This window comes from Mustela lutreola, chromosome 15 (assembly GCF_030435805.1).
Source record: "Mustela lutreola isolate mMusLut2 chromosome 15, mMusLut2.pri, whole genome shotgun sequence".
Classification (NCBI taxonomy): domain Eukaryota; kingdom Metazoa; phylum Chordata; class Mammalia; order Carnivora; family Mustelidae; genus Mustela; species Mustela lutreola.
In genome coordinates, this window is record NC_081304.1 from 47,564,768 (window position 1) to 47,698,158 (window position 133,391).

The window sequence follows — 133,391 nt, forward strand, 5'->3', positions numbered from 1 at the left end:
CCTTGAAGTCTTTAATTAGTAGTTGAACCACATAAAGAATTAACATGATGTCATGTCTAGACAACATGCAAACTAATATGAAAACAATTGATTTACAAACTCTATACTAATACAAATTCATCTGAATTAAGTTTAATCCCCAGTTATTAACTGAGTGAATGTGGCTGCTGGTAGCTACACAATGGTGATTTCCATCTGGGAATCTTATTTATTTTTTATTTTTTTAAATACTTTATTTATTCGACAGAGAGAGATCACAAGTAGGCCGAGAGGTAGGCAGAGAGAGAGGAAGGAAGGAAGGCTGCTTGCTGAGCAGAGAGCCTGATGTGGGGCTTGAACCCAGGACACTGGGATCATGAGCTGAGTTGAAGGCAGAGGCTTTAACCCACTGAGCCACCCAGGGGCCCCATCCATCTGTGAGTTTTAGGGACAGAACTCAATCATAGATTCTGTATGGAGAAATGAAAACATAGACCATGACTGTTCCTTGCACAGAGGAGCTAGAGAAGCAAAACTGAAATATACAACTTAAAAACATGTAGGAAGCTTTTCTTAAGTGTCATAATTAACTTTTAGCAAAGGGGTTGTTTCAGGCATGTCGACTCTGGCTGTGACTGACACACCAACCCTCTTACAAAATGAATTCATCTGTTCTGAAGGAGAATTTGCTCTTGCTTTGAACAAACATGAAATTAAAATGGCCAATATGTTCTTTCTTTTTTTAGCAGAATTATTACAATTTACTGTGGACAGAAAGCACATCATTATTAAGTACCAATCCTTAGGAAAGATGCTTAGACTTTGGGAAAATAATACCCCAAGCTTTCAGAGCTAGTCAACAGGTGTGTATTCTCAAAACAGAGAAGTTTATTATTCAACCGTCTCATATTTATTGGGAGTGCCAGAAAAATGTTTTATGTGTCCCATTTACCAAACACATATTTATTTGTCTTTAAATATTAAATTTAAATATTTAAATTTTATTCATATGATGGCAGTTTTTCAAATGTTCAATTTCTGATTCAGAATCCAACCAAGATCTCTCTTACATCTCCTTTTAAATCTGGTAGGTCCTTATTTTTTCCCCCTGATTTTATGACACTTTAGAAGAGTGTTGGTCAGGTATTTTGAAGAATGTACCTTAATTTGGGTTTCCATTATGCTTTTCTCACAACTATCTTAATGCTATGCACTTTGGGGAAGAAGACCACAGGAAATGAACCCTTCTTAGTACATCATTATCAGGGGGCACATGGGATATGTCTCATCACCAGTGATGTTAATCTTGATGACACATTAAGGCGGAGTCTGAAGGTTTCTTCATTGTAAAGTCATTATTTTCCCTTTGTAATACTACATGTTTTAAGAAAGATAAGCTTAAATGAGACGATGTAAAAAGCTGTTTCTTCTTCTATTGTCAACCAGTCTTAGCATTCACCAATGGATGTTGACTACAGCAATTCCTACTATGATGTTCTACTGGTGGCTTTTTAGTTCCCTCAGTCTATGTTTATTAATTCAAAATCTTTTGTTAGGAGGAGTTGTTCCTTCTCAACCTCTTACTTATTTAATATCTTGTTTATGTCAGTATAAATTCACTGTTTATTTAATATGATTTAATTTTAATTCCTTTCTGTTTATGTCATTTCAACTTCCTTTAAAAACCATTTATAGTGGTTTTCCTAGGATTTACAATATACATGTTAAAATTATCTAAGTACATCTTTAATAGCAATCTACTGCTTTACACAGAGTGCCAATACATTATAACCTAGTATCCCAAATCTTCCCTTCTCTCTCTGGTGACATTGTTATTTATTCAACTTATTCATATAGCTATCCAAAATACTACTACTGCCCAACTTGTTGTCCCTTAAATCAGTTAAGAATAAGACAAAAGAGAAGAATTTATTTTACCTTCACACATTCCTTCTCTGATGTGCTCCTTTCTTTTATGGAAATTCAAGTGTCTGATCTATATCTCTTTCCTTATGCTTGAAAATCTTTTTTTTTTATGGCTTTTTGTGTTTATTTCCAGCAGTGTGATGCAAAATGCTGAGTAGGGATCATGTCATCCCAGCCCCCGTGCTAGGGAGAAGCCAAGCCACACTGAAGATCAGAGGTGGCAGTAATTCTTGCCTTCGTCAAAATACAAAACCTGAAATCCTTAGTTTTTCCTATTAAATAGCAATCACAAAGTCCTTATTCAGATGCTCTCATTAGTAAGAATTACATGGGAAAATTATAGGGATAAAAATTTTTAAAATTCATGAGTATACCCAGTTGCAATTTTTATGGCTAAAATACCATTAAAATAGCACAAGTACTTATACGATAACTATATATTCCTGCTCTCCACGGCTAGGAACACATATGTTTTAGTCTGATGGGATCCATTCGTACAAGAACTGTATTCTAATAACAAAAATCATTTTCTCTTCCTTCTCAGCCCATATTCAGCAGATGACACATTACCTGCTCACTCTTCTTCAGATGACAGTAAACCTTTGCTGTAATCTGATTCACTTCCTTTGGATTCACACATCTAGAGGTCAAACCATGCCCTTCTCAAACACGACCTGTTTGGGTGGCAAGAGGCCCTGTGCAGGCAGATCTGCAGACGCTCCCACACCTGTAGCTAAGGGTCAAGACTGAAGGGAGCTGCTGTGCCTGGAGACCAGTGAAGCCCTACTCTCCCCATGTGTCAGCATGGAAGGTTCTCATCCAAGTTCTCTTTCAATTTCCCTGCATACTTTGTCCTTAGAGTGCTTTTCCCTTTTGTGATAAGCATGGGGAATTTGGAAACTGGAGTTTCAAAGGCATGTGAAAAGAAAAGTCATGTGTTAAGAAAATGCCTCTGATTATGAAAGGAAGTTCGTTTCATGCAGTCAAGAGCTCTACTCTGGGCACGTAGGGGATATGTGCACATTCAGATTCTATTTTTTTTTTTTTTATCCATTCATCTGTTGATGGACATCTAGGTTCTTTCCATAGTTTGGCTATTGTGGACATTGCTGCTATAAACATTCGGGTGCATGTGCCCCTTTGGATCATTACGTGTGTATCTTTAGGGTAAATACCCAGTAGTGCAATTGCTGGGTCATAGGGCAGTTCTATTTTCAACTTTTTGAGGAACCTCCATGCTGTTTTCCAGAGTGGTTGCACCAGCTTGCATTCCCACCAACAGTGTAGGAGGGTTCCCCTTTCTCCGCATCCTCGCCAGCATCTGTCATTTCCTGGCTTGTTGATTTTAGCCATTCTGACTGGTGTGAGGTGATATCTCAGTGTGGTTTTGATTTGTATTTCCCTGATGCCAAGTAATGTGGAGCATTTTTTTTAAGAGAGAGAATTAGAGAGAGAGAGAGAGAGCATGGTAAGGGGGGAGGGTCAGAGGGAGAAGCAGACTCCCCACTGAGCAGGGAGCCTGATGAGGGACTCGATCCTGGGACTCCAGGATCATGACCTCAGCCAAAGGTGGTCGCCTAACTGAGTGAGCCACCCAGGCGCCCTCAGATTTTAAATCCCTTGAAATTTCATCATCACTGTTTGTGGTTCCTAAGAAATGAAGATGTTGGTAGGTAGGACACCCTGTGTGGTAGGAGGCCCTATGCAGGTTATGCAGATTGTCCACACTGCCACGGATTAAGCCTGAATGTCATGGCAGGATGCCAACAGGAGAACTTCCACTGAGAAATGCCATTTCTATTGAGTAAGCTGGAGCCTGAAGCAGTTGATGTTTTAATGCCTTTTGAATAAGCTTCCAAGGGTCCTTGACTTTCAGAAGTAGAGCAGGCAATGTGTTCAGCCAACCCTGCTTATATTTAATTACTCACCTTACAGTGCTTTCATTTGTTGGTCATTACCACAGATGATGAGCCAGAAGGGATAAAAAAAGAAAGAAGTAACCAACTCGTTTATTTGCCTCTAAATCAAACTCCAATTTTTGTTTGAGGTTCCAAATATTTAGATAACTTGCCCACTAATTTTTATTTTACTTCATGTTTTGCACATCCTTTCCCAGAGCCACAGTGCCCCTCGCTCCACTTTATTTTTTGGTTTAAATGTCTTCTGCAGAGAGAAACAGTGACAGATGGACTTCTTAAAATGGGGACACTGTTGTTCATTTGTGCTGAGGGAAAACACTTTATTTTTCTCACCTTTTCAAATATTTTCCTTAAGCCTCATAGTAGCATGATAAGTAAGATGTGTCTACACATTTTTTTTTTTTTTTTTTTTTAGTTTACCCTGTTTGAGGATCACTGAATTTTTGCATCTGTAAAATGTTGTCTTGCACTCTATTGGGGGAGGATTTACAAGGGTTTGACATGGTTTTACATGGTTTGACCTCCAGTATGGAATTAATCCACTAATTCAAATAATTGCTCTCTGGGCACTGGACTCTCTTCACTCTCATCTGGGCATGTGGGTGTTAAGAGTTGGGATATTCTCCCACCGGGTCCTATGGCTCTGCCATGGTTTCAATTTGCTTTCCTCTCTGGATAATTGGATTATAATTAATTGCATATTGGATAATTGCTATGGATCTATTTTCAAATTCACGAACTTCCCATTGTCTGCCTTGCAGACACAAGCAAATAAAACAAATTGTTTTATTTCATATACTGTAAGTTTCAGTTCCAAAATTTCTGTTTCTTTTTTTTTTTTTTCATAGTTTCCCCCTTCTTTATTGAGAGCTTCACTTTCTCTTCACTATCTATGCTGATCTCAAGGAGTGTAGTTATGGTAGGTAGTTGCCTTAAAGCCTTAGATAATTTCAACATCTGGGTCATTTTGGGATTGGCCTCTTCCCTTGGATTATCGGTTATCATTTTGGGACACTTTGCATGTCAAATATATTTGGGTTTTATCCTGGGTATTTTTTAGTGTTGCATTTTAAATTTCTGTCTCCTGTTGAAATGCTCTGGAAAAATATTAAATTTTGTGGGTTTTGTTTTTACAGGCAATCAGCCCTGTTTGGCTGGGACAGGCTCAGTTTCATGGGCAGAATTCCAGTCTCACCACCTGATGATCTTGCTGAGCTGAGTGGACATGGCCCGTGCACTGGTGTCTCAGGGGTTTGTCCAGGAAGTGATCTATGGTCTCTGTCCTGGTTTAGTGCTCGAAGTTCAGTGCTCCACTGCAGTGTGCAGGTCTTTTCTGCACAGATGTACTGTGGAGGCCACCCTAGGATTTGTGTCTGTTCAGACGTGGACTTGGGAAATTCCCTTGTCAAGGTGTGTCCTCTGCCAATGCTCCCAGCTCTCACAGCCCTTGGGGTCTCCCCTTGGGGTGGCAGGTGCCTATGTAAAGCTGCTTGGTGCAGCAGAGACAAGAAAAGAAACAATAATTCTTAGACTACTGGACTCCTATCCAGTTTAATGTGTCTGGCCAGAAAGACAAGTTTTCTCATAGGGTTTTGGGTTCTCCTGTTGTCACTGCTGCAAAGAGCCTGGGATTTGAGCTGCCACAGGTCATGGTCAGGAGAGAAAAGAGGCAGCCAAAAAAGGACAGAAAAGGGAAATCAAGAAAACAACTGATTCCTTCCCATACTGTCAGCCTCTCAGTCTCCCCAGGACCCCATTCCTGGCCCTCAGACTGATAGACGGTAAATCTCAAGACTCTGCTCTCTGTCTGCATGTTGTTCTGGACTAGGGTGGTCTTCACGTCGAAGATGGAACATAAAAAAGGAAACTTAGCCAGTGCAGCTTCTTGAACTCTGACTTCCCTTCGTAATAGAACTTTAATGAACTCTCGGAATCCTTGAGTAGTTGCTTTCTGGATTTGTTAAAAAACAAAATTAACAGAGTAGATCTGTTACATCTTATTGGCTTTATTCAATAATTCATGCCTTGGGCAGCACCCCTTCTAGCAAACGGGAAGGAGCTCCAAGGAGTGGTACACAATGAACATCTCTCAGAGGTGTAAAGAGGCAGGAGAACAGCATTTGTAGTGAAGAGTGGATTGATTTCAGGCAAGGTCGCCTTCCTATAGGGACAGAAGGTCTATCAGGCCAGTTGCCTCACTAGCGCGGACAAGGCGATGCCAGATGGACATTCGGGGAGGGCTGAAGCCGCAAGTCGGTTGGGTGTTAAGTCTTGTCTGCAGATGCAGGACTTAACACAAGGGACTCCCTTTGGGTCCTGTTGTTTCTTTCTGGACAGTTTTAATTAGGGGGTGTTTGGGGTTTTGGGGGGTGTTTTGTTTTGTTTTCAGAGTAGCAGAGAAGGCCGCAGGGTGCATGCTCTCTGGGCAACAGCGCTGGTGTTTGTCTCTGGCTCTGAACTTCTTGGCTGTTACTACATACCAACTGTGCATACAGCTGGGCTGGGGACACGGACAGACAGAAGGAGAGAAAGGGGGAGAGAGAGAGAGAGCGAGAGAGAGAGAAGAACGAGTAAAGAGAAACAGAAGGAGGGAGGAGGTAGGCCGAAAGCGTCCTATGCTGTGGGTAAAGGAGACCCAAGAAGCTGCTGTGACAAGGACACCAGTGTCGCGGCCTGGACTGCGGAGATGGATGGAGCCCGGTCAGTGTCCTCCCGTCGCAGGAGAGCACGGAGGCAAAGGAAGCACAGCTCAGGAGCTGGGCGCTAGGGTGTGGTCAGCATGAGGCCAGCCGCTGGCCGTCCGAGTCCGCAGGTCCAGGTGCCCCGGGCCTCACAGCCCCGCGGTGTTCCAGTGGCTCCGCCTTGGGGTGGCGCGGTGACCCACCGCGTCCCGAATGGCCGAGCGGCCGCGAGGAGCACAAGACGCCCCCGAGCAGCCGCAGCTGGGGTAGCAGAGTGTCAGCCGCCGGCTCCAAGGACCACAGACCATGGGATCCGCCATCCCCAGCCCGCCCGCAGCTCGAGCGGCTCCGGGTCGGGGCGTGACCGCACTGACCTTCGCATCGCCCGCTGCGCGGCCTGGCTCCTCGGCGGCCAGGACCCCAGCCGGCCGGGGCTTCAGCCGGCCGACGCGCTGGTCTCCAGCCAAGGGCCTCCGTTGTTTCGCCGTTTGCGCGCCCGGCGCTGTCACGGGAGGAGCCGCCTGGCTTGGCTGGCCCGAGGCCTGAGGGTCTGACCCTGAGAAGCTTACCAGGGATGACAGTTAAAAATGGTACTCCTGGAAAATAAAAAGTTTCCCTGGCTTTGAGCGTGTTTGACATTTCTGTTTAATGTTTGTCCAGATTACTGGCATTTTAAAGCAGCAGCATCCAGTAAGAGGTGGAAAGAGAGCTGTAACAGAGCAGCAGAGAAGACAAATGCCTTTGCTTTTAAGACAGTCCTTACTGTATTTTCATCATAGTTTGTGTATTATTTTAAAAGCTTTCAAATGAGCAGAAAAACAGGGAGTAATACAGCAAACACTTGTGTACTTATTGTCCATTTTCAACAAAGGTAACATTTTGCCATGTGTGCCTTGATCTTTTTTTTCCCCAAGAAAGAAGTAAAATATTTCAGCAACAGCCCAAGTCTTTTAAATCTTTCCCTCTTCCCATGTCCCACTCTTCTACCCCAGAAGTCACCTCTGTGTTGTAGCTGGTGTGTATTTTTATTATAACCTTAATACTCTAACTGCATTGCTGTCTCATAGTAATACATACAAGTGTTTGTTTCTATAAATTGCTTCTTTTCATGCAATGTTGTTTGTTTTATTTAATTTTTTAAATTTATTTTCAGCGTAACAGTATTCATTGTTTTTGCACCACACCCAGTGCTCCATGCAATCCGTGCCCTCTCCAATACCCACCACCTGGTTCCCCCAACCTCCCACCACTGCCCCCCCGCCACTTCAAAACCCTCAGATTGTTTTTCAGAGTCCATAGTCTCTCATGAATCACCTCCCCTTCTAATTTCCCTCCACTCCCTTCTCCTCTCTAACTCCCCTTGACCTCCTTGTCCTCCATGCTATTTGTTATGCTCCACAAATAAGTGAAACCATATGATAATTGACTCTCTCTGCTTGACTTATATCACTCAGCATAATCTCTTCCAGTCGTCCATGTTGCTACAAAAGTTTTTGAGATTTTTTTAAAAGATTTTATTTATTTGACAGACACAGATCATAAGTAGGCAGAGAGGTGGGCAGAGAGAGAGGAAGGGAAGCAGGCTCCTCGCTGAGCAAAGAGCCAGATGTGGGGCTGATCCCAGGACTCTGGGATCATGACCTGAGCCAAAGGCAGAGGCTTTAACCCACTGAGCCACCCAGGTGCTCCAAGTTTTTGAGATTTTCTAGTAAATCCCAATGTACGAATGTGGCTTAAGCTCACAGCAGGATCACCTGATTAGGGAAGTGTCATAGTGTGATCTCATTTTAGCATTTGTTAGGAGCGTGAACTTTACCAGTTAATTTATCAATATTAGTAAGATAAATAACATCATGCATGTGTCTGGTATGTTTTTATCCCCAGGCTCCTAAAGTTATTATGTCTCAACATTATGATGCTAAGGCAGACCTGTGGAGCATAGGAACAGTAATATATCAATGCCTAGTTGGAAAACTACCTTTTCAGGTAGCCGGACTTTTTATTTCTGTGCTCAGTTTTGGGATCTTCTCATTTCACAGTTGCCTTTGACTTAGAAAACAGGGAATACTTTGAAAATGGTGTTTTTGATTCCCTTGTGACTTGTTTTGATTTTGTTACAGGCAGAAACTGCTATAGTGAACCAGAACATCTTTTGCTTTTCCTTTTTTTTATCTGCCCACCCCCCTTTGTCATTGGCCTGGCCATAAAGCTCGCTTTATGTTTCCCAGGTTAAAGTGACAACTAGCCAGGGACAGGACTGACACCCTGGTGAGAAGTGATGTGAACAGTGATGTTCCAAGCTTCCTGCTTAGCTGGGTCTGGGAGACCCTGCACTCCACATGAGGGCTAGGTCTGGTCCAGGAAAATGAGCCAAAACCGCCTCCAGCTTCCTGGTCCTGGCACTGCTGGGTGAGAGAAGACTGATGGTCTAGTTTTGGTGGATATTATTTGGGGTTATTCTTCCCTCTTCTCCACTCCCCTCACATCCTGTCAGAAAGAGGCCCTCTAGAACTAATCACGATAAGTTCATACTGCCCAGTTACAGGGAGGTTTTTCTGTTTACTTGAACAGAGTAAACAGAGTAAAAAAGGATGTAAAATCAGTGCCCCGCCTGCTTTAGACACGTAACCCTCTCAGCCCTGTTGGGTATACAGGGGGGCAGCAGGAGGGGCAGGTGGAGGGGGGTGCCACTAATCCTGCAGCTCTTATTGTGTGGGAGGGCAGCATCTGCTGTCAAGGAGGGACTGAGAGGCAGCTCTTTGTTTCTTTCCCTTCCTTGTGCCCTTGGCAGTCCTAAGAGAAAATATACCCTGATTTTACACAATAAAAATGTAGGTGCTGGGCCGGCTGGGTGACCTCCAGAGTAGTGGTTCTGAACTCTTCCTAAGTTTCAGGCTCCTCTGGGAGGCTGACCTCGGCAAAGATACCCTAAGTCCAGATAGACAGAATTCGCACAAAGTTCCAGAGGTTTTTAAGTTCCTGGTGCCCATCTGTGGCTCCTTCTGCAACCCAGGACTTTCAGGTTCAGAATATGTGCTTTATAGCAAGCACTTGAGCATGGATCATGTGATTTGAACTTTCTGCCCCCATTGTCTAGGGAATAAAAGCTTGTTTTTGTTTTTGTTTTTTTTAAACAGGCCAATAGTCCTCAAGACCTCAGGATGTTTTATGAAAAAACAGGAGCTTAATGCCTAGGTACATGTTTGGTTATGTTGGGTTTTACTGTCTGTGAATGCAGCATTATTTGAATTCGTGTTACCGGTTTCCAGTCTTGAATCTTTCTTCAGTTGATAGTAATGGGAGAACATTCATTTTAACCAGAAATCTGAAAATTACTGGTGCATCACAGGTGATTGGATAGTGCTGTGCCATTTTTTTTTTCTTTTTTAAAATGTAAAGTATATTTAAAAGGAAAAAACACACAGAAATTTTACATGTTCTTGGGGGGAAGGGAGACACAAACAGAACAGATGTGCATGAACTAGGCGGTCAGTCCCTCCCTCAGTCTTCCCTGCTCTCCAGGATGACATGGGCTGGCTCTGTACCTCCTGTAGATATGTACATGTACACGTTTCGTACAATTACATCATACTTAGCAAATTGTTCCGCAACTTTTTTTTACTGTACAGTGTATCATAGACACCACTTAGCATCAGGATATAGAGAACTTCTTCATTCTTTTAAATGGCTCATAGAGTTCCATGGCTAAATGTGTCGTATTTTGTTTAATCAGATCCTTGTTTTCATTTTTTGGTTACTCCAAACAGTGTTGAGTGAAGTGTGTGTGTGTGTGTGTGTGTGTGTGTGTGTGTGTGTGTTGGTATACAGTACTGTGTATTTCTTTAGGATAGACTCCTGGACATGGAATTAGGAGACCACAAGGGATGCTCTCCCAATTAGCTAATGCAGCACCACCACAGAGTGCTTGTTTCCCCACGGTTTCACCAACACGGGATGTTATCACAGCAGGTGCCTCACAAACAGAAGGGGACCAATTGGCTCTTTAATTTGCATTGTTCTCTTTACTAGTAGAGTTGGTGCTCTTTCATTTGTCTCATGTCCTTTTGTAGTTTTTATTCTGTGAATTGCATGGTCCTATTACTCATTTTTCTATTGGTTTGTCTTTTTCTTAGTGGATTTTAGGAAGCTATATTATTTCTCACTCGAATTGGAGCTGTGCCTTTTTCCAGACAATGGGAGGTGGCTCTTCTTCTAATAGAGAGTTCTGGCAAATATGAGTGCCAGGCTGATTGTGCTTCTAAAGAGCTTTATGCCTGCACATACTCAGATAATATCAATAAGTACAATGCAGGAACCTCCCGAATGGATGCCCTTTCTCAAAGGCAATTGCTTAGTGTTTTGTTTTTTGTTTTCTTTTTCTTCTGTAAGGAATGAGGCTTTACCATGATCTTCTTGGTTTAAGATGTGTTTGCGAATCTGCATATACATTTTCACTTACCATCGTGAAAGCAAAAGTCATGTGGTTAATCTGTATAAACTCACCGCTTGGAGTCTTTTTCTTCCCTTCTCCCAGTATTCCCAGAGAAACTTCACTTTACTTGGCTAATCTCCTCTTGGGTTTGCCTCAGAGAAACCAGAAAGATAGAACGGACTTTGGTAAGTAATATTTTCAAATTCTGTGTGCTTTCTAATTTGATTTTTGTGTATCCCCCAAAAAGTTGTTTTGAAAAAGATACTGTAGAGTTTTCAGGAGAAAATTCAAGTCAGTTTCTTTCTTTCTCTTCATCTTTTTTCTTCCCTTATTTTGTAAATATTTATTGAGTGCTCGCTATGTTCTAGATACAGGGGGTAGAGTTAATAAAGAAAATCCCTGTCATCACATAGCACATATTCTCGTGCAGGAGAGGCAAACAAAGGGTAAAGTTTAATCAGCGCACCATAAAGAAGGTGATAAGTGCTCTGGGAAAGACAATGGAAGGGAAATGCCCATGGGGGAGGGATTGAAAGTTTAAATTCCATGAAGCCCCTTCTGAGGAAGTGGCCTTTGAATAAAGACTTGATTGATGGGATAGTGAGACAGTGGGCGGTGTGCTTGTCTGTGGGAAGAGCTTGCCAGGCGGAATGAACAACCAGTACAAATGCCCAGGGCTGGGAGTGCCCTGTCAGCTGGAGGAACAGTTAGAAGACCAGTTAAAGACATGGGCTTTTGCTCAAAATGTGTTGGGGAGAGTGTGAGCTCAGGAGTAATAGGATCTGACCGATGTTTTAGAAAGGATCATTCTGGTTGCTTGTTGCCAACAGATTGTGGAGCGGGCTGGTGAGGACAGGAGCTCGGGGACCAATCTGGGGACCACAGCAGTTACCCCAATGAGAGATGAAGGGACTCAGGCTGGAATGACAGCCATGGAAATGGTGGGGAGTCCCTTGAATTCTGCATGTTTTTGGAGGTAGAGACCGTAGTATTTACAGATGAATTGGATGTGGGGTGTGAGAGAGAGAAGACTCAAAGATGCCTCCAGGGTGTCTGGCCTGGGTGCCTGAAGGAATGAGTTGTTTGTTTTAGACATGCTTGAGGCTCTGTGGCAAAGGCAAAGCCCAGACCAGGCTCTGGGGCAAATCAGGGGTTCAGCTGAAAGACCCGCGGATCCCCTTACCCAAGAATCCAGCACTGCCACTGGATGCAATCAGCAAGAGGTTCTTTATTGTTACGCAGGCGCCTGCGGGTGGTCAGCAAACTTCCCCGAAACAAAGAGTTTCGGCAGCTGCTTGGGAATATTCCTTATAGTCTCTGTCTCGAGTTAGACCAACCCCAGTTGGCTCCAGTTAACCTTAATCAAGGGAAACACAAAGGGCGACGAGAAAAGCACACAAGACACACAAGACAATTAACAAAAAGGTCGCTGCGCGGTTTCGGTATACTACCGAAAGAATGGTTTCCACCGGCCCAGGGAGCCTCGAGGTCTCCCTGCAGTGGACAGACTCCGTCCAGAGCCGAGGCACCTCTGGAACGGACAGACGGATATAACCCTCGGACAGATGAGGGGCCCCAAAAAATTGGGCCCCTCGACACCCTGGAGCGTCCCCCAGGGTTGGCAGGGGAGAAGTCCGAGCTCGTCAGCTCCTTCTCAAGCTGCCTACAGAATACAGACCAACAACGCACGCTGTTGTACAGTCCTATGCTACCGAAGCATAGGCAAAACAGAGGCCTACAAACGAGAACACGAGACTGGATACAAACAAGAACATGAGACAGGAGACAAGAATGCTGGCCAGCTTACCTCCCGGTGGGAGTCAGTTGGATCCGTGGGCAGGAGTCCGATGGTCTCGGTGGGACCTCCAAATGAAAGACCCGCGGATCCCCTTACCCAAGAATCCAACACTGCCACTGGATGCAATCAGCAAGAGGTTCTTTATTGTTACGCAGGCGCCTGCGGGTGGTCAGCGCGCGCCTGCGGGTGGTCAGCAGCTCCTGCTAGCTGAGCACACCTGGCTGGGGTGGTGCAGGATTTTTATAGACAGGTACAAACAAGTTTTGGGTGGGGTGCAACTGATTGGTTGACAGTTTGAACTTTTGAAAAAGGCATACTTGGTGTTAGTGGATTGGCCCTGGAAGACCCCCTCGCGCGAAGAGAAAAGCGGGAAGGGGAAACAAAGAGGGGAAGTTTGACCTTATCACTCAGCAGAAAGGCATCCTATCTACGTGACCTATGTGACCATGCAGCCCCCTTGCCTACGTGACCATGCCCCGGCTATTAGGAGAGGGTATCTTGTTCAAACAGGAGTTAAGTGTCATGCCTTAGTAGCCAAGCTGTTACAGAAAGGCAAAAGAGCAGTTACATTGAATTCAACCCTGGGGGAAGGGTCTTTTCACTGCAAGGGGAGGAGGGGTACTCTTACACAACAAAAGAGCAGTTAATTATTTAAAGACTGGGGGGGGGGGGGGGTCTTTCAAGCTTGGATCTGTTAAACTGAAGACACACATTTAATGGAGAGGTGCAGATGCCCAAAGGGCACTTGGAGTCCAGAGGAGAGGTCTAGGCTGAGGATGTATTTCGGAAATCTAGGAGAAGGCAAAGGAGGAGAAACACTCCAGAATCCTGGTGGAAAGTCCCTGGCCTCAAAGATGAGGTTTCAGGAGACAGGCAGGGGCCACTCCGTGGCAGTCTGGTTTTCATGGCAGTGTGAGGGCTGTGGGAGAATGGGCTCTGGGTGCTCTGCAAGGCCGTGAGTTCAGATTTTTACATTCTGAAGGCAAAAGTCGTATCACTGATCTTGAGCCTTTCTTCTTTTTATAATATAATCATTTAAAGCTAAAATTTTTTTTAAAAGATTTTCTTTATTTGACAGAGGGAGATCACAAGTAGGCAGAGAGGCAGGCAGAGTAAGAGGGGGGAAGCAGGCTCCCTGCTGAGCAGAGAACCCAATATGGGGCTCGATCCCAGGACCCTGGGATCATGACCTGAGCCGAAGGCAGAGGCTTTAATCCACTGAGCCACCCAGGCACCCCTAAAGCTGAAAATTTCTAAGTATTTTAACTTTACACGGTCTAGGAATGCTTAATACTGTAGGGATTGTCCAGTTCTGGAAGGCTTTGAAAGAACATTTTCCCCTGAAATTGTCTGGGTCTCAGCTCCTCTTTGGGGGCAGTTTGTTAACTTGTTTTTATCAATCTCATGTAAAAGATTGTTCTTTTTGATCTTACTCTTAGCAGACATATGTAAAAACAGCACGACTTAAATGTCAGACCAGAAAAGCCATAAGACATGTTCAGTGAAAATGCTTTTCAAATTAACCTTGATCTTGACATTCTTAAAAAGAAAAAAAAAAAGTGTTTGATTTTTTTCCTGTGGTAATTAGTTGTAATATTAATGGAGATTTGCAAAACCTTAGTCCAGAGTTTTGTTCTGTTGATGTGTGTTATGGAAGTCCATATAGGTTCCTGGATAAGACAGACCAGGGTTTGAATTCTAGTCCCTCAGTTTGCTAGCTTTGACGTTGGAGAAGATATATGGCCTTTTTGCACTTTATCCTTGTCCGTAAAAGGAAGATAATGCTGTGTGTTAAGTTTGTGAGGATTAAATAAACTGGTATGTGAAGCACTCAGTTTGTTGTCCTAGCAAATGTCCTCAGTAGACAATAGCTCTGGAAGTTTCCATATAGGGGACAAGGTGAAATAGTCTGAACATGTATTTTCTTAAAGCTTTGTAAAATTGGAACTAAATTTCAGCACATGGACTTGGTAAATATTTTTATCATTCAGGGGGAGAAATTAAATTGAGAGTTGTTTTGTAACCATGAGAAACAGGGGTCAATACTGAAACAACATACTCATGAATAATAGTTTTAAAATACTAGATTATATATTAAGTATTTGTATATTTTCCCTGCCATAGCAATGGATTTGGGATGTGATTTCAGAGCATTTGCATTCAGTTCTTTGATATCTTTTCTGTTTCATCCCTATGATGTTCATTGTAAAAATTAGCATTAAAAATCTTACATGTCAAACTATAATTTATGTATATGTATATTAGTTTTTGTTCTAAAAATGATCTCTGGTAGAAAACTCATATTTTTCTTCAAAAGCCTCTGCACTTCTATTCCTTAGCAAGATTTGTAACTGATATTTACACTGAGTGGCTTTTGGCAATTTATATCAGTAAGACCCCCAGGGCCCTCCAGAGTAGAAGATATGCTAGACTGACCCTGAGTTAAGCTTTTCCTGATCTCATATCTCGTCATTTAACCCCCATGCTGGTGTCACACCACCTTCCTTGCCTGCTCTCTGAGATTTACTAGCATACAGGTCTGGGACTCCATGAGAGTAATGACACGTGAGATTAGCTTTATGGGTTTTTAAAGAATTAATGAAATACTTTAAACACATGGGAAGGTAAAGTAAAATAATGAATGGCCATGTCCTCACTAACTTATTTATCTTTAATCAGCAGGCTTATTATGTAGATTTTATCCTTGGTAGACAGCCAAAGAAATTAAATCAGGCTTACAGATTTTTTTAAAAATGTGAAACCAGCTGCAGGAACATCTCTTCTAGGATAGAAGGATGGGATTTATTATATCCATCAGCTGCCTGGATTGCCTCCTAGGACAGTTAACCCCAGCCATGCTTCCATATACACTTCGGGGGGCCTGCTCACAGCCCCTTGCCCCCTGCAGGAGGACAGTGCAGGTCCCTGAACATGCCTGCTTTTGTGGAGCCTGCTGCGTTGGTAACGTGTGTTTGCAAAACTCACAATTATTATTTTAAATTGTTCGTGGATTAAGATTTATTTATAATCTTATAATTTTATAGATGATTTATAAAAATCATAAGCGTCTACAGTGGAAGGAGATGGAGGCTAAATAAAGAAGTTAATAATAATCATTTATGATCTTGACACTGTTAAATACATCAACAAGATTAACCTGTCTGCTACTCAACCTGAGCTTAAGGGTTGCATTCTCCTTTTTTCATTACAAAATCATTTTTTAGCCATCCTTTTCTTGAATAAGTTCCAGTGAAAAAATGTGAGTACCCTCTTTTTTTTTGCATTTTTAGTTGAAGAGTAAAGGCAGACTTAAGGAAAAATTAGTATTTTGTGTCACAAATTAATTTTTGATTGTGCTTCTCAAGATTTCATTGAGCTTTATTTATTGAATTCCAGTCATTTTTTTTCCCCAAGTCCCAATTGAAATAGTTGTAGTAATTGCTGCAGGTTTAGTTTTACCCACAGGAGCTGTAATAAGTAGGTAAATGAATCTGGTCAGCACAGCGATGTTGTCGTTTTGACAGGTTTTCTCTTAGACGAGCTGTGTAAGTCTCTGCAGCGCACATCTCTCTTCACCTGTGTTTCTCCCCCCCAGCCTGCCCAGTTCCAGTGCCCATGTATGCTGGCTCCGTCTCTGGGAGCTCCTGTGGCAGCTCTCCATCCTGTCGCTTTGCCTCTCCACTGGTAAGTTTTGGTTTTATTAACTATAATTTCAGAGTGAGTGCTATTGCTTCTGTCCCTAAGGGAGCCTGGGATACATTGTGGATTCCCTTCTGATGTGCAGTGTTTACTAGAACTTACATTCTGACGTGCCCATTCCATGCTACTGCTGAGCTTTGGTCAAAGAACATTATTGTTGAGTCAGATGGACCTAGATTTGTACTCTGCCCTCTGTAGCTGTCTAAGCTTCAGCAAGAAATGTCACCCCCTGGGTCATTTTCCCCTCAACAGCGAGTATAGTACTCACGACTTTTCATGCTCCGTGGGTTGGAAAGCATGACAGCTGCAGAGTACCCATCAGAGGCAGGGAGGTAGTAACTTTATTTCCTCCAACTATCATCGCATCAGTTTCGATACTTACTGTACGTAGAATTTCCAGTAGTGGTGAGTGACCTCGGAGCCACATTCCTCCCACCTCAGTTCCCTGAATGCCGGTTCCCAGCCCTTCAGGACTTGCTCCACCCCAGCCCCTTCCTCCCCTGGGCTTCCCAGGCCGTTTTCTCTGTGGCTCTCTTCCCTCCAGCCCAAGTGCTACTTCTAGATCCTGAGAATTTCTGCTCTGGTCTCCCAGGGTTCCACTCTGCCCCCTTCTGACCCTTCCCCCACTCCTTGCTGTGGGCTGTGACCTTGAGGCTTTCTCATCAGCTGAAGTTCCAAGGGCTCTTGTGTCGGCTCTGGTGACTGTTTTCCAGATTAGCCTGGCAGACGTGAATTTCTTGAATTCTGCGGGTGGAGGGTGGGGCAGTTATAAGAGGGTAATTAGTGTAGTGGGTTCATCTTAGAAGTTTAAGAACATGGGACTCGGGAGCTTCTGCACCCCTTACTTGCCGCATTAACCAGGACAAATGAATCTCTTTGACCCTGTTTCTCCAAGGGAAAGCGAGTGTAATTGACCTATTTCGTAAATTCTTTTAAGCGTAAATGAGCAAAAGCACTTTACTATAATGTCTGGTACACAATACTCAGTAAGTGGCAACGGCTCTTACTATTGTTTTCAAGGAAAACCTAACAGCCCATGGCTAAAGCAGATGCTGAAGCAGCCAATCGCAAACAGATGAGTCTGAAAACCGGCAAAAAAAACCCTTTTTGCCTAACCCTTGAGACTTAAACCAAGTTAGAAAAAGCAGATGGGCTAATAAGACATTATATTCCCCTAAATTTTTTTTAAAAAGCTAAGAGGGAAAAAAAGTGTTGTGCATTCCTGCTTTAGTCCTGAATATAAGAAGACACTGGAATTGGAGTGACTGGGGAGAAACACGGAGGAAGTGTACTGGCATGGAAAGACAGTTGGCTTTATTTGGGGCCAGGCTCCATCTGGCTTCAGCGCTGGTGGGGCCGCTGGCTCACACTTCACCTGGAGCAGGTCAGCTCCAGCACTGAGCCAGGACCCCTCCTCTGTAAGGCAGGCTTCATGAACAGCAGCCTTGGGCACGCTTGATAAACTGTAGCTATTATTATGAAGTCTATATTTGATGCTGTGTGAGACATAATGTGAAAAGCGAAGTTGATGCTTGAGAAAGAACCACAGGGAAGAATCTAATTATGAGAGAGATGTGGGAGAGAGCCAGAAGAGAGGAGCCTGTTTGTAGGATGACCAAGGAATGAGATAGAGGGGGTCCAGTACGAGGTTCATTGAATTAGAGATTGCTTTGACTGGCGAGAGCCAGTTGGGGTTTTCTGTTGGGTGGGGCAGCATTGAAGGGGAGAGCGCTCGGAGCTCGGCTCAGGCTGCTGGCCAAGAGATGGAGTGCTAAGAGAGGTGAGGACATGCCGGGGGAGAGAGGAAGCATATTTAGATGCTAGAAACTTTGGTGGGAAAACCATTTTTAGAAGGCTTTTATTAAAAGCTAATGGTTGGGCATCTGGATGGCTCAGTCCATGAAGCTTCTAACTCTTGATCTCAACCCAGGGCTTGGTCTCAGGGTCGGGAGTTCAAGATCCATGTGGGGCTCCACACTGTGTGTGGAGCTGACATTAAAAAAAAAAGGTTAAAAAAAAAAAGGCAGCTTGAAGTGAAAATAAAAAGGGATAAAGGAAAGCTGAGGAGTAAAAGGAAATCCAGAATGTTCCTGTATTATTTCCAGATAGTGAGAAAGGGGATGGTTTAAAAGGCCTTGCTTTTAATGAAAACTGCCAAAAATAAGATGATTTTATGCAAGCCTCCCCTTCCTTCCTACGGCTGGAGTAGACTGATGTGGAAGGTTGATACACACAGGCATGCACATACAACATTCTCTTTTTACATTCTCACACAAATACCCAGCTGCTACTTGATTCCAGAGAAATCTTGGAAGGAAAAAATAATCCAAATTAGTCTTTTAGTTACGATATTGGCTATAGGTTAAATGCTGTTTAGATCATGTTTCTTGGTTTCATAACATTTATTAAACACCTAGTCTGTGTAAGGTTCTGGTTGATACTAATGAATGAAATGACCCAGTCCCTTACATTAAAGAGCTTTTAATTTAGTTGTGTGGGGACAAGGTAGGTAAAGCAACCTCTGTTGGAAGCTTATGTGTGTGTCTCATTATTGCCTGTGGGAACATGAATGGGGAGCATGAAATCAGAGCAAGAACTCGGGAAGGCTGCTCAGGGGAGGGCATTGAGCTGAGTTTTGAAGAAAGACCTAGCAAGGTGAATTAGTAAAAGAATGGTGTTATAGGCAGAAGAATTCCCATTCATGAAGTTCCAGAAGCATGACGCCCTGAAGAAACCCTGAAGCCCCTCCAGGACTACTTAAATTTGTTAAAATTAAGTGAAATTTAAAATTTTGTTCCTTAGTCAGGCTAGCCACATTTCAAATGTTCAGTAGCCATCCGTGGCTAGTGGGTCTCCAGCACACTGGGCGGTCAGATGTAGACTGTCCATCATTGCTGGAAGTTCTGTGGACAAGGCTCTGTGAAGCCATCCAGGCTGGAAGATGCAGAGCACTGGTGGCATGGGGGAGGGACAGGTGCAGCTAGAGAGGCAGGGGGCTGATGTCTCTTGACGGGATTTGGCTGTGGAAGCCGTCAGAGTGCTTTTAGGTGGAGGTGTGCTGTGAGCTGCTGCAGGGTGGAAGCCGGGGCTTGAGAGCAGTAGAGAGTAGAGTGGTCACTTGTTAGAGCACATAGAACCCTGCAGACTGTTGTACCTTTCTTGTTTTGTTTTTCCTTTTTCTGAGAATGAGGGCCTGAGCTACAGAGAAGGTGGGGGCCAGGTAAGAGAAAGGTAGAGTTCACCAAGCTTGGAGATGCTTGAACAGGAGACCGAATGGATGGATCATGGTAAAGTCACTCAAGCAGGGAGTGTGGGGAGCAACCCTTTGGAGCAGAATGGTAGTGAGTTAGTCCAGTGCTCACTGGAGAGATCTAGGCCGCAGAGGTGAGGGGGTACTTGGAGGGTGAGAGTGGTTGCTGCGGTGCGGATAAAAATGTGAGGAGTGCAGGCCATGATGAGCACTGGGTGTTCCACGTAACCAGTGTGTCACTGCACACCGCATCAGATGCTGATTACGTACAGTGCAGCGGCTAACCGAACAGAATTTTTAAAAATGTGAGGCGTAGAGGGTCCGGAGTGACACCTTGGGGAACTCCACACTCCATCCCTCTCCTTTAAGGGATGGAAGAGAAGCAGGCACCCACAGAACAGACTAAGAAGTGGGAGGAGAAGCCGGTTCACTGAATGAAGGGGTTGAGGGTTGAGTGGTCTGCAGCGCGGGTGAAGCAGAGTGTGGGTAACACGACGTGGCAGGGAGAAGCCTGGCCAGCCTGGTGAAGACCATGTGATTGCACAGGAGAAGGCAGAAAGGGGTTATAGTGGGTTGAGCGATACGTAGGAGGTGAGGAGCTTGTGTCAGTAAAGATTGATAATTTCAAGAGACATCGTTAAAAAGTAAAGACGTGAGAGAAGACGGTGATTAAAAGGACTGCAGGGATTTGAGGTGTGAGAAAATGGAATGTGTTTATGCACAGAGGGGAAGAAAACCAGAGGAAAGGGAGAGGGTGAGACCGTAAAGGGCAGAGGGAGCTGGTCCAGGTCTCTGAGGAGGTGGAGGGGACCGGACTTACAGCACGGGGTGGAGAGACCAGCAGGGAGAAGATCCCTTCCACTCAGATGCTGTGGCTGCAGACGGTTTGACAAAGGCATGGAAGAGCTAGAGAAAGGGCCTACCTAAACCACTGGAAAGAAATTGTGGAGTTAGATGCTTGGGATCAGTTTGAGCACTTTTTAGCTGTGTGATCTCAGGCAAATTTCCTAAACTTCTGAGCTGAGCTGTTTGTATCCATGTATGATGTGGGTTTCAGAACATGACTGGGGTTAGGTAAGACATGGAAAGCACCCAGCGGTGTCTAGCCCATCGTAGACGGTTGATCATGTTAGTCTTTCCATTGTCCCTTCCCTTTATTACTAGACACACAAGGTCTCTTTAAAAAGTGATGAGGGGATTGTATGTCATGTGTGTCACACACACACACACACACACACACGAGAGGAGATCTGATACAGATTTCATTGCACAGTGACATTCGAAGGAGCACTAGCAGTGAATTAGGTGTTTAGGACATGGGTTTAAGATTAAAGGGCATCATGTAGTATTTTTCCTTTTCTTAAATAGAAATGAAGGTTAAACAAGGTCATAGAGAACTTAACATAATAAATTAGGAAGTTCATTGTTTCAGAAAACCATTGTGTAACCAAGACATTTAATTAGAGGTGTCACTTGAGTCCTTGAACTAGGCAAATGCCACAGGACATACAACTGCTTACATCTGTGTATTTGCTTGTATACCTTGTATATGCTTTCCTTTCCTTCCTGTCCTATCTCCTGCAAACCCATTCCTCCCCCTAACAAAAGAAGAACAAAAGGAATGTACCCACAGCCTGGAAGGTTTTCCAGATCTTGCTTTCTGTGAGCAAACATAAATCTCTAGGCTTGAACGTAGTTATCCTTATCGATCTATTTACTTTTTTGCATAACATGGTCTCTTGCTTTCCTGTTTATAATGTTTTCTTCACTGGCGGTTTAAAACTTTTTAAAATGTGTGCAGGATGTTGTTAGTCTAAAGTCCCTGGACATAGTGTTTTAGTCATCAAGTGAATAGTTATTGAGTACCTGTTTTGCTAGGCCAAGAGCCGAAACTGGGCATGTTGAGATGATGAAAACACATCCCAGAAATTTCAGGAGAGGGAGACATGTACATGATAAGTGGTATGATATATTTTTAAGTATCATTTTTGGAAAACATTTTAGAAGTCTTTATATGAAGACACTTTAAACTGCTTTCCTAAGAGAAAGATCTTCCAAAGAGATTTCTTTTTTCTGAAATTTTAAGATAGAATTAACTTTATGCCCACTTTTATGAAGACAGTATTCCTTAGTCTAATGGCTATTCTGACGTGCATTTTATTACTAGGCCAGTTTTAATTTTATGTTGTTAATTTTAGTCCCTTCCAGATAGGCAGCATATTCAGGAAGAAAACTTATCCTCCCCACCATTGGGTCCTCCCAACTATCTATAAGTGTCCAAAGATTCTGCCAGCACTAGTAGCAAGAACTCTTCTTGTGACACGGATGACTTTGTTTTGGTTCCACACATCTCGTCAGACCACTCATGTGAGAATATTTTCTACTTGTACACATTATATTTCTTAATTTACTAGACTAGCATTTATTTTTAACCTTTATACCATGCTCTCTCATGCAGGGCACCTTTTCAAAGGGGCACTTTATTTAGTTGTGTGAATTCCCAGAACTATATACCTAACATTCTAAAATCTGCTCAGTCATCTTCCATGAAGCAGTAACTTTGGATTCTGAAGGCAGATGAGAAGTTTGCAGGAAATGATCTCAAATTCTGTTTGTATCCACACAGAAAGAAATAAGAAAGTCAGCAGAATTAAAGGAAGACCTCTGTTGCAAAAACCACCTTAAGAGTCAAGGGAATTTAAAACCAGGCTGGATGCCCTTCAGAAGAGACTGGCATGAGGTCAGGAATGAGTTTCACAAATATATGGGGAGAATTTTTGTAAAAGAAGCAGAATCCAAGTTGACTAAATACGGTCAGGGCTATGAGGAGCAGCAAAGGGCACCAGAAAACCTACAAAAAAGAAGTTAGACAAAACCGTCAAGAAAGAAGGAACTGTGGTTTCGTTGTGAAGGAACAGGATCAGAAAACCTAGAAATTGGGTTCCTTCAGTAATTGGAATAGTATCAAGTTGACCATGTGCAGGTTGGAGAAGTTTGTGTCCAGCGGTCTGTGTAGTTGTCAGATACTGATGGTGCAGCTGCTACTGTTAGGAATCATGCCAGGTGTGAAGGCTATCATCCCCAGAGCATGTGCTTTGGGGATGTATCCACTGGGGATGGGGGAGCAGGGACAAGGCTGCAGGAGAAGGTGGGGCAGTTCACCATCGGTGCTCCAACAGGTGGGAGTTCCCTATAAAAATCCAACATACAGTGGTTTTCTTCTATTTTAAAAAAAGAATTAAGACTTTAAAAATTATGCAGTATTTCAAGCAGGAAATAATACAGCAGATACTCAAATCCACCCCCATTCTAATTTTATTTATGTCATTGTTTAGCCATGTTGTTTTAGATGTCTTTTCTTAAGGATAAAAAATGCTGTATAGGTACAGCCAAAGTCCTTTTCCTTGTTCCACTCTTGCTAGAGGTTAATTCTTACTGTAGATTTTTTTTTTTATACTTCCGCATATCCTCTATCTATACATAACGTACGATGTTCTTGTGTTTTTACAGTTTTAAGTAAATGGTATAAGGAACGAATCTATAGCTTGGTTTTTTATTCATGTTTTTGTTACATTCCTAGATACGCATCTAGATATGCATGCAGTTTATTTTAATATCTGAAATTTACAGTGTAACTGTATTTTATAATATAACTCAACCACACATTTTTCCATTTTTTGCTGAGGGTGACCTGGATAATTTCTGTCTTTTCACTGTTCAAAGTGTATTGTAACAGATGTCCTTGTATCAGAGTTTCTTCCACATGGATGCTCTAGAAATTTTCAACTTCAGATATAAAATATTGGTACATACAAGTTGTAGGCAATCAGTAGTTTGTGCCATGCTGCCCTAATGGAGTAATGGTGATTTCTAAAGTTTTTTTTTCATCTTTAACTTTACCTGGAATTCACTTTTGTAGATGGAATAAGGTAGGGATCTTAATATTGAATATTCTGTCCTTTCTCTGTTGATAGACAATTCCAGATTTGTCCTGTTAGGTTTTTATAAAGAATTGGGTTTGTTTTAAGGTGTTCTATTCTGTTGGTCTATTTGTCTGTATTATAATAATTTTTAAATGTGTGTGTGTGTGTGCTGTGTGTGTGTGAGAGAGAGAGATAGTGAGGGAAGGGGTGATGGTAGAGAGCATTTTTGTATTCTTTGGAATCACCCTGGCTACTCTTAACTGCTTTTACCCCCATGTAGTCTAACATCAGCTTGACAAATCCTACAAAAAACATTAGGGGATTTTGATGTGAATTTGGTTGATTGATTTTATAAGTCCTATACAGGAACAGTTAATGATCTTTACAATATTAAATTGCCAAATCAAGAATATGTGTTTCTCACAAAATCATAAGGGTTAATAGGGGAAGAGAAGGAAAAATGAAATAAAAACAGAGAGGGAGGCAAACCATAAGAGACTCTTAACTCTAGGCAACAAACTGAGGGCTCCTGGAGGGGAGATGGATGGGTGGATGGGGTAATTGGGTGACAGGCATTAAGGAAGGGACTTGATAGAATGAGCACTGGGTCTTTTATCCATCTGATAAACCACTAAATTCTACCCCTTAAACTAGTAAGACACTATGCATTAACTAATTTGAATTTAAATAATAAAAAAGAGTATGTCTTTCTCTACTTATCTAGGTTTCCTTAATGTGTTTTGATAGATATTTATATTTTCCTACATAAAAGACATTCATATCTTTTGTCTTATTCTAGTTACCATTGTTTTTTTCTTTCCCTTGTGTAAATACTATATTTGATAATTTTTTTTTCAAAACCATTCCTGCCGAGGTCTCTCTGCTTCCAAATCTCACGTCATTTCTCAGTCTTCAGCTTTTTGATGTATTTATAGCATTTGTTATCATTGGCCAAACCCTTTTTTAAATTTTATATTTTTTATTTTTTAAAAAAAGATTTCATTTGTTTATTTGTAAGAGAGAAAGAGAGTGAGAACATAAGCAGTGGGGGAGAGGCAGGCAGAGGGAGAAGTGGCTCCTTGCCAAGCAAAGAGCCCAGTAAAGAACTGGATACCGGACCCTGGGATCACAACCTGAGCCAAAGGCTGGTGTCCCCACAGTCTTCTCTTTATTAAAAAATTTTTATTGCAAAATACATCATGCTTATATTTTAAAAACATTTTATTTATTTAGAAAGAGTAAGAGCAAGTGGAGGGAGAGAGAGAGAATCCCAAGTAGACTCCATGCTGAGCCCAATGTGGGGCTCGATCTCATGACCGAAATCATGATCCAAGCTGAAATCAAGAGTTGGACACTCAACCGACCAAGCCACCCAGGTGCCCCAAAGATTTTTTTTTTTTTTTAGAGCAGTTTTAGGTTTACAACAACACTGAGAGGAAGGTACAAGTTTCCACATATCCCTTGCCTCCCCATTCTCAGCATCACTCACCAGAACAGTACATGTGTTGCTGAGGATAAACCTACATTGACACATCACAGTCACCCAAAGTCCATAGTCTACTTGGAATTCATTCCTGGTGTTGAACATTCTGTGGGTTGGGAGGAAGGTATAATGACATTTCTCCATCATTATAATATACAAAGCATTTTTACTGACCTAAAAATCCTCTGTCCCTTGGAAACCACCAGTATTTTTATTGTCTCTATATTTCTGTACCACAGTTTGTCCATTTACCTATTGAAGGACACATTGATTGCTTCCAAGTTTTGACAATTAAGAATAAAGCTACTATAAACATCCATGTGCAGGTTTTTGTGAGGACATATAGTGTGCAGCTCCTTTGGATAAATACCAAGGAGCATGACTGCTGGCTGGTATGGTAAGAGCATGTTTAGTTTTGTAAGAAAACACCAAACTCTTCCAAGTGGCTCTACCATTTTGCATTCCCACCAACAATGAGTGGAGTTCCTGTTGCTCCACATTCTCACCAGAATTTGGTGATGTCAGTGCTCTGGGGTGGGCTGTTCTGGTAGATGTGCAGTGGAGTCTCATTTTAATTTGCATTTCTCTGATGACATCTGATATTCAGCATTTTTCATGTGCTTATTCACCATCGTATATCTTCTTTGGTGAGGTGTCTGTTGAGATCTTTGGCCCATTTTTCAACTGGATTGTTTGTTACCTTGTTGAGCTTTAAGAGTTCTCTGTATATTTGGGATAACAGTCCTTTATCAGATGTGTCTTTTGCAAATATCTTTGTTCAGTCTGTAGCTTATATTCCATTTTCTTGATATGGTCTTTCACAGAGCAGTTGTTTTTAATTTCAATAAGTTCATCACTAATGATTAATTCAAACATTAAATAAATTTCTTTCACGGATTGCATGTTTGGTGTTGGTATCACAATACCCAGGGTCCTCTAGGTTATGTTGTCTTCTACAATATTTGCGATTTTTTTTCTTTTATATTTAGGTCTGTGGCCCTTTTTGAGTTAACTTTTTTTTTAAGATATTATTCATTTATTTGAGCGAGAAAGGGAACACAAGTAGGGGGAGTAGGAGAGGGAGAAGCAGGCTTCCTGTGGAGCAGGGAGCCCAATGCGGGGCTTAGTCCCAGGACCCTGGAATCATGACCTGAGCCAAAAGCAGATGCTTAATGACTAAGCCACCCAGGTGCCCCTTGAGTTAATTTTTTTGAAAGGTCTGTATCTAGATGCATTTTGTTGTTATTGTTGTTCTATGGATGTCTACTTATAGCATTATTTTTTAAAGACTATCTTTGCTCCATTGTATTGTCTTTGCTCCTCTGTCAAAGATCAGTTGACTATATTTTTGAAGGTCTCTTTCTGATCTCCCTATTCTGTTCCATTGATCTATTTGTTCTTTTGCCAGTATAACACTGTCTTGATTACTGTAGTTTTATACTTAAGTCTTGAAATTGGGTAGTGTCAGTCCCTTGTCCTTCACCTTCAGTGTTCTATTGGCTGTTGTGAGTCCTTTGCCTCTCCATTTAACCTTTAGAATTAGTTTGTCGATATCCATAAAATAACTTGCTGGGATTGTCATTGGGATTGTAGTGAATCTATAGATCGAGTTGGGAAGAACTGACATGTTGACAATATTTAGTCTTCCTATCCAAAAACGTAGAGTATCTCTCCATCTATATGTTCTTTGATTTCATTCATCAGAGTTTTGTAGTTTTCCTCATACAGGTCTTGTATGACTTTTGTTAGACTTATACCTAAATATTTCATTTTGGCGGATTGTAATATAAATGGTGTTTTTTTATTTCAAATTTTAGTTGTTTATTATTGAGATATAGGAAAGCAATTTAATTTTTCAGTATTAACCTTGTATTCTGCAACCTTGCTTTAGTCAGTTATTATTTCCAGGAGGTTTTTTTGACCAATTCTTTTGGATTTTTTTTTACATAGGTAATCATGTTATCTTCGAACAATAGTTTCATGTTTACCTTTCCAAGCTGCATACCTTTCATTTCCTTTTAACTTACTGTATTAGCAAGGAGTTCAAGAGCTATGTTGAAAAGAAGTGGTGAGTGAAATAGGACTTCCTTCAGATTATGAAACTGTAATAACCACAGCCAATAGAAAAATCAATGGAAGAAAAAAAAAGAGAGAAGACATCCTTATATTTTTACCCAATCTTGATGGAAAAGCTTGGAGTTTCTCACCCTTTAGTATGGTGTTAGCGGTAGCTTTTTGTAGATATTCTTTATCAAGATGAGACAGTTCCCCTCCATTCCTAGTTTACTGTGAGATTTTATCATGAATGGTGGTTGGATTTGTCAAATGCTTTTTCTGTGATGTTCTCTCTATTAATGGGATATATCACATTAATTTTAAAATGTCGAACCAGCCTTGCATACCTGGGATAAATCCCATTTGGTCATGGTATATAATTCTTTTTATACATTGCTGAATTCAGTTTGCTAGTATTTTGTTGGAGATTTTTGCATCTGTGTTCATGAGAAATACTGGTCTGCAGTCTTATTGTAATGTCTTTTTCAGGTATTGGTATGATAGTAACTATGGCCTCATGGAATGAATTAGGAAATATTCTCTCTGCTTCTATCCTCAGAAAGAGATTCAAAATAGATACTTGGTATAATTTCTTCCTTTAATGTTTGATAGAATTCACCAGAGAACTCATCTGGGCCTCATGCTTTCTGTTTTAGAAGGCTATTAATTACTGATTCAATGTTTTTAATAGATAAAGACCTATATTAAAATTGCCTATTTCTTCCTGAGTAAATTTTAGCAGATGTGTCTTTCACATAATTGGTCTACTTCATCTACGGTGTCAAATTTGTAGGCATAGAGTTGTTCATAGTATTTCTTTATTATCCTTTTCAGTAAGATCCCTACTGGTGTCTCTTCTTTCATTTGTAGTATTAGTAATTTGTATCCCCCTTTCTGGTTTTTTTTTTCCCCCCGTCTTTTGTTAACCTGGCTAGGAGCTTATTGATTGTTGTGTTTTCAAATTCATTTAGTTCAAAATCTTTAAAAATTTCTCTTGAGATTTCTTCTTCAGCCAATTTGTTATTCAGAAGTATGTTTTCAGTCCCCCTGTATTTTGGGATTTTTCAGTTACCTTTCTGTTACTGATTTCTGGTTTAATTCCGTTATAGTCTGCAAGCAGAAACTGATTTCTATTCCTTTAAAAAAATTTTTTTGGTTGTTTCGTTTTGCTTGTTTTTTTAAAAGATCTTATGTATTTATTTGAGAAGGAGCACAAGCGGGGAAAGGGAGAGAGGGAGAAGCAGACTCCTCTCTGAGCAGTGAGCCTGATGCACGGTTCTGAGTTGAAGGCAGATGTTGAACTGAGCGAGCCACCCAAGCACACCTCTTTTAAGTTTGTTAAGATGTGTTTTATAGCCCAGAATGTAGTCTATCTTGGCAAATGTTCCATGTGAGTTTGAGGAAAATGTGTATCCTACTGTTGTTGGATGAAGCTGTCTGTAGATGTCAATTATATCTTGGTGATTGATGGTGTTATTGAGTTCAACTGTGTCCTTACTGGTTTTCTGCCTGCTGGATCTGTCCATTTTTGAGGGATAGGTGTTGAAGTCTCCAGCCATGTTAGTGGTTTCACCTGTTTCTACTTGTAAGTTTTACCTTGTATAGTTTGACGCCTTGTTAGGGGCATGCCTAATGTTAAGGAAGAATTGCTATGTCTTCTTGGAGAATTTATATTTATGTAAATATAAATATATCATTACATAAGGCCCTTCTTTATCCCTAACTTTTCTTACACTGATGTCTGCTGTATCTAAAATTAATATATTCCAGCCTTCTTTTGATTAATGTAAGCATGTTAGTGTTAGCAGGGTCTATTTTTCTCCATCTGCTTACTTTTAATCTGTGTCTTTATATTCAAAGTAATTTTCTAATACACAACATGTATTTGGGTTGTGTGTTTTAATCTGCTCTGAAATCTGCCTTTTTTTTTTTTTTTACTTTTAATTTTTTATTTTTTATAAACATATATTTTTATCCCCAGGGGTACAGGTCTGTGAATCACCAGGTTTACACACTTCACAGCACTCACCAAAGCACATACCCTCCCCAATGTCCATAATCCCACCCCCTTCTCCCAAACCCCCTCCCCCCAGCAACCCTCAGTTTGTTTTGTGAGATTAAGAGTCACTTACAGTTTGTCTCCCTCCCAATCCCATCTTCTTTCATTTATTCTTCTCCTACCCACTTAAGCCCCCATGTTGCATCACCACTTCCTCATATCAGGGAGATCATATGATAGTTGACTTTCTCTGCTTGATTTATTTCACTAAGCATGATACGCTCTAGTTCCATCCATGTTGTCGCAAATGGCAAGATTTCATTTCTTTTGATGGCTGCATAGTAGTCCATTGTGTATATATACCACTTCTTCTTGATCCATTCATCTGTTGATGGACATCTAGGTTCTTTCCATAGCATGGCTATTGTGGACATTGCTGCTATAAACATTCAGGTGCACGTGCCCCTTTGGATCACTACGTTTGTATCTTTAGGGTAAATACCCAATAATGCAATTGCTGGGTCATAGGGCAGTTCTATTTTCCACATTTTGAGGAACCTCCATGCTGTTTTCCAGAGAGGTTGCACCAGCTTGCATTCCCACCAACAGTGTAGGAGGGTTCCCCTTTCTCCGCATCCTCGCCAGCATCTGTCATTTCCTGACTTGTTGATTTTAGCCATTCTGACTGGTGTGAAGTGATATCTCATTGTGGTTTTGATTTGTATTTCCCTGATGCCGAGTGATATGGAGCACTTTTTCATGTGTCTGTTGGCCATCTGGATGTCTTCTTTGCAGAAATGTCTCCTCATGTCTTCTGCCCATTTCTTGATTGGATTATTTGTTCTTTGGGTGTTGAGTTTGCTAAGTTCTTTATAGATTCTGGACACTAGTCCTTTATCTGATATGTCGTTTGCAAATATCTTCTCCCATTCTGTCAGTTGTCTTTTGATTTTGTTAACTGTTTCCTTTGCTGTGCAAAAGCTTTTGATCTTGATGAAATCCCAACAGTTCATTTTTGCCCTTGCTTCCCTTGCCTTTGGCGTTGTTTCTAGGAAGATGTTGCTGCGGCTGAGGTCAAAGAGGTTGCTGCCTGTGTTCTCCTCAAGGATTTTGATGGATTCCTTTCACACATTGAGGCCCTTCATCCATTTTGAGTCTATTTTCATGTGTGGTGTAAGGAAATGGTCCAATTTCATTTTTCTGCATGTGGTTGTCCAATTTTCCCAGCACCATTTATTGAAGAGGCTGTCTCTTTTCCATTGGACATTCTTTCCTGCTTTGTCAAAGATTAGTTGACCATAGAGTTGAGGGTCTATTTCTGGGCTCTCTATTCTGTTCCATTGATCTATGTGTCTGTTTTTTTGCCAGTACCATGCTGTCTTGATGATGACAGCTTTGTAATAGAGCTTGAAGTCCGGAATTGTGATGCCACTAACATTGGCTTTCTTTTTCAATATCCCTTTGGCTATTCGAGGTCTTTTCTGGTTCCATATAAATTTTAGCATTATTTGTTCCATTTCTTTGAAAAAGATGGGTGGTACTTTGATAGGAATTGCATTAAATGTGTAGATTGCTTTAGGTAGCATAGACATTTTCACAATATTTATTCTTCCAATCCAGGAGCACGGAACATTTTTCCATTTCTTTGTGTCTTCCTCAATTTCTTTCATGAGTACTTTATAGTTTTCTGAGTATAGATTCTGTGTCTCTTTGGTTAGGTTTATTACTAGGTATCTTATGGTTTTGGGTGCAATTGTAAATGGGATGGACTCCTTAATTTCTCTTTCTTCTGTCTTGCTGTTGGTGTAGAGAAATGCAACTGATTTCTGTGCATTGATTTTATATCCTGACACTTTACTGAATTCCTGTATAAGTTCTAGCAGTTTTGGAGTGGAGTCTTTTGGGTTTTCCACATATAGTATCATATCATCTGGAAAGAGTGATTATTTGAGTTCTTCTTTGCCTATTTGGATGCCTTTAATTTCCTTTTGTTGTCTGATTGCTGAGGCTAGGATCTCTAGTACTATGTTGAATAGCAGTGGTGATAATGGACATCCCTGCCGATTTCCTGACCTTAGCAGAAAAGCTTTCAGTTTTTCTCCATTGAGAATTATATTTGCGGTGGGTTTTTCATAGATGGCTTTGATGATATTGAGGTATGTGCCCTCTATCCCTACACTTTGAAGAGTTTTGATCAGGAAGCGATGCTGTACTTTGTCAAATGCTTTTTCAGCATCTATTGAGAGTATCATATGGTTCTTGTTCTTTCTTTTATTGATGTATTGTATCACATTGACTGATTTGCAGATGTTGAACCAACCTTGCATCTCTGGAATAAATCCCACTTGGTCGTGGTGAATAATCTTTTTAATGTACTGTTGAATCCTATTGGCTAGTATTTTGTTGAGTATTTTCGCATCTGTGTTCATCAAGGATATCGGTCTATAGCTCTCTTTTTTGGTGGGATCCTTGTCTGATTTGGGGATCAAGGTGATGCTGGCCTCATAAAATGAGTTTGGAAGTTTTCCTTCCATTTCTATTTTTTGGAACAGTTTCAGGAGAATAGGAATTAGTTCTTCTTTAAATGTTTGGTAGAATTCCCCCGGGAAGCCGTCTGGCCCTGGGCTTTTGTTTGTTTGGAGATTTTTAATGACTGTTTCAATCTCCTTACTGGTTATGGGTCTGTTCAGGCTTTCTATTTCTTCCTGGTTCAGTTGTGGTAGTTTATATGTTTCTAGGAATGCATCCATTTCTTCCAGATTGTCAAATTTATTGCCGTAGAGTTGCTCATAGTATGTTCTTATAATAGTTTGTATTTCTTTGGTGTTAGTTGTGATCTCTCCTCTTTCATTCATGATTTTATTTATTTGGGTCCTTTCTCTTTTCTTTTTGATAAGTCGGGCCAGGGGTTTATCAATTTTATTAATTCTTTCAAAGAACCAGCTCCTACTTTTGTTGATTTGTTCTATTGTTTTTTTGGTTTCTATTTCATTGATTTCTGCTCTGATCTTTATGATTTCTCTTCTCCTGCTGGGCTTAGGGTTTCTTTCTTGTTCTTTCTCCAGCTCCTTTAGGTGTAGGGTTAGGTTGTGTACCTGAGACCTTTCTTGTTTCTTGAGAAAGGCTTGTACCGCTATATATTTTCCACTCAGGACTGCCTTTGTTGTGTCCCACAGATTTTGAACCATTGTATTTTCATTATCATTTGTTTCCATGATTTTTTTCAATTCTTCTTTAATTTCCCGGTTGACCCATTCATTCTTTAGAAGGATGCTGTTTAGTCTCCATGTATTTGGGTTCTTTTCAAACTTCCTTTTGTGGTTGAGTTCTAGCTTTAGAGCATTGTGGTCTGAAAATATGCAGGGAATGATCCCAATCTTTTGATACCGGTTGAGTCCTGATTTAGGACCGAGGGTGTGATCTATTCTGGAGAATGTTCCATGTGCACTAGAGAAGAATGTGTATTCTGTTGCTTTGGGATGAAATGTTCTGAATATATCTGTGATGTCCATCTCGTCCAGTGTGTCGTTTAAGGCCTTTATTTCCTTGCTGATCTTTTGCTTGGATGATCTGTCCATTTCAGTGAGGGGAGTGTTAAAGTCCCTTACTATTATTGTATTTTGTTGATGTGTTTCTTTGATTTTGTTATTAATTGGTTTATATAGTTGGCTGCTCCCACGTTGGGGGCATAGATATTTAAAATTGTTAAATCTTCTTGTTGGACAGACCCTTTGAGTATGATATAGTGTCCTTCCTCATCTCTTATTATAGTCTCTGGCTTAAAATCTAATTGATCTGATATAAGGATTGCCACTCCTGCTTTCTTCTGATGTCCATTAGCATGGTAAATTCTTTTACACCCCCTCACTTTAAATCTGGAGGTGTCTTCGGGCTTAAAATGAGTTTCTTGGAGGCAACATATAGATGGGTTTTGTTTTTGTATCCATTCTGATAGCCTGTGTCTTTTGACAGGGGCATTTAGCCCATTAACATTCAGGGTAACTATTGAGAGATATGAATTTAGTGCCATTGTATTGCCTGTAAGGTGACTGTTACTGTATATGGTCTCTGTTCCTTTCTGATCTACCACTTGTAGGCTCTCTCTTTGCTTAGAGGACCCCTTTCAATATTTCCTGTAGAGCTGGTTTGGTATTTGCAAATTCTTTCAGTTTTTGTTTGTCCTGGAATCTTTTAACCTCTCCTTCTATTTTCAATGATAGCCTAGCTGGATATAGTATTCTTGGCTGCATGTTTTTCTCGTTTAGTGCTCTGAAAATATCATGCCAGCTCTTTCTGGCCTGCCAGGTCTCTGTGGATAAGTCAGCTGCCAATCTCATATTTTTACCATTCTATGTTACAGACTTTTTTTCCCGGGCTGCTTTCAGGATTTTCTCTTTGTCACTGAGACTTGTAAATTTTACTATTAGGTGACGGGGTTTGGGCCTATTCTTATTGATTTTGAGGGGCATTCTCTGAACCTCCTGAATTTTGATGCTCGTTCCCTTTGCCATATTGGGGAAATTCTCCCCAATAATTCTCTCTAGTATACCTTCTGCTCCCCTCTCTCTTTCTTCTTCTTCTGGAATCCCAATTATTCTAATGTTGTTTCGTCTTATGGTGTCACTTATCTCTCGAATTCTCCCCTCATGGTCCAGTAGCTGTTTGTCCCTCTTTTGCTCAGCTTCTTTATTCTCTGTCATTGGTCTTCTATATCACTAATTCTTTCATCTGCCTCATTTATCCTAGCAGTGAGAGCCTCCATTTTTGATTGTACCTCATTAATAGCTTTTTTGATTTCAACTTGGTTAGATTTTAGTTCTTTTATTTCTTCAGAAAGGGCTTTTATATCTCTCGAGAGGGAGTCTCTAATATCTTCCATGCCTTTTTCGAGCCCGGCTAGAACCTTGAGAATTGTCATTATGAACTCTAGATCTGACATATTACCAATGTCTGTATTGATTAGGTCCCTAGCCTTCGGTACTGCCTCTTGTTCTTTTTTTTGTGTTGAATTTTTCCGTCTTGTCATTTTGTCCAGATAAGAGTATATGAAGTGGCAAGTAAAATACTAAAAGGGTGGCAACAACCCCAGGAAAATATGCTTTAACCAAATTAGAAGAGATCCAACATCGTGAGGGGGGAGAAAGGGGATAAAAAGAGGTTCAAAAAGGAAGAAAGAAAGAAAAAGAAAAAAAAAGAATTAAAAAAAAGAAAACACCTAAGAAAAATATAAAGAAGAAAAAATATATATATTAGATAAACTAGTAAAAAATCGTTAAAAAAGAAAAAGGTAACAGTTTAAAAAAAATTTTTACCCGAAGGTGATAAAAAAAAAACAAAAAATGAAAAAGAAAAAAATTAAATTAACTGCAAGACTAAAAAAAAATCACAGGGAAAAAGCCATGAGTTCCGTGCTTGGCTTTCTCCTCCTCTGGAATTCTGCTGCTCTCCTTGGTATTGAAACCGCACTCCTTGATAGGTGAACTTGGTCTCGGCTGGATTTCTTGTTGATCTTCTGAGGGAGGGGCCTGTTGTAGTGATTCTCAAGTGTCCGCCCCAGGTGGAATTACACCGCCCTTACCCAGGGCCGGGGTGAGTAATCCTCTCGGTTTGCTTTCAGGAGCTTTTGTTCCCTGAGCGCTTTCCGTAGAGTTCCAGAGGACGGGAATACAAATGGCGGCCTCCTGGTCTCCGGCCCGGAGGAGCCGAGAGCCCAGGGCCCCACTCCTCAGTGCGCCCCCAGTTACTCCCGTCTGCCTGACCTCCGGCCGCGCTCCGAGCTCACCGAGCCTGCGACCGGTTCAAGGCAACACCGAGCTGCGAGCTTGCTGTCGGCTCCGTCTCTGTAGCCGGCTTTCCCATTCCAATACCCGCAAGCTCTGCGACACTCAGACACCCCCGATCCTTCTGTGACCCTGCGGGACTTGAGGCCACACAGACCCCGCGTGGGCTTTGCCCCGGGTAGCCTCTGGAGCGATGTCCCTCAGCGGAACAGACTTTTAAAAGTCCTGATTTTGTGCGCGGTTGCTCCACCGCTTGCTGGGAGCCGGCCCCTCCCCCCGGGGTCTATCTTCCCGTTGCTTTGGATTCACTTCTCCGCCGGTCCTACCTTTCAGAAAGTGTTTGTTTTTCTGTTTCCAGGATTGCTGTTCTTCTTCTCTTTGATCTTCCGATGGATTTTCAGGTGTTTGCAATCTTTAGATAAGCTATCCAGCTGATCTCCGGCTAGCTGAAGTAGTCTCAGCCTGCTACTTCTCCGCCATCTTCTGTAGCCACTCTGATTTGCTTGTTCTAACGCTGAAAGTTTGCAAAAAATACCTGAAATCTGCCTTTTAATAGGTGCATTTAGACCGGTGACATTAGAAGTGTTATTGGTAAACCTGGATTAATATCTAGCATTTGTTACTGTTTTCTCTTCATTGTCCTTGTTCTTTGTTCCCGTTTTTGTCTTCTGTGTTTTTTCTGCCTTTCGTGGTTTTAACTGACCATTTATTATGATTCTATTTTCTTTCTTTCTTAGCATATCAATTGTACCTTTTTTTTTCTTTCTTTATTGGTTGCCCTAGAGTTTGAAATATATATTTATAATTAATACAGATCCACTTTATTATTTTCTAATATTTATTATTTTTTAAAGCTTTATTTATTTATTTTAGAGAGGGGACATGTGCAAGCAGTGGGGAGGGGCAGAGGGGGAGTGAGAGAATCTCAAGCAGACCCCGGCCAACCGTGGAGTGCAACAAGGGGCTCAGTCTCACACCCCTGAGATCGTGACCTGAGCCAAAATCAGCAGTCAGACACTAACCAACTAACCCACCCAAGCGCCCCAGTCCAGGTCCACTTTAAAGATTTTATTTATTTATTTATTTGACAGCAAGAGAGAGAACACAGGCAAAGGGAATGGCAGGCAGAGGGAGAGGGAGAAGGAGAAGCAGGCTCTCTGCTGAGCAAGAAGCCCAATGCAGGGCTCAATCCCAGGACTCTGGGTTCATGACCTGAGCCCAAGGCAGATGCTTAACTGACTGAGCCACCCACATGCCCTCCAGGTCCACTTTCAAATAAAACTGTACTACTTCATGGTAGTGTTAAGTACCTTATAGTAACAAAATCCTAATTCCTTCCTGCCATCCCTTGTATCATTGCTGCCATCCATTCTAGTTGAAGAATCCATAAGCCTATCCCTGTATACCTAAGACACACACATTATGCATACATAACGGAATATACTATTGCTATTATTTTGGCAACAAATCCCCTCAATTTTTATCGTTCGAGAAAGTCTATTTTTCCTTCACTTTTGACAGATAATTTTGCAGGGTTCGGAATTCTAAGTTGGTGGTTTACTTCTCTTAACACTTTAAATACTTCATTTCATTCTTGCTTGTGCAATTACTGAGAAGTTAACGCAGTTCTTTGTTTCTCTGAAAGTATAGTGTTCTTTTTTTTACTTCTTCCAGAATTTTCTAATTTTTTAGTTTTTCTGTTAACTTGAAAATGATCTGCCTAGGTGTAGTTGTTCTGGGCATTTATCCTGCCTGGAGTTCTCTGAGCTTTGTGAATCTGTGGTTTGGTGCCTGCGTTCATTTGGGGGGAAATTCTCAGTCGTTGTTTCCAGTATTTCCCTCTGATCCTTTTGTCCTTTCTTCTCTTTCTAGTAATCCCATTACACATGTTACACCTTTTGTAGTTGTCCCATGGACCTTGGATATTCTGTTGTTTTTTAAAGGGAATCTTTGTTGGGGCACCTGGGTGGCTCAGTGGGTTAAGCATCCGGCTCAGGTCCTGATCCCAAGGAGTGGGACCGAGCCCCTCGTCAGACTGCCTGCTCATTGGGAACCCTGCTTCTCCCACTCCTTTCCATGCCCCCTGTTTGTGCTCTCTCTGTCAAATAAATGGATAAAATCATTAAAAAAAAAAAAAGCTTTGTTTTCCAGTTTTTGAGGATTTTGTCAATAATGTTCTCTAATTCAAAGCATCTTTCCTCAGCTGTGTCTGGTCTACTAATAAGACTACCAAAGGCATTCTTCATTTCCTTTACAGTGTTTTTTAATCTCTAGCATTTCTTTTTGGTTCCTTGTTAGGATTTCCTTCTCTCTCTCTCTTTCATCAATCTTTATATCTATCTCTTTATCTTTACTCTTTCTCTCTTTATCTTTATCTCTTTATATCTATCTCATCTTCTTGCTTGTGACCTACCTCATCCATTAGGGCTCTTAGAGTATTAATCATAGTTGTTTTAAATTTCCAGTCTGATAATTCTAATATGCCTTCCATATCTGGTTCTGAGGCTCACCATCTCTTCAATCTGTGTTTTTTGCTTTTTGGTATGCCTTGTGACTTTTTCTTGGTCGTCATACAGGATGTCCTGGGTAAAAAGAACTGCTGTAAGTAGGTTTTATAGAAATGTGATGGGGAGCTGTGGGGGCAGGAGGAAGTGTTCTGTGATTGGGTCTCGGTACTTTAGTGAGCCTAGGTTTCTGGTCTGTGTGCTTTACACATGTTTCCAGTTTCTTTCTCCTGCCTGAAGATGGGACAGGATGGCTCTAGGGCATTAGGGTTGGGTACTTCCCTGCCCCCAGCTCAGTCTGGGGCTTAACTCAAGCAGGTAAAGCTCTGATTGTTTCCCCTGAAGGCAGGCCCTTCGAATAACAGAATGCTCACACCTATTTAAAACTGGTCCCTTTTCTCTTCCCCCTCCCCCTCCAAGAGGCAGGAGTGGATTTTTTTCTCTGTTTACTAAGTGAGTATATGAGTTCCCCTGGGATAAATCTGACAATATTATAGGCCTCCCTGTGACTAGATCCTTCTGGAATTTTTTAACTCTGACAATATTATAGGCCTCCCTGTGACTAGATCCTTCTGGAATTTTTTAACTCTGAGAATTGTCCACAGTGATCCTCTTGCAAATTGTCAATCTCAGTTCATGTTTTTCTGTCCTGGCTGTGGTTTCCTCAAGCCTTTTGCTGGTGAGTCTCTTCTCAGGTAAACCACACCTCCGGGTGTTTGCCTGTCTGCCTCTCTAATCCAGCAGCATCAGTTCGCCTCTGTCCTTCTCTCTCATTTGGATCCAAGAACTGTTGATTTTTCAGTCTGTTCAGCTTCTGACATGTGAAACTGGGACCCAGAAGTCCCCATGTAAGATCTTTAAAACATCTGTACAATTTAAAAGTAGTAATAAGACAGGGCGCCTGGGTGGCTCAGTGGGTTAAAGCCTCTGCCTTCTGCTCAAGTCTTGATCTCAGGGTCCTGGGATCGAGCCCCACATCTTGCTCTCTGCTCAGCAGGGAGCCTGCTTCCCCCTCTCCCTGCCTCTCTGCCTGCTTGTGATCTCTGTCTGTCAAGTAAATAAATAAAATCTTAAAAATATAAAAAGTAATAAAAGTAATAATAAGACAAGTACTAGAGTGCACTCTGATTTTCTTCTTTTGTCTGATTTTACTTTTGTTTTGTCTTATTGCTCTAATTTTAGGGAAATTTCCTTGATGTTTTCTTTTCTTGAGTTTATCATTTATGTTCTCATATTTTTAAGTTTTAGAAGCTTCCCTTTCCTTTGAGCGTTGTTCTGATTTCAGTACAGTATTTTATCTCTGATGACATTAATTTTTAACATTTCCATGAAAAATACTTCTTTTTTATCTCTCCCAGGTTGTTTTGGAGTCTAGGTTTCAGATTAGATTCCTTCCTTGGATGTTTGGTAATTGTCATATACTCATAATTAAGAATGGAAAATTAGAATGTTGTTTGAAAGCTTCGAATGTGGTGGGTCTTAAGGACAATGAGTATACGCTGATGATGTATTATGTATTCTGCTTCCTTTTTGGAGAAAGTCTCCTGGAGAAGACTCCCTCATACCATGTGGGAGAAATTTCTATTGGCTCTTGGGTCTTCTAGGTCAAATAATGCTTCAGTCAACTTTGTAACTTCTAAATTTTTGTGGCTATTGACTTTTCTATTCTTTTTGCCCTTGTGAACTTAGATTCTCTTTTTTTTCCTTCTATAAAATGGTATCATATCAAAATAACAATATAATTAACTAAAACCATTTAAAATCATTTTATGGGGGCACCTGGCTTACTCATTTGGTAGAGCATGTTAGTCTTAATCTCATGGTCAAGAGTTCAAACCCCATGTTGGGTGTGGAGCCCACTTAAAAAAAAAAAGTCTTTTTGTGGGTCTTTTTGTCCTTAGGGTAATCCTGTTAGGAATGTCCAATCAAATTGCTAAACTTAAAGTCACTTGAAAAAATTCCCTTCTAGTGATAACACTGACAAATTGCTACATGGTTATGTATGACAGAAGATGATAAATGTTTTGCTCCATTTTCACTTTTGATTTCTAGGGATCTTTTTTTCCTTTTGATTTTATTTTGTTTCATAATTATGTATGGCCCCCAACTCAAAGCTAGAAAATGAAGTACACTTAGTGAAATATAGCTCCTACCCTTGCCCCATCTACCTTGTTCCCTCCATTACCATATCAGGAGCTATTCTCTATAAAATAGGTCCCTTCCTCCCTCACTTCTCTTTATTCTCTTACCCTGATTTATTTTCCTTTTATATACATTTTTATATATTTATATTATTTATTTATTTTGAGAGAGAGTGTATATGTGGAGCCAGATGCAGGGCTCGATCCCATGACCCCAAGATCATGACCTGAGCTGAAATCAAGAGTCTGATGCTTAACCAACTGAGCCACCCAGATGCCCCACTTTCCTTTATATTTCTTATCATGTCTGACACTATTACTTTCTTTCCTTACTAGAATAGAAGCTTCATGGGAGCAGGGACTTAAGATGTGCCAAAATAAATGCATTTCTCCATTCTTATTTGGGGCCCTTCAGAGGGATATTTGTGTTTGTTTCCTTTTTTTCCCTTTTTGAGTATGGGCTAGCAGTGTAACCTATACTTTTTAAAAACTTATTTGGTCAACACTGCTATTTCATATCAACACATTGATTATGCCTTTACAGCTATGTAAAATCACCCAGGTAGTGTGATATAATGGATATCCCAGTGACAAGAATGAGGGGATCCTGCGTTCTGAGCTCAGCTCTGTTCCCATGTATAGATGATACTGGAGTAGGGACACTGGCCTGTGGCGGGTGCTACTGTGCCTGAGAGGCCCCAGCTTCCACGACGTCTTGTTCAACAACCCATGCAAGGCAGGGAGTGTTACATGGGATGGGGGTGCTCCAACATTGGGGTGAATTAGACTTTGTTTACAGTTAGTTGTGCTAGAATGTCACATGTGTGTTCCTAAAACTTAGCACTCTCTGAAAAAATTGTTTAGTAAAAACCACAGAGTTCACGGGCAAATTGGAATTGAGGGCATAACACTCAAAAACATTGGTGCGAGACATACTAAAAGGAACATCATAAAAACATTACCACAGTTTTTACTATGCATGTTAAATGGTGAAGAAAGATATCATACTGAAGTAAATATGACATTTTACCTTGAAAAGCCCTGATGTTTGTTTATAGAAGTGGGCAACTGAAGGTTTCCACCTGTGAATTCAGCTGGGTGCAGTGTTCAGTGTTTTTGCTCATGGCTTTTACCTGCTTTTGCTCATGGAGAAAAGTGCATCATAAGCAAGTGATAAATTTGTGTGCTGCTCATATTTTTCTGAATAATCATGTTGGAATGGTTTACATTTTTTTAAGCAGGTGGCAGAGCAGAACTAATGGTATTTTTCTCTTTCTCCTTTAGATGATAGGCCGATGGGAACTGCTGGCAGACGTGCTTCAAATGAGTTTTTGGTGTGTGGAGGGTATGTTTATATATTAAATTTGAACTTTTTCATATTTTGGTTTTTGTGAGTAAAGTTATAGAACTTTGACCATGTTTTTGATTCTAAAATTTATATTATTTCACAATTTGTCATTTCTTTTTTCAAAAACAGTTTTAATTATAGATAAAAGCACATAAAATCTGTTGTCTTCCCCATTTTTAAGTTTACACATCAGTAGCTTTATGTATATTCACAATGTTGTACAACCAGTCTCCAGAACTTTTTCATCTTGCAAAACTAAAACTCAGTATTCATTATATAGTAGCACTCCCCATTTCTCCCACCTGGGTGCTGGTAACCACTGGTCTACTTTCCCTTTCTATGAATTTGACTGCTTTAGCTACCTCACATAAGTAGAATATATAATATGTATCTTCTTGTGACTGTCTTAGTTCAATCATCATAATGTCTTCAAGGTTGGCCCATGTTGTAGCATTTGTCAAAATTTCTTTTAAGGCTGAGCCATAGTCCATTCTGTGTATAAACTGTGTTTTGTTTATCCATTCATCTGTCAATGGACAATTGGATTTCTTCTCCCTCTTGGCTATTGTGAGTAATTCTGTAAATGTGAATGTGTAGATACCTGTTTAAGATCCTGCTTTCAATTTTTTTGTATATATACCCAACACTGGGGTTGCTGGATCATATGATATTTCTATTTTTAATTTTTTGTGGCGTTGCCATGCTGTTCTCCATAGTGGTTGTACCATTTTACATTCCTACCAATAATGTGCAAGCATTCCAGTTTCTCTACATCTTCAGCAACACTTGTTATTTCTGTTTGTTTTTTTATAACCATCTTAATGAGTGTGAAGTGACATCTCATTGTGGTTTTAATTTGCTATTCTCTCTAGTGGTTTTTGAGTGTCTTTTCATATACTTTTTGGCCATTTGTCTGTCATTTGTTGTTGAGTTGTAGGCGTACTTTATATATGTTGGATATTAACCCTTTACCAGATATATGATTTACAGATATTTTCTCTCATCCCAAAGATATTCTTTCCACTCTGTTGATGTGTCCTTTGAGCATAGAAGTTTTAGATTTGATATAGTCTCATTTGTCTATTTTTTTGTTCTGTTGTCTTGTGTTTTTTGGTGTCATTTAAAGAAATCATTGCCTAATCCAGTGTTATGAATTGTTTCTCCTGTGTTTTCTTCTACAAGTTATATAATTTGGGGTCTTATATTTAGCTCTTTAATGCATTTGAACTAATTTTTGTATATTGTATAAGGTAAGGGTCCAGCTGCATTCTTTGCCTGTGGATACCTAGTTTTCACATTTTCTGAAGAGACTGTCTTTTGTGTCTCCATCCTGTGGTTTTGGCATCCTTATTGAAGATCATTTGTCCATATATGCAAGGGTGTGTTTCTGGGCTGTCTATTCCATTCTGTTGGTCTCTGTGTCTGTCGTTATGCCAACCATATTGGTTTGATTACTGTAGATTTGAAATAAGGAAGTATGAAACCTCCAGTTTTGTTTTTCTTTTCCAAAATTTCTTTGACTATTCAGGGTCCCTGCAGATTACATGTGAATTTCAGAATAGATTTTTCTATTTCTGCAAAACAATGCCATTGAGATTTTGGTAAGGATGGGATTGATCTGTATAGATCACTTTGGGTGCTATTGACATCTTTACAGTATTAAATCTTCTAGTCAATGAAGACAGGGTGTCATTTATAACTTTTCCAGCAATGTTTTGTGGTTTCCAATATGCAAGACTTTCTCTTCCTTGGTTGGATTTATTCTTCTGTATTTATTCTTTTTGGTACTATTGTAAATAGTAGCAAAAAAGCATTATAGTATTGTATCATAAAACGTATTATAAATAGAGTATTGTAAAAATTGTAAAAAATAGTATTGTAAAAAGTATTGTAAATAGATTTATTCCTGTGTATTTTATTCTTTTCGATACTATTGTAAATAGCACTTTTCTGGGGTTTTTTTAAAGATTTTATTTACTTACTTGACAGACAGAGATTACAAGTAGGCAGAAAGGCAGACAGAGAGAGAGGGGGAAGCAGGCTCCTTGCTGAGCAGAGAGCCCGATGTGGGGCTTGATCCCAGGACCCTGAGATCATGACCCAAGCCAAAGGCAAAGGCTTAACCCTCTGAGCCACCCAGGCGCCCCAATAGCACTGATTTCTTAATTTCCCTTTTTCATTGCTCATTGTTAATGTATAGAAATGCTACTTACATGTGTCTGTTGATTTCAATACTGCAACTTTGCTGAATATATTAGTTCTAATGGCTTTTTTGGTGTGAAATCATTTGGGCTTTCTGCATTTAAGATCATGTTATCCATGAACAGAAATAATTTTACTTCTTCCATTCCAGTTCTAATGCCTTTTATTTCTTTCTCTTGCCTAATTGCTCTGGCTAGGAATTCTATGTAGAAGCAGTGAGAGCAGGCATCCTTGTCTTATTCCTGATCATAGAGAAAAGGCTTCCAGTCTTTAACCATTGAGTATGATATTAGTTATGGGTGCTTTTTTAAAGGTTTTATTTATTTATTTGACAGACGGAGATCATAGGTAGGCAGAGAGGCAGGCAGAAAGAGAGCAAGGGAAGCAGGCTCCCCGCTGAGCAGAGAACCCAATGCGGAGCTCAATCCCAGGACCCTGGGATCATGACCCGAGCTGAAGGCAGAGGCTTTAACCCACTGAGCCACCCAGGCACCCCTAGTTATGGGGCTTTATATATATATTATAAATATATATATATATATATATATATATATATATATATATATATATATATTATGTCAAGGTAATTTTTTTTATTCCTAGTTTGCTAAATGCTTTTTATCATTAAAGGATGTTGGAATTTTGTCAAATGCTTTTTCTGCATGAATTGACATGGTCATATGTTTTTTGTCTTTTGTTCCATTAATGTAGGTATATTATAAATCACATTTGGTCATGGTACATGATCCTTTCAATGTATTGTTGAATTTAGTTTGCTAGTATTTTGTTGAGGATTTTTACATCAAATTTCATCAGGGAAACTGTTCTGATTTTTTGTTTTTGTTTTTGTTTTTGTCTTTTGGTAGTATCTATTCATGGCTTTGGTACTAATGTAATGCTGAACTCATGGAAGGAGTTCAGGAGTGTCTCCTCCTCTCTAATATTTTGAAAGATTTTGAGTAATGTTGATGCTAATTCTTTAAATGTTTGGTAGAATTCACCAGTGAAACATATGGTCTTGGGCTTTTTTTGTTATTGGGAAGTTTTGATTACTGATCCAATCTCTTTAACTAGTTATGGTCCATTCAGATTTTCTCTTCCTTTATCATTCAAAGTTGGTAGGCTGTGTGTTTGTAGAAAGTTATCAGTTTCTTGTAGGTTATCCAACTTGTTGGCAAGCACTTGTTTGTTCATGGTATTCTGTTATAATCCTCTCTATTTCTGTGGCATTAGTTGTTATTCCTTTTTTCATTTCTGATTTTGAGTCTTCTCTTTTTCTTACTTAACCCAGCTAAGTGTTGGTTTTGTTGATTTTTTTTTAAATGCCAACTCTTAGTTTAATTTTTCTGCTTTCTCAGTTTTGTTTATCTCTGCTCTAATCTACATGATTTCCTTTTTTTTTTTTTTTTGGAAATGGGTTTAGTTTGTACTTTTTTTTTGTAAGATTTATTTATTTGGGAGAGAGAGTGCCTGAGTGTGTGTGAGTGGGGGAAGCAGCAGAGGGAGAGAATCTTCAAGCAGACTCCCTGCTGAGAATGGAGCCCAAAGTGGGGCTTGATCTTACAACCCGTGGGATAACAACCTGAGCCAAAAGTAAGAGTTGGATGCCCAACTGACTGAGCCACTCAGGTGCTCCTAGTTTTTACTTTTTATAATTTGAGAGGTAAAGTTAAGTTTTTTACTTGAGTTTGGTTTTTTTCTTTTTAATGTTAGCATTTACAGCCATAAACATCTATCTTAGTGCTGCTTTCACTGTATTCCATAAGTTTGGGAATGTTGTGTTTATATTTTCATTTTTCTCAAGATATTTTCTGATTTATTTTGTGATTTCTTCTTTGACCTATTGTTTGTTTAAGAGTATGTTTTTTAGTTTCTATGTATTTGTGGATTTTCTAGTTTTTCTTCTTCTATTGATTTCTACTTTCTATGTATTGTGATTAGAAAAGATACTTTGTATGATTTCAGTCTTTTAAAATTTTAAGATTTGTTTTGTGGCTTAATATGTGGTCTATCCTGGAAAATGTTTCGTGTGCACTTGAGAAGAATGTGTATTCTTCTGTTTGTGGTGAGGAGGGTGTTCTATATATATCTACAGGGTCTAGAGTGTTGTTCAAGTCCCGTTTCTTTATTGCTCATTCATCTGGTTGTTCTGTCCATTATTGAAAGCAGAGTATTGAATTGTTCAGCTGTTAATGTGGAATTGTCTATTTCTCCCTTCAATTCTGTCAATACTTGCTTCATATATTTCGGAGCACTGATGTTTGATGCATAAATATTTATAATTGTTATACTTTCCTGGTTAATTGACCCTTTATTAATGTCTTTTTTTGTCCCTTGTAACAGTGTTTGACTGAAAGTGTCTGATATTAATATTGCCACGCCTGCTGTCCTTTGGTTACGATTTGCATGGAATATCTCTTTTTTTTTTTTTTTTAAGATTTATTGGGCGCCTGTGTGGCTCGATAAAGTGATTGCCATTGGCTTAGATCATGATCCTGGAGTCCCAGGATCAAGTCCTGCTTCAGGCTCTCAGCTCAGTGGGGAGTCTGCTTCTCCCTCTGACCCTTACCCCTCTCATGTTCTCTCTCTTTCTCTCTCATATAAATAAATAAAGTCTTTTTAAAATTTAAATTAAGGGGTGCCTGGGTGGCTCAGTGGGTTAAAACCTCTGCCTTTGGCTCAGGTGATGATCTCTGGGTCCTGGGATCGAGTCCCATATCAGGCTCTCTGCTCAGCTTCCCTTCCTCTCTCTCTGCCTGCCTCTCTGCCTGCTTGTAATTTGTCTATCAAACAAATAAAATCTTTAAAAATTTTTTGAATTAAAAAAGATTTATTTATTTGAGAGAAAGAGAAAGAGAACATGCATGTGGAGGGGAGAGGCAGGGGGAGAGGGGCGGGGAGAATCTTAAGCATGCTCCCCACTGAGTGCAAAGTGTGACATGGCCCTCAATCTTACATGAGATCCTCAATCCTGAGATCATGACCTGAGCTGAAAACATGAGTTGTTTGCTCAACCGATTGCACCCCCCAGGCATCCCTGGGATATCTTTTTCAATCCTTTTCTTTAAGCCTAATAGGGGAAGATTTACTTTTGCCATTTTGTTATTTTTATGTATGTCTTGGGGTCTTTTTGCCCCTCATTTTATCTCTTAATATCTTTCTCTGTGTTTTTTTGATCTTGTTGTGGTGACATGCTCTATCATTTCCTACTGTGTGTATTCTATAGATACATTCTTTGTGATTAATTTTGGGACTACGTAAAATATCTTTAAGCTATAGCAGTCCAGGGGAGCCTGGGTGGCTCAGTGGGTTAAAACCTCTGCCTTCCACTCAGGTCATGATTTCAGGGTCCTGGGATCAAGTCCCAATTGGGCTCTCTGCTCAGCGGAGAGCCTGCTTCACCCTCTCTCTCTGCCTGCCTCTCTGCCTCCTTGTGATCTCTCTCTCTCTCTCTCTCAAATAAATAAATAAAATCTGAAAAAAAAAAAAAAAGATATAGCACTCCATGGGGCACCTGTCCTGGGTGGCTCCACTAGTTAAGCTTCTGCCTTTGGCTCAGGTCATGATCCCAGGGTCCTGGGATCAAATCTCACATCAGGCTCCCTGCTCAGCAGGGGGTCTGTGTCTTCCTCTGTCTGCTGCTCCCCAGCTTGTACTCTCTGTCTGTCTTTCTGTCAAATAAGTAAATACAATCTTAAAAAAAAAAAAAAAAAAAAAAGCAACAATCCATTTTAAGCTGAACTTCAGTTGCATACAAAAATTCTACTATAGAGAGTATGGGAGTTTACTCCCCCTTCCCCCTTATGTTCCTGATGTCACAAATCGCATGTTTATGTGTTCCTAATAATCACATAGATCTATAGCTTTTTTGGTACTTTTGTCTCAGACTCTATACAAGAATTGGGACATGCCAATCTTCCAAGAGAGGGAAACAATAGTGATAGCAGAACTGTATAATGGCTCTGACAGCTTCTGCTCTGCAGAGGGAACAGCATGTCCCCCATGGGAGCTGCTCTCTCAGCCTGCTGCCCAGGGCTTGTGGCAGGAGTACACACACTAGGGGATGTAGAAAGGGGCTCAGAGAGAGGTAGTGAGTAGTTTGAAAAAAATCATACACTCTACCACAGGATATTAAGTGCATGTGGAAACAGATTATTACAAATACATTAAAATTATGCTGTATGCAAAATCAAAATGGTCTGATGCAGGAACAAGACATATTCTCTGCAGAGCCATTAAAATCCTGGAGCTCTATGTCATAACAACTATCATCTCGTAGGCGAGTCTTTATAACATTAGTGGTAGTATATCTCATTCTTCCCTTAGAACCTCACTTTTATTGAAACTATTTTGAAATATTTCACTGTATTTCTTTCCAGGAAGATGTGTGACCTCTAGACAAAAACTCTTCATTTCAATAAAATAACAGCATATTTTATTTTGGGCAGACTGCTTAATCTTTCTAGTATTCAATGCAGGTCAAAGATGACTTTCCACTTGTGCTGGAGACTCGGGGCCTGCATAGACCTGCCCTCTCCTCACCTTGGGCTTAGGGAGTCAGGTGGTGGTTGAATAGTGTTATTAATATAAAGCTAGACAGAAAAGTGGCTGCAGTGGTCTTAGCTAGCTGGAGCTCCGGGAATTGCTCCAGGGAAGACTGTGTAGGTGGAGCAAGTGAGCTTGGAGATTCTGTCCAGACAGACCAGATTTACAGGACACCTGCCATGGCTGCTCACATCCTCACATGCTGGGGGAGGATTGCCTGAGATTCCCTGGGAGAGGGGCTTTGCATTATGTATGAAGTTGCTAAGTTGACTTCTTAGGGTAGTTTTATTCCACTCTAATTTTCCTTTGGTGATTAACTAGTACAGGAAAAATATCAGAAATTGAAAATGTATATTTTTTTTAAATGCCCTCGATGTACACCAACAGTGTACTTACTCATTGAAGTGAGACCATAGAAAGATGATATTTCTTCCTTCACATTCTGATCCTTGATGGCCTTGCTGGTTGGCCTTTCAGTGGAACTTGGGCTGAAAGGCCTGTGTGCTCTAGGTTGCAGGCACTATGGTTGGCGAGTGAAGTCTGGTAACGCTGTTTAGTTTCTAGTAGTAGAAGTTTTTTGATTTGTTTTGTTTAATTTTCAGGTTATAGGTCAACTTCAATCAGGTATATACTAAATATTAAAAGCACAAATCATTGTATTTAAAAGATAGTTAATGTTACACTTGTCACTAATATAACACTGAGTGTCGACTGTACTTCAGTACAGAAGGATGGATGGATAAATAAATATATGATACTTAATGGGAATTACCTAAATGAAGAGTAGAGCTAATAGACTAAAAGCTAGAAACAACAGTCCCGACCACAGCGTGGTTAACACCAAAGATGTAGTTTCCTCGCAAGATGAGAAGTCAAAATAAATGGTTGTTGCCTTCGTTTCTGTGGCTCAAGGAATTTGTCTCTGGTTCTTTTGGCCTGTTCTTCATGGTTCAGAGGTAGCTGCTGAAGCTCCAGCAAGTGTACGACATTCCGGATAGGAGGAAAGAGGAAGAATGGGTAGAAGGCTGCTACTTAGACCTTATTGACCGAGAGAGAGAGATGGCTGCAAAGGAGTCTGGGATGTATCATAATTTCACTGAGCAAATCACACCTTCCATAAAATTTGAGTTCTGCTAGTAAGAAAGAGTGGGCGAATGGCTATTGGGGAAAGCAGCTACGATCTCTATGATGGATGAGATTTTCTTTTTATTTAAATATGAGATACTCTAATGGTTCAGAAAGCCCTAAAGTGACACTTTAAAAGATAATCATCCTGTTTGTTAGCTAACTAGATCTCTGATCTCTTTATATCTGCAATGTAATTTGAGAAAAACATGTTAGATTTATGGGGCTTTTTTAGTATTATAGACAGACAGAAGAATGAAATAAATCATCTTTTTTAAGGTCCAGTATTGTCCCTGATGTTTTTCATAGGTTGTAGATTGAATCAAAAGGACATTATGTTTCCAAATTTATGAAAAGCAAGGAGAGAGGCTATTACAGAAACCCAGCACTAACACTTCAACATGTAGACCTCAGATCGGTCATGTGCTTTGAGAGTTGTACAGTGTTATTTTCAATCTTTTTAAAAGAGTTGTTTGGGAATGCTTACTGCATTCATGACTTTTGTACACATTCCAGTCATCTTTGCTCTTGAACTTCCTGTTCTTTTACCCAGCATATTTTCCTAGAAATATTTTTTTCTCCTCACATAATAATGAATAGCAGAACATGAGCAGATGAAACAGAAATTTGCCAGCCTACAGACTTCTCCTACTGTTGCAGAGGAATGTTTTTCCAGTTCTTATTATGATTCTTAGTCCTCAAAAGGCTTATAAATGCCTGGGGAGTTCCAGTGTGATTTTTTTTTTTGGCCTTATTTTTGAAATGATCATTTTTTATTCACAAGAACATGATCATTTGGTCTCTTCTAGAATTTTCTCTAAATATCATCAAGGTGTCAAATGAAAGAGAAACAGTCTCACTTGGATTTCTTTCCTTTTTCAATTCATGATTGTTGCAGTCCGTGTCAGCCCACTGTGTCGCCTGACAGTGAGACAGCACCAATTCCAGTTCCTACTCAGATAAGGAATTACCAGCACATAGAGCAGAATCTTACATCTCCTGCCAGCTTTGGCACAAATCTACATGGTTCTCCAAGGTAAGTGAGTATTTTTTTTCCATCTTTTTCTTTTAAAAAATTTGTTGTTTTTGAAAGATCTGTTACTTTCCATGGTTTAACATAATCTCTTACCTGTGTGTATCATGGAGGTATACAAAATTGAAGAATAAAAAACTTCTGTAATGAATCTATTTTTTTAACGGTTTTATTTATTTATTTGACAGACAGAAATCACAAGTAGGCAGAGAGGCATTTGGAGGTGAGGAGGCAGGCTCCCCACTGAGTAGAGAGCCCGATGTGGGGCTTGATCCCAGGACCCTGAGATCATGACCTGAGCCCAAAACCACTGAGTCACCCAGGCATCCCTATAATGAATCTATTTAAATGGTGGTTAAGCTTAGCTGGATGATATAGTAGGATATGTATATATAATAATTCTTAAGAATTAAGGAAGAACTTATTAAAGATGAAACCTCACTGGTTGTACAGATCATTTACATATTATTTATTTCCTCTACATCCTGAAACCCCACTAAGGTAGCAAGAACGAAAAGGTCTAAGTCCACTAAGATAAGTTAGATAAGTTAGATAAGAACACATTCTCAGAGGATGAGAGGTTTCAGCACCTTTCTGGAAAACAGAAAAAAGATGAAGGGGGCCCCACTATAGTAGGGCCAGCATCAGAGTGCCCCACGGTGCCCCCGAGACCCCAGCCCCCAGAGCTCAGGGAAGGGAGAGCTGCAAGTGAGGCATAAGGCTGAAGACAAAAAAGTGCAATCTGGACGAAATAGCAAGAATACAAAGAAAAGAAAACTTATGTGAAATATGTGTACCCTGAGAAGTAGGGTAGAGACTGCATCTGTACATTAGAACAGAATGCTGTTGAAAACAATCAACATCAAATAGACTTCTTGGACATTCCAAAACATAACTGAAAAAAAATAAAAATAAATGTTGAAAGACAAATTTGAGACTGTATCTGAAATAGATGACTCAAATAAAGAAGATGGAAACTATGATTAAAAAATATTCTTCCAGCATTATGGAATGTGGGCATTCCAGAAAGAACAAGTTAAAGAAGAAAATTTCCAGGAAATAATCAAGAAAAAGTTTTCTAGAATTGGAGAGTACATGATTTTAGATTTAAAGGGCTCACCAAATGCATAGTTGAATGAATGGAAAAAGGATGTCATAGGATGAGATGAAAACTCATGAGAGCTTTCTACAAAGGATGTTTTGGTGCAAAACCTGTGAAAATTATTAATGCATATATCTTTTGAGCCCAGCACTTGAACTTCTGGTAACTTATTCTGTAGCTACACAGTCCTTGCCTGTGTATGAAGCTACATATATACAGGTTGTTAATTTGATAATAGCAGAAGATAAGAAATAAGCCAAGTGCCCACCAGTAAGTGACTGAGTCCTTAACGTCCATCTGTGACAGTGGAGCACCTTCCTTCAAGAGGAAGGAAGCTCTCTCTGTACTGAGGTAGAAAAATTTCCAAGGCATATTATAAAATGAGAAAAGCAAAGCGATAGCAGAATTAGCAGTGGTTTTCAAAGTGTGGTTTGTGTGTGACTCCCTTTTGAAAGGTTCATGAGGTCAAGACTGTTTTCATAATGATTGGGACACTCTTTGCTTTTTTTCGCTATGTTGACATATGCACTAATGATACAGAAGCAATGACATGCAAATTGCTGGTGCTTTAAAATGCATCAAGGTAGTGGCACCCAAATGCACTGTGATTTTTCATATCTCTTACCACCACACAGTAGCGGTACCAAGGAATGTCTTTAAGGAAGCAGTAAAAGTTACTATTTCTCTTTGAAAATCGCAACCTTAAGTAGCTTGTGGGCATAAAGCACTTTTGGTGCACATTGGAGTAGTTCTTTTAAGGAAAAGCATTTTCATGATTGTTTCATGATTGCAAGTTGAACTCACCCTATTTTTCATGGAAACACCATTTTTTCATGGGAGAACAGCTGACAAGCTATCAGTTGTGGGCATTGGGCAGCCGTTTTGTTGAGAACAGTTGAACAAAGTCTGCCATTCCTAGAAAACAAGTGACATAAAATTTGAGCTCTTGAGCAAAAATTAGAATTTTTGAAAATATACTCACCATATTCACCACTGTGATCTTGACAGCTCCTCTTATGCCTTGACGGCCACTTCTGTTAAGATTTGCAGTGACATTTTGTTATGGATGTGACTTTTTGATACTGTGTGATATGTTAACATTTGGAATACCTGCATATACTCATTCAAAATGCCAAATGTTTAAAAATCCTGCATGGATAAAAAAAATCTAGTCCAAGCACAAGATACCTTCCAAAGGATTAGAGCCTAGTATAAAACAAAATTTCATTGGCATGGTTTCAGATTCCACATTGCAGTGTTTCTTTTAGATCATCCAGGAGTCCAATGGCTGAGTTTTGGTGTAGTCTCCAAGACAAGCATCACAAAAATCTGAAAAGGCTACCAAAATATTCCTTCCTTTTCTGGCTACATGTTTGTGTAAGGCTGGATTTTCTCTATGCATGTCCCCCAATATATGTGCTATAGAAAAGATTGAATACATGGGGCGCCTGGGTGGCTCAGTGGGTTGAGCCGCTGCCTTCGGCTCGGGTCGTGATCTCGGGGTCCTGGGATCGAGTCCCACATCAGGCTCTCTGCTCAGCAGGGAGTCTGCTTCCTCCTCTCTCTCTCTCTGCCTGCCTCTCTGCCTACTTGTGAGCTCTGTCAAATAAATAAATAAATTTAAAAAAAAAAAAAAAGATTGAATACACAAACAATTCTGAGAATCCCAACTACTGAGCCAGACATTAAGAGATTTTAAAAAATGTAAAACAGTGTCATGCTTCTCATGAATTTATTTTGTTTGGAAAATATAATTAATTTTCATAATCTTACATTACATGTAATAAGTTTATTCTTCTTAATGAATTCTTAATTACCAGTTTTTTTCAGTTTTAGCTTCTCATACAATAAGTTTCAATAGATTCAAGTTTTATAAATAAAAACTTTGGGATAGGGGTGCCTGGTTGGCTCAGTCATTTAAGCATCTGTCTCTTGATTTCAGCTCAGGTCATGATCTCATGGTCATGAGATCAGACCCTGTGTTAGTCTCTGTGCTGGGTGTGGAACCTGCTTAAGATTCTCTCTTTTCCTCTGCCCCTCCACCCCCAATCCCCTCTCTCTCCCTCTCTTAAAAAAAAAAAAAATTCTGGGATATTCAGTAATTTTAAGTGTATAAAGGGAACCAAAAACAAACAAAAAAACAAAATAGTTGGTATGGTATACATTACCTTTGTTAAAACAAGATGAAAATAATATTTTCAGTTTGTTTGCTGCTGATATGACTTAAGGAATTCTGAAAGGATATCTTAGAAACTAAAAATAGTGGTAACCTTTGGAGTAGGACTGAGGGAGTGTCGAGAAGTAGGCAGACGGAATATAAGGATGGGAGGGAGACTTCACGCCATATAACTTTATACATTTTCTACTTGTTCCAAGTGATTATATTACATATTTTTAAAAGCTCTACTCCCTGACATGTTGTTAGGAAATTTTAGGAAAAAAGGAGAGCCCAGAACCTGCCAGAGAGGGAGTCATTTATTTTTCTTTTCAGATCTGCAGTGGTACCAAGGGTCAACACCAGCCCACTGGGCTTCCTCTGGCTGGGATCCTGCTCCCCGGCGCCCGCAGACACAGTGCAGACAGTCGGACGAAGACTCTCCACTGGGTCTTCCAGGCCTTACTCACCTTCCCCTTTGGGTAAGGAGAATGGAACTGTTGTTTTCACCTTTTTTCCACTGTGGCGGCTCTGACATGACACTGTCTTTAGGAGCAGTGGCTCACGACGGCAGTGAGTTTCAGCTGATGGGAAGCCATATCCTACCCCGCCCACTCTCTACCTTCTCCCCGGCCCGTGTCAGCATCCCCAGATACGTTTGTCTTTGTCGGGACTGCTGTTGGAAATGTAAAATGGATCTCATGGATAAAAAGTATCTCCACTGGGTTTGGGCTCCAAACACACAAAATCAGAAACCCTAGATAATAATTGCATGAAATTCCTACCCTACTGACCCCTCAGATTTGTAAGGATTAAGAGACACTCTTGTGTACAGCAGCACTGGCTTGGGTCCCCGGGGGGCCTTCCAGCTCCGGGAGGAAGATGGTGGCAACTTCAGCCTAGGTCTTTCCACCTCGCCTGGGAAGTCTGCAGGGCACAAGGGGGGAAACCGCACAAGCAGCCCCACAGCTCAGGCAACAAAACCCCAAACAAACAGGAAAACGAACCTAAAACCACAATTTTCATGAACTGAGAGACAAAATGCTCCAACTTCAGAAAACATGCAAGACAGGCCAAAGCACCTGAGACCGCAGAATCTGAGGGAGACAGCACTGGTGTCGTGGGGCAGAGTGGGATCAGGGGCAGAGAGGGCCCCAGGGCAGCAGGTCGCAAACTGGGCCCCCCATATAAATAGATATGTATTTTTTTACTTCTTAAAGGTAAATTTTTATACCCCTGTAAAGGGCTCCACTCTTGGGCAAAACTGCCGAGGTAAGAGTAGGGAACGTGAAGAGATTCCAAGAGGAGGCCGAGGGAGAAAGATTGAAGTATGCCCAGGAGCCCTGATTCAAAAAAACCCACCATAATGATAGTTTTTAAAAATGTGTATCACCATGCCTATTGCAGTAGTTCTGAAGCTGCTTTTTAGCTGAAAAATCTTCCTGAACAAAATCTGGCCCTCCCTCACCCCCTCAAGCAGTTCCTGAGGCACCTCAGAGTCTCCCCAGACAAGGGCCAAGTCTTGTCCTTGCCCTCCAGGAAAAGGCCCCTCCTCAGGATTTAACCTTTGCTTGCCTGTGTAACCCCCCGGTTACAGACCTACGTCTCCTGTCTGCTTCATCTCCCTGAGCTTTCCCAGTTCTTCCTCTGGTTGGTTTGGGCTCTCAGAGGTGGATGCAGAGAAGGGAGCTGCAGAGACGTGCCAGAATAACGGGGGAGGCGCCTGGGATGGGTGCGGGGGGGCAGGGAGAGGAGGGCTCTGGGGGAGCACCTTCAGACCTCCTTGTAGCCCTGACCCCTGTGAGGGAGATAGGGAGGTAGGAGGAGTGGGCAGGGGAGCCTTGACTAGAGTGAATTAATTCTAAGAACATTTTAGCCAGGCCCCAGGAGTGTCCCCAAGCACTTGATGGTCCAAATTCCCTGACCTGCTTGAACCAGCCTGAATGAGTGCCGCGTCCACGTGCAGGTGTTGGCTGCGAGCAGCCTCGGGGAGCAAGGCTTAGGACGGCAGGAGGAGCTTGGTGGGTGCAGAGCGACAGCAGCTGGGCCACCCGCTTGCTGCGCGGTCCACTGGCTGGGCCCCCTGCAGCTCCAGAGCCTCCAACACCGCCAGCTCCTTCCTTCTCAGTCTGAAGTGACCTACTGGTTGCAGGCATCAGTTTGTTCCCGTGGCTTGCTTTCCTGCCACCCTTGTTTCAAGGCCTATTCTGCGGTTCTTTAGACCGTTGTGTGCCCAGCACCCCGCACCCCGCACGCTGGTCAGAAAGTGCCTGCTGAAATAAAGCTTTGCTCATCCGGCTTTGCTGACTGTCATGTACTGTATAGTTGGTGCGTGTCTTACCTGCTCCTTCTGGCACTGGTTTTAAATCACCTCTCGTTCCTTTCCCCATTTCCCTGCTCACAGTTGGGACCATTCCAGAGCAGCTGAGTCAGTGCTGCTGTGGACATCCTCAGGGTCACGAATCCAGGAGTAGAAACTCATCGGGTAGGAGATCTGTTTGGCATATCAATAATTTTAATCCTGTTATAAGTGGATTTGAGTTATGTTTTTCTAGTCTTACCAAAGGAATAGAACTGATATGAAATATTCTTTTTTTTAATAATTATTTTTATAAACATATATTTTTATCCCCAGGGGTACAGGTCTGTGAATCACCAGGTTTACACACTTCACAGCACTCACCAAAGCACATACCCTCCCCGATGTCCATAATCCCACCCCCTTCTCCCAAACCCCCTCCCCCCAGCAACCCTCAGTTTGTTTTGTGAGATTAAGAGTCACTTATGGTTTGTCTCCCTCCCAATCCAATCTTGTTTCATTTATTCTTCTCCTACCCACTTAAGCCCCCATGTTGCAACACCACTTCCTCATATCAGGGAGATCATATGATAGTTGTCTTTCTCTGCTTGACTTATTTCGCTAAGCATGATACACTCTAGTTCCATCCATGTTGTCGCAAATGGCAAGATTTCATTTCTTTTGATGGCTGCATAGTATTCCATTGTGTATATATACCACATCTTCTTGATCCATTCATCTGTTGATGGACATCTAGGTTCTTTCCATAGTTTGGCTATTGTGGACATTGCTGCTATAAACATTCGGGTGCACCTGCCCCTTTGGATCACTACGTTTTTATCTTTAGGGTAAATACCCAATAGTGCAATTGCTGGGTCATAGGGCAGTTCTATTTTCAACATTTTGAGGAACCTCCATGCTGTTTTCCAGAGTGGCTGCACCAGCTTGCATTCCCACCAACAGTGTAGGAGGGTTCCCCTTTCTCCGCATCCTTGCCAGCATCTGTCATTTCCTGACTTGTTGATTTTAGCCATTCTGACTGGTGTGAGGTGATATCGCATTGTGGTTTTGATTTGTATTTCCCTGATGCCGAGTGATATGGAGCACTTTTTCATGTGTCTGTTGGCCATCTGGATGTCTTCTTTGCAGAAGATATGAAATATTCTATCTGTTGTCCTACTTTCTAGGATCTTGGTTTAATATGCTTTAGCATATCATATAGTTAATCAAATATCTCCTTTAGGTATCTTTTCTCTTGGGAATTAATTAACTGAGCCAAATTTTGATCATTGTCACATAGATAATAAAAACCAATCTAGGGGCATCTGGGTGGCTCAGTTAGTTTCTGCCTTCGGCTCGGGTCATGATCCCAGGGTCCTGGGATTGAGCTCTGTGTCAGCTCCCTGCTCGGCAGGAAGCCTGCTTCTCCCTCTCCCATCTCCCACCTACCCTCCTAGCTTGTGTTCCTTCTCTCACTGTCTCTCTCTCTGTCGAGTAAATAATAAAATCTTAAAAAAATAAATAAATAAAGGAAAGAAAACCAATCTAGAAAATGAAATTTCATTCCTTTGATTAATACTGTTCTTGATAACAGCTGCTAGTTAGCATGAGATAAACAAGAAATATAGTTTATTTGCTTTAATATAAAATATATAAAAGATACGTGCAAATCACACTTTTATTAGTCAAATTTTAATGTGAATTTGAGGAGTTGGCTAATTAAAGGAATCCTGTGTCACTGAGAGAAGCACCTTTTCTTAGTTTTTCAGTTTTTCACATTTTGTGTTTCCCTAAAAATAAATCTTAGATAACTTTCTCCAGATTTATAACATTCTGCTACTAATTTTATTTATTTCTATGTGCATATTTATGCATATATACACATACACACACAGAGATGGCAGAACCCAATTCTGAAAGATTAAATACCAGATTTAGGATGAGATTAGGCTATTGGTCATTCTGTATTTAAACTGCCTGTGCTGCCCTGATGTCCACCTAAAGATATCTTCGCTTGTTGGTTTGATAATTTCCCAGCACTGACAGATATAGAAATAAGGAACGATGTTCATAATGGAAAGTATACTTTATTTTATAATATTTATTTTTTATTTTTTTATTTGTCAGAGAAAGAGAGAGCACAAGCAGGCTAGAAGCGGTCAGTAGCAAAAGCTCCAATTTCCTTTTTGGAAAGATTATGGTTATAGGTCTGTACCTATAAAATTACTGGTGGTAGTTTGGCTTGCAACAAGCTCCGAAGAATTTGTAACTGGACTTAGTAGACCTGAAGTTGGCAACAACGTCTGTGCGGGGCAGTCCTCTTGCCATTCCAGCCATTCACCATATCAGGACCCTGTTTCTCTCGGGCTCTTACTGCAGTGTCCCCTGAGGAGGCAAGAGTTCCTGTGGACGAGGCTTTTCTCTGTGGAGAACAGGGACACTTTAGGTTACAAATGAATTTCATTCATGAGACTAATAAAAATAATTAAATTATCTATATATGCTTGTGATTTTTAGACAAGTAAAATAAAATCCCAGAAAAGTGTATTATCTAATCAGATAAAGGGTTCTTCTGGATTGGTTTGAAAAGTTTCTTTTAGCTTCTAGGTGAGAAAAGAGAGTAATACATTGATCTCCCCAAGTGTGCATTTACTTAAAAAGTAGAAATCATTTGGTTTCGGTTCAACAGAGGTTTTCATAGTTTTGGGTTTTTTTTTTTTTTTAAGATTTTATTTATTTATTTGAGAGAGAGAGAGAGAGAGAACATGAGCGGAGAGAGGTAAGTAAGAGAAGAAGAGAGGTAAGTAAGAGCAGGGAGTCCGATGTGGGACCCGATTCTGGGACTCCAGGATTATGACCTGAGCTGAAGGCAGTCACTTAACCAACAGAGGCACCCAGGCATCCAGGTTTTTGTAGTTTTTATTGACATTGATCATTTATGATGTGGTTCTCTTGTGCTAATTAGGGTTTTCTGCTAGCTGCTACTAAGAGTGGCTAACGTACCCACCACTATTACCACCTATCCCCCAAATCATCTCTTGCCAAATACACAATTTTTAAAATAGCTCCTGAAGAACATGACATTCATTAGATTTCCCATTTCGAGTTCTCTGACTTCTTCATTTTTTGCCTGCGCTCTGTCCATGGCAGGTTCCCCAGTGCCACCGGCTCTGTCACCACAGCCTTTCCTGTCGGGCGCTAGGCTGCAGAGCACTCCAACCCTCACCGACATCTACCAGAACAAGCAGAAACTCAGAAAGCAGCACTCGGACCCCGTGTGCCCGTCCCACGCTGGGGCTGGGTACAGCTACTCACCTCAGCCCAGTCGGCCCGGCAGCCTCGGAACCTCTCCCACCAAGCACACGGGGTCCTCTCCTCGCAGTTCGGACTGGTTCTTTAAAACTCCTTTACCAACCATCATTGGCTCTCCTACTAAGGTGTGTTCATTAAGCTCCTTAGTCAGCATGACGACTTTGTTCAGTTAACGTTCGTTACGTGGAGCACGGGGTGCCGTGTGGTGAGCTCAGGTCCGGCAGCAGACCACCAGAGAGACTGGAGCAGAGAAGTCCGTTGCTCATATGTCTTGGCAGAAGTACCTGGCATGCCTCAAGAAGCTACACGGGGACACCCAGGCAGGTGCAGACAGAGACAGGACCCGGGGCACATGCCTTTATTAGGGTCCAGGATGGAGGACTTTGGTGTTCCTGAGCTAAAGCAGAATTGGTCAGTTTGAGCCGAAAAAATGGGATTCTAATAAGCTCCACAGGAGTCTTTGTGTGTGCAGCATCCAAGGGGAAAGCCTGGGGGATGGGTGAGACTAGACCACCAGGGCTGTTGGAGGAGTCATCTCCAGACTTTAAATGTACTTGTGACCACAGTATGCTCTCGAAGGCCTGCACTTGTATGCGGGGCCGGTGTCCGTTTAAGGCCCTGCAGCTGCATGGCCACATGGAGTGACACAGAGTCCACAGTGCTGTGGGGTAGCTTAGCTGAGCTGGAGACAGTAGTCCTCTTGTCCCCTGGGGATATGCTCCAAGACCCCCCGCAGTTGACTGAAACCACAGATAGTGCGATAAAGTTTAATTTATAAGTTAGGCATGGTGAGAGATTAATAACCATAACTGTTAATAAAATAGAACAGTTATAATAGGCCACAGTGAAAGTTAAGTGAATGTGGTCTCTCTCTCTCTCAAAATATACCCAAAATATATATAATATATAATAGTCATGGGGCAGTTTGTTTTTTAAGATTTCATTTATTGGGGCACCTGGGTGTCTCAGTCGGTTAAGCAGCTGCCTTCCGCTCAGGTCATGATCCCAGGGTCCTGGGATCAAGCCCACATCAGGCTCCCTCCTCAGCGGGGAGCCTGCTTCTCCCTCTCCCTCTGCCTGCCATTCTGCCCACGTGTGATCGCTGTCAAATAAATAAAATCTTTAAAAAAAAATTATTTAGTGGAGAGAGAGAGAAAGCACAAGTGATGGCAGGAGGGGCACAGAGAGAGGGAGAAGCAGAGGATGTGAGGTGGGAGCAGGCCTTCGTGGGAAGATGAAGTGAGGGAGTGACGTAGGCATGTGACCCAGTGTTAGGCTACCACTGACCTTCTGACAGTGTATTAGAAGGAGGATCACCTGCTTCCCGACCAGGGTCGGCCACAGAAGGCGAAGCCACTATAGGCCTACTGTGCTTGATAGAAAAGATTCATAGTGATATTGAATGCCTACCATTTAAGGAGGACTTGCCATGAGCCAGGCACAGTCTAAGTACTTCATGCCGAATGCTTTTTATACATGATCCCACTGATTCCCGAAGAACAGAAGTTGAGGCCAGAGAGAACGAGTGAACTGTCCACAGCCACAGAGGCTGTCAGTGGAAGAATCAGGATATGAATCGAGGTCTGACTTAGGTCTGACGATTCTGAATGCTGCACGCGATGTAGTAACCAGCTTGCATGTGTTTCCTCAGACCACGACTCCTTTCAAAATACCTAAAACGCAAGTGCCTTCCAACCTGCTAGCCTTGGTGACTCGCCACGGGCCCTCTTGAAGGGCAGACTAAAGACGGGAGTGACCCACGGGAGTGCCCTCATTGTCTCCTAGCTCAAGGCGGTGAGAGGCAGAAGCCTGAGCAGCAGAACAAAGCAGTGTTTGGCAGGTAAAAGACACTGTTTCCTCCCAGCCTTCAGTGTGAAAACTGCAATAGTACATATATGTCTACAATAAAGACAGACCAGACCAAATTAGTTTAGTAGCTGGTCTATGCCACTTGGGTAATGATATGAACTGTATACATTTAGAATCTCTGAAAACCACAGGTACTTCCTGTGACTGAATACAGAGTCCTCACTGAATTTCCTGAATGTTTTCTGTCTGCTTTTTGTTTGTTTGGGTTATTGAAGTTCGTCTCTGCCTGAATTATCTGGTATCTATTTTTTGTCCCCTTATTTTCTGACTTCCCTTTAACTCTTTTGTGGCTTGGCTTAAATCTCCCTTATTATTTTAAATACTGGGATTTTTACAGTATACTTTCCAGGGACGCCTGGGTGACCTCTGTCTTCAGCTCGGGTCATGATCCCAGGGTCCTGGAATACAGCACCACATTGGGCTCCTTGCTCAGCAGGGAGTCTGCTTCTCCCTCTGCCTCTGCCTGCCTCTGCCTGCTTGTGCTATCTCTTTGTGCTATCTCTGACAAATTAATTAATTAATTAATTTGATTAAGTATACTTTCCATTATGAACATCGTTCCTTCTTTCTAGATCTGTCAATGCTGGGAAATTATCAGACCAACAAGCAAAGATACCTTTAGGTGGACATCAGGGCAGCACAGACAGTTTAAATACAGAATGACCAATGGATATAGGTAAGAAAATGGGGTAATTTGCTAGTATGTGCATTGGTTTACTGTTATTGCTGCCACAGATTAGCACAAGTGTGCTGTTTTTAAAACAACACAAACATAGCGTTGTACAGTTTCAGAGGTCAGAGGCCTGCAGTGGGTTTCTCTGGGCTAAAATCAGTATATTGACAAGGCTGCATTCCTTCTGGAGGTTCTAGGGGAGAATGCATTTCCTAGGCTTTTCCAGCATCTAGAGACTGCCCTCCTTCCTCGGATTGGGGTCCCCTTCCATCTTGAAAGCCAACGATAGCTGGTCTAGACTCCGACCTCCTGCCTCCCTATTCTACATTTAATGGACCCTTGTGATTATGTTGGACCCGCTGGATAATCTAGGATAATCTCTTTATGTTTAAGCCAGTTCCATCTGCAACTTTAATTACTTTCTACCATGTAATGTAGCCTATTTACAGGTTCCAGACATTAGTCCATGGACATCTTTGGCAGGGTTGGAGGGCGGGAGAAAGTAATTGTTTTACATATCTGCTTCTGCTGACTGTTCACACACTTCCTGAGATTTCCTGAGATTTCTTCACACACTTCCTGAGATTTCTTCACCCACTCCCTGCCACTTCATCTTTTTTCTTAGCACACCAAGACAGATGCTTGTGGGGTGTCTTAATCACCACCAGTTATGAGTTAGGAGGAATTCTGACCCAAGATTTATTTTTATTGGTGGGGTAATACTGACCAAAGTTAGCTTAAATACACTTGTACTCTTGAGCATTTCTTCTACAGTGAGTGAGTAGATCCTATAAAAAATACCATAGGTCAGGGGGGGAGGAGTCAAGATGGCGGAGAAGTAGCAAGCTGAGACTGCTTCAGCTAGCCGGAGATCAGCTAGATAGCTTATCTAAAGATTGCAAACACCTGAAAATCCATCGGCAGATCGAAGAGAAGAAGAACAGCAATTCTGGAAACAGAAAAACAACCACTTTCTGAAAGGTAGGACCGGCGGAGAAGTGAATCCAAAGCGACGGGAAGATAGACCCCGGGGGGAGGGGCCGGCTCCCGGCAAGCGGCGGAGCAACCGCGCACAAAATCAGGACTTTTAAAAGTCTGTTCCGCTGAGGGACATCGCTCCAGAGGCTAAACCGGGGCGAAGCCCACGCGGGGTCAGCGTGGCCTCAGGTCCCGCAGGGTCACAGAAGGATCGGGGGTGTCTGAGTGTCGCAGAGCTTGCGGGTATTGGAACGGGAAAGCCGGCTACAGAGACAGAGCCGACAGTAAGCTCGCAGCTCCGTGTTACCTTGAACCGGTCGCAGGCTCGGTGAGCTCGGAGCGCGGCCGGAGGTCAGGCAGACGGGAGTAACTGGGCGCTGTTCTCTGAGGGCGCACTGAGGAGTGGGGCCCTGGGCTCTCGGCTCCTCCGGGCCGGAGACCAGGAGGCCGCCATTTGTATTCCCGTCCTCTGGAACTCTACGGAAAGCGCTCAGGGAACAAAAGCTCCTGAAAGCAAACCCGAGCGGATTACTCACCCCGGCCCCGGGTAAGGGCGGTGTAATTCCGCCTGGGGCAAAGACACTTGAGAATCACTACAACAGGCCCCTCCCCCAGAAGATCAACAAGAAATCCAGCCGAGACCAAGTTCACCTACCAAGGAGTGCGGTTTCAATACCAAGGAGAGCAGCAGAATTCCAGAGGAGGAGAAAGCCAAGCACGGAACTCATGGCTTTTTTCCTGTGATTTTTTTTAGTCTTGCAGTTAATTTAATTTTTTCTTTTTCATTTTTTTTTTTTCTCGCCTTCGGGTAAAATTTTTTTTTAACTGTTACCTTTTTCTTTTTTAACGATTTTTTACTAGTTTATCTAATATATATATATATTTTTTTTTTACATTTTTCTTAGGTGTTTTCTTTCTTTAAAAATATTCTTTTCTTTTCTTTCTTTTTTTTCTTTTTTCTTTCTTCCTTTTTGAACCTCTTTTTATCCCCTTTCTCCCCACTCACGATTTTGGATCTCTTCTAATTTGGTTAAAGCATATTTTCCTGGGATTGTTGCCACCCTTTTAGTATTTTACTTGCCCCTTTATTTACTCTTATCTGGACAAAATGACAAGACGGAAAAATTCAACACAAAAAAAAGAACAAGAGGCAGTACCGAAGGCTAGGGACCTAATCAATACAGACATCGGTAATATGTCAGATCTAGAGTTCAGAATGACAATTCTCAAGGTTCTAGCCGGGCTCGAAAAAGGCATGGAAGATATGAGAGAAACCCTCTCGAGAGATATAAAAGCCCTTTCTGGAGAAATAAAAGAACTAAAATCTAACCAAGGTGAAATCAAAAAAGCTATTAATGAGGTGCAATCAAAAATGGAGGCTCTAACTGCTAGGATAAATGAGGCAGAAGAAAGAATTAGTGATATAGAAGACCAAATGACAGAGAATAAAGAAGCTGAGCAAAAGAGGGACAAACAGCTACTGGACCACGAGGGGAGAATTCGAGAGATAAGTGACACCATAAGACGAAACAACATTAGAATAATTGGGATTCCAGAAGAAGAAGAAAGTGAGAGGGGAGCAGAAGGTATACTGGAGAGAATTATTGGGGAGAATTTCCCCAATATGGCAAAGGGAACGAGCATCAAAATTCAGGAGGTTCAGAGAATGCCCCTCAAAATCAATAAGAATAGGCCCAAACCCCGTCACCTAATAGTAAAATTTACAAGTCTCAGTGACAAAGAGAAAATCCTGAAAGCAGCCCGGGAAAAAAAGTCTGTAACATAGAATGGTAAAAATATGAGATTGGCAGCTGACTTATCCACAGAGACCTGGCAGGCCAGAAAGAGCTGGCATGATATTTTCAGAGCACTAAACGAGAAAAACATGCAGCCAAGAATACTATATCCAGCTAGGCTATCATTGAAAATAGAAGGAGAGGTTAAAAGATTCCAGGACAAACAAAAACTGAAAGAATTTGCAAATACCAAACCAGCTCTACAGGAAATATTGAAAGGGGTCCTCTAAGCAAAGAGAGAGCCTACAAGTGGTAGATCAGAAAGGAACAGAGACCATATACAGTAACAGTCACCTTACAGGCAATACAATGGCACTAAATTCATATCTCTCAATAGTTACCCTGAATGTGAATGGGCTAAATGCCCCTGTCAAAAGACACAGGGTATCAGAATGGATACAAAAACAAAACCCATCTATATGTTGCCTCCAAGAAACACATTTTAAGCCCGAAGACACCTCCAGATTTAAAGTGAGGGGGTGGAAAAGAATTTACCATGCTAATGGACATCAGAAGAAAGCAGGAGTGGCAATCCTTATATCAGATCAATTAGATTTTAAGCCAAAGACTATAATAAGAGATGAGGAAGGACACTATATCATACTCAAAGGGTCTGTCCAACAAGAAGATTTAACAATTTTAAATATCTATGCCCCCAATGTGGGAGCAGCCAACTATATAAACCAATTAATAACAAAATAAAAGAAACACATCAACAATAATACAATAATAGTAGGGGACTTTAACACTGCCCTCACTGAAATGGACAGGTCATCCAAGCAAAAGATCAGCAAGGAAATAAAGGCCTTAAACGACACACTGGACGAGATGGACATCACAGATATATTCAGAATATTTCATCCCAAAGCAACAGAATACACATTCTTCTCTAGTGCACATGGAACATTCTCCAGAATAGATCACACCCTCGGTCCTAAATCAGGACTCAACTGGTATCAAAAGATTGGGATCATTCCCTGCATATTTTCAGACCACAATGCTCTAAAGCTAGAACTCAACCACAAAAGGAAGTTTGGAAAGAACCCAAATACATGGAGACTAAACAGTATCCTTCTAAAGAATGAATGGGTCAACCGGGAAATTAAAGAAGAATTGAAAAAAATCATGGAAACAAATGATAATGAAAATACAACGGTTCAAAATCTATGGGACACAACAAAGGCAGTCCTGAGAGGAAAATATATAGCGGTACAAGCCTTTCTCAAGAAACAAGAAAGGTCTCAGGTACACAACCTAACCCTACACCTAAAGGAGCTGGAGAAAGAACAAGAAAGAAACCCTAAGCCCAGCAGGAGAAGAGAAATCATAAAGATCAGAGCAGAAATCAATGAAATAGAAACCAAAAAAACAATAGAACAAATCAACGAAACTAGGAGCTGGTTCTTTGAAAGAATTAATAAAATTGATAAACCCCTGGCCCGACTTATCAAAAAGAAAAGAGAAAGGACCCAAATAAATAAAATCATGAATGAAAGAGGAGAGATCACAACTAACACCAAAGAAATACAAACTATTATAAGAACATACTATGAGCAACTCTACGGCAATAAATTTGACAATCTGGAAGAAATGGATGCATTCCTAGAAACATATAAACTACCACAACTGAACCAGGAAGAAATAGAAAGCCTGAACAGACCCATAACCAGTAAGGAGATTGAAACAGTCATTAAAAATCTCCAAACAAACAAAAGCCCAGGGCCAGACGGCTTCCCGGGGGAATTCTACCAAACATTTAAAGAAGAACTAATTCCTATTCTCCTGAAACTGTTCCAAAAAATAGAAATGGAAGGAAAACTTCCAAACTCATTTTATGAGGCCAGCATCACCTTGATCCCCAAATCAGACAAGGATCCCACCAAAAAAGAGAGCTATAGACCGATATCCTTGATGAACACAGATGCGAAAATACTCAACAAAATACTAGCCAATAGGATTCAACAGTACATTAAAAAGATTATTCACCACGACCAAGTGGGATTTATTCCAGGGCTGCAAGGTTGGTTCAACATCCGCAAATCAGTCAATGTGATACAACACATCAATAAAAGAAAGAACAAGAACCATATGATACTCTCAATAGATGCTGAAAAAGCATTTGACAAAGTACAACATCCCTTCCTGATCAAAACTCTTCAACGTGTAGGGATAGAGGGCACATACCTCAATATCATCAAAGCCATCTATGAAAAACCCACCGCAAATATAATTCTCAATGGAGAAAAACTGAAAGCTTTTCCGCTAAGGTCAGGAACACGGCAGGGATGTCCATTATCACCACTGCTATTCAACATCGTACTAGAGGTCCTAGCCTCAGCAATCAGACAACAAAAGGAAATTAAAGGCATCCAAATCGGCAAAGAAGAAGTCAAATTATCACTCTTCGCAGATGATATGATACTATATGTGGAAAACCCAAAAGACTCCACTCCAAAACTGCTAGAACTTATACAGGAATTCAGTAAAGTGTCAGGATATAAAATCAATGCACAGAAATCAGTTGCATTTCTCTACACCAACAGCAAGACAGAAGAAAGAGATATTAAGGAGTCAATCCCATTTACAATTGCATCCAAAACCATAAGATACCTAGGAATAAACCTAACCAAAGAGGCACAGAATCTATACTCAGAAAACTATAAAGTACTCATGAAAGAAATTGAGGAAGACACAAAGAAATGGAAAAATGTTCCATGCTCCTGGATTGGAAGAATAAATATTGTGAAAATGTCTATGCTACCTAAAGCAATCTACACATTTAATGCAATTCCTATCAAAGTACCATCCATCTTTTTCAAAGAAATGGAACAAATAATGCTAAAATTTATATGGAACCAGAAAAGACCTCGAATAGCCAAAGGGATATTGAAAAAGAAAGCCAACGTTGGTGGCATCACAATTCCGGACTTCAAGCTCTATTACAAAGCTGTCATCATCAAGACAGCATGGTACTGGCACAAAAACAGACACATAGATCAATGGAACAGAATAGAGAGCCCAGAAATAGACCCTCAAATCTATGGTCAACTAATCTTCGACAAAGCAGGAAAGAATGTCCAATGGAAAAAAGACAGCCTTTTCAATAAATGGTGCTGGTAAAATTGGACAGCCACATGCAGAAAAATGAAATTGGACCATTTCCTTACACCACACACAAAAATAGACTCAAAATGGATGAAGGATCTCAATGTACGAAAGGAATCCATCAAAATCCTTGAGGAGAACACGGGCAGCAACCTCTTCGACCTCTGCCGCAGCAACATCTTCCTAGGAACAACGCCAAAGGCAAGGGAAGCAAGGGAAAAAATGAACTACTGGGATTTCATCAAGATCAAAAGCTTTTGCACAGCAAAGGAAACAGTTAACAAAATCAAAAGACAACTGACAGAATGGGAGAAGATATTTGCAAACGACATATCAGATAAAGGACTAGTGTCCAGAATTTATAAAGAACTTAGCAAACTCAACACCCAAAGAACAAATAATCCAATCAAGAAATGGGCAGAAGACATGAACAGACATTTCTGCAAAGAAGACATCCAGATGGCGAACAGACACATGAAAAAGTGCTCCATATCACTCGGCATCAGGGAAATACAAATCAAAACCACAATGAGATATCACCTCACACCAGTCAGAATGGCTAAAATCAACAAATCAGGAAATGACAGATGCTGGCGAGGATGCGGAGAAAGGGGAACCCTCCTACACTGTTGGTGGGAATGCAAGCTGGTGCAGCCACTCTGGAAAACAGCATGGAGGTTCCTCAAAATGTTGAAAATAGAACTGCCCTATGACCCAGCAATTGCACTATTGGGTATTTACCCTAAAGATACAAATGTAGTGATCCAAAGGGGCACATGCACCCGAATGTTTATAGCAGCAATGTCCACAATAGCCAAACTATGGAAAGAACCTAGATGTCCATCAACAGATGAATGGATCAAGAAGATGTGGTATATATACACAATGGAATACTATGCAGCCATCAAAAGAAATGAAATCTTGCCATTTGCAACAACATGGATGGAACTAGAGCGTATCATGCTTAGCGAAATAAGTCAAGCAGAGAAAGACAACTATCATATGATCTCCCTGATATGAGGAAGTGGTGATAAAACATGGAGGCTTAAGTGGGTAGAAGAAGAATAAATGAAACAAGATGGGATTGGGAGGGAGACAAACCATAAGTGACTCTTAATCTCACGAAACAAACTGAGGGTTGCCGGGGGGAGGGGGTTTGGGAGAAGGGGGTGGGATTATGGACATTGGGGAGGGTATGTGATTTGGTGAGTGCTGTGAAGTGTGTAAACCTGGTGATTCACAGACCTGTACCCCTGGGGATAAAAATATATGTTTATAAAAAAAAAAAAATACCATAGGTCATGAGATCCCCTAGGCTTTTTCATAGTTGTTTCAGGGACTGTTACATCTACAGATCCACAACTAGATTTCTTGGATTACGGCTTGTCAAAAAATAAAACAAAGGGCAGGTTGTGGACCATAACCCAGTCTTATTTAAACAAAGTTTCAGGGAATGGATTCTGGGAATCAGTACTTTTAACAAACTCCTGGTTTCCTAGTGGCTCAGTTGGTTAAGTGTCTGCCTTCAGCTCATGTGATGCTCCCAGGGTCCTAGGATCGAGCCCCACATTGGGCTCCCCACTTCTCCCTCTCCGACTGCCCCTCCCCACCCCCACTCATGCTCTCTCAAATAAATAAATAAAATCTCAAAAAAAACCTCTCCCCATTATTATTATATACACCTAAATTTGGGATTCACCATTGTAATCTTTTCTCATTTTCTCTATAATTTTTTATTGACTCTCCCATTAGCATCCAAAGAAGGAAATAATCTGGACCATCAAATATCTGATTGAACATGGTTTCTAATCCAAAGAGACTACTCCACTCTTTTCTTGCTTGCATGGTTTCTGAAGAAAGGTCCAATGTAATTCTTACTCCTGTTCTTCTATAGGTGAGGTGCTTTTTCTTTGGCTTCTTTCAAGATTTTTTCCTTGTCTTTGATTCTGTGCAGTTGGATATATGTCTAGGTGTAGTTTTTTTGGTATTCATCCTGGTTGGTGTTCTCTGAGCTTCCTGGATATGTGGTTTGGTTCTGTCAGTAATTTTGGAAAATTCTCAATCATTACAACTACAAATATTTCTTCTGTTCCTTTCTCTCTCTCTCTTCTCCTCTGATATTCCCTTTACATATATGCTATACTTTTGTAGCTGTCCCACAGTTCTTGACTATTCCGTCTTTGTTTTCATTTTTCTTTGTATTTGCTTTCCAGTTTTGGAAGTTGATATTGGCTCATCTTCAAGCTGTTTCTCTCCTGAGCCATGTCTATCTACTGGGGAGCTCATCAAATGCATTATTCATTTCTGTTTCAGTGATTTTGATTTATAATATTTCCTTTTGATTCTTTTGTGGAGTTTCCATTCTCTCTGCTTATGTTACCAATCTCTTCTTACATGTTGTTTACTTTTCCCTAATTAGCCCTTAGCATATTAACCATATTTATTTTAAAATTTTAGTCTGATAATTCCAGTCTGTGCTGTATGTGAGTCTGGTTAGGAAAATCGCTCTGTTTCATCAAACTATTTTTACCATTAAGTATATCTTTTAATTTTTTTTTGAAAGCCTGACCTGATATATTGGATAGCAGGAATTGAATTAAATATCACGAGGTTTTTTTGTTTTCCTGGCTAGAAGTTAGGCTGTGCTTGGTGTTCGTTGTAGCTGTAGGTGTCAGGCTAAACCTCTCTGTGTTCTTTTTGGGTTTCCCTAGATCCCCCTTCTTAAATAACATCTGACACCCTTGCCTAACTCTGTATTCTTTCCTGAGAGTTTTGTATCTTAGCTCTTACATGTAGACCTGTGATCCATTTTAACTGACTTTCTTGTGGATGATGTGATGTAGGGGTCCGACTTCATTCTTTTGTGTGTAGATTTTCAGTGGTGCCAGCACCGTTTATTACAAAGATTATTCTTTCTTCCATATTGCATTGTTTTGTTAACCTTGTCAGAAAAATCTGTCAACTATAAATGTGTTTTTTTTGGATCCTAATCCTATTTCACCAATCTATATGTCTTTTATTATGTTGGTACCATACTGCCTTGATTATTATACCATTATAGTAACCAAGGAAATGAGAGTCCTTTGTTCTTCATTTTCAAGATTGTTTTGGTTATTCTGGGTCCTTGAGTTTCCATTGTGAAATGGAAATTTTATGAAGTGAAATTTTTCTCTGGACTGCTAAGTTGCTTTCACATATGAAAATCAGTTAACGTAATACATAATACTCAATATGCTAGAAATAGAATTTATTCACATGATAAAGAACATCTATGAAAAATGTACAACTAACATCATATTTAAAGGTGGAAGATTAAATATTTTCCCTCTAAGACCACGAAACAGACAAAGATGCCCATTCTCACCATTTCTATTCTACATTGTATCAGAGGCTCTAACCAGGGCAGTGGAGGAAAAACAAAAAACAAAACACCCAGCTTGGAAAGGAAGAAGTAAAACTACCTCTCTTCACAGATGGCATGATTTTGTATGTAAAAAATCCTAAGTAATCCACTAAAAAACTCTTTGAACTAATAAATTCAGCAGCATTGCAGAGTACAAGATCAGTACCCAAAAATCCACTGTATTTCTTATACACTGGCAAGAAACGATCTGAAAGTGACATTAAGAAAACAATTCTGTGTAAGATACCATCGGAAATAACAAAATACTTAGGATCAAATTTATACTTGTAAACTATGAAACTTTGGTTCTGGAAACTACAAAACACTGATGAGATAAATTAAAGAAGACATAAATAAATGGAAAGAAACCCTGTATATATAGATCAGAAGACTTAATATTGTTAAGTTGACCGTACTTTCCAAATTGAGCTGTAGACTGAATGAAACCTATGTATGGGACACATGATTTTCCTCTTACTGCTCCGAAGGTTGTGTCCTAGTCTTTGGTTTTTATGGTTTTACTGTGATGTTTCTGGGTGTGGCTCTCTTTGAGTTTATCTTCCGTTGAGTTTGTTGAGCTTCCTGGATATACAGATTAATGTTTTTCATCCGACTTGAGAAATTTTCAGCCATTATTTATTTGGATATTCTTTTCTGCTTTTTTCTGCCTCTCCTCTCCTCCTGGCACCCCTAGCATGCATATAATACACATTATGCATAGGTACACTTAGTGGTGTCTCCTAGTTCTTTTGAGGCTCTCTTTTCGCTCTGTGCTGCACATTGTACAGTCTCTATCGATTTATCTTCAAGTTGATGGATTCTTTCTTCTGCCAGTTCACATGCGCTGTTGAACCCCTGTAGTGAATTTTTAATTTCAGTTATTGTCCTTTTTAACTCCTGAATTTGCACTTGGTTCTTTTTTATAATCTCTCTCTTTAATGATAGTCTCTATTTGATGAGACATTATGATCATACTTTACTTAAATTTTTTTTTCTTATTTGAGTATAGTTGACATACAAGTTCACATTAGCTTTAAGTGTACGACATAGTGATTCAGCATCTCTATACATTACACTGTGCTCGCCACAAGGGTAGCTGCCATCTGTCCCCAGACATCACTATCATAGTATCATTGCCCGTATTCCCTGTGCTGTACCTTTTATTCCCACATCTTACTCATTTCTTAACTGCAAGCCTGTATCTTCTACTCCTCTTACCCATTTTGCCTTTTTCCCCTCACCTCCCCTCCCCTCTGGCAACCATCTGTTTGTTCTCTGTATTTATAGGTTTAATTCTGCTTTTTTGTTTGTTTATTTTGTTTTTCCAGTTCCACATGTGAGTGAAATCACATGGTATTTGTCTTTTTCAGTCTGAGTTATTTCACTTGGGCATAAGTCCAACTTATAATTCTAGGTCCATCCATGTTGTCACAAAGGGCAAGATCCCATCCCTTTTTAAGGCTGTGTAATATTCCACTGTATAAATAAAACACCTACACCACATCTTCTTTATCCATTCATCTGTTGATGGGCAGTTAGGTTGCTTCCATATCTTTGCTATTGTAAATAATGCTGCATTGAACATAAGGGTGCACATACCCAGGTACCTCTAAGTGGTTGTTTCTTAAAGAAAGAATTTTTACCACAGTGCCTCTGTGATGCAGTTAGTTAAGTATCTGACTTTTGGTTTCAGCTCAGTTGTAATCTCAGGATCGTGAGATCGAGCCCCATGTTGGGCTCCCTGCTCAGTGCCAAGTCTGCTTAAGACTCTCTCTCACCCCCTACTCCCCACTCTCTTTCTTAAATGAATAAGAAAATTAATTTTCACCACTTACAGTTGTTTCACTGAGAAGCAGGTCTCTGATGCTGCTTACACTTAACACTGCCATTCTGAAAGTCATCATTCTGTGTGCTGTTTTCCAGAAGTCAGTCACTACGAGTTGGAACAGTTTTTGGAATTAGCTTGTTTGAAAAACCGTATTATGTATCATCCCCTTTTACAAATTAAATTTATAGGGTTTGTAAGTTCTGCATGAATATGTGTTGTAATTTAAGTCCAAGTTTGTGTGTATGAAACCAGATTTTTCTCCTTAAACAACATTTAGGCATAAAATGCATCTTTGATCATTTTTATCCTCTTTTTCTCTTCTCTTTTCCACATGAACTTTACTATCATCATTCGAAATCACAGATTTCTCTCTCTAATCCTGAAGTCTCCATTTCTGAAAATAAAAACTGCTGATAATAGGAAAAACTTAATTCCTTAAAAGAAATGTGTCATTGTCTCTTAAAATACATCCATGACCATATTTAAATACACAAATACCTACAAATAGATACTGTTTAACTAATTTCCACTTATAGTTCATGGCTTCCTAGAAGATTTTTATAAACTCTCTGTTCTGTTAATTAGATGCTTCAAGTTTGTTATGCTCTGTTGTGGATAAGATGGACACTGATGGTAGGTTTTTTTCTCTATCTGGTTTTAAATTTGTGATTTGTGTTGTTAACTCCCACCTCCATTCTGTGTTCTCAGAAATGTAATGTTTTTGAGATGCTTGAGTATGAAAAGGCTTTGGACAACTTTTATTGATTCTGTGTGGTTTGGTGGAGAAGGAGTTTCCACCTTCCCTTCCTTTAACCCACACCAGCCCATCGGGGCCCCTGACATTGGGTCCACCCCCATTTCTTCCTGACAGATGTATGGCTGCAATTCCAAGGCCCACATGTACTTTGACTCAACTTTCTCTGGCTCTTACACCGTGGAGAGTCCTGATCTCCCTTCATCTTTCCCTCATATTTTTATCCTAAGTTCTTGGTTTCCACTTTTTCAAATGATCCTTAACAGGTGTGACAGCAGCTCATGTCCCTTAGAAGTCTACGAAGTGACTCTGAGTAGGCGGATTTGGTATAAGGAAGGTTCACAGCTGAGAAGAGAGTACTGTAAAATACTGCTAATGCAGATCTGTGTTGACTTTCTGATGTTAAGAGTAATAAGTACCTAATGTAAAAAAAACTCCAGAAACCCAACTATAAAAGTAATGTAACCCCACCCCCAAATCGAAACACCGTGGAAGCAATGTAACTTTGTGTGAACTTTTCGCTGTAGCCCCTGCAGGAGCTTGTGGTGGTGGACTGGCACCTCCTATAGGAACAGCAGCAAGTTCCAGAGCTGTCCTGTTCACTGTAGGATCTCCTCCACACAGTGCTACAGCCCCCGCTTGTACCCAATGGTCCTTCGAACAAGAACAACCTCAGGTGAAGAATTGTCTTATCATTTTGGCTTGTGTTTGGAGTGTAGTGTTCTGTCGATGACTTGATGATGCGACTCGGGTGAGTCCCTCAGCTCTCTGGGCTTCAGTTTCCTTACCAGTGACATTGAGATCATCACTTTCTTGACCTTAGAGGGGTTATAAGGCATAAATGGAATGTTATTTGTAGGGGGGAAACTTTGTAAGCTAAGAGCACTGCATGTTGATAACACTGTATTATAGCGGTATAATGTAGCTATGACTTTTCCATGATGAAGGAGTGGCGCATCTGCGGTGCTCGTTGTGTCTTTATATTAAAGGCGTATTTCAGTACCTCTGGTAATTTTTTTGAAATAGTAGATGGTTGTTTATCTTTACTTTTGTTCTTAGAACAACTGGAAATGAGTTATCATTTAGCATTGTCGTCTGTATTGTACCTTGTGTCCTTTAAATTCTCTTCTGCTACATAAGTTATCAAACAAAATGTCAGGAGATTTATAAGCAAAAGGATTATAAACAGGTAACAAGAGAGGAAGTAGAGCCAATAATCTTGTTTTTCAGATTATTGAAAGTATTAAATAATAGTAAAATGTCATTTTCAGAAAGTGACATTTTATACCTGTTAGCTAAGCCAACACTAGAAGATGGAGGTGCCCACCGTTGCTGAGGTGTGGTGAGGTCTGTGTGCTCACACCTGGGGTCGAAAGTAGTGCTGCAGTTGTCACAAGAGCTGTGAAGATGTAACATTTGACCTGTGGTAACCCCATTCCTGTTTATAATACCACTTCAGAGTGCTTATCACAAATGAATCATCCAAAAGAAGGGAAAACTTTGGGTTTCATTACAGTGTTATCTGTGGCTTAAAGAACCAGAAATAGTGTAAATCCTCCAGACAGTCATCACATACAGACATCTAGGGAACTGCTGGGCCTCTGCTGCGTTTTATGAAGAGGAGGACTGTGGAACAATGGGGAGAAATGTATACGCTATAAACTTGTTTAAAACAAGCCATGTAGGGGTGCTTGGGGGGCTCAGTCAGTGAAGCGGCTGCCTTCAGCTCAGGTATTGATCTTGGAATCCCAGGAAGGAGCCCTGCATCCAGCTCCCTGGTCAGTGGGGAATCCGCCTCTCCCTCTGCCCCTCCCCCTGCTCTTGATCTCTCTCTCTCTCTTTCTCTCTCTCTCTCTCTCTCTCTCTCTCTCTCTGGCTCACTTGCTCACACTCGAATCAATAAATAAAATCTTAAAAAAAAAAAAAAACTAGCCATGATGATGTCGATGAAATAGATGTATAAACAAGGAATAAAGGTGACCTCAGAGAAATAAAACCTCTTCATAGGCTCCAGTAGGGGGTCCGTGACTGTTGCTGGGCTGGCGTCAGGGGCGGGCACAGCCCACCTGCCCACATGCTCACGGTCCTGTCCCCTTGCAGCCGGCTGCAGCAGCAGCCCAAGGGCTCCCTGTGCTCCGCCAACAGCTGCGTGTGTGTGGGCTCCCCGCCGGGGCCCGGTTGGGGGGCTTCCCCTCCGGGACCCGAGGCTGCTCCCAGCCTGAGATACATGACTTATGGTGCTTCAACCCCTAGCCTGGAGGGGCTCATCACCTTCGAAGCCCTGGAGCTGCCGGAGGAGATGCTGATGGAGGTGAGAAGAGCCGCCGAGGGTGTTCTAGCCAAGGGAGGAGAGCAGACTGCTCCCAAAAGTGCCTTTTTCTTTTTGTTTTTGTTGCTGTTGTTTTTCTTTTCTTTACCTCGCCTTGTCTTTTCTATTTGAAAACCACTGCTGACACGCTTTCAGAATAATGTGGACAGTGACACTCACCCAGAACAAGCTTTGGTTGATAGGAAGTGACAGATACAGATTTTTCATCTGAAGTTTAGTTTCTTTCCATCAATAGGACTTGGAAAGCATAATCTTGGTCCTGAAACTAGAACTTTTTATTTTCAGTGTTTGCTTTTCTTTATAACATAAAAATGACACACTTAGGCTTAAAAAGTAATCAAGCGTAATTAGATGTGTCACTAACACGGAGAAATAACCCTAGCAGGCAGAGGCTCGCATTGGTAGACCAGCCCCTGCCCTCCTGGAGCCAGTTGTGCAGGGAGACCCATATCAGAATCCTGTGAACACAGACTGAGAACAGGCGAGGTTCATTCAGTGACTGCAATGGCTATGTCAGTTCAGTTCCTCAGTCCTGCCTCCAGGACAGCATTCAGGAGCCCACACTGTGTCCTCCCACTGGTCACAGTGCTGACTTGGCTTACATTTCCATTAAAATGATCAGTTCTCCAGACGAACAGAGAACAGATGCTCTCTCCATGCTGGACCTCTAGCATTTCTGTTGTGTGTGAATGTCTATTCTTTCACTTAGAAGTTATAAAATGGTGCGTGCAAAATATATCAGTGAGTTCCTAGTGAATTTAGTCATAATTTTGAACATGTGTTTAACCCAGGGCTAAAATTGGAAAAGCAGTTGTCTGAGTATTTTCAGTCAAATTAGACACAAATTGTTTTCCAGTATATTTAACGGTATATTAGAATATATAGTGCTATGTGCATGTATATGTATACATATATATGTAAGAGAGCAGGAAGACCTTCACAAGTTAATTGGTTTATTTCTCCTTTCTCAAGGAAATGATTCTCATCCTTTTTTAATCATAAAAGGAGAATGAGAAGCTTAGTCTTATTTGAGATTTCAAGAAACATTTATAGCTAAAAACACATCTCGAAACAACACTAATTTTAGACTACCTATTTTTAATGCATGCTATTATGTCTACACTTACTCCCCTCTTTAACTAACTGGACAGCTAACCAAGATTTAAAGCTTTGGTGTCAGGAATCACTGTGAACTGAAAACCCACTGGAAATTAAAATAAAGCATCTCTCAAACTATAAGTCAGTAGAATTTGCAGAACTGTCTAGAAGTGTGGTTTGAATAACCTTACAATCCTGGTATTTGTTTTGTCATGTTTTGTCTCAGATATTGATTTGTTTTTGTTGTTGTCGTTATTGTTTCTAGTAAAAGCATATGACCTCATCTTTGAAACTTAATTTTGTGGCTGCTCTCATCCATACACACAAACGCATGCACACACCCACACACCCACATTGTGTTTCACCTGTGCTTATTTTCCTACTAGTTTTGGGGAATTTAAAAATTGTAGTCTGTTCTATTCATTCTGATGTCCGTAAGTATAAAAACACAGTAGCTTCAGCCGCGGTGTATATACAGAAACAAGTATGCTGGTCTTCTTAGTTTCTAAGCTTCTAAGACAAATTGGCTTTGCCACAGAGAGAACACACAGACACCTTATGCACCTCAATGTGATGCTGATGTTCACGAAGTGTGTGCTGGACCTGACGGCCACCCGGGGCTGTGCACATCCAATGTCTCCTTGTACCAGATCCAGGAGAGTGTGGTCGCGGACCAGATCAGCCAGCTGAGCAAAGACTGGGGGTACGTGCCCCCTTTGCCGTTTGCTTCCAAATTCTCCATGCTTTCTGTAAATTCATGTCTGAGATGGAGGTCCTGTCAGACACAAGAGATTGTGTCTCATAAAGAGCTTCAAGGGAGCTCTTGGTTATGTCACTGGCGTGATTCCACTTGTGAGCCAAGACTCAAAGATTGTGCAGCCTTAGTATTGCCTCTTCCTTGTGACTTATATTGTTGAAGGTATTTGATGATGAAGAAGTTGTATTGGTTCTTGAGTCTTTTCACACATGCTTTTTTCTGTGCTGAAACTTTTTCCTTCAGGAGTTATTTGTACATTAAAAATGTCAAGGAGGGGGCGCCTGGGTGGCTCAGTGGGTTAAGCCTCTGCCTTCCACGCAAGTCATGGTCTCGGGGTCCTGGGATGGAGCCCCGCATCGGGCTCTCTGCCTTTCTCTCTGCCTACTTGTGATCTCTCTCTCTATATCTCTCTCTGTTAAATAAATATATATATATTTTTTTATGTCAAGGAGGATGATATTCCTTTAGAAATGCTCTTTGGTGACCCAATGGTAGAGGACGGAGTGTGGCACGTTGGCTCACAGGATAACACTCTCTGCCTTCCTTCCGGCGCAGGCGTGTGGAGCAGCTGGTCTTATACATGAAAGCCGCACAGCTCTTAGCAGCCTCTCTGCATCTCGCCAAAGCCCAGATCAAGTCCGGGAAGCTGAGCCCATCCACGGCTGTGAAACAAGGTATGGAGGCGTGCGACAGTACCCGCGCCGACGCCTGCGATCTCACGCCGCCCTCTTCCCCTTTACGCAAAGAGAGAGTTTTATGCAGAGTCTGTGCTAGAAAAAACTCTTAGATGGGCAAAGATGCTGACTTTCCTGGGTTGTGCTCTTGCCATTTAATTGATACAGAGAACAGCCAAAATGACTTTCTTTATTCTCAACTTTTCCTTAACTGGAAGAGAACCCATGAAAGAACCTGATTTCTGGTCATTTTTTCCCCCAAGGACGATTTAGTGCTACTTTCCTTAAATTGGCAGAAAAGGTGCATGTCACTGTGACTTTATTTTTATTTTGGGAGGAAAATTAAAATTAGTTCTCATCTCAACTTCTTCCAGTTGTCAAAAATCTGAATGAACGATACAAATTCTGCATCACCGTGTGCAAGAAACTTACAAAAAAGCTGAATCGCTTCTTTTCTGACAGAGATTTATCGATGAAATGAACAGCGTAACTACAAAGAAACTCATCTATTCTTGTGCTGTAGAAATGGTAACCCTTTTAAATATTGAATATTATATAGGCCAATCTTCTGAGTTGAATACCTACTTGGCATTTTCCCTTTATTATTTTTTTAAAAGATGTATTTATTTTGAGAGAGAGTGCACTAGTGGGAGGGGCAGAGAGAATTTCAAGCAGACTCTGTGCTGAACACAGAGCCTGACGCAGGACGCAGTCTCAGTACCCTGAGATCACAGCCTGAGGCGAAACCAAGAGTCAAAGGCTTAACCAACTGCACCACCCAGGCGCCCTTTGATGTTATCCTTTTAAAAAAAGTTCCTGCCCTTAACAATTCCCAAGCCCCAAATATTGTGACTCCTTCTTAATGACAGAGGTAATTGGGTGTCATTAGCCCAAGTAACACATTAAGTGACATTGGCTACCACACGTGGTGACATTTTATTGTACCTCTTAAAAATTGCTCACATTAGGCACAGTCTAATCTTTTTATACTTTGCATCTAAAGGCTTTGGCTAGATCTGCATTTTCTGCATTTTCTACTGTTTCAGAAATTTTGGAATAAAAATTAGGAGAAATCCTGCTGTTCACCAGCGCATGTGCCCTGACTCTGCTTACTGACCCTACCTGAGTAAAGACGCAAAGTAAAATCTGCTTTTCCAACTGTGTTGTTGTACTATTGGAAATATTGTTTCTGTCTCATGGAGGGGAAATTGCTCTGAAGTAGAGATGAAATTAGGGACTGTTAAAGAAGTGACTAAGTGGGGGGAATTATCGACCAATCTTATTTTCTCCCACCTCCCCTCCAAAGTTGTCCACTTGGAATTGTACTGTTACATTACCCCTGGCCTCATTTTGAAAACCATTATCAAGTCATAGGAAAATAACTTTGGAATATAAACTGTTGATAAAAATAACAGATATTATTTTGCTCTAAACTGTTGCTATGAATAATATGCATTCTGTCACTCTGTACTGAATTAAGATTTCATATGGTATTTGATTTTTAGAAGTTTGCCAGGAAAAATGTTCTCTCCAAAGCAGTGTGATGCTCCCTTCTTTTCTGATAATAAGAGCAGTCAGTGGAGCTTGAGTAAGTTTGCCCAGGCTGCACAGAAAACTCACCTATACTAGCACTATCTTTAGTTCATTTTTTCTTCTTCCTTTTCAGAATGAACTTTCAGTACCCAATTTTTTTTAATTGTAAGTGGCCTTAAAGTATTGTTTGGAAGACACAGACGATATCGGCAAATACATTAGGATACTGGGTTAATGATAGTCCTGGCATTTCATGATTAAAGAGAATGTTGAAGAACAAAATTCAGCCAAGTAAAACTGGAGATGGAACTGTCCTTGTTAAATGACTCACGAGTCAGACAGCATCCCACCTAGCAAGCAGTGGGGACCTCTGCTGGGCTCAATAAAATAAAGGTTTTTAAAAGGGAGGGAGGGGTCATAAAAAAGAAGAACGGAATTTATTAGTCAGGAGTGCATCGTTCAGGCAAAGTTGCCCTCCTAAGGGGAAGCAGAATGTGCCCGTTGGCTAGGAAATGCCGTATTGACTGGGTAACGTCACATTCCTGAGTGACCGAGACTGCGTTCAGGTTGGGTTTGCTGACTCACCCTAAGTGATGCCATCTGGGCCCTCATTTCAGAATACTGTTGGGAAAACTTCTGAAATACTCACAACCTGTGAATACTTCTGCTGTCCCTTCTTTCTGGAAAGCTCCTCCCACCTGGCCATCTCCTGGTCCTCCTCCAGACTCAGCCTAAACACCACTTCCTGGAGGCTTTCCCTGATCTTCTCTCCATCCATGGTTGCGTTAGACGCACCCAGCATGTATCCCCTACCATCCAGGGCTCCCTCTCCAGTAACACGTATCCCTTGGCCTTAGAATGCCATGTTTCCCAGCCCCGCGCATCCCTCTAGACGGTATGCTCTCCTTCACCATGTGCACAGTGCTGGGAACACAGGAAGGTGCTCAGCACACATCTCTGAGCGAATGAATGACTACACCCGAAAATGCTTTGAGTAAAGCAAGCTAAGAGATGACTTTTAACACCACTTAATTATTTTTTATTACAAAATGTACTTTTTTTCAAAGATTTTACTTACTTATTTGACAGACAGAGATCACAAGTAGGCAGAGAGAGGAGGAAGCAGGCTCCCTGCTGAGCAGAGAGCCCAACGTGGGGCTCCATCCCAGGACCCTGGGATCACAACCTGAGCCGAAGGCAGAGGCTTAACCCACAGAGCCACCCAGGCGCCCCATTATTATTACAAAATGTACTTTAATGAAGTGTCAGGCTGCACTAGTGTGAAAGCGTATGTTTAAAAGAAACTTCTTAATGCAGTCCTAGAAGAGCCAGTTCAGGAGCATAAGTTCTGCTAGTCAGTCCTTCGTCTGAGTCTGAGATGATGTGAGAGTGCAGAGGAACTCTTTCGTCAAGAAACTCCCATTTTATTTTGCCTATCTGAAGAATTTTTGAGTTTTATATAGTTTGGTAGATGATATCATTTTGTCAAAATGTGTTAATTTTAGATAGATTCCATTAAAAGCTGCATTGCCCAGATGGATTCGTATTTTCTGGGAAAAGTTGAGACTCTTCTCATTTCTGCCGACTTGGCTTCAGGTTCAGTCTGCCGCCCTGGATGAGATGTTTCAGCAGACCGAAGACATCGTTTATCGCTACCATAAGGCAGCCCTTCTTCTGGAAGGCCTCACTAAGATTCCCCAGGACCCTGCCAACATCGAAAATGTACACAAATGTAAGTCGACTTAGAAGACAGACAACCCAGTTGTCTCCTACAGGTGCAGCAGGAGGAGTGAGCAGAGTCCGGCACCATATGGCCTGGGTTTGGATCTTGGCTTCGGGCCGATCCTTTACCCTTCCCATGGTCTGTTTCTTCTTCTGAAAGATGAGAGAGTTGTTCGAGGGGTTGAGATAATGCACGTGAAGTCCTTGTGACTTCGGATTTTCACACTGCATGACCGTGTTGGCAGATGTGTATTTGCATCTGTAGAGAGCTTTGGTTTTATTGTTAATAATAAAGGCAACTGTTCTAAGCTTCATGAGCTTATTGGTGACTGAAGACTTTTATGAAGACTCCAGGGTAGATGTAGGATAGACAGCAGAGTGGAGATTGATAGGCTGCCGGGTGATGATATCATTTATCAGAAAGAAGCCCTGGGTTTTGAGGAGGGGATGGTGGGCCCTTCAGAGTGTACATGCTCATACCACACAGCCTCGAAGGGATGCCAGTTCTGAAATGACTTGCAGTTGGGAGAAGCTGGCCATTCAGACCTAAATGTCCTGTGTTTTACGTACCAACCTCAGTTTTGCCACTGCACATCACCGAGCTGGAAATTACATCCAAACAATTATCAGTCAGAAGGAAGACAAAATACTCAAATGGCCAACTTTGGGCCAAAGAAAGGTCAGGGGCAAGGGTGCACATGGAGAATTAATGGTGATGGGTTTGGGGTTTTCCCCCCATTAGTTCTTCTTACTTTGGTTTTGACAATAGACATGATTTTCATTATGAATTTATTTTATTTCTAGATAAAATTAGTATTGAGATTGTCAGCACTCTGTTGTAGCTCTGCAACCCTGTGAGCAGCCACAGGCTCGTCCCTGGACCAGCGGTGGGACTGAGGAGAGAGGTTTGGGATGACAGTTTGGGTTCTGTTTACCCAGCCCCAGGACGACTACCAAAGAACAAGCGTGACTTCAAAAAGGAAAACCACCCAAAAAAACTACAGACTTGTAGGAAATCTGCCTTAGTGGAGGCATCAGCCCTTCCCTTTTCTGTGTAGAAACAGAAGCAGAATATTCCACTTGGCTCTCAGTTTGGACGGGATCAATAAATGGACCTTAGAAATAGAATGATCGGTACAGTTATTCCTAAGGATAATTAAGAACGGAACAAAGTAGGTGGCTCTGTACTCAGTTCACCAGGGCAGTGTGTGAAATTCCACGCGTTTACTGAGGTATAAAGTAAAAAAAAAAATAAAAATAAAAATAAAATAAAAATCGACATCTCCAAAAAAAAAAAAAAAAAAAAAACGACATCTCATCCAAGCAGTGTGATAACTGGGGTCTGTTTGTCTGAACCTGAGCACACATCCCAGGAAGAGCGAGCTCGAGAACGAGCTGATAGAAGGCTCTTGGCAGAAGTGGTGAACTCTTCCATTTGATCAAATATGGACACATGTTCATCTTCCAAACTCTTTCATATTGCACTAATTTATTAAAACAACTATGTATTGGATTTTGCAATTTAAAACTAACTGAGGCACAATGGACTTGTTTAAAATATTTTTCTTGATTATGTTATATACACACACCCTTTCCAGAATTCACATGTAACTTCTAGTGGACTTTTAAATGGTAAAAACTTGTGTTCGTGTGAACCTTTGCATTTTTTTAACCTCTCCATCTACACATACAGATTTTCTCAGTGGTGTTTTTGAGTTGCTGGCCATTTGCTTTTGGTTGTATTTTTTATTGTGCATGCGGAGTGTGCATCGATGCCTGTGATCTCTAGGTTTACTAAAGGCTAGGTTTATTTGGGCAGTATTAGAGAAAAATACCAACTCCGGATCCTCTCAAGAATTTTAATGGGGCCAAAACAAGGTTGATGACCTAAAGGCTTGTTGGTGATGTGGAGTTTCTCCATGAAGTTAGTGACAAATGAGATTTGTCTTCTCTTAGGAAGACGGGCGGCTCTTTGCAGCCTAACGTGCATGGTTCGTGTCCGTCCTGACGGTCCACCAACGGCTGGTCATGGAGAACGTGGGCAGGTCACATCCCTCCAGAAATGGTTCCTGCATCATGTATGGTTTCGTTTCTTTTCCGCATCTGCTTGAATACTTGAATAAACCATTCTCCAGTTTTGATCCTTTTATTTTTACCCTTTTAGGTAACATAACCCAAACTCTGACAAATTGCTCAGAAGCTCTTTGGCATTAATCTAATTTTAGGATACTGATGCAGACAGACAAAAACATGGTTTTTCTTTTACTTTGATGAAGTAATGTAATTTTTACCTTATTTATCTGTATGAAATTCCAGCAGTTAATTTGAATATTTATTTATACAATGTTTGTGTTTTTAGGTCTTTAATACAGTGTTTCTACCTCTCATTTGTAACTGCATGCATTATTCTCGAAACTAGGTAAAACTCACAGAATCATTGTATAATAGCCTTTTTATTCTTGTGTGTACAGATGTATATTAAGGTAAAATAAAACTGAAAGTGTTTCTAGGGTAAAGCTGGGTCCATATTACATGGCTTGTCAAGCCAGCTCCTTCCTCTGTGAGTCTGGAGGCTTGGGCATCAACGTCCTTTGTCTTGCCCCAATATATCGGATGCTCGGAGGCTACGCGATGGGGTTCCCACCCTTCCCTGCAAGGCTTTCAAACACTGTTACTAGAAATACTCTGTTTTGTATCATTTTTTTCAAGCATCCCAGGAAATTTCATTTATGTCCTCCTTGTTCTCAGCCACATTATCTCAAGAGGCCCTCCAAGCAGCTGGGTTCATTCAGGCCCCTCCGCCCCGTCCCTTTTTTTTTTTTTTTTTTTTTTTGAATCAGCACAGGATGAAACAGGTTCACCGCAAGTGATCTGTCTGAAGTCAGGTAACTAAGGGAGGTAGGTAAGCCATGCTTTGTGATTCCCAAGTTCGTTCTTCTCCCTCCTGTGTAACAAAGGTCCGTCATGCCGCGTGTGAAACTATGACGTGTGGACGGCAGAAAACAGACTGTAAACTCATGAAAAATGGTTCTGATTCTACCCCCATTATCAAGGCCAATTGTTTCCAGAGATTTTGCCTTGACTATAGCAATAATAAATGCTTTATGTTTCCATGAGCATCTTTTTAATTTCCTATCCTTGAATTCACAAGCACACTCATGGCTTGCCACCCAGGTTCGAGCCAGAACGCAGGAAGTCAGCGACCACACAGATGTAAGGAGAGGAGTCCCAGTGAATCAGCTGACTGGCTATCCATGCGGTCAGGGTTTGCCCAAAGTGCGCCCAGTACTGGACATCCTTCGGCCCCGTTCCCTTCTCCCTGTCCAGAGGACTAACAGAGTCCCAGAGAGGAGTTTACTGTCAGGGCTGGGGCATCCTCAGCCTCCCCAGGGCGAGAAGGAAGAAGCCTAACGTGACCTCTACAGGGCCTCGAGACAACTTACCCCTGGGGCCTAGACCCTTGAATCTTCAGCTGAGGAAGCTCTCAGGACCTACTCATGTCCCTTCCTGGTTCCCCCAAGCCCTTGTGAGATTACACCTCTGGGAGAGTGTGGAGATGGTCCTTTCCTCACCGGAACCAGAGGGAGCCCCATCCAAAGCCATCCGCCTAGAAAAGCACCACACTTCTTCAGGGAACAGGCAGTCAGCCCCGAAAATCCAGCTCCTGTGAGAGAGGCAGAGCCACACAGCTGATGGGTCGGTGTGGTCGGGAGCTGACTGTGGTAGAGGAAGGCATGGAGGCAGAGACCCTGCTGTCCTTGCAGGGGCTGAGCAGAGCGAGAGCTCCCACGTTCATGCCCTGCAAGCAGAACTCATCCGAGGCTGACCCCCTTTCCCCAGAGGGCCTCTGCTCTTAGCTCGGTGTTCGGTGTGCCCTGAAGATCTTTCTCATTGTTCAGGGTGTCCCTCTCAACAGCTTCCAGGGTCCCTCACAGGAGTGGGTCTGAGCCGAGGAGCCCGCAGAGGTGACTCTGCACTGGCGCTTCCCGGAGCCCCACACTTTCTCCCACCTTGGCACAGAGGCTCCCCAAAGTCTGCCCTCAGGGGAGGCCACCTGGCGCTGTCCTGCTCTGGGACTGTCCTACTCTTGGGGGGTTGGCATCTGTCTCACCCCTTGTTCGTTGGAAACAGCTCTCTACCTCCCTGGGCATGGGGGTGCCCTGGGCCTCCAACTGCCTCCTGCACAGCTGTGTGCCCTTAGGCTCATGCATCTGTATCTGCCAGCGGAGGGTCAAGGGCACAGAGCTCAGGGAGTCACAGTGAGGATGGAACAAGTTCCTGAGCATGAAGTTGGAGCCACCCTGGGCCTATGCCTACCCTCGGGAACACTAGATGTTAGGGTCTGCGCTGGAGGTCCACAGCCCCTTGCCATTTGGTTTTGGGGAGGAGTGTGTTTGCTCGGGGCGAGGCCTGGCCTTAGGGCTCACTGGAACCACATTTTCTCCAGCTGGACGACTTCTGAAAGGGTGCGGCTCCTTCCCCAGCGGACCCACCGGGCAAGCTGTGTTCACACGTCCCTTATTTACCCTTTTGGGTCAATCTGGCAAATCAGGCAATCTGTCATTTTAGGCAAATGTTGTTTCAACCTAATATTTATTGCTTTATTCCATCCTCGTATCAACCCTTACTTGCCTCATTTTTCAGATGGAAAAACAGACTTGGGGAGTAATCCAACCTCCCCCCCAAGAGAAAGGCCCCACGGCTGGGGTAGGGGCTGGACAGCCAGGCTGGGGGCTAGGATGCGGGGCCTGTGTGCAGGGGCCTCTCCTCCCTGTGTGATGTGTCTCGTGCCCCAGACCTGCTCACCCCCATGTCCTTGTAACACTTTTCTGGTGATGTCCAGGAGGAGGGGGAAAGGCAGGCTTCTGTGTGGTTTGGACGCATCTTCTGCGTTGCAGGAGGCCGCAGAGTTCAAGAAGCCGGTGAGCCCGCAGCTCTGTACAGCCCCTCTTGGGCCTGGAGCAGGAGCCCGAGAGCAGTAGGTTTCAAAAACCAGTCCTGCTAGACCCATTTTGCAGTTTCCCTGTTCGCTTCCACGTGTGCCATTGAGAATGGACAACGGGGAGTTAGTCCCATCCTGGATGAGAGGAGCCTCGATCCCAGGCTTGCCCAGGGGACTCCCCCTCCACTCCCTCAGCCAGGAACTGCTTAGTGTCTCCCCGCCGTGGCCTCACACACTCAACATGGCCCTGTCCAGTGTGCGGTTCGCATCTTGCCAGCCCCTCAGGGCACCAGGAGGAGCGCAGGAAGGATAAGGCGGGGGAAAGGCTAATGGGAAATAAGGACATTCCCTTCGCGCCCACCACACCCCCTCCCCTGTGCCCTGTCAGGAGCCTGCCAGGGAGCCGCGGAATAAATGAGCCCCAGGCATGGGGGGCCACAGATGTTGAGTCACCCAGCTCTGAAGAGGGAAGTGGATCCAAGAGCCCTGGCGGTCCTCTCCCCTGGACGCTAGTTTCTCTGCCTCCTTCCCTTGGGTATAGGATCACAGCAGGATTAGAACTCCCGGCTCCACCCTCCCCGCGGACCACCAAGGCCGGCCCGAAGACACTTCTCTTTCTTCCCCTGTCAGTCCCATGCTGTGTTCTCTGGAACATCTGTGTTTTGGCGACACAAGCCCTGCCCTCCACCGAGAATGGACGACATGCCAACATTAACCCGCTAACAAGCCGGCGGGAGACAGGAGCAAGTCAGCTCAGAATACAAAAACCGGCGTGTATCTGGGAAACGGACGCTTAGGACACAAGCAGCGTGTTGGAGGGACCACAGTTTCCTCTGGCAGGTCCAAAACACATCTAGATCTGGGCCTGGGTGGTCCAAGATACTAGGTGTTCACAAACCTTCTGGATAGGACCAGATAGTAAGAATTTCAGGCTTTGAGGACAATGGGGTCTCCCCTGTAGCTCCTCAACCCTACCTCCCCCAGTAGCAGCCACAGACCCTGCACACACGGACACAGCTCTGTTCCGATAGAACTTTCTATACAGACGCTGAAATTTTAATCTTGTGGAATTTTCATGGGTCACATAGTTTTGTTTGTTTGTTTGTTTACCTTTTCCATCCATTTAAAAATATTTAAAAAAAAATTTTTTTTATGTATCGGCCTGATGCATAGGCGGTAATTTGCAGTCGCTGGCGTGTCAAATTACGGCACAAGAGGCAGGCACCCAAGATGCAAGGAATAACGACCGGGAGACGCCCGTGGTGCCCAACGGAGGATGAGTTTTGCTCACAAATCCGTGGTTCCCGTTGGACCCAGCTCACATGGATGTGAACTGATCTCCATGGGTCAGAAGCCAACCCCGGGTGCCCCCGCTGCTTTAGAACAATTCATGAAACTGTCAGCAAACATACAGAAGGCACAATGTTTTGCACGATTCTTAGTTCTGGGACATTCTGGGGGAGCGATCTGGTTTTTCTTGGTTCTTCGACAATCAGTGTTCTCTGCTTCTTGGTCTTGCCATGTGGCCTTGGGCAAGTCACCTCACCTTCCCGAGCCTGCCAAGGGGTACCTGCTAAAGCAGTTTTTGTGGGGAAAATGTGCTTTGCACCATGACTGGCACTTAGCAAGGTTTCGATAAATGGGGGTCGTTTTGCTTTTCATACTAAAAACATGCAACGCCATGCTCCCTTGGGCTGGCTGGATGCCTTATTCCTAGAAACAGGTGCTTGGAGTTGTTCTAACTGCTAAAGTTAACATCCAAGAGTGGACACAGGCCAAAGAGCCTGTCCCTGGGCCCCTGTCTCCTCTCAGCAAGGAGCATGGGTACGCTCACTCCACAAAACCAGGCCCCCCACGCCTTGTGGCAGAGCTGGTCATCCACAGACATTCTAGCTCTATTTTCTTGATAGGTTTAAAATATGAAATAAATGTATTATGTGTCTGTAAACTGAAAGTCCCCTCTGAAATCGTGCGTCCTGTCCCTGGCTGACAGTGGGCACCCAGCCACGGGAATGGGGCATCCTGCTTGCCCACGGGACCCTGGGATGGGTCTGGGCTCCTCACTGTGCCCCAAGAGAGAGGACCAAGTACCTGCAGGGATGGGGGGAGGCAGGGATCGGAGAGGGGAAGGGAGGCCCGGTAGATGGGAGCAGAGAGTAAGGGAAGGCCTCGCCAGGGAGTCCCTGTCATGGACCCCTTTAGAGAGCCCAAGGAAGATCTTTGAGGTGCTTGCAAGGTCATATCTCGCAAGGACAAAACTCAGAGAGCTCCCTTGGCGCATTCCAGAAGCTCCCTCCCTAAGCGAGGTGGTGAGCGGAGTCCAGAACAGTGTCCCCCTCCCCTGGAGAAACTCTAGCCCCAAGATTCTCTCAACCCACTCCTGGGGCTGGTCCCAAAGAAGAGACAGAGAGTCCCAGGGGGCGGGGGCTGCCCTTACTTCTGCCTCGGATTTCTGCCTCCTAGAGTCCCTTCTCTCGGCCACGCCGTGGATGCTCTTGTGTGAAGACAGCCCAAGACGGGGTGGGGAAATAGATCCTGTCTGGGCTCGGCGCAGCTGGCACTGTGGTTCAGGGAGCCTCACCTGTACGTGTCAGTTCGCTGGATGTTCAGCTGGGGCATTGAGGATGATTTGGCTGTCCTGTCCATCATCAGCCGGCAGGCTAGCCCAGCCTCGTGGATGCCATGGCATCCATGGACCTAAGAGGACACGCCACAGGGCCGTTGCACCCTTCAAGCCCCTGCTGACCCATGTTTGCTAATGTCCCCTTTGCCAAGTCCAGATTCAAGCACTGGAGAAATAGACTCCCTGCCCCCAGAAGTATGGCAAAAACAGATTACAAAACCACCCGCCTGCAGGGATGGAAGAATTCCTGTGGCCATTGTCATCATCTACCATAAGCAGAAATGACTCTGGCTGATAACAGCAAAAAGGAATTTGGGGAAAAAAGGAAAAAAACTGAAAATGGTGCTGCTGGATTGGTGGAGCGGATCACAGGCAAGACCCCATTTGCAGAGTGGGCCGAGGCCTCAGGTAGCATGCCTGGTCATCCTTGTATGCGGGGAGGAGAGGTCAGAGGTCAGGACACATGCAAGCACATGAGCCGTGGTGAATGGCTTTGCTGAGTACTTGAGGGTCTAGAAGAAGCAAGTTTGAAAAATTGGAGTTGAGACCTGGGGAGGGAGCCGGCCAGTGGATGGCCTTGGAAGTGGCACAAAGTGGTGTAGTTCACATCTATGCCCACTAGAGGGGACACTAAGCAAACCGGGTGGACAGGCTGACTTGTCCTGTGGAGTCCACGTGCCTGGGTCCAAGCCCCTGGTGCTTGCACCGTGAGCCCACCACAAGCCGGCCCTGGGGACAGAGTTGGGGGCTTAGCTATGGGCCTAGCTGGCTATATTCATTAATGCCCAGCCTCCTGCAGCAGAGGCCAAGGCTGACCTCATTGTGCTATACTCTCCTGAGACCAACCAGCCTGGTCCTGATGAATTTCGTGACAGCTGGTCCTCATAAGGTCCCACAGAAACCAGCAGCCACGATTGAGAGGTCACACACTCAGCAGCACATCGTCCCATTGACTTTCTTCCTTCCCTGTCTCACTCAGGCTCCCCTGGAACCACACAGCCAGGTGAAGTCCCTGCATCCAAGATGAGCCCTTATCCCTGGCTTTTTCAGGTACCGAGGCCAACACAGTGCTTTGAGCAAGACAGAGAGCCCAGGGCCGCTCAGAAGTCCCTCCAGCAGGACCTGTGGGAGAACTTGTCATATGTAACTTCTGAAGCTTGGGGGACATTCTGACGCAGGACCAGGAAGGTGGTAGAACTCGCCCTCGGGAAGAAGTAGCCCCCAAGACCAGTGGGGAAAGAAGAGTGGGTTTTGGGGAGCACAGCACGAGAGCCACCAGTCCACTGTGATGAGTGGGTCACCTGCTGGGAGAAGTGTCCTTGGAGTGCAAGAAACCGGAGCGCCAGCCCCGTTCAGGGGAAAAGATAACACGGAGCAGCCATTGTGGGAAACAATATGGTGTGATAAATGAAACAGAATTACCTCAATAAATGAAACAGAATTACCATAGAATCCGGTCATTCCACTTCTGGGGGGCTATACCCCAAGAACTGAAAGCAGAGATGTGAGCAGATCCGTGTGTCCACATTCATGGCAACATTACTCACAAGAGATAAATAAAACATTGGCTGCACCCTAAGTGCCCATTGATGGATGAATGGATTAAATGTGGTCTTTGCATCCAATGGGATATCATTCAGTCTTAAAAAGCAAGGAAATTCTGGCACGTTCTCTAACGTGGATGAACCGTGAGCTCACCTCCTCATGCTGGGTAGAGAAAGCCAGTCACAGAAGGACTGATCCTATGTTATTCCACCTGTAAAGGTACCTACAGTCGTCAGATTTGCAGAAACGGAAGGGAGGACGGTGTTGCCGGGGCAGGCGAGTTGGTGTCAAATGGGGACAGAGGTTCAGTTGTGCAAGATGGAGAGTTCTGGAAGTGGATGGGGGTGAAGGCTGCCTATCAACGTTTATGTGCCTGAGGCCACAGAACATGCACCAGAAATGGGTAGGATGGTGACCGTGATGGCCGGCGTCCTGACCAATGGCTCACATGCACCAGCGGACAGGGGTCCCAGAGAATGATGCTTGTTTGCCCTTAGTTCCAGCCCGGACCCTCCAAGTCCCAGGCAGGCATCGTCAGTTGCGAGAACAAAACTTATCTTCTCTTATGGTCCTAGTTTTCACAGTAAAAGCAAGAAATAAATAAAAGTCTGAAGTCAGTGCGTGAAGGGGGTGGCAGGGACAGAGTGGAAGGAAGGCAGTGAGATCCAAGAACAGACGGGCCCTGGGGCTGAGCGGTGACGCCCCGGACCCCAGCGAGGGGGCTGAGCTGGAGCCCCCCTCCCCCACACCCAGGGCCACCTTCAATGCCCCAGGGTCCTAGAAATGGGACTGCTGGGAAGGGGATGGGGCTGGGGTTTGTGAGGGACCTGGTCTGGAGCCCACCATGGGGTCAGAAGGAGCCCAGCCCACTCCTGGAGCCTGAGGTCAGGGACTTGAGAGGAAAAACCGCTCCGGGGAGGAAGGGAGCTGTAGGGGCCCCATTCCTTGTCCTTAGGGGCAAACCAGATTTCCAGTTCAGCCAGGGAGGAAGGAGAGGGGTTGTGCTTTCCAGAAGGTCCAGGGGAGGGGTTTGGGCAGAAAGGGAGGGCATGGGGGCTGGCGGGGCTGGGCAGGTGGGGTGATGGTCTGGGGGGCAGAGGAGCTGGGGGGGCATGGATACTGGCCATGATGGGATCTGTGAGGGAGCAGCTCAGGTGGTGTGAGTCCTACTGTCCATGGTAAGAGGGTCTCAGAGCAAAGGCTGGTGTGAGAATAGAACAAGGGAGGAAGGGATGAAAGCTAGTCCTTCCGCAGGCGTCCCAGGGGTCCCAACCATAGGCCTGAAGCTGGTCCCTACACCTCTCCCAGGGTGGGACTGCCATGGAGCCACCTGGGCCCCACTCCTCCAGCTCCCCCCACCCCCGGCTAGGAGAAGCACTGGACTCTTTTTTGTCTTGAGGTGGTTGGTTTTGTGTCATCCTTCCCAGTAGGGCCCTGGCCAGCACATGTCCTTCTAAACATTCGTGGCTCCCCATTGTGCACGGTCCTGCCCAGCTCACTGAGCTGCTCTGCACTCCCTGGACAGACGGACAGTGGTGGCTTGCCCCGGACATCAGCCCGCAAAAGACCCTCACTGTCCAGAGACCTCTCTCTGCCACCCCTCTGCACCCCCAGCCTGAGCTTGGGCCTTCTCCTGCCCCTGGCCCTGCCCCTGGGCCTCTCAGCTTCCCCTCCCTGCCTCCTTTCCCCAATGCCCTGCTGCTTCAGTGGGAGCTTGCTGAGAGTGGGCACACAGTGGGAGCTTGTTGAGAACGGGCACACGGCGGGGGCCTGGGAAATTCTTGTTGCCTTCCTAAAGGTGCACAAACCCTTCTAGCAGCTTCTCTCTCTCAATGTCCCATGAATGGAGGGACCCCGAAGGGGTTTGCTGCCCCATGGGAGACCCCTCTCCTCCTCTTTATATGAATGAGTACTCTGTGTTCACTGCAGAAACCTCTTTTTTTCCCCCAAGAGAGGGAGAGGAGGGGAGGGGCAGAAGGTGAGGGAGAGAGAGAGAATCTTTTTCTTTTTCTTTTTAAAAGATTTTATTTATTTATTTGACAGACAGAGATCACAAGTAGGCAGAGAGGCAGGCAGAGAGAGAGGAGGAAGCAGGCTCCCCTCTGAGCAGAGAGCCCGATGCGGGGCTCGATCCCAGCACCCTGGCATCAGGACCTGAGCCGAAGGCAGAGGCTTAACCCACTGAGGCACCCAGGCACCCGAGACAAAGAATCTTAAGCAGACTCCCTGTGGAGCCCAGAGTCCAAAGCCCCACACGGGACTTGAACTCATGATCTGAAATCATGACCTCAGATAAAATCAAGAGTCAGACACTCAACAGTGGAGCCACCCAGGCACCCCCAAAAACGTCTTAAAACACAAAAAAGCAATAAACCTCCTATAAACCCAGAGACTTTATTAACATTCTGGTTTGTCTTGCCCAGATTATTTTTCCTCCGCGTGCACAAACTCTTTTCCCCAAATGGGATGATACAAAATATGCTACTTCAAGACTGGCTTCTCTTATCTATGAATATATTGGGAACATGTCCCCTTTCTAGGGACCTGAAGTCTTTCACTAAATGGCCACACCCTCATTTACGCAGCTGGTCCCATCCTGTCAGGCCTGAGGCTGTTTCAATTCTATGCTCATCACAGGTGATGCTGAAGCGAGTGGCGTCTCTGCTGGTTGCATTCACAATGGCCATCACGCACCCAAGTCCATGGCACTGGCGGCTGGCCCTGGTGTTCCTGTCCCCCCTCCACGGCCTCCCACCCTGTCCTACCTCAGGAAATTCTCCATCCTGGGCTTCTGTGATTCTACTCTGTTTTCCCTTCAGGACCTCAGGCTTCCCCTCCTCACCGTCACGCCGCAGTGTAGACTGTGTCTACATTCTCGCTCTGGGGCTCTGACCCAGCAAACCCTTCAAAGACCGTTTCCAGACAGCTGGGCTTGGATATGCCCCAGACACCTGGAAATCTACATGTGTCCTCCTGAAGGCAGGAAAATACTCTGAGACGACGGCAGGTGGGTCCGGGTCAGGATTCATCCAAACCCCTAGAATGGACAACACCAAGAGTGAACTGTGATATATGCTATGGGCTTCGGGTGGTGGCAATGTGCCAGGATCGGGTCATCAGCTGTAACAAACGTCCCATTTTGCTGGGAGTATTGATATCTGGGGAGGCCATGTACGTGGGGGTTTGGGGATACATGGGCGATCTCCAGACCTTCCCTTCCAGGTTACTGTGCTGAAGAAGGCTCTATAAACCAGCCTTAATTTTAAAAATAAAATGTTCCAGCTGTGCAAAAATGTGTAAAACCCATTTAACAAACATCTACACCTCTTCTACCCAGCTTCAGAAATTAAATACGGAAACCCTGCTGTGCCTCCCCTGCCCACCACCAATTCCTCTCCCTGCTCCCACCAGATGTCTTCACTGTCCTGATTTCGCTTTACCGTTCTCCACACACATCTTTCGGCAAGGTAAGGCTTACACACACAAGGCTGGGGGCGGTTCATCTGACCTCGGCCCATCTCTCGCATTTTTGGGTTTCTGTCATTGGGCTCCCTGGCCATATGGTCATGGCTGGCCATCAGGTCCCCGTCAGCGTCTGCCCTGGTCATTCCAGCCACTTCTGCCTTCCCAGCTGGATGGGAGCCCTGGATGGGTCATCTCTGTCTCTCTCTCTCTCTCTCTCTCAATCTCTCTCTCTTTCTCTTTCTCTCTCTTTTTTTATCATGCTATGGTTGTAGCATTTGGAACCCCAGGGGAGGTTAACTAGAAAAACATGTTGATGGGTTGCTGCGTTCCTGGGTCCTCATGGATGGGTTTTTAAAGATGTTATTTGTTTATTTTTAGAGAGAGAGGGAGAGCGAGGGAAGGGGCAGAGGGGGAGGGACAGGAAGAGCAAAAGGATCCCCAGCAAACTGCCCGCTAAATAGGGACTCTGATATAGGGCTCGATCTCAGGACCCTGAGATCCTGAGCCCAAACCAAGCAGAGGCTGGAGGCTTAACCCACTGAGCCACCCGGGCGCCCCCATGTGGATGGGTTTTAAAAAAATTTTTATTGTGGTTAAATATACAGGACCTGAAAGTTACCATCGTCACTGTTTGTAAGTACCGCGCAGTGACACTGAGCGCATTCACGCTGTTGCATGGCCATCCCACCAGCCACCCGCAGAACCCCTTTTCTCTTTCTAAATGGAAACTGTCCCCACTGAACACCAATCCTCCCCTCCCCCACTCCCACCACCACCCCGTTCCCCTCCCCCAGCCCTGGGGCAACACTGTTCTACTTTCTGTCTCCATGAAACTGACCACACTAGGTTCCTCCTATAAGTGGGATCCTAGCCTGTGTCCTGTGACTGGCTTATGTCACTGAGCAGAATGTGCTCCAGGTTCACGCATGGGTCAGATCTCCTTCCTTTTTAAGGCTTAACAATATTCTGCCGTATGTTAGTTGTGCAGATGGTTGGAACAGGGCCACGCACTGTATGGGTGTCTCTGTGGTCCCGAGAACAGGTGTAGCCCCTCCCCAGTATCACCTAGGGATGGACACTGGTGGTCGCTGCATGAGCTCCAGTCTGGAAGTCCCTGCGGGACTCACCAGCCCTCCAGCCCCCACCAGATATCCCAGCGCCTGCAATGTCCCATTCCCTGGGGCTCTGTATTTTCTCTGTGTTCTGGCCCTTTCCCCTCTGGGCCCCCATGGGGATCCCCCTCAAAGTAGAGGGGGCAGAATTAGTTCCACTCTCTCCTCCAGCATCTCTCAGCCGTGTAAGCAAAAAACTAGAAAATGGGAGCAATGGTAAGGGTAAGGGTCAGGGAGTCATGAGCCTAAGTGTCCTTTCCCACCACCCACCCCCAAAAGCTGGACTTCCCGCCTTTCCAGGCCAACCAAGTGGGGCTCCAAGAGAGTCACTGACTGAACTCGGGGTGCCTGCAAGAAGTGGGGGTTGGCAATTCATTGCCCCTTGGGACTGTGTCCTCATGCAAGTGACTTGCATCCGAGCTGGTTGAACTAGAAAAAAAAGAGAGAGCTGGCTGGGTGCAGGGAGGCCATCCTGGGGTGGGGGCAGAGTGAACATTTGTGGTTTCCTCTGTGCTAATTCCTTGCTGGGTTAACCGTGTTGCCAATAGCAGGGGAGCTGCTGGCCAGGAGAGGGGACACCTATGGGAGGTGCCGTGGGTGGTGTTGGGGGGGGGGGGGAGGCTACGAGGCAGGAGGAAAAAATCTTTCCCTTTCCTGGGAACCATGCAGTGGCCAAGCCAGCCCGTGTGGATGTCTGCCCACAGAGGGCATTAGGAGCACCAGTTGAGTAAAAAGGCTTTGCCTGAGTCCATTTTCCCCCTGCCAGCCCCAGCGACCTGGCGGGTGGGGGGGGGGTACTGAGGAGTCGTGGGGTGGCAGAGGGAGTGAGACCCCCGCCGCTTCCTTGGCACCACAGGCCAGACCTGAACCAGGAGTGGGGGAACGGTGTAGGGGGGAATGGGTAGGAAGAACATTCACAGGGATCAAAGTGTTAAATTAGTCTGGACTGAGCTTTTGATACAGGAAATTAACCAGGAAGTGAGAGGAGCTCCTCGGAATGTTTGAAGGGAGGAAAAAATGAAGATTTGATGAGCACAGTCGGAGGCAGTAATTGAAAACAAATTTGAAAAGCCATTTTGTACTCATACCCCAGTTGGTCCAAACACTAGTCTGTAATTAAAAGTACAAAATTCTCCAGAGGGAGAGGAAAAACCAAAGGGTATAGATGCTGGGTGGTTGGGGTGGGGGGAGGGTTGCAGAAAGCTAAGCCCAACCTACATGTCACAAGCAAGGCCTGGGGGTCCTGGCAGAGTGGGGAGGAAGAGAAAATACCCAGAGCTCCTGTCTTGGGGCAGGAGAGGGACAGAGCGGCTTAGAGGGAGAAGCGGTTGGAATTTTGCTTTCAAATAACTGTAGAAAAATATGCATCTGATTTGAGAGCAGGGAGAGGGATGGTATAAAATGCTATACAAATATCGGTGGAGGGTGGAGATGAGCTTACAAGTTAACCAGGAGAAAGGGAACAGAGAGTAACCATCTGAGAGGAGAGAACAGTGTAAACAGTGAGCCAGAAGGAAACGGAAAGAATGATATCAAGTATTTCAGTCATCGTGTGAAGTCAGGATGGTGTATAAAACAAACCCCAGCTAGATGTTATTTACAAGTAAGGATGCAAAAGAGCAGGATGAAAGAAGGGCTGGAAATAATTAGGTGTGCGGGTTCAAACACAAGTAAGGCAGGACTGACGGTATTAACATCCGACAAAGAGGACTTTAAGGGGAACACGGGTGAAGATGAAAAGCAAAAAGTATAAAGAAGATCAAAGTGTTGGGGCACCTGGGTGGCTCAGTGTGTTAAGCCTCTCCCTTCAGCTCAGGTCATGATCTCAGGGTCCTGGGATTGAGCCCCACATGGAGCTTTCTGCTGAACGAGGAGACTGCTTCCTCCTCTCTCTCTGCCTGCCTCTTTGTCTGCTTGTGATCTTTGTCTGTCAAATAAATAAATAAAATCTTTAAAAAAAAAAAAAAAGATCAAAGTGTCATAAACCCATATGAACTAAGCAAAATGTGATTAAACACACAAAGCAGAAGTACCCTAATCGTAAGGAGACTCGCATAACTATGCATTTATAGCGAGAGACTTCAATACACCACACTCAGAATTGGGACCAGTAAATAAAAAGGAACAATATACATGAATAATAATAAATTTGATTTAATAGTGATGGTCCGTACCTCTATGAACAGAAAACCTACATCCTGTTCACAGCTCCCCAGAACGGCTGCAAAAATGGTCTATTTGACCACAGAGAAAACCCAAACTGGTGCAGAAAAACAGAAAAGGCCACATATTTTTTTAAGACTTATTTATTTATGAGAAAGAGACAGAGAAAAAGTGTGTGCACATGCACCTGGGGTGAGGGTCGGAGGGAGAGAATCTTCAAGCAGACGCCGTGCTGAGCGCAGAGCCCCACTCAGGGCTCAATCTCACGACCCTGAGATCATGACCGGAGCCGAAACCAAGATTTGGATCCTTAACTGACTGAGCCACCCAGGTGCCCTGAAAAAGGCCATATTTTTATCATAATGTGATGAAATGGGTAGTAATAAAGGTCTGATGACTATATTCTCTTTTTTTAAGATTTCATTTATTTATTTGATGAGATCACAAGTAGGCAGAGAGGCAGGCAGAGAGAGAGGAGGAAGCAGGCTCCCTGCTCCCTGGGATCATGGCCTGAGCCGAAGGCAGAGGCTTTAACCCACTGAGCCACCCAGGAGCCCCTGATGACTATATTTTTAACTACTATATGAGGAAACACATTTCTAGAAAACCCTTGAAGAGGACATTAAGAGGGAAACTGAAATTACTGGGAAAAAAATGAAACTATCGGAAAACAATGAAAAATAGAATATTTCATTCCCAAACTTCTGGGACAGAGCAAAACCACTTTCAGTAGAGAATTAAAACTTAAATGACTTTGGTCCTAAAATAGGAAGACAAAGGATAAGGACCTTCTTACGGAGTTTAAGTACCAAAAGAAATTAGGATGTTGACATTGATAAAGGCAGAAATTAATTAATTAAAAAAACAAATCTGCAGTAACATTCGTGATTCTACTTGAGAAGAATAAGCATGCATTGATTGGTTTTTGCAAGCCCGGGTGCACAGAGAAATCCGAGCTCATCATGACTTGCACTTTCCTCTGTAAAGGAAAAACGAGATGGAAATATGCAAAGGCAACAGCGAGAAAGGAGACGTGTGACAGGACGTAGTAAAGGAATTTGAAGGAAGCTATATGGCAACAGGTTTGAAAACTTGGAGAATGTGAGAAAGCAGAAACCTACGAACCTCTGAATGGGGATGCGGGGGTGGTCACTGAAGTCAGATGTCCTGGGTGACACCCGGACCTGCCATTTACTAGCTGTGTGACCTTAGGCCAATGGCTGAGCCTCTCTGTGCTTTAGTTTCCTCATCTATAAAGTGGAGGTAGTTATAGTTCCTACCTCTTGGGTGGTTGTGAGAATTAATGAGCCAATACATGGAAAGGATACACAGTAAAGACCCAGTAAGTGCTGTTGTTCCAGTTGGTGGTGTTTTTTTTTTTTTTTTTTTTTTTTTTTTAGATTGATTTATTTATTTGAGAGAGAGAGGGCACGCGAGCACAGGGAAAGGCACAAGGAGAGGAAGAGAGAGAATCCCCAAGCAGACTCCCTGCTGAGTGCAGAGCCTGACTCAGGTCTGGATCCTGAACCCTGAGATCATGACCTGAGCTGAAATCAAGAGTTGGACCCTTGGGGTGCCAGGGTGGCTCAGTCCGTTAGGCCATCTGCCTTCAGCTCAGGTCATGATCCCAGGGTCCTGGGATCGAGCCCCACATCAGGCTCCCTGCTCAGCGAGAAGCCTGCTTCTCCCTCTGCTGTTCCCCTTGCTTGGGCTCTCTTTCTCTCTGACAAATAAATAAATAAATTAAATATTTAAAAAAACAAACGATTTGGATGCTGAAATGACTGAGCCACCCAGGTGCTCCCCACTGTTGGTGGTGTTTTATTAAAATATTTTTTATATTATATTTTACCATAAAAAAAGACAACAGGCTGTCCATCTGAAAGAAAAAAACATGGATTTCCATCTTCATATGTAGAATAATTTCTTGGTGGGCTTGGGATAAACAATAAAATAAGAAAAAAAACTTGCTAAGACATCTAGAGAATTAAGTGAACCACCTAGGACTCGGGGGAGTTGTGGGGGAACCTTCCTCATCTGAACTAACACGGGAACATTCTAGTTGGCCTTATAAAAAACTTTTGAATAGCAAAAGGCCCCCTCAATGAAGCCAGCAAATGACAGATGGAGGAAAGTACTAGTAACTCCAATGGTTACAACACACAGAGCTCTTGGGCACTGACCGGGAAAGCATGAAACAGGCGGGAAGAAATGGGCTGAGGAGAGCGGGTCCCAGGGCATGAACGCAAATTGCTGGTGCAGGGGTGAAGAACGCCCCCGCTCCCCTGGGGTCAGGAAATAGGGATCCAGGGAGCCTAGAGAAAGCCCCTGGACCCCTTCAGGTTGGCTGAACCTCCAACCTGCTCTGACAGCTTCGCTGGCCTGGAACAGGGCTGCCTTTGTAGAAATCCATCTGGAGACACTTGCGCAATTGAAGATGCAAATATCCCTGGGAATCTATTACAGAGAAATTAAAAAGAAAGAAGTTAACCTTCCTGCCCTCCAGCTAGAGGGGTGTTTGGTGGGGAGGTGAACCCACAGAGGCTAGGAGGGCAGTGTGGGGAGCTGGCTGCAGGGGGAGCCGCTGCAGGCAGGAAGGAGGAAGGCTGTGCATCTGGGTCGGAGGGAGAGTGAGAAGCAGCCCCTAGGGAGGCTGAAAGGTCAATGTTAAGGTGGCAGGAGGCAAAGAGCTGTTGATCAAGAGTTGACCCTTTTGGACAATGCGAGGGCTTGGGGATGGCAGGGGGCCCATCCCCCTCCCACTCCTGCAGTGGGAAATCTCTGTGTAACTTCTGACTCTCCAAAGACTTTACCTGCTCTTGACCTGAAGCCTTACCAGTAACATAAACAATCAATTAACACATATTTTGTATGTGTATTAATTACTGTATTCTTAAAGTAAGCTAGAGGAAAGAAAATGTTATTAAGAAAATCATAAGGAGGGACACCTGGGTAGCTCAGTTGATTAGGCCTCTGCCTTCAGCTCAAGTCATGATCCCGAGGTCCTGGGATCAAGCCCCCCTCCCCATCAGCTCCCTGCTCCACGGGAAGTCTGCTTCTTTCCCACCTTCTGCCCTTCCCCCACTCATGCTTTCTCCCTCGCACACATTTTCTCTCTCTCAAATAAATAAAATCTTAAAAAAGAAAAAGAAAGAAAATCATAAGGAAGACAGAAAAACACAGTACTGTAATATATCAAAAAAAGGGAAAACCCATGTAGTTCCAGGGTCCGCTGTATATTAAGTTAGGAAAACATGAATGTTTGGAGAATAAATTGTCCGCACAAGTAAGTTTTTTTTAGCCAAACAAAGCCTACTCTTGCCAGTGGATTATTTTGGAAGAAATTTCACTTTCCAGAATTCTTCCATTTATGTTACCGAGTTAGGATCCTCAACTGTTGGAGGTTTTGGCCCACCTATTTTAACTGATGGGTGAGAGCAGGCCCAGAGAGGGTAAATATCTTCCCTAGGTCACATAGCTAGAGAGCTGCGACACTAGAACTCATTTCACCCTGCATGCTGCCTCCAAATGAGATTTTTGAAATAAACTTTTCACTTTTGCAGATTTTCAATTTGCAGACAACTGGCAAAGATAGTTACAGAGAGTTCCTATAGAGCCTATGTTCGGATCACCTGTTATTAACATGTTTCTCTAGTCACACTAGTGAAATAATCTTTTGTCGCAGGTAATAAACCAATGCTGTGCATTACTATTAACGGCAGTCCATGTTTTATCTGAATTTCTTGACTTTTTACCTAATGTCCTTCCTGTCCCAGGATCCCATCCTGAAGAGCACCTTACATGCATTGTCATGAGTTCTTAGACCCCTCTTGGCTCAGACTTTCCTCGCTTTTGAGGACTTTGATGGTTTTGAGGAGTACTGGTCCGGTGTTTCATAGACGTCCCTCCATCTGGTTTTGTCTTATGTTTGTCTCATGGTAAGACTGAGGTTCTGAGCTTTCCCGGGGAAGACCACGGAGGTGGAGTGATCATTTTCATTACGCCATAACCAGGGGATGTGCTGCCACCATAACTCACCACTGATGACGTTAACCTTGACTGCCTGGGGAAGTGGTGTTCATTGGGTTTCTCCATGTAGACCCACTCTCCCAACCTGTCTGTCCATACTGTCCTTTTTGGGAGGAAGTCACTGCACACACCCTGCACTCAGAGGACATTACCTGTATACTTTATTTTGAATCCTTCTATAAGGGAGATTCCCAAAGGATTTTCAATTCATTTTCCTATTGCATAGAGTGAAGATAGTAAATATAATGTAAATATTTTAATAGCTTTATTGAGAAACAACATCATATTTTCACTCATTTAAGTGTACAATTCAGTGCTTTTTCTTTTAAGATTTTATTTATTTGACAGACAGAGATCACAGGTAGGCAGAGAGGCTGACAGAGAGAGGAGGAAGCAGGCCCCTGCCGAGCAGAGAACCCGATCCCGGCTTCCCAGAACCCTGGGATCATGACCTGAGCTGAAGGCAGAGGCTTTAACCCACTGAGCCACCCAGGTGCCCCCTATTTAGTGCTTTTGGGGGGTTTTTGTGTGTGTGCACCCATCACCACAATAATAAGGAATATTTTTGGTCCCCCTACAGGAAATTCTCACCCACACTCCCCCTAATCCCCTTCTTCACCCCTAGGCTGCCCCTAATCTACTTTTTGTCTATAAAGATGTCTTTCCTGGATGTGTCCTATGGATGGAACTGTATACGATGTCGTCTCGTGTGACCGGCTTCTTTCACTTGGCATAATGTTTACAAGCCGCAACCATGCTGGAAGGTGCAAGCAAAATCCCATTTTTTTATATATTTTTTAAAGATTTTATTTATTTGACACAGAGAGAGATCACAAGTAGGCAGAGAGACAGAGAGAGAGAGGGGAAAGCAGACTCCCTGCCGAGCAGAGAACCCGACACGGGGCTCGATCCCAGGACCCTGAGACCACGACCTGAGCTGAAGGCAGAGGCTTAACCCACTGAGCCACCCAGGTGCTCCACCCCGCATTGTTTTTTATGGTTGAGTTTTATTCCATCATACGGAGAGACCACATTTTGTTTCTTCGTTCTTCGGTTGATGGATACTTGGGTTGTTTCCACTTTGGGGCTATTATGAAATGTGCTGTTGGAAACATACACACAGAAGTTTTTCTACGGACATACATTTTCATTTCTCCTGGGTATATACATAGGGGTAGAAGTGCTGGGCCCTATGGAAACTCTGTTTACCTCTTCAAGGAACTGCCAGACTGTTCTCCAAGCGACTATGCCATTGTTCGTTCTCACCAGTAAGGTAGGAAGGTTCCTGTTTCTCCACATCCTCATCGACCTTTGTTATTGTCTGTCTTTGCTTTTTTTTAAGGTTTTTATTTAAATTCTACTTATTTAACATACAATGTAATAGGAGTTTGGGGTGTTACAAAATGGTAATTCAACACTTCCATTGATCACCGGTGCACATAACGGTAAGGGCCCTTCTTAATCCCCATCACCTGTTTCGCCCAACCCTCCCCTCTTATAACCATCGGACTGTTTATAATTAAGAGTCTCTTTCTTGGTTTGCATCTTTCTTTCCCTTTGTTGTTTTCTTTCGTTTATTAAAATCCACACATGAGTGAAATCACGGGGTATTTGTCTCTCACTGACTCACTTATTTTGCCTCACATAATAGTCTCTAGCTCCATCCATGTCATGGCGAATGGCAAGATTTTATTCTTTTTGATGGCTAAGTAATATTCCACTATATACACAGACCACATCTTCAATCAATGACCCTTGGATTGCTTCCATACTTCGGCTATTGTAGATAATACTTCTATAAACATAAGGTGTATGCATCCCTTTGAATCTGTATTTTTTAATTCCTTGGGTAAGTACTTAGTAGTGTAATTGCTGGTTAGTAGGATAGTTCTATTTTTAACTTTTGGAGGAATCTCCATACTGTTTTCCACAGTGGCTACACCAGTTCGCTATCGTCTGTTTGGGGGGGGGGGGGGGAGGAGCCATCCTAGTGCATATAAAGTGGTATTTCATTGTACTTTTATTCACATGCCCTTGATGAGTAACAATGGCAAGCATCTTTTCATGTGTTTACTGGTTATTTGGTTAGCCTTTTTGGAGAAATGTCTGTTCAAACCCTTTGCCCATTTTTAAATCGGGTTCTTTGTCTTTTTATTACTGAATTGTAATAGTTCTTTATATATTCTAATGTAAGTCCCTTACAAGATAATAGGATTTGCAAATATATTCCCCCATTCTGTGGGTTTTCTCTTTGCTTTCTTGATGGTATAACTTACAACACACACGTTTTAAATTTTGATGTAATCCAAATATCATTTTGTCCCCACCTTTGATCATTTGTGCTCTCAGTGTTGTATCTAAGAAATCATGGCCTCACACAAGAAGGTGAAGATTTTCTCCTATGTTTTCTTATAGAAGTTTTATATTTGTAGCTCTTACATTTAGGTTGATGATCCATTCAGAGTTAATTTTTGCATATGGTATGAGGTAAGGGTTCAATTTCATTCTTTTGCATGTGACTATCCAGTTATCCCACACCCTTTGTTAGAAAGACTTTTTTTTTTTTTTTTTTTTTTTTCATGGAATTGTCTTGGCATCCTTGTGAAAAAGCAAGATGCTGAAGCTTTCAGTCCAGGGGCCATGTTTGGAGAATCACAGACTTAGTCTTGTACTTTTTAAGAAGGTGACGTTAAGGGGCACCTGGATGGCTCAGTGGGTTAAAGCCTCTGCCTTCAGCTCAGGTCATGATCCCAGAGTCCTGGAATCGAGCCCCACATCCGGCTCTCTGCTCAGCAAGGAGTTTTCTTCCTCCTCTCTCTCTGCCTGCTTCTCTACCTACTTGTGATCTCTGTCTGTCAAATAAATAAATAAAATCCTTTAAAAGAGAAGGTGATGTTAAGGCCTGGGGTCATGAGATGGGTTCCTGGGACACGTTTGTGTGATGGATCCCCCGGCCAGGGCAAGGTAGACATTACCTGAGCCCAAAGAGATAACTCAAGAGCCTACTGCATCATATTCACAGGGGAGATACTTGTCCACCAGGCAAGTCAGCCTAACGGTGGGTTCTGCCCATGTGGACAATATGTGGTGATCAGACATGATACTTGGTCAATTTACGAAAACAATTATAACGGCCAAGTCAACTGTTCCTGAAGTTTCCCTCCAAGGCTCCCAGGCTCTGTCCCTTCACAAGAGGCATCATGCATGGGTTTATGTGTTCAGCTTGCAGTTTCAAGTTTCTGGCGGGCCCCTCTGGATCTTGTCAGAGGTTTTATTTCTAAGGTTCCAAACCTAAGAGGTTTTTCTACCTCTGTTAACGTACGTCTCTGATACATGGGTGTACAGCCTTGGTACAGCTAAGGATAAGAACCCCTTTGGGACAGTATATTCTCATCCTGCCCGTGACCTCAGCTGCTAGTGAGATCCCATTGGGGCTCCCAGGCCGTCCATCCCTGGCTGCCCCAGCTCAGAAACAAAGCCAGGACTGTTTTCCCCACAGTCTGTGCATGAAGTATTCTCACAGGCCCCGAGCGTCCACACCTCTCCCCCTTCCCTCTCTAACAGAAAGGAGAGACATAACAACCCCTCACACTCACCGCCAAATTATTTCCCATCTGCTCTTAAAAAGAAAGTGGTTTTTCTCTCCAACAGCTACTCTAACCTACATGTTCCTTGAAATTTAAGCAAAGTAATTTTTTTTATGCACCTCCCACTAAGTAAATTTTCTGTCCAATTTTTTCATTTGTCCAAAAATGTTTTGCTAGGTTTAGGTGAGTTTGCTGAAAATCATCTTGCAGAATGATTGATAATTTCTCTCAGTCTTTGCATGGACCTTGCCCAGCCCCCTCTGCTAATTTGGGATGGTTTGGTACATTGGCCTATTTCCATTAGTCTCTGAGATCTTCCTATATGCCACACAATGGGGACATGGTATTGAACAAAAGCTGAGATCACGGCTTTCATGGTACTGGGGAGACGACAAGGAAGGAAGAATTATCTGGGGATGAGGGTGGGTCAGAGAAGCTGAGGTCTAAACATGGGTGAGAGTCAAGCTGGTGCACAATGGAGAAGGAAATGTTCCAGGGAGTGAGACTTAGCATGTGCAAAGGCCCTGAGGTAGGCAATCGCCTGGCCCATTCTAGGACTGCCAGTGGACCAGAATCCAGTGACTATTTTGGAACATGGTATGAAATGAAGCTAGGAAGGCAGCCGGGAGTCATACCGTGCAGGTCTCAAAGGCCACAGAAGGCTTTTCTCCTCAGAGCAGTCGAAAGCCCCTGAAGGATGTCAGGGGGCAGAGAGATGTTCAGGTCTTCATTGCCCAAGTGTTCCTCTGTCGGCATTTGGAGAAGGTACCATAGAGAGGTGAGCAGGGACTCAGGAAAGCAGGCAGGTGGCTTTGACTCCAGAGAGAGCATGTGACCATCTGGGCACTGGGATGGAGTATCAAGGCAAAGATTAAAACATAAAAACCAAAACAAATAAATAAATAAAACAAAAACCCTAAAAACCATGCATCTGCGATGCCGTCTGGGACAAGTCAAGCTTATGCCAGAACCCCAACTCTTCACCAAAAAGAATCTAAAAATTTGTCTTCTGTGGATTTGAACAAGGTTCAAGTCTCCTTGCTCCGTGACCGGGACAAAGGCTGCTCCTTCTAACGAGAGCGCCAGTGCCCAGCGTTTGCACTGAACTTTCCAGGCGCGCCGGGCACCGTTTGGAATTGAGGCCTGCCCTTGCTTTTTCCATTTTGCTTCCATGGCTCTCCTCGGGTAGGTCAACTTCATGCTCAAAGACGAAGGAGGAAATGAGAAGGATGAAGGTGGCTTAAAGACACAAAGTCTGTAGAGGAGTCTCAAGGAAGATGGGCAGACCAAAGGCCCAGAAAGTGGGGGGCCCAGGGGACTCATCTCTCCATTTCTTTCCACCTCGTTCTTCATATGGGGAAACCAAGGATAAACAGAGTGCTATGTAGAGACTAAATAGCGTGACTATCAGACCTCGGTGGGGGTGGAGGGCAGGGCAGCTAGGAAACTGGGGAGCAGACGGGCGGGCTGTGTCTCCAGGGAGCTACGGTCATGATGACTCTGCTCCAGTGGCCTTGGACCTTGCAGCATACCCTCCACTCAGTATCCAGTCCCCAGGAGAGTGGGGGGGGGCCCGTTTCACCTGGTTAGGTTGCAACAGAGCACCCCGGTTGACCATCTCACTGGCAAGGGGTCGTCTGCAAAGTTCATTGGGTGCCACCACCAGGAAAGCAAGGAGGAAGGTTCTAGCTGGCCCAAGGGACCTGTGCACCCAGCTGGTCACTTTCCATCTCAGAGCATGCCCCCACCTTCCACCCACCACACAGTTCAGCACCCCCCTGGCCCCAGGCACCAGATTCTCCCTGTGTTTCCTCCTGCTATTTTGAAAGGTTTCTTGTTCTACCAGTCTGGGCTAGGGTCCTGTCCCTGCTTGCATTTCTGCAAGCTGCAGCGCCCAGTCCAGACCTCATCAAGACTGTGCCCTATTCAGAGGTATTCTCGAGAAACAAGTTCTGATTATGATACGCTATGATAAGTTCCTTCATGCCCACCCAAACCCACAGCCTGTCTGGCCCCCAGGGTGTCCATGAGCCCCTGGCCCCTGAAGCCTAAGCCTTGCCTCCTACTGGCAACAGCATGCCCATCTCAGTTTATGATTAACTGCAGGGGATGCGTGACCTTGTTCACGGCCTCTGTGCCTCTGCTTTTGCTGTTCCAAACCCTCCTGCTGTGTGAATACCCCTCACTCAGCACAGATGCCGTCTCCCTCCTGTGGTGCTCTCAACCCCGTCCCTGTAATGTCTTGTGCATGTTCCAGTTGCTACAGTTCCAGGTGGTTTGTTTTTTTTTTAAGATTTTATTTATTTATTCATCAGAGACAGAGAGAGCACAAGCAGGCAGAGTGTCAGGCAGAGGCAGAAAGAGAAGCAGGCTCCCCGCCGAGCAAGGATCGCGACGTGGGACTCGATCCCAGGACCCCGGGATCCTGACCTGAGCTGAAGACAGTGGCTTAACTGACTGAGCCACCCAGGTGCACCAAAGTTCCAGTTTTTGTACTCTTTTGAAATTTTCTGTTCATTCCATCATTTGGCAAATATTGATTGTGCAGCTACTATGTGCCCAGACTCTAAGTGAGGATTAGGGCGGTGAGCAAACCAGATTCTAGCTGAAGGGCAACCGGTAGCCAAGGAAATAAGCAGAGTAGCGTGTTGGGGGTAATGAATGCTCTGGAGAGAAATAAAATGGACAAAGAAGACCCAAAGGGGGTATCAGGGCAGGGCCTCCCAGGGAGGGAAGGGAAGGGCCAGAACACATCCCTGGGGGCTTATAGACGCCCCCCCCCCCATTGGAGAACCTCTGTTTTCCTCTCAGTGAAAATGGGAAGCAAAGGCACCCAAATGCTGGCTGGAAAAGAGCCTCCCTCCAGGTAGAAAATTGTAGCAAAGTCTGCTAGGAAGAGGTCAAGAGTCTGGGACAGCAGGACAGGAGTGAGAAGTGACAGGAAGTGACATCTGCCTCCTTCCCCATTGGGTGGCACAGAGAGACAAACATCTGGAAAGAGCAAAGGAAGGGGCTTCCCGATGCTTCCTTCCCTCCCAAGTATCTCTGGTTTCCTGGGTGACCACACAGAGGGAGATTTCCAGGCAGTCATTCCTGGTTCTTGGCCTTGTCTCCGCCCTTCAACAGGAGGGCAGATCTGCGCAGAGGAATCCCCCAGCCTGTAGTGCCCCAGGTGGGAGACGCTCCATCAGGGGGGCCCTGACACCCATGCACATGGCCGGGAAGTGAGGGGTTCCAGAAGATGTGCGTGCATTGGCACATGCTGGGGGAGCTGCGTGCGTACGCACCGGGACTAATGCCTCACCTTCTGCTGACCTTATATAACAGTGACATCCGGAGAACAGCCTCTGGCAGTTGAACTTTGGGAAATCTAGGAGAGTTCCGTGCCAGGCTGAATCAATCAGGGCCCCCTTGCCCAGGGCAAACACTGAGGCTCCTTTTGAAGAGTGGACAGGAGCCCCACCCTAGCCTCCAGAGATGCATTCTTGCATTTCAGAAGAGAAAAAAAATAACAATAATAAACCACCCAAGGCCTAATCCCTGAAGCTGGGGCTCAGAGGAAGTCGAAGTTAGCTAGAACCCATATTCGAACAGTGTTTTTGTTCTGGTTACCCATACTTCCTGGGCGGGGACTCCGGGGCCAAGTGGGCGGGAAGAAGGGTTCTTAAATGCTTCCCCTCTCAGCGGTGGCTCATTCCAGAGTCTCAAGACGCTAGGAAAGGCTGTGTCAGAGGTAATCTTCTCCCCGACCCCCTTCCCATCCCATCTCCCGATCCCGTTCTCTCTCTCTTTTTTTCCCTAGGGGGGTATATCCAGCATCTTTCGGCCTCACTTTGCTCACCTGTAAAATGGACTCCTAACAGTTCCTTCTTCATGGGCACCACACGGAGTTTTTGCGTGGATCAAAGCGGGTGACTGAGGGGGAGTCAACCATGGGGACTCCTTGGGGGCAGAACTGGCACAGGTGAGGCAGGTGGGATTCCGAGGAAAGGAATTCCATCAGCTCCTCTTGGGGTGCCAAGTGCAATGTTAGATGCTCTCCAGCTCCATTAATCTCTGTAATAACTGAAGTGTGATGCCATTATGAATGCCATCCATAGAGAGGACTCCTTCCCACATACCCCATGGTTCTGAGTACTGGATCTGGGCTCTTCTACTCTGGGCTGCCCAGCCTTGGTGGCCGATGGCCAGAGCCTGCTGCCTTGGTTTGATCCCCTGAGTCCAAGGACAGAAGCAGGACCATCCTGCAGAGCTGTGTGGCTGGGGTCGTGGTCAGCTGGGATGCCCAGCTGCAGGCAGGGCCCCTTTTCTCTGCGCAGAATGCCTGGGGTGGGGGTCAGCACCGTGGACAGGGGACGCTCTGGAAGTCATCAGAAACCACTGGCTGGAATTTGAACTGGATTACACACACACTCTCTCATTTCCATTTTGCAAAAATGTATATATACCATATATACATATATACCATATATGTATACCATATATACATATATGTATATCTGTATAGTTTGTGTGGTATATATAATTTTTCTGCGAAGTAGAATTAGCCTTATTGTGGGTTTTCTTTTTTTTTTTTTTTTTTTCTGATATTAGAAGTTACACAGTATCTGAAAATGCTGGGCTATCTCTGGGCGGGATGGTGAGGAATTGCTGAGGGAAAAGGGAGACTTTTCTTTGTGCCCCTTTCCTATCTTTTCACTTTCTCTACCATGAGTGCATGTTACCTATTCAAAAAGGTACAAAACATTTTTAAAAAGGCAAGCTCGTTGCAAAAGAAGTCAAACATCATAGAAGATGAGCACAAAGATCGCTACTAATTCCACCTCTACCTGTCATCACCATGTTGGGGGTTATCCTTCTGGTCTTTTCTTGCGTGTGCAAGAGCACACGTACATACATGTGCGCATGTGCACACACACTTCTACGCGCATGCCTCGTGTTCCTACTGTTCTGTAACCCGCTCTCTTTCTTGTATCTTGTGCTTATGCCTTGTGCCTAGGACACATCAAGCTCTGAGAGCAAGAGAGCTCTACCTCCCCCCTAAATCCTGTGCAGTCATCCATTACACGAGTGCTGGGTACCGCATTTCCATTGCCACTGGCCATTTAGTATGTTTCCAGTAGTCCTCTGTGGTATACAACCTTGGTGACCTTGTTTTTATTCATGAATGCTTGGGAATGCTGTGATTTCTGTGAGCTCCTGAATGTGGACCTGCAGTATCATAGAGAAAAACATTGTAAAGGCTTTTGCTAGAGGTTGCCAGAGGGCCCCCAGAAGAGCCATCCCAGTTTGCCAGTATGGTTTTTTGCATGGCTAGCAGGAATTCCTTCCGCACTTGTGTGTGCAACTCAGAAGCTAAGACCGGTGCTGGCCCACACCCTGTGTCTCCCAGGTGTTACAGGCACACTCTGGTTTTCTGGAATCAGCTGGCTGTGGAATCACGACCTGTGTGAGCCAGTCTAACCCAGAAACCAGCCGGGCTGCATGCACCTGGCTCTTGGCATGTTTGCCTGTCAGGGTCTCCAGCTTTGCAAGCAGGCGGAGGGGGGAGTGAAGGTTGAGAGATGTCAGGAAGGACCTGCCCCAGCACACAGCCCAGAACTCACCGCCAGCAATTAGGGTCGCGAGTCATTGCTCCCTGACTCTCCCTGCAGTTTTGTCATCAGCTCAGCAGGTATGGGAGGGCCAGAGGTTGGGATGTCTGGGTTAGGGAGCTGAGAAGGCAAAAGCATGCCACTTTCCCAGCACTCTTCCTATAAAATTAACTCGGTGCTGGAGCAATGAGAGTGCCAGCTCTCAGCCCCCAGGTCCAAGGTACTCTCTCCCCACAGGCACCATGAGCAAAATAAGCGAGGTCGTGCAGCGGGCCAGAGCCGCCTTCAACTTGGGCAAGACCCGCCCGCTGCAGTTCCGGATCCAGCAGCTGGAGGCGCTGCGGTGCATGATCAAGGAGCACGAGAAGGACATCGTGGGTGCGCTGACCGCAGACCTCCACAAGGTGCGCCCCGTGCCCCCAACACCCCGGAGGCGTGGGACAGCAACAGGAAAAGTCGCTGCTCGCTTTGGGGACATCTGCTGCGCGCTGGCGGTCTGTGCCCAGCTATTTGCCTAGAACCTCAACTAGCCCTCAAAGCACGCTGCCCCTGGCAGGACCCTTTTATAGAGGAGGAAAAGTGAAGCTCAAACCATCAGCCCCTGAGATGGGGCGCTCAGGCCACTCCTTCCGACCCATTTCGAGCCCCAGGTTCCCCTGCAGCTCAGCACACGGGCAGCAGCTCCTTTCCCCCATCTGCCTCCCATTTCCTCCTGGCTTCACTTCCTTCTCCACCCAGCCCGGAGCATGAGGCCACCGTTTTTTCGCCATGGCCTGTGGACAGGACACCGTGAACTTCCGGTCTGCTTATTCCCTTAGCCCTCAGCCCAATGTAGGGCCACCTAGTCCACCCCCCAGCCCAAGAGAACATCCCAGCTTGGCATCCCAAAGGGCCCCTCCCTCCCTCTCGATCCATCCCTCACCCTGAGCAAAATCAGACACCTGCCAATTCTCAAACCCTTTATCTTGCTGCCCCCAAGACGCATGGCCTTGATCCCACAGTTCGATTCTGCCTTGGAGAAGAGCAGGGGCTTAGCTGGAGCTTATCCCCCTCCTTGGATAGGTCATGGGCTCCTGTATTTTTACAGGAGTTCCTTGTCTTAAAACAAAAGCTTCACAACTTCTGTTTTGCTCTTTCACAGCCAAAGTTCATGGAAGAGCTGTGTGTTCTGACGTCCTCTCCTCCTCTCTCCTCACCCCTGCATAGTGGCTTCCTCCCCACCCACTCCAGGAGGATCCCTTGAGCCCTCCTCTCCCTCTCCCTCTGCTGCTGAGGGTCTCCTGGATTTTGTCCTCTCTTTGGCTGTCTTTTTCCTGGACCTCTTTCTTCAAGGTGGCCTTCTTAGGGCTCCATCCTGGGTTCAAGGCTCATTTCAACCTAAAAGCATTCCTGGCGCACCTCCACTGGGTTCTCCCCACCTTCACATCCCTGCCCAAATCTGAGGTCCTGGGAGGCACCATGAACTTGACATGTCCAAACCTGCCTGGGCCCCCAACACTGTCAGAAAGGGTCCCTCATGGGTCCACCACCCAGGTGGCAAGTCCTCAGCTTGGCTCGGACCCCCGTGCCTTCTCTGGCCCCAGCACCCAACCTGGGGAGCCCCCCGTGAACATCCCCCATCACCCTGGCTGCAACATGCCAGGCTGTGTCCAACATGCCCACCCAGCCCTGACCTCCTGGGAGGTCCAGACCACACTCCCATTTTTCAGATGAGGTCCGGAGAAGGTAGGCAGCTCATTCAGGGTCCCAAATCCAGGGAACAGTGTGTCAGGACCACACGATCTCGACTCCCTCGATCTCTAGCCTATGAGCTCACACGGAGCCTGTCTCCACTACAGAATGAATGGAATGCCTACTACGAGGAGATGGTTTATGTCCTAGAAGAGATCGAGTACATGATCAAGAAGCTCCCCGAGTGGGCTGCAGATGAGCCCGTGGAGAAGAGTCTCCAGACCCAGCAGGACGAGTGTTACATCCACTCGGAGCCCCTGGGCGTGGTCCTCGTCATCGGCACCTGGAACTACCCCTTCACCGTCACCATCCAGCCCATGGTGGGCGCCATTGCTGCAGGTACATGGGCCCCCTTTCAGGAGGGAGTCACCAGGGATCACAGTCCCACCCCTACTGAGTGTGGCCAGAGAGGGTGGGGAGCTCAGGCCTGGGGGAAGATAGAGACCTGGGTCAGGTCAAGTTCTGATGAATCTGTCTTTCACGGGGTCTGATGGACTCAGAACAGATGGGGCTCCAGGCTTGGTCCCTGGGAGGGTAGGACTCTGAATCCCTGTGCTCTGCAGGGAATGCAGTGGTCACCAAGCCCTCGGAGCTGAGTGAGAACATGGCGAACCTGCTGGCCACCATCGTCCCTCAGTACCTGGACAGGGTGAGGTGCTCTCCGGGTCTTTGGGGCTTGAGAAACTGCATTTTTGCAGCAAGAGGCTAAGCTTTGGGTTGGGGCAAGGAGAGCTGGCCTGTCCCATAGAGGTGAATGGAGTCCTGGTGTCAGGAGAGGGGGGTCTGTTTGATGGGGGCTGTCTCGCCAGGGTTGGGGGGGGAGGAGGAGTAGTGGTCTTTCCTGAGCCTCATCTCTCTCCTCACGTGGAAGGACCTGTACCCGGTGATCACTGGGGGCATTCCCGAGACCACAGAGGTGCTCAAGGAAAGATTTGACCATATTCTGTACACCGGGAACACCGCCGTGGGGAAGATCATCATGATGGCGGCGGCCAAGCACCTGACCCCCGTCACGCTGGAGCTGGGGGGGAAGAACCCCTGCTATGTAGACAAGGACTGTGACCTGGACATTGCCTGCAGGTGAGGTGTGGTCCAGCCCACGCAGACCACAGTCTTGATCTGAGTCTTAAAGCCTCTGGCTTCTGCCCGCCTGAGAGCTCTCCTGCAGAGCTCAGTCCCTCGCACCTTAATCCTGCGCTGGTGGAATTGAGATGCTCATCTGGGGGCACCTCCTGCGCCTTGCGGAATGTGATCTAATCTGGAATTTTCACAGACGCATCGCCTGGGGGAAATTCATGAACAGCGGCCAGACCTGTGTGGGCCCCGACTACATCCTCTGTGACCCCTCCATCCAGAATCAAATTGTGGAGAAGCTGAAAAAGTCCCTGAAAGTGAGTGAGCATGGGCCCCCTCCTCCCGCCCCGGGGGCTGAGTGAGAGAGGGGCTACAAGGTAGTGGGGGGGGCAGTCTAGACTTTAGAAAACACTGGACATTTTTTTTCTGATCTTAAAAGTAATCTACACTCATTGTAGATAATTTGGGAAAAGATTATAAAAGAATAAAGCGTAAAGCAAAAAAGAAAAAAAAAAGCTCCTCTCAGAAACCCACCACCCCAAGGCAATCACTACTGACTTACTGGTATGTTCCCTCCCATTTCCTTTCTGTGAACGCAAACGTTTGATCCTAATGCCCGGTCCACACGACTGTGCATGTATTTCTTTCAAACAATGCTGTCTTACTGCAAGTCACATGCTGTGGAGTGCCCCAGATGTCATGGCAGTCCAGTAGCCCTTGATGTCGCTGTGCACCTGCTGGGGTGGGGCCCACCTTTGCTCCCAGGCCAGGTCACCTCTCAGCCAATGGCCATAATGAACGACCACATCCTTACCTGAAGCCTGCCTCCTGTTTTCTGTAGGAGTTCTATGGAGAGGATGCCAAGAAGTCCCGTGACTACGGAAGGATCATCAACTCCCGGCATTTCCAGAGGGTGATGGGCTTGATGGAGGGCCAGAAAGTCGCCTATGGAGGCACGGGGGACGCAGCCACCCGATACATAGGTGTGTGTGCTCGCCTTTGGTAAGGGCACCGCGCCCTCCCCAACTTTGCCCCCAGCTTGGCGGGGAATGAAGAGCTCCGGGAGGGGCTCAGGTGGTGGCAGGGCACAGTGCCTGCCCCCTCTCGATGTAGACCCTGTGCCCCCCACCCCCGGCCCCACCGCCGCGCGCCTCCCCGCCCTTCTGTTTATACGCAGTTCTCCCCATGGTCTGCTGGGATGAAGCCCGGGCAGGCAGAGGCCTTGTCAGGTGCCCTGCCTGAGACTCGGCAGCACCCCCTTACAGGAATGGAAGGAGGAAGCTAGATGCCAGGCTTGCCAGGTAGGTGGGGGTCTCGGCAACGGCTGACTCTCGCTTGCTTCCTGCCTCAGCCCCCACCATCCTCATAGATGTGGACCCCCAGTCCCCAGTGATGCAGGAGGAGATCTTTGGGCCGGTGATGCCCATCATGTGTGTGCGCAGCCTGGAGGAGGCCATCCAGTTCATCAACCAACGCGAGAAACCCCTGGCACTCTACGTGTTCTCTCTAAACGACAAGGTGGGCCTGGGGTCCCCTCCCTGCCAGGGTCTTGGGCTTCCCAAAAGGGCATCGTGTGAACAGGACCCAGGGGTCCACAGAGCCAGATTCAGATCCAGATTCGGTGCTCCCTGCTGTGTGATCTTGTGCAAGTCGCTGAACCTCTCTGAGCCCCTTTCTCATCTCTGAAGCCAGTTGTTTCCCACAAAGTACAAAACATGTGGGGAGAGTGGGAGACCCCAACTGGGGTTCAGACTGCAGTATGGCTCTGCCTGGCCCTTGAGGCTCTGGGATGCACCCAGACAGGGTGGGGAGGGACTGGGGTGCCCCAGGAAGAAGACTGAGGCAGGGGCTTCATGCCGTTGCAGGTGGTTAAGAAGGTGATTGCAGAGACATCAAGTGGTGGGGTGACGGCCAATGACGTCATCGTCCACATCTCTGTGCACTCCCTGCCTTACGGGGGTGTGGGTGAGTCCGGGGCTGAACTCACTGCCCACCTGTCTCTCTACAGATGTCCTCCCCCCCATCCCAGCCCTGGCTTGGGAGTTCAGGAGAGAACCTCAGACCCCCACGAGCTCTCCCCTGTGGGTCTCTGGCTCCTGCCAGTGTAGCCACTAGCATGTTTGACCTTGAGATCCTAGAGGTTCCTTTAGGCCCCCTGGTACACCAGGCCTGCTTCATGGAGGCCCTGAGAGAGGGGACACAGGCCGGAGGTCACACAGCCATCTAGCGGTATCGCCAAAACCGAACTCTTCAGAACACTCTCTATTGTCCCCTGGGATGCTCAGAGAAGGGGTGCCTGAGGGTTGCAGGTGGGAGCTGGGGGAGTCTCAGGCCACTTGGGGTGACCCAAGGGCCTCTCCCTGCAGGGAACAGTGGCATGGGGTCCTACCATGGCAAGAAGAGCTTTGAGACCTTCTCCCACCGCCGCTCCTGCCTGGTGAGGCCTCTACTGAATGATGAGTCCCTCAAAGCCAGGTACCCCCCGAGCATGGCCAAGGTGAGAAGTGGGGGCAGAGGTTGTCCCAGAGACCAGGCTGCTGGGAGCCACCAGGTCCATGCAGGACACACGCCTTCCTGTCCCCTTGTGTCTTCTTCACAGATGACCCGTCACTGAAGTGGACCTGGCTTCCCCATGCTACACCACTGCCCCTCTGTCCAGCCGTAGGAGGATTGCTCCTGGAGCCCCCCCACTTGCTCCTCTGTGATCAGTGCATGTCCCCATTTCCTTCTGGGCCCCGGGCTTCCCTTCCCTAGGTCCCTGCCCCTTTGCTGGACATAGAGAGACCAATAAAAGTTCACCAGCCAGACAAATGTGTGTGTGTGTTTCCCCCATCCTCTCCAGTCCCATCCCTGCCCCCAGTCAGTTCTCATCCTGACTCAAGCAAAGATCTCCTCAAAGTCCCACATTGGCCCCCAGGGCTTGAGGCAGGAGGCACTGGTGTCAGGGAGACATTAACCTTGCATCTAGACAGTGGGCATCAGCTCCATATCTGCGAAGGGGATGGCCAGGGAGGCTGTCTGATGGCAAATGGCTCAGAAATGCAGGCTGATGTACTCCTCTCGAATTAGGTTTGACCCCTAGGTCAGGGGTCCCTCGGTGAGATCACGCAGTCGTCAACATGAACCCCCTAGGTGATTTCCGAGGGCAGATCCTGGGCAGGAGGCCAGGAAGCAAGGTGGACCCTCAGGACCCACGGTACCTTATGACTTTTGGTCAGGCAGCATCTGGTCCCAGGAGACTGGCCTTAGAGGCCCGAGGAGCAAAGTACAGGGTCTGGGGAGGGTGGTCTGAAGCGGGAGCCAAGAAGCAGCCCAGCCTGGCCAGCAGTTGCATGGGGGAAGACTGGGGAGATTGGCCAAGGCCAGCCTGCCTGGTTTACAAGCTGGCAGTGGGTACCAATGACTAGGGCTGGCGGCTCTCCGGGGTACATGTCGGGGTGCTCACAGGAGTCCTCATGGTGAAAGCAGAGCATCAGCTGTACCAGGCCCTGCGCCAAAGACTCCCTGCTCCCAACCAAGGCCAGCCTTGCACTGGGCCCAGGACCCCTGCCTCTCTCAACTTTGCCTGCTCCTGACCTTAACTCACGTCATTACCCCTTTCCCCTCCATCACTGCCCCCCCATTCTCTGCCTAGTCTCTAGTATCTCACATCTTATTTACCCTCCTCCCCCCAAACCCAAATACAACCCCAAATAAAAACGCCTGCGCTGTGTGTCCCCTCCAGTGAGGGGAAGGGAGGGGGACCAGGCAGACAGCGAGTCCTTCTGTATCGCTTGGACGTTCCCTGTGTGCACCATTTACTTATTTTGCAAACACCCAAATTATTGAATAATAATGAAACCAGAATCCTCCCAAAGCCCACGGCCCCTCTAGTTACTGCCTCATGTCTCTGTGGTCCTTCCCCAGGACAGACTCCTCTGGACAGTAGGTCATCTGCTCTCTGACAGCACTTTGCTTCCACACACCTGACCCAGCCATGTGAGCCTGTGTCACGTCTACTCTGTTGGACTTGCTCTTGCCCGGATGCCCGAGAGTGGACAGACTCACCATCCCATCACCCCAACAGCCTCCCCGGTCCCATTGCCAGGCCACCCCTCCTTCCAACACTCCCTCACCTCTAGGGTCCTGGGATTCCAGGACCGTTCTCCCCCAACCCTCTTCCCAAATTAAAGTCTCTGATCTCAGCCCTAAGCGTTTTTTGTTTTTTGTTTTTATAAGATTTTATTTATTTATTTGACAGAGAGAGAGACAGCCAGAGAAAACACAAGCAGGGGGATTGGTAGAGGGAGAAGCAGGCTTCCCGCTGAGCAGGCAGCCCGGTGTGGGACTCCATCCCAGGACCCTGGAATCATAACCTGAACCGAAGGCAGATGCTTAACGACTCAGCCACCCAGCTGCCTGCCAGCCCTGAGCTCTTGATTCATAAATCCACCTGCCTACCTGACCCATGAACCTGGAATCTTTTTTTTTTAAGATTTTATTTTGTTTATTTACTTGACAGAGAGAGATCACAAGTAGGCAGAGAGGCAGGCAGAGACAGAGAGAAGGAAACAGGCTCCCTGGTGAGCAGAGCCCGATGCGAGACTCCATCCCACGACCCCAAGATCATGACCTGAGCCGAATGCAGAAGCTTTCACCCACTGAGCCACCCAGGCACCCTGAACTTGGCTTCTTAATAGTAACATAATGGCTTGCACGCCCAGGACAGAACTCTTGATTTCTCCCTAAACCAACGTGACATTGCCCTCCGGAGCAGTTCATTCGTCTCTAAGCCCCCAGATGAGATCCTGGAACAAAAACCGGATCATGTCGGGGCGCCTGGGTGGCTCAGTGGGTTAGGCCGTTTCCTTCGGCTCAGGTCATGATCTCAGGGTCCTGGGATCGAGCCTCGCATCGGGCTCTCTGCTCAGCAAGGAGGCTGCTTCCTCCTCTCTCTCTGCCTGCCTCTCCATCTACTTGTGATTTCTCTCTGTAAAATAAATAAATAAAATCTTTAAAAGAAAATGTTTAAAAAAAATAATCGGATCATGTCACCATGGGAGTAAATAATAAAAAGAGGCTTTGTCCCCCCACCTCCCGTCAAAAATAAAGAAACAGATTTTTCTCCCCTGGTAAATAAAGACTGACTTCCAAAAATTTGTCCTTGCATGTACTTTCTCTGTCTCTTTGAAACCTGTGGAAATCTTTTTTTTTTTTTTTTTTTTTTTAAGACTTTTTTTTTTTTTTTTTTTTAAGATTTTATTTATTTATTTTACAGAGAGAAATCACAAGTAGATGGAGAGGCAGGCAGAGAGAGAGAGAGAGGGAAGCAGGCTCCCTGCTGAGCAGAGAGCCCGATGCGGGGCTCGATCCCAGGACCCTGAGATCATGACCTGAGCTGAAGGCAGCGGCTTAACCCACTGAGCCACCCAGGCGTCCCAATGTGGAAATCTTTTTTTAAAAGCTAAAAAAGCCTCTAGCCAGCTTAGTGGGTCAGGAGCTCTTTCTCAAGGACCTGGGAGCCGCCTTTTTTTGAAAGAGCATCCGGGGAAACAGCGCCTCCTATCGCCTCCGGTCGGAGCTGCACTTGGCCATCACTTGGCCACAAGTTGCAGAATGACCTACTTCCAGCCATAAAGGTAGATGTTTGTGTCCCAGAGGAAGCCCGTTAGTTAGCACAGATAGTGCTGGCCCCAAGGACCAGGTGAAGTTAGAATGAACCCTATGTGACAGATGGTGCTGTTGACGGACTAGTTATCGTTCATCTTGGGGTCGTGTGTGGGACGGAATGTTCTGCCTGGCTGTGTAAGGTGGTGGGATTCCTCCTGTTTCTGCCTGGAGTGTGCATGCCGTTCTGCTTTAATGCCTTCTCCATCACAAATCTGTTTTGTTTCTCCACTACCTTCGTGGAGAGGTTTCCTGGGTAGTGAGATTTAGGTTTTAATTCCATTCGCCCAGCAACACGCTCTGTTTAAAATCCTGCCATGGCTCCCTGCTGCCCCTAGAAAAAGTCCTCAGGTCCATAAATCGCCCTGCAAAGGGATGTGTGATGTGGGCCCCACCTTACTCTCTGACCCCAGCTGACACCTCAAACTCCCCATCCAACACATACATTAGCCAAAACCTCATCATGGCAGGTGCATCTCATCACACCTGTCTCAGCCCAAACCTTACCAACAACCCCCCCAAGTCTTTCTCCATTCTTTATCACTCACCCTGCTTTGTGTCTCCAAAACACTTGTTATCATCTGTCTTTATCTCAATCTGTTCATCTATTTACAGTCTGTGTCAACCCATTAAAATGAGAGCAGTGACCTTTGTCCATTGTATTCACTGTATCTCCCTGAGGCTAAAACAGCGACCAGTGCATAGTAGGTGCTCACTAAATATTTAAGTGCATGAATGTAAATGGTGACATTGGGGTTTCTTGCTCCAAATCCCCCCTTCTTCCTGCCATCTTCTCATCTGAAGTCACCTGACTTTAGATGACTACAAGCCCACGGGAGTCGACTGGGGTTGAAACAGCCTGGAAGCTGAAACCGTATTAACCCTAAAGATAGCATCTGGGTCAAAGACTTTGTGTCCCTTGTCTTCCCTGAGCTGAAGCCCCATAGACATCGTTCCCCACCCCCACCCCAGGCCAGAGGCAGGAGGAAGGAGACCGCCTTAGCTGGTCCCCAGCCCTCTTTCTCTCCTTCAGTGCCATCCCCCTGCAGCCCTATGAGTTAGTCTCATGAGCCCATTCACAGATTAGGAAACTGAGGTGAGGAAGTCCCGTGCCTTGGTCTCATGTCACTGCGCCCGTCACAGTCCAGCATCCCTGGAGCACCTCCTCTTTCCTAATACCATGGAAATGTCACCTGGTGACACTTTGAGTGGTTCCTCCAAATGCTTATGTGAAGGGCTATTGAGACATACGGAAGCTTCCAGTTCAGAGAAGACATGGCCTGGGTTTTCCAAGGACTTGACCTATTTCATTCCAGAGGGGAGATTTAGAGCAGATAGGTAAAACTCCGGATTCTCTTTCTCCCGCCTCTTCCTCTCCTTCCCACCCTCCTATTCCTCTTCCTTTTTTCTATTATCATCCTCAAACATGAACCTTGCAGCGTAACCTGTTTTAGTCCAAACATCCCCAACCCAACCTGTTCTGGTCTAATCCTATTTCCAAACTGGATTTGAACTCAAAACAATTCAGGGTGGGGGGAGGGGAAAAAAAACAACTTGATCTTGTCCCAACACCATGATTCAAACTACTATTTTTCTTTCTGCTGTTGTTCTTGGATGAAGGAATGGGCTAAAAACAATATTTGCCCAATTATGATTCAACCTTTACAAACAATTGCCATTGTCTCAAACATAAATGGCCAAGGATCGTCACAACTCATGTGTTACCGGGTGAAAGCAGGTGACATTTCCGGATTGCTCACGGCCATCCACACCACACTAGACAGAGTGCACCAGGGGGCACCTGTCACCTCCTGATTCACAACACAGTAACCCCGTGAACAAATCATCCTTCTGTTCCACTGTTCAATCGTTTCTAGTGTTTAGATTCTGAGATTTGAAAAAAAAAAAAAAAAAATCTGTCTGTTGTAGGCACAACTTCTTCCAAACTGTAAACTTTTGTTGTTACAAAACAGAAAGGAAGAGTTGGTCTTCCACAAATATTTGTTCCAGATGCTGGAAGAAACACAAGGTCTGTGCTTTTGAGTAGCCTACAGCTGATTGGAGTGGTTTAGTCAGGATAGGCTAGGTTAGGCTGAGGTAACGAGCCAGCTGCAGAGTATCTGTGGTTAATGCGGCAGGGTGTTGTGGGGCCCTGCTCCCCAAAGGCAATCATAGACCACTGCTAATGGAGACCCCATCTCTGGGGTTCATCCCAGAGGGGAAGGAGATCCAGAGGGTCACACAGCAGATCACCACACCTCTCATCCCATTGGCCAGAACCACTTGCATGGCCCCACCGGGCGCAACAATACTGGGAAATATGGAGGAGCCTTGTTATTTGTAGATCAGAAAATGTGTCTTCCAAGTGGATGTTCCAGGATAGACAATAAACCCGTGAATCAACAGACAAGGGAAAGACCTGGGCAAGGGCAGTGTTGTGCAGATAAGGAAGAACCTGATGACACTGAGAGGTGAGCATTCAAGGGGTTGACTGAGGAAAGGCGTGTCATGCACCCCTCATCACGGGCCACAGAGATCTAACCCTGATGGTGGTGGCTCCTGTGTGCCCCCCCACCCAGGTTGGCACTGCTGCCATCCCAGGCCATTATCCCTCCCCGAACATCATCCCCAGGGCTCTGTACACCATGACTGGGACTCTGCTCTCTGTCTCTGGCCATCTCTGAGAGCGGACAATGGGGAAACCCACCAAGCCATACTCCAGGGGTCTGGAGGGAGGGCAGATGGCAGCTGTGGGCACCGTCTCCTGCTCTGCTTCTGGGGTCCCCTGGGCCCTGTCTTTTCCATGGGCCCCCATCACCCTCAGGCCAGCCCCTTCTCTGTTCCTGTTACCCCAGAGTTTCTCTGCAGGCCCCTTGACTGGTGTGGACTAACCGTTAGGACCTTGGTAACTCTAGCAGGCACATTGTTGCCTCCAAGAAGTCTGTCCTCTCCGTCCTGGTTAACAAGATCTCCATATCATTCAGATGTTCACCTCCAAGAAAGGTCCCTTTTCCCCAGCTCACTTATCACGTAGACAAGTAAGTATCTCTACATGACAAGTATCACGTAGTTTTAAACCAATAGTTCCTTGGGGTGCCTGGGTGGCTCAGTGGATTAAAGCCACTGCCTTTAGCTCAGGTCATGATCTCAGGGTCCTGGAATTCAGCCCCACATCGGGCTCTCTGCTCAGTGGGGAGCCGGCTTCCCCCACCCGCTTCTCTCTCTGCCTGCCTCTCTGCCTACTTGTGATCTCTCTCTGTCAAATAAATAAAAAAATCTTTAAAAAATAAATTTAAAAAATGAATAGTTCCTCAACTTTGGTGGCATGTTAGCATATTATAATTTTAGAAAATTCTAAAAAAAATTAGTAATGCCTAGAATCTTGAGCTTTAAAAAAAATTTTTAACTCTTTTTTTTTTTTAAGAGCAATTTGAGGTTCACAGCAAAATTGAGTAGAAAGTACAGAGATTGCCCACACGCCTCTGTCTGCCACCCTGATACAGCCCTGATACACCCTATACCCCAGGTACATTTGTTATAACTGATGAACCTGTATGGACACATCATTATCATGGATCCTGCGCTTTTCTTTTTAAGATTTTATTTATTAATTTGACGGAGAGAGATCAAAAGTAGGCAGAGAGGCAGGCAGAGAGAGAGGAAGTGAAGCAGGCTCCCCATTGACAGAGAGCCTGATGCGGGGCTCAATCCTAGGACCCTGGGATCATGACCTGAGCTGAAGGCAGAGGCTTTAACCCACTAAGCCACCCAGGCACGCTGATCCTAAGCTTTAGATTCATGTTCCGGGGGGGTGGGGGGAGACTAGACATTAAATATATATATTTTTTTTTCTTTTTTTAAGTTCTCCAAGTGATTCTCATATACTGCCTAGGTTGAGAGCCCCTGACATGAGCCAATGATGAAGTGTGTTTTCCCAGCCAGAGACGGATTAGGGATGACCGTGGGACCCAGTTGTGGGCAATAGGATCTGAGAGGAAGTCTACTGGGAGATTCTGGGAACCTTTCCTCCCCTGGTAACAGAAGCCCAGAAGGGAGGACCCCTCTTCTTAGAGGTGGGTGTGTCTGGATGTAACATTCGGAATAGTGCAGCCATCTTGTGACTATGAGGACAGTCCCACTGAGGCTCAGCAGACCTACAAGAAGGATATGGCAGAAGGATAGGAAACAACTTGATTCTTCAGTATGGGGCTGATATAGATGCCCTGTCTTTAGAGTCTTTGTTCAGTGTGATAACAAAACTGTTCTTTAAAAAAAAAAAAAAAAAAAAAAAAATGGGGGGGTGGCGCCTGGGTGGCTCAGTGCGTTAAGCCTCTGCCTTCGGCTCAGGTCATGATCTCAGGGTCCTGGGATCAAGCCCTGCATTGGGCTCTCTGCTCAGCAGGGAGCCTGCTTCCTCCTCTCTTTCCTTTTCTCTCTCTTTCTCTCTCTCTGCCTGCCTCTCTGCCTCTTTGTGGTTTCTGTCTGTCAAACAAATAAATAAACTCTTTAAAAAAAAATTTTTTTTAGAAGAGTGTTTTCAGTTATTTGCATGTGCAAGCATGGAGGGAATCAGCCATTTTCCCCACAATAGACTCCCATCTTCCCCTCCCCTTTGCTGGCGTCCACCTCTCGTTCACACCTTATTCCAGCATCTTCCAAGCAGGGCTGGCTTGTTCCCCTACCTGAGACTCCCGCTCGTGATTTCTGGCAATTCCTCCGTCCTGGTCTCACTTCCCTGACCTTACAAGCAGATGCCAGCTGGACCTCCTGATTCCAAACACCTGTTGCCATCGACCCCTCACTCAGGCCACTGCCGCCCCCAAGCTCTGGACTCTGAAACCAGCGGGAGAGATGGCCAAGGGCATCTGGAGGCAGGAGACTCTGGTGTTGGCCCCATCTTTGCCTCTTAGCTTTCTTTGGGACTGCATCAGCCTCATGAGAACGAGAAATGGAAAGTCCTGGCAGTGCAAAAACACAGGAGGACCTGGGAGCTCATGGTCCAGGCTGGGTCTCTAGGAATGGCTCCCAGGGCACATGAGAACTGTCCAGCTCTCTGCCTTGGGAATCAGAGGTCACCTCTGCAACTCACAGTCGTGAATTGGGAAGGGGAGCCACCCCCATAACTGCATCTGGACCCCAATCAAATCAGTGAGTGAGTGCAAGGTGACAGGTGGAAAACCCCACGGGTCCACGCCCTTGCGTGTAAATCCAAGCTGCCAACTCCTGCGCAGGTGTCCGTGAAGGACAGAATCTAATTTTCACCTAGAGCCCTGGCTGCAAGGGAGTCTGGGAGTCAAGTTCCAGCTCTTTGGCCCCCGCGGCAGAGAGCTGTTAGCAGGAAGCAGGCAAGGATGCTGAGAGCCAGCTGAACTTGGGGCAGATTCCTAAGCCCCTCAAGCCTGTTTCTTGATTTCCAAGGGAGTGTGATAGCAACACTGAGCTCTTCGGGTCAGCGTGAGGATGAAATGAGATAATGTAATTAAAGCACTTGGTACCGTGCCTTGTGAGGGGCTGCTTACTTTCAGTTACTATTTTTGTTACTTTCTCCTGTGGTTCCCTGAGCCCAGGCAAAGCCCCTCACTCTGAAATAGGCACTGGAAGTCACTTGTGGGGTGGCATCTGCAGGGAGATTCAAAGGCACGGCCTCGAGAGGGTGGCCTGGCAATGGCCGTGGACAATCTCATCCAGCCCCAGCCTCCCCTAGACACACTGCTTCGGGCCTCCCGCCTACTGCCAGGCGGGCCACTTTCACCTCTCCAGCCTGGGGTGTGATATAACCTGCATCTTTTTACTTTGCTTACAGCAAAGCTTGAAAATACCAGTTGGGTGTGACTCAAAGTGTTTAATTCCTTAGAGGCTAAAAGGATTGTTTGGAGGCTCAGGGCAGCCACTTGGAAAGCAGCTGCCCAGGCTCACAGCCAGGTTCAGGAGGACAGGCAGGCACGGGCAGTCTCGCCATCAGTCACTCCTTTCTGGGAGATCTGCCTGGGGAAGGGGGGCAGCCCCGGGGCCCTGAGATGCCTCTTCCCACCCCATCACTGTCACGCCCTCGAGTCCCCTGCCCAGCCTCGAGGTCCTCCTCCACGATGGCAGCCCCCCCATCAAGTGATCTGGGAGCTCGCTCTAGGTATCTGTCACTTCTTCTGACTGGCATCAGCCTCTTAGCAAAGCCGGAGGACAGGGCAGCAGAGAGGGAGGACAGGGATGGACGGCCGGTGGGACGATGGTGTCACCTCTCCAGTGTGATCTAGGCTCTTAAATCACCAAGACAGGGAGAAAGCTCACACCCTTGGTCCTCTCATGTGACAACAGTGCCAAATGACCGCCAGAGCCATCCCGGGAACGCTGCCCAGGCCCAGTCCCAGGGCATTACATTCACAGAACATCTTCCCTTTTGAGTCAGGACCAGACACGAGCTCACGTGTCCTCATGTGACCTTCTGGTAAATACATGTTTGTGCTGGTAGCTGTTTTTTGTTGTTGTTGTTGTTGTTGTTTGTTTGTTTGTTTGTTTTGTTTTGTTTTGTTGCTGGAGAAAGACAACAGCTCTCTGTGTCCCAAATCTCGTCGTCTGGTAGGAGTTTACGGGGTCTGGGACCAGACGAAATAGGAGTGATGACTTCTGCTCCAAACCCCGGCTCGGTGCCATGTAGGCTGGAGAGGCAGATGCAGAACCCACCAGCTCTTGCTTCCTCCCCAATCCTGGACCAAGGGGGGCCAGTGCGAGGTAATCACTGCCCCCGCCACCCCCCTTCTTTTCTGTGGAACTGGCTCCGGGCTCCCGACGCAGCAGGGCAAGGCGACCTGCCCAGGGGAGCCAAGCTGGAGGCTACAGCAATCTCGCTGCCCAGATGCAGTGGAAAGGACTTGTCCTTTGGATATAATACAGATCCAGCCTGATGCCAGAGGATGGAGGCAAACGCTTTGTTTCTTTGGGCTTTACTCCTTTCCTTTGTGAACCCCAGATCAGGTATCTGCCTGAGAAGGGTGGAGGAAATCAAACCAGAGGAGGTGTGAGATGCTGTCCGCCCACTCGGTCACGATGGAGAGACCCTTGTTTCTACTTACACACCCACATCAGTCAACACAAACCCTCCTCCACGTGGCGCAAACACAGTCTGCCTGGAACCGACAGGCATGGAAAGGCTGTGGAGGCCAAGAAAAACAAGGCTGTACCTACCTCGAGTCTAGCCCTGACAGAAGTACAGCCATCTTGGCAAAGCAAAAGCTGGCACCTTGCACCTCCTCTCCACCTGCCCCCTCCCCTCAGTAGTATGTGTGACATTCCTCAGCCACCCCTGGCTGCCCTAAAAGAAAAACAAATAGTTAACTTGCAGAGATCACATCCTGTGGGACAGGAGTCTCCCTTGGTTTACAAATGTCCTAGTGATTTACAACAAAGAAGCTACCTTTTCAATAGCCAGTTTCCAGAGACAAATAACTCTGTTCCTTAAGCCCTAATGTCACCCTCCCCACCATAAAACTGAAGGAGGCTGAGGCAGAAGGAAATGTAAATCAAGTTAAATTTCTTCTAAACCTAAATCTCACTAACAAGGACACTTGATAGGAGAAATGTGAAACTTTATCTCTAATCCTCCAAGATAGTGTCAGCAATCATTCCCAAGCATATGACCCACTGAGATACATCTAAAGGGTCTCACAAGAAGATTTTTATTATTGGTAATGAATAACCTTTTCCCCAGACAACAGCTAGCCCCTCAAGGTCCTGGAGATCTCGCTTCCAAAATTCCTTAGAGACTTACATCATCCGTAACCCCCTTTGTCCTCACCCACCATCGAGTCCACCCCTACTCTGCCTTTAAAAACTCTGATTATAATCTGGTTCAGGGTCCAAGTCCCTACTCCACTGTGTCGGGGCCCAAGCTTAAGCTTGTCAAATAAACCCTCGTGTGATTACATCAGTGCTTGGCTCGTTGGTGGTCTCTTGGATGCTAAAACTTGGGCATAACAAGGCCACAAGCCGAGCTCTAGCTTTCTCTTGAATCTTCCTCTCCAAGTCGTCCTTCTCTTTCTCAAAAGATTTGTAAGGCAGCAAACCTCCTTGTGCAGATGAGCAAGGCTGCTCAAGGAAAGAAACCCAGGGACTTCAGCAGTGTAAATAACAGAAAGATTATTTAAAGTCTGGGCTTTTTATAAATTAGTCTCCTCGAGTCTCTATGATCTTACCCGTATCAGGAGTCAAGGACTAGAATTTTTTCTTTTTTTATTAAAGATATTATTTATTTATTTGACAGAGAGAGAGAGAAAGATCACATGTAGGCAGAGAGACAGGCAGAGAGAGAGAGAGAGAGAGAGGAAGTGAAGCAGGCTCCCTCCCTGCAGAGCAGAGAGCCCGACAGAGGGCTCAATCCCAGGACCCTGAGATCATGACCTGAGCCGAAGGCAGAGGCTTAATCCACTGAGCCACACAGGTACCCCAGGGACCATAATTTGAGGAAGAAAGAAAGAAAAGAGACCCTAACATCTATTAAATGTTTACCATGTTCCGAGCATTTCTGTATCAACACGTTCTCTGAGGTTTCAATTTTTTGTATGTGTTTTGTTTTTAATCGTGGCAAAATAGACATAATATAAAATTGAACACCTTAAACATTTGCAAGGGTTTCAGTGAGTCCTGTTGATGAAGTCCCAGAACCTAAGTCAGGTTCGGTGGGGTGAGGAGGTTCGGAGCCGACGACTAAAGAAAGAATTCTTAAGACGTCGTTGGTGCAAAAGGTGATTTATTAGAGCATGGGGACAGGGCCCGTGGGCAGGCGGAGATGCGGCTGCCCCGGGTTGTGAAGGTGGGCATGTTATATACCCCACGGTTGGGGGGGAGGTGGTGAAGGAATGGGGGATTTCGACAGAGTTCTCACATGCTAGGGAGGGTCTACAAGGTGCCGGGGTGGGGAAGTCTTTGCCATTATGGCTTGATCAATGTCGTCTTTAGGTCAGGCACTAACATCAAGATAATGGGGGATTCTTGGTGGGGCATTATGATCCGGCCATCATCTACATTCCTTTCTACCCCAATCTCCTTCAGTTTATGGTGGGAGGGGGCATTATGATCCGGCCATCATCTACATTCCTTTCTACCCCAATCTCCTCCAGTTTATGGTGGGAGGGGGACATTAGGGCTTCAGGAACCAAGAGTTATTTGCCTCTGGAAATTTGTGCTATTGATAAGGTAACCTCCCTGTTTAGGTCTCTAGGACATCTTGTAGAGCAAGGGAGATTCCTGTTCTGCAGGATTGCGATCCCTGCAAGTTAACCATTTATCGTTTTATGGCAGTCATGGGTGCCTGAGGAATGCCACACATATGGAGGGGAGCGGGTGAAGAGGGGGTGCAAGGTGCCAGCTTTTGCTATGTCCTCAGCCAGCCTCCTGCTCCCTCATCACTGTGAAGTATTGCTGTTCTCCAGAACTTTTTTTTTTAATATTTTATTTATTTGACAGACAAAGATCATAGATAGGCAGAGAGACAGGCATAGAGAGAAGGGGGAAGCAGGCTCCCAGCTGAGCAGAGAGCCTGACGTGGGGCTTGATCCCAGGACCCTGAGATCATGACCTGAGTGAAGGCAGAGGCTTAACCCACTGAGCCACCCGGGGACCCTCTCCAGAACTTTTTTCATCATGCCAAACTGAACCTCTACCCCCAGTAAACAACAGCCCCTCACTTCCTCCGCCCCATCACCTCCCCCATCAAACCCCTGGCAAACACCCTTCTCTTCTGTCTCTACGGACCTCACTACTGTAGGTGTTCATATAAGCACCTCATAGAATCCCTTATTTATCTTTTTGAGACAGACTGACTGCACTCCACACAATGTTTGCTTAATGTTCACGCGGTTCATGCGGTGCATGGCATGTGTCAGAATTTCCTTCCTCTTTAAGGATGAATGACTGCCCATTGTGTGGATTTACCGCATTTTATTTATGCCTTCATCCTTCAGTGGATATCTGGGTTGTTTCCACCTTCTGGCTATTACAAGTAATCCTGTTACAAACATGGGCGTGCAAATCTGTTTGGGTCCCTGCTTCCCATTCTTTACGGGGAGATGGGGGAGACACCCAGAGGTGGAATGGCTCGATTATGGGGTAATTCCATCAATGTCGTGTTTTGATACAAAGGAAGAACCAGCCAAAGAGAAGAAATGACTTGCCTGCTGAGAAAGGAGCAGAATCAGAATTTAACCTAATTTAACCGAGCTTTGTTTCCACTTTCCTTTCTCACCCATTAAGATACACTGAGGCGGATGGAAAATGATAAGAGTTTATTTGAGTAGAAACTTATTCGACCCAGGCAGTGCCAAACCAGAGCGATTACAAGCATTCCACTGATAGAAGCCCCGTGGGAGAGGCTTTTTTTTTTTTTTTTTTTTTTTTAAGAGAGAAAGAGCAGATGCAAATCAAGGACATTATTTGTCTGTAACTTAAGCCTTTGCTTTATGTCGAAAAAAGCCTCATTGACTGGGATTCGTTGTCCTTGGGTTTTGAGTTCTTAATCTTGAAGCATTTACAGGCTGAGTTCTGGGTTTGCTTCAACAGGCGACTAATTCGTTTCATTAACACTCCCTTGAGCAAACAGTTGAGTTCAGCGAACTACCTCATGAAAGGGGTACAGGAGTGATGGAAAGTGGGGGTGAATCCTTTCCTCCCCGGCTGCCATGTGGTCTGATGGGTCAGGAAGGGTCCTGCTGGATGGTTTGGGAGCACCCCTGGCCCTTACGCTCCACGGCAGGCCTCCCCAGCAAGACCCACAGCCACACCCCATCAGACAGCGGGGACAATATGGCACAGAGGCTGAGGGTAGGGTGGGGAGCTGGCAGGCCCCCATAAGTCAGGTTGCAGGGAACAACCCTCCACTCAGATCACCTCAACTGAAAAAAATGGGATGGCAAGATACGGTGTCATCTCATAGGGAAAAGGAACAGCCAGGCCACACAGAGACTGGAAATGGGAAAATGTTTTAAAACAAAAGAGTGAATGGCCCACATCGTGGCCCCTTCCCTCTGGTGGTGACGGGGTGTCCCATCTCTGCCTCTCATGGGGTCTGCTATTCTCTTTTCTCCTGCCAAATCGGCTGCCTCCACTGTCTTTGCCCCCAGTGGCCACTTTAGCATGGGGGTTTCATACAGCTCTGCCCAGCCTGGCAGGGCCCAGCTTCCCCAAGATGCCACATCTCCATCGGCCTCCTGGACCGGCTTTCAGGCCCAAGTGCAAAGTCCTGGGAGAGAGCATCTGACTGGCCCAACCTGATGGGGAGGCAATCACGGGGCACACAGGACCCTCCCCACTTCTGGGCACTGTGTCAGTCCAGTGGGGACCCCTGAGCAGCCCCTCAGGGCATGGTACACGGTGGGAGGAGGTGTCCACATGCTTCCCTTGCCCTTCTGCGTGATTGTGGCCAGAGCGAGTGGCTCTAGCAGGCATGTTATCCCCAGCTGGGTGCCCCCGGGCTCTGTAATCCGGTAATCCGGGCCATCTGCGCCCAGGCTGGGCTGAATTACCACTTGTTTTTAAATAAAGGCGGATTTATTCCCACCATTTGGCCGCCTGGAGCCAGGGCCCAGCTTCCTGTTTGCGCTCGGGACACCTCACGCTCCAGCGCCCAAGGCAGGTGCGCTGGCCTGGCCTCACTTTGACCTTGGAGAACCTCTTGCTTCAGGCCAGTCGCTCCCTGTCCATGGAGGATGGGTGGCCCATGGGAGGGATCCCTGCACCCAAGCCTTCAGGTCCTGGTCCCTGAATGGGCCCTGCTGGTGGCTAGACAGATCCCATCTGGAGAGATCTCCAGGGCTCCCTCATCCAGCACAAATAGCTATCTCCTGGCCCTGAACTCCCCGTTCCCCAAAAAAACCCAGAGTCAAGACTTCCTGGGAGCTCAGATCTCCCAGCCCTGTGCCTTCCAAATCCTCCAGCGCTCTCCCTCTCCTAGGGAGAGGGACATGGTGGGGAGCGAGGGGGACACCCAGGGGTTCCACACCCACGTAGAGCCACCATCATCTCCACCCCAGCCTCTGCCGGGCTGTCCCTTCTGGTGCCTCAGGATACCAAAGGTCTCATGACACTTCCGGGCTGACGTTCTCGGGACCTGCTTTCAGGGAAGCACCCCTCCCTGCATCCATAATAGGGGCCGCTCACAACCCCTTCTGCCCCCTACCCCCTGAGTCCCCACTGCTATTCCTGCTGGTCCTGGCTCCTGATTGGCTGGCCTGACCTGCCCTTACCTGTTTTCTCGCCATCCTTCAGGATCTCCAGCACACCCACCTGTCCTGGTGGCAGTGACCTAGGGTTTGAATTGGGTTCAGCCTAGCCCCAGTGTGGGACTTTGCTGGGTCCGAGCCATCTCAGAGCCTCAGCCTTGCACCGGGTGTGGGGATAACCACCCTGAACCCACAGATGAGTGAGGTTGTGCCCCTTACACCTGTTGCATCTGGAACATTCCCTGACATGGACCTCTGTGGGTGGTTGTCTCCTCCCAAAGAAGCCCTGTACCCCTTCACTGTCACCTCCGCTTTCCCCTGCTCCCCCCACCTCTGCCCCAGGAAATCACGAATTTACTTTCTATCTGTGTGGCTTTGCCTCTAATGGCTATTTCCTGCAAGTGGATCACATGCTTCGTGGTCTTCCATGCCAAACTTCTTCCACTTCTCATGTTTTCAAGCTCGTCCCTGTGGTATGCGAGGTCCACGCTTCCTTCCTTTTTACGGCGAATAAAAGCCCATTGTCGCACAGCTCCTGCTTTATTCATCCCTGCGTCCGGTCGATGCACATTCGGGTGGTCCCCGCTTTTGGTGACTGTGACGTGCCCTACCATGGCATTCTTAAACTAAGCGACAAGGGGGAAGGTATTTTCCTTAGACCTCAGTAAATGCTACCCCTTTATTATGATTTGGTCTATCAGCTTTTAATAGACTTTATTATTATTATTATTATTATTATGGGAGCGTGGAGTTCAACACCAGGCTTGAACTCACCATGCTGAGATCAAGACCCAAGCTGAGATCAAGACAGCAAGACAGTCAACCCACTGAACCCCCTGGGCACCTCCGATAGACTTTATGTTTCAGAGTGCTTTTAGATTCATATAAAAATTGCACAAAAAGTGGGTCACCTGGGTGGCTCAGTCTGTTAAGCGACTGCCTTCGGCTCAGGTCATGATCCCAGGGTCCTGGGATCGAGCCCCGCATCGGACTCCCTGCTCAGCAGGAAGTCTGCTTCTCCCTCTGCCTGCTGCTCTGCCTACTTGTACTCTCTGTCAAATAAATTAATTAATTTTAAAAATTGTACAGGAAGTATAGTTTTATTTCAACTCCCTTCTCTCCCCCTCCCCCACTCCCACTTTTCCCCATTATTAATCCTTTGCAAGAGGATGGTGGTACATGAATTATAACTGACTAACGAGTATCGATACAGATTATTCATTGAAGTCCAGCATATACACCAGCGTTCAGTCCTGATGGTGTACGTTCTAGAGGTTTCAATCGATATGTAATAGCATGGACTCACCATTCTAGTATCGTACAGGATAGTTTTTCCACACGAAAAATTCTCCTTCCCAACAGTTCAGCCCTCCCTCTCCACCCACCTCCGGCCACCACCAATCCTGTCACTGTCCCCAGTCAATGTCGCATAATCGGAATCATTCAGTGTGCAGCCTTTCCAAATTGGTTTCTTTCACTCAGCAACACACATTTCAGGGGCCTCCCTGTCTTTTTATGGCTGGAGAGCCCATTTCTCTCTAGGGCTGAATCATCGTCTTTATTCGTGTGGACTTTTTCCCAGTAGGAAATGCCCCCCGCCATCTTTGGGGTTTGGGGAGGCTTGCCCTTGGCAGGTCTCACTAGGAACCTTGTTGCTCCTGCTGAGGCTCTCACAGCTTTGCCCCCCACCTCACCTCCAGGCCTGGAAGTGCCTTAAGTTTCTGTCAGGACCAGGCTCTGGGCATTTCTGTGGGGAAGGCGCCCAGTGAAGCCTTGTGAGAGGAGGGCATGAAGGGGTGAGGCTGGAAGGGGAGAGGTGCTGGGTGGACACAGAAAGAGAAGGAAGCAGCTACCTTGGGGGTGTGTGAGCGGCCATGGGCATTTTGGTCACCGCTCAGCTGATAGCCTGGGGACAGGCAGGAGGCAGACACTTTGTCCTTTCCAACTGTCCTTTGTCCTGAAGCTGGATGTGGAGCTGAGGGACTGGAAGGCCAGAGTCACCATTCTCCCCAGTGGACAACTGGGAGTTTTTTCAGTCAAGGGGCAGTGAGGGGGGCGATCAGAGAGAGAAACTCTGGCTCCCCAGCCTGGGGATGTGGGGCTTAGGGTAGCCAAAGGGCAAACAAAAGGGTGAGTCCTGGTGAAGTGTAACCAAGCGAAGAAAGAGGTTAACAGAGGCCCTGGCATCTGCTGTAGCACCCGGGGCAATCAGTTACCTGAGGGCAGACCCAGGCCCAGGCCCCCACCTCAGCCTCCCCTCACAACGTGGGCCTTGTTCTCCAAGTGCTGCTGGAGTCACTCTGTGCTGGCCTGTGGCAGGCGGGGAGCCTGAGACCTCCCGAGTTTTCTGGGCTGTGAGATTTGCCTAGGTCAGGGGCTTCTGGTTGGTTCCAAACGTGTCTCCTTACCCCACGGCTGTAAGCTCTTCCCGACACACTCCGAATGCCTTGTGGTACAAGTGAGGC

At 44.7% G+C, this 133,391-nt stretch overlaps 1 protein-coding gene and 1 pseudogene across 1 annotated transcript; both read left to right on the forward strand.

Moving 5' to 3' along the window:
* The first annotated feature begins 6,603 nt into the window (after positions 1-6,603).
* On the forward strand, positions 6,604-83,725 carry LOC131815644 (serine/threonine-protein kinase ULK2-like; annotated as a pseudogene).
* Positions 83,726-110,175: 26,450 nt separating this feature from the next.
* On the forward strand, positions 110,176-115,872 carry ALDH3A1 (aldehyde dehydrogenase 3 family member A1). Its single transcript, XM_059148790.1, has 11 exons — positions 110,176-110,349; positions 110,507-110,673; positions 112,108-112,339; positions 112,564-112,649; positions 112,872-113,080; positions 113,274-113,391; positions 113,916-114,057; positions 114,426-114,592; positions 114,940-115,039; positions 115,441-115,571; positions 115,674-115,872. The coding sequence occupies exons 2-11, from the start codon at positions 110,512-110,514 to the stop codon at positions 115,686-115,688; spliced, it is 1,362 nt and encodes a 453-aa protein (XP_059004773.1). The 5' UTR covers positions 110,176-110,349; positions 110,507-110,511; the 3' UTR covers positions 115,689-115,872.
* The last annotated feature ends 17,519 nt before the right edge of the window (positions 115,873-133,391 follow it).

What these genes read in the sequence shown, in the direction of transcription:
- ALDH3A1 (XM_059148790.1), top strand. Translation starts at nt 110,512, where the DNA reads ATGAGCAAAATAAGCGAGGTCGTGCAGCGGGCCAGAGCCGCCTTCAAC. An exon ending in AGCTGAAAAAGTCCCTGAAA is followed by an intron (nt 113,392 to 113,915) that starts GTGAGTGAGCAT and finishes TGTTTTCTGTAG; the next exon opens with GAGTTCTATGGAGAGGATGC. An exon ending in CCTGCCTTACGGGGGTGTGG is followed by an intron (nt 115,040 to 115,440) that starts GTGAGTCCGGGG and finishes CTCTCCCTGCAG; the next exon opens with GGAACAGTGGCATGGGGTCC.